Here is a 137,733-nt window from a genome sequence, read left to right on the forward strand (position 1 = left end):
TACTCATACATTTTCTAACCTACTATGGAATGCTAATATATGACAGTTTATAACTGTTTACTTGTTAGTTTTCTCTGGAAAATAAAAGATTACTAAGTATTAAAATTATAATCAATATGTGTAAATAAAACTACTAGAAGCAATAGAATAACTAGAAACAACTCTATGCAAAGCATGCAAGAAAAGTAGGGCATGATTCACAAGTAAAGTAGGATGTATTTTTTATAAGGAAAACCTTACAAAAAATACAAATAAAAAGAGATATCTAACCTTCCCTGTGTTATATTTGTATCACTAAAATGTTGTTTTCAGAAATTATATAAAATTCCTGGAAATTTGTCAATGTCCTCCTTATCCATGCTATGTGCCAGTATAGAGTTATGAGTCATAATTCCAATTATTATTTTAAATGTTGTGCCGGGTGCAGTGGCTTATGCCTGTAATCCCAGCACTTTGGGAGGCCGAGGTGGGTGGATCACAAGGTCAGGAGATCAAGACCATCCTGGCTAACACGGTGAAACCCCATCTCTACTAAAAATACAAAAAATTAGCTGGGCGTGGTGGCGGACACCTGTAGTCACAGCTACTCGGGAGGCTGAGGGAGGAGCATGGCGTGAACCTGGGAGGCGGAGCTTGCAGCATGCTGAGATCACGCCATTGTACTCAAGCCTGGGTGACAGAGCGAGACTCTGTTTCTAAATAAATAAATAAATAAATAAATAAATAAATAAATAAATGTTGTATGCCACAGAAAAAATCAAATATCCTTGTCAACTGTGGTATAATCACAGCCATTTCATATTCTTTGTCATTTAGATATTATTTCCCCCTGATGCTTTCCTGAAAGCTCCTGCGATCAGCTACAGGTCAGAATGTTCATCTCCGATACAGGACTCCCTCTGAGACTCATGGAAAAGAGTATGACAGGTACTCTGGTTAAAGACTTCTGATGATATTGCTTAAATAACTTTAAGACCATACACTTGACTCAGTGAAGATCTCCAGAAGCCTGGTGGAGAAATTCATGGGGTCATGAGACTGCTAACCCAAGATCCAGCAAGACTGGAATTGATTACGTGGCACTGAATGAACTGATGAAAATTGATTATAATTTTATAGCTTTTTAGAGCATTGCTGGTTCTTTAATGTTCTAGTTTCTGAATTTAAGAAATCTCTTTCTCTTAATTTAACTGTAACTTACAACAATTTGGTAGATTATACTTTTGTAAACAGAAATGAAGCGTTTACATTTTTTTCCCTGCCTACTCTCTCCAGAATTTTGAAATTCTTACTGAATACTCTTTTTTTCATGATGATATAGTTATTAGCAAAAGTCCAGTAAGATTCTGTTCACCTTATAACAGGACATAATTGGAAAATTTGGTTATATTATCAAGATTTTTACTGGAACATCATATTTTAGAAGTGTACCTAAGATCAGTTATGACCAGCAATTTTAAGGAAGTAAGGTTGACTATTATGGAGACAATGCTTACAAAGCACTGTGAGAAATGGGAAAGTTCTTCTTCAAAGATTGTAAAAAGTCACAATTTCTTACTATAAGATTGCTATCCACTATTTGTGTGTGTGTGTGTGTGTGTTCCAAATCAGTTGTCCTAGCTTGCTCCGGCATGCCTGGACAGAACTAGACAAGCCCCAGCCCATAGTGTATGCCATTCCTTATTTGGAGATGCTTCCTTAACTAACCCTGGCAACTTCCTTTTCTTTCTTTGTTCTATTCCCCTTACCTAATTAAGAAAGTTTTAAACTAATAGCCAATTGGGTAAAGTGTAAAATGTGAGGTCCTATTCCAGCCAATGGTAAATGGACACAGCAGTAGGGTAGACACATCAGGTTATAAGTAACTCTGTCTCCTTTGTTCGGTGTGCTCTTGTGGCTGGACAGCTATTGAGTAGCACCCTTTCTGCAGAAAGTAAAGCTCGCCTTGCTAAGAGATTATTTGTTCCCATGTTAATTCTTTTTTTTTTTTTAGAACACCAAAAACTTCGTTCCCAACAGCACTCTGAGAAAAGTCAGCCTGATACTTACATTACAGGGTTCACAGCCTTACAGGTTAGTAAAGAAGGTCATTTCCTGGTAGGCCCAGGAATTTAGGGATATTTGGGGAGACTCAAGAAGAGAGGAATTCACACAAAGCTATAAGGACTGCAGCTGAAATTTGATAGTATGTTCTTAGCTTGGTTTTTAGCCTGAATGAGGCCTTTAAAAGTCAAATCTGAGATTCTGTATGAAAACTTCCAGCAAAGAAACTTGAAAGCACCTATGTGGTCGTCTCCTGTTCTTGCTGCACTTACGTAAATAATCAAGCAAAATCTAACAAAACTATACTTAGATTTAAAACAAGAATAGTCTTACTTTGATTATGGTCAAAAATGATGGTTACTACAGAGAATAATTTTATGTTTCAATGGAAAACTATAACTTGGCCGGGCATGGGGGCACATGCCTATAATTCCAGCACTTTGGGAGGCCAGGAGTTCTAGATCAGCCTAGGCAACATGTTGGAAACCCCGTCTCTACCAAAAATATAAAAATTAGATGGGCACGATGATATGTGCCTGTAGTCCCAGCTAATCAGGAGGCTGAGGAGGGAGGATCACTTGCACCAAGGAGGTAGAGGTTACAGTGAGCCGAGATTGTTGCACCTTTGCACTCCAGCCTGGGTGACAGAGCCAGACCCCGTCTTGAAAAAAAAATTTTTTTTAAGGAAAGCTATAGTTATTGTGGGTTATCAGATTCTAGTCTTGTTTCTTGTTTTTGGGCTATTTTTACCTCTTTGTAAACTGGATCCTGCCATCTGATGAATTTTGTCCCACAATGATACTTGTGGAATAAGAAGCCAAGTATTGTCTCTCCTACTAATGTATCTATTGTCAGTTAATTTGAAGGTCTCCAACCCTGGAACAAAGTTAGAAGAGGTAGGTTTTGCTCCCCAAGATGCATAACCAAACTGTGGTACATTCATGCAATGGAATACTATTTAGCCATAGAAAGGAACAAGCTATCAACTCACACAAAGACATGAGTGAATCTTGTATGCACATTGCTAAGTGGAAGAAGACAGTCTGAGGAGAATACACACAGTGTGACCTCATTTAATGAGACACTGCAGAAAGCAAACTACACAGATGGGAAACCATTGGCTCCATGGGGTGGGGGTTTCAAGCATTTCATATGATACTTTAATAGTGGGATACCTACCACAATGCACTGGTCAAAATACGCAGAATTTTACAACCAAATGGGTAAATCAAACTCTATTCAAATTAAATAAAATTACTCAGGATGTGGAGTATCCCAGGACAGAATACATCATGTGAAAAATAATTTAACTATGCTACAAATTACTGTGGTTTGGATGTGGTTTGTCCCTGCAAAAACTCGTGTTGAAATTTGACCCCCAATGTGGCAGTGTGGGGCAGTGGGGCCTAGTGGAAGGTGTTTGGGTCATGGGGACGGATCCCTCATGAATAGATTAATGTTCTCCATGGGGATGAGTGAGTTCTGCTCTCACAGGAATGGATTAATTCCTGCAGGAGTAGGTAGTTAACAAGAGTCTGGGTTCCTTGGCTTCCCTCTTGCTTTCGTTCTTGCTATGTGATCTCTGGTGCACCCCTTGCTCCCCTTCCACTTTCCACCATGAGGTGAAAAAGACTGAGACTCCACCAGATGCAACTGCCCAATCTCAGACATTCCAGCCACCAGTATTGTGAGCCAAAAGGACCTTTTTTATTTATAAATTACCCAGCCTCAGGTATTCTGTTACAGAAGCACAAAACAGACTAAGACACAAATGTAGGAAAAAACTCACTGAAGGTGTAGGGAAAATGGTGTTGACCTAAGTCACTTTGAAAATTAATAGAATCCGTATGCTGAAGGCAAACAAACTATACTTCATCACTGGATTCTATTTTATAAAATTCTTTCCAACAGAAGCAATTGTGAACAATTGTAAAACCACAGTATCTGTATCTGGAATAAAACAATGACTTACATAAGTCGCAGATGGTAGTAACCAGGTTTCTCACTGTTGAAGTGGGAGGTTACAAATTAGCACGGGGAGAAGGCTAGAATGATTCATGTGCTATTAGATCAGAGGTGGAGACATGAACGTAGACTTATGTTTAGTTTAATATAGATACACACAGTTCTACATAGAAAACTTTATAATTAGGTGTGTATAGGTAGGTTACACACACACATATACTTCCTAGCATTGCTAATGAGGAACAAGTGCTCATTCAACAATGTGCTCATTCGGCAGCCAGATGTAAGTTTTCCTAGCATTCTGAAAGGAATGAGGCTCTTTGAAGAAATGTCTGATACTAGAACTGGGACAGTAAATATAGGAGTCGGGATAATCTTGAAGTATCAGAAAGTAAGTACTAAAAAAATTAAAATATATCAAAGAAAAATAATAGCCAATAAAAACAGCTACTGATGGCCAACACAGGAATGAATTGTAGTGTTGAATAATAATTAAAGCTGAAAGTAATTATCTAGGTGTCTGTATTTGTATACACAGGTGAATAAGAAAACAGAGTTGCATAGAAATCTCCTTTGCAAAAGAATTCCAAGTAATTGATGTAGACACTCAGCCATCAATAATGTGGAGCCAACTCCTCACTCCGGAAGTGTGGGCTCTGCACAGTGACTTGCTCCAAAAGAACACATGCAGTATGGGCAAGGAGGAAAAATAACTTCACAGTGGAGAAACCTGACAAACAGTAGCTCTTCCAAATGATTCAAGTGAACATAAAAGGTGACAGTTCACCTTGAGAACATGCAGTGACAATGGGGGACATTCTACAAAATTCCTGACCAATCCTCCTCAGTACTATCAAGGTCATCACGACATGGAAAGCCTGACACACTGTCACAGCCAGGAAGAGCCCACAGGGACGTGATGACCACATGTCATGCGTGATCCTGGATGGGATCCTGGGTCAGAGTAAGACAGAACCAAGGGCATCCAAATGAAATATGAACTTTAGTTAATAATAGTCTATCAGTATTGGTTCATTAACTATGACAAATTATGTAAGATATTAATAAGCCATGTGAGACACACTGATAGAAGATGTTAATAAGAGATGAAACTAGGTTGCAGCTACATGGGAAATCTCTGCATTTTTGGTGGGGCAATTTCTGAGTAAGTAAAAAAAAATGATGTAAAATAAAACTTTATTGAAAACAGTTATAATTTTTGAATACTTCTTTGTTTAATTATTTATACCACGAATTACTAGTAATTGACACTGTTAACTAGTCCTGTTTTTTTAAATAAGAGCATTTATGACACAAAAAATTAAACAGTACAGATTGATATATAAATCAAAACAAATGCTCTTTACATGTTTCCTGTTAGAGTAGTCACACATATGTGTAAACTTAATTATCATACTTTTTTCTTGTGCTGTAGTTGTGTCCTGGTTCATTCTTTAAAATGCTGTTCGCCTTAGACCGGGAAAAAAAACCTTACAGACTCTGTTTCAATTCATGGCTAAATATTTTCAAAACAGTGACTTTGTAAAAATATGTTCCAATGGAAAATTGATTCATTGTGATGGGATCACTTATTCCAAAGACTTCTTGTCTTCATTTCGTGTCCATGGCTACCTTTTAGCCATAATACAACAGAATTGTCCATGTGTTTCTTGTTGTTCTGAAGGGTTATAGATATACAGGGGTTGGTTATATTCATGTTTATTTACATATATGTTTAAAATTGTCCATATAAGGGTTTTAAAGATTACATTGGAAGCCTTATGTTTTAAAATGTACTCAGAATTTGTTTTAACCAGGGATGTTAAGACCTGGAGACATGGAAGTGACTGTCCCATTCAAACTCATAGATCCCTAGAAATAGGAGGCACAGGGACGCCCCAGGCAGAGGCAGGAGAGGGGAAGGCACGGGCAGGATCCTCTGCTGTAGTCTCTGTGGGACAGCAAGGGCAGGCAGGGCAGGCAGGCTTAGGCTTCCCAGCGTTAATAGCTTCAGCAGGCTCTGGGGCATAGGGGCCATTTCTAGTTGTCTAGTACCTCACCCTGTGGTGATTAAGGAAGGGCGGTATTGTCTCCTACAGTATCAGAGCTAGATAAAGTAGGTGGTTAGGAGTATGGGTTCTGAATTGGTAGTTTAATTGGCTGGTCCTGGGAAAGACAATCTTTTCCCAGTATAGACTAGATGCTAGAGCGTCAAGAAAACAGAAAATAAGAAAATATAATTAATGCATTCTGTGTGTACAGATGGAGTCTTCTTTTGCTTCCCCAAAGGAAGAGTCCACAGGAGCCTGGCAATCCTGGACCTGAGGAAACCCTGAAAATGTTGGTATCTGCAGATCCTCTCCAAAAAGAGGTCGCCAATCTCCTAAGACTACAAGCTGATCCCAGCATTCTGGGAGCCAAGAGGGAGAAAGAATCCGCTGATCTCCCTGCTCAGTAAATTGGCTTTCACTAAATACTGTCTTTGCATAAGCAGCATTATCCAGTGTCCTGGAGCTTAGAAAAGTTCTGTTTCAGTATCTGAAGAAAATAAATTGTTTCTTTTTCTGATGTCAGGGAGGAGCATTTGACTGCCAGTGTGGACTGAGGGGTCTTGGGATCAGTCTTCCCAATGTGCTTTGAACCGACCCTCTGTGTCTGCCTCACCATCTCCTCAGCTTACCTAGACACTTGGGAACCCTAACACAAGCCCTTCTAGGAGTCTGTGGTGTGGCTTAGCTGCCTCTGTAGGAATCTCTTGGGGTTAAACATTTTCCACTCTGCTAAGTCAGTGCCATCTGTTCTTTGGCTTCATCTTCAGAAGACCCTGAGCCCTTCCCCACCCTCCTTGCCCCACCCTCCACACCAACTACGTGGCGCCCTTGAGGCCATAGGGTTGCTACCATAGGATTTTTGTATTGAGTGCTCTCATTCCAAGCAACTGTGAGAGATTTCTATGGCAGGGCCTCCGGGTTCCTGTCAAATTAAATTGTAGTTGACTGGTGGGTGCTATTTAAGAAGCATCCCCCTTTCTCCTTCCTAACAGAGCCCTGAATTATTCAGTCACGTGGTTTGAAACATGGGGTGGGTCCCGGTTGACTTAACCAGCACTGTCTCACCCTGTGTCACAGTTACTGGTTCCAAAGTGAGTGCATAACTGAGGCTCATGCCAGGTGCCACACAGCACTCCCTTGGTCCCCCTAATGGACTTTGGGATGGGCGGGGTCTGAGTTGTTCCAATTAGAGTCAAATACAAGTTGCGCTAGGTTGTTAGGAACAAGGGTGTGCTTGTTCATGCTCCCTCTTTGGTGAAGAATGCAACCTCAGAAATTGTTCCTGGAGATTTTGCCACATGCAGAATTATTCTGACTTCACTGAAGGCAGAGCAGAAAATTGGGAAGAGACTGAGTCCTGGTAGCATCCATGAGCTTCTGTGCTCAGATTCACACTGAAGCCTGGCCTCCTTCTGAACTACCCACCTGAGTCAATAAATTCCCTTGTATTTAAAGTAAAATTGAGCTGGATTTTTAGTTACTTGCACCTGCAGGTGTTCTGTGAAGCTGGTACTGTGAGTTTGCATCTGAGAATATTTACAGTGTTTCTCTCATGGTTGAGTCAATCATTTCAAGGATGCTCTGAGGGTAAAAAGAACGATGAATTGTGAAGCAGTGAATTGTGCTGCCAGGCACAATTCATTGGACAATAGAAAGCCTCATCTCCTGGGCAGTAGAAAGTTTCATTGTACATAAATTACATATCTTGTTTCTGTCTCAACCTCTTATTTTTTCATATGCAAAGGAGGTAAGGAAATCCAAATAAGTCCAGCAGCTAATATGCTTCTCAGACATGATCCAAAACAGAATTGAATTATGTAAGCCTTGTTAAAATTCATCATCATCATTCATATTTCTGAATATTTAAATTAGAAATTCTGAAAAAGTAGTTTGTTTCAGAGGTAGTTTGTATGTAGGTAGGTATTTTTTCAGGATCAAAAGTTTATTTTTTATTATCTAATTGAGTTTAATTTACATATAACACAATTTAGTAATTTTAAGTGTACAAATCAATGCATTTTGACAAATATACATATAGTCATGTACACAACAGTACCATTAAAATACATTTCATTACCCCCAAAATTCTCTTGCATGCTGCTGTAGTCAGTGACCCCTGCCCCACACCACAGCTTCCGGCAGTTGCTTTCTTTCACTCTAGTTTTGTTTGTCTTAGAATATGATACAGGCCACATGCAATGACTCAGGTCTGTAATCCTAGCACTAGATTGAGAAGCGGGGATCACTTGAGCCCAGGAACTTGAGACCAGCCTGGGCAACATGGCAAAACCCCATCTCTTAAAACACACACACACACACACACACACACACACACACACATACACACACAAATTAGCCAGGTGTGGTGGCACACCCCTTTGGTCCCAACCCCTTTGGTCTCAGATACTCAGGAGGCTGAAGAATCACCTGAGCCTGGGAGGTCAAGGCTGCGGTGATCTGTGATCACATCACTGCACTCCAGCCTTGGTGACAGAGTGAGATGTTATCTCAAAAAAGAAGTATTTGATATAAATGGAATCATATAGAATATTCTCTTATACCTAGTTTCTTTCATGTATTCTAATGCCTTTGAGATACGTCCATGTGATTTCCAGTGTATATGTCATTCTTATGTTGGGCAGTAACCGTTGTAGGAATATATTACAGCTTATCTACTCTTCAGTGATAGACTATTTTAAAAATATTTGGCTATTAAGAAGAAAGTTGTTATGAATACTTATATTCAGACCTTTGTGTCAACAGATTTTCACTTCTCTTGGTTGAAAACTTAGGAGGAATTATTATTTTTTTAGGTTATGGATTTTTAAATGATTGTCAGTTGCCAGTTACTTTAAAAAAAATGTAAGTTCTTAAATTTTAAAGTTTAGGATGCCTGACTACCCTGACAAAAACAATCAATGGGGAAAGGATTTCCCATTTAATAAATGGTGTTGGGAAAACTGGCTAGCCATATGCAGAAAACTGAAACTAGACCCCTTCCTTACACCTTATACAAAAATTAACTCAAGATGGATTAAAGACTTAAACATAAGACCTAAAACCATAAAAACCCTAGAAGAAAACCTAGGCAATATCATTCAGGACATAGGCATGGCCAAAGACTTCATGACTAAAACGCCAAAAGCAACGACAACAAAAGCCAAAATTTACAAATGGGATCTAATTAAACGAAAGAGCTTGTGCACAGCAAAAGAAACTCTCATCAGAGTGAACAGGCAACCTACAGAATGGGAGAAAATGTTTGCAATCTATCCATCAGACAAAGGGCTAATATCCACAATCTACAAGGAACTTAAACAAATTTACAAGGAGAAAAAAAACCCATCAAGAAGTGGGTGAAGGATATGAACAGACACTTCTCAAAAGAAGACATTTATGTGGCCAAGAAAAGAAACATATGAACAAAGGCTCATCATTACTGGTCATTAGAGAAATGCAAATCAAAACCACCATGAGATACCAACTCATGTTAGTTAGAATGGCGATCGTTAAAAAGTCAGGAAACAACAGATGCTGGAGAGGATGTGGAGAAATAGGAACACTTTTACACTGTTGGTGAGACTGTAAATTAGTTCAACCATTGTGGAAGACAGTGTGGCAATTCCTCAAGGATCTAGAACCAGAAATACCATTTGCTCCAGCAATCCCATTACTGGGTATATACCCAAAGGGTTATAAATCATTCTACTATAAAGACACATGCACACGTATGTTTACTGCAGCACTATTCACAATAGCAAAGACTGGGAACCAACCCAAATGCCCATCAATGATAGACTGAATAAAGAAAATGTGGCACATATACATCATGGAATACTATGCAGTCATAAAAAAGGATGAGTTCATGTCCTTTGCAGGGACATGATGAAGCTGGAAACCATCATTCTTGGCAAACTAACACAGGAACAGAAAAGCAAACACCACATGTTCTCACTCATAAGTGGGAGGTGAACAATGAGAACACATGGACACAGGGAGGGGAACATCACACACGGGGGCCTGTTGCAGGGTCGGGGCCTAGGGGAAGGATGGCATTAGGAGAAATACCTAACATAGATGACAGGTTGACAGGTGTAGCAAACCACCATGGCACGTGTATACCTGTGTAACAAACCTGCACGTTCTGCTCATGTATCCCAGAACTTAAAGTATATAAAAAAAATAAAAGTCACAGGATGTTTGTGATAGTATCTATTACACTGATGTTGACATCACACATGGCTGACTATTTGGAGACTCCAAGTGAAATTTCTTGCAGTTCTCAGTGCCAGGAAAATATGTATTTCTGGATAAAAACTCAAAAATTTTAGAAAAACTTCCAAGTTTCATAGTCTAGAGCTCTAACACTGGAATCTTCCAAATTTAAGGATTAATGATTTACCTAAATCTAAAAATAGTAGGTTGCAGATGTATTTAAACAGTGTGCCTAGGTAGTACGCTTATATATTAAGATTAAAATGGTCTTCTAAAGTTTATTAATTCTAATATAACCTTTATTGTTTCATGTAGACATATCTTTCTGGTTCCCAGGATAATTTAAACAATTAATTCTAAGCAACTATTAACTTAGTTCTAGATTGGGATATCTATTTATGCATTTGAAGCTTTAGATATGTATTTCAAATCAGAAATGTGTGCTGGTCATGGAAAGTTGTGACTTAGAGCCTCAGGTAAGTTTTTTTTCATGTGAACATACTGCTTCCAATTGTTGTTATGCCCAGAGCAGACAATTAATAAATACCCTTGGAACTGAATGAGTGATTAACTGCAAATATCACAATACATCTTCTTAGCGGGAATGATAATTAGACATATTTAGTCCTTGCTGTAACCTAAGAAAGGAATTCTTTTCATTAAATGTTTAATGTCTCACCCCGTTCATACAGCCGGAGTTACTGATTCAGTTTGATGTGAATTCAGTCTTATAAAAGACCCATCATTATAACCTGCACTTATGCTTCCTATAGTATTGGAACTTCCAACTTGTATACAAAATAGATATCCTTCATATTCTTAAAAACCACAAGAAATCTCCCTTTATTCATAATAAACACAGAATTAGGTATTCTATTAAACTGAACAATAGAACTCACTGGGAGTGACCGCATAAACTATATCACGAATTGTCAAAGTGTCTGGAAAAGTCAGTGGGCCATTTCGCTCCACGCTGTGCCATGAGCCAACCAAGAGGGTTGTCAGTGACTCTGCGTGGGTCACCCAGGGCACGTGGTGCTGAGGCTGTCAAAGAGCAAGACGGGGCTGCATCTAAACTCAGGCCTCTGCTAAGTGTCCGAACTCGGGCAAGATGCTAAAGACTTTAGAGACGTTTCCTTTTCTATGATTGGGGTTATAACACTCACCCTGTCAGGTTCTCCTGTGCGTTGACAAGGCCGGCACGTGACACACCAGGGGCAGAGCTGGACGGGAACCTTCTTCCTCAGACATCAGGGTCCTCATGAGCATCAACAAAATAAAGAGAGCAGGAGAGCAGGAGAGCGGGGGAGCGGGGGAGCGGGGGAGCGGGGGAGCAGGGGAGCAGGGGAGCAGGGCATCTCCAGCTGTGTCGGGACTGCAGCAGGGACTCAGCAACAATCAGTCTCTTTCTCTTGTTTCATCCAAATCATATATTTAAAAAAATAGGTGGGGTTATCATGGATGTTTATATTGATTCCTGGGATCAGACAAATATACCTTTCCTTGTCATGCTGTTTTCTCTTCCCAGATGGTTTGAAGAGCTTCGTTTTGGACTTGATATTCCTGGAGTGCATTTCTTTTTCTAATTAGTTCAGTCTTGACCCTGAGCCATCACCCCTCCAGAGTAGCAGGATATTCCACTCCACCATTGTTGGGGTGCCACAATTTCACTACTAATCAAAGGCTCCTTGGTTACTGAAAAATGAGAGACGTACCTCTAATAATCAGTCTAGATTGTCACTGCTCACTTCCTCATTTTCCAATTCCACAGGGGCCCCCCAAAGCCCGGAAGGTCTCATTTCAGACGTCTTATAGACCATGGGAACCAGGAAACACTGGGAACCGTAGGGCCAGCACCCACCTCATTTGCACCCTGTCTCTGTTTCCACCACCCTATAGATATTGCCACAGAGCAGTGTTGGGACCCACTGGAGATCTGACTGCTCCCAGTCTGGGAAACTGCCTTCTCTCCCTCCACTGATATCGTATTTCTACTTTCCACCCCACAGAAATCCTTGAACTAATCACAAAAGGGATTGGTAGTTACCTGGTGTGAAGCAGAGCTGAGCCAAAGGATGAAGCAATATTGCAATGGACTCTGTTATTGATATCACTAGTTCGCAAATCTGTTACCACTATGGTCAAATTTTTATATTCACTTTAAAATTATAACTCATTCTGCTCATTGTATTCAAGGCAACATCTACCCTAAAATATACTCAGGCATTAATTTACGCTCTTCTGTTTACAAATGAGAATTCATAAGCAAATTGAGGTAGCAATTACATTTTTTTAAACTGAAGGCAAAACAGAAGACATATACACATACGTCAGAGAAACAAAACAGAGAGCCCAGAAACAGACTGAAATACAGCCAGCTGATCTCTGACAAAGGAGCAAAGGCAATTCAATGGAGAGAGGAGAGTCTTTTTAACAAATGATGCTGGAACAAATGGACATCCATGTGCAAAAAAAAAAAAAAAAAAAAAGAATCTATAAACAGACGTTACACCTTTTACAAAAGTTAATGCAAAGTAGAGATTAGATCAATATATGAAATGCAAAATTTTCAAACTCCTAGAAGATAACATAAGGAAAAACTCTAGATAACCTCGGATTTGGTGATTCTTTTAGATACAACACCAAAAGCATTATTCACGAAGAAAAATATTGGGAACTTGAACTTTAACATAAAAAAACTTTAGTTTTGTGAAAGATACTGTTAAGAGAATAAAAAAACAAACCAGAGACTGTGAGAAAATATTTGCAAACTATATCTAAGGATTCATATCTGAAATATGCAAAGAACTCTTAAAACTCAATAAGAAAACAAACAACCCAATTAAAAATGGGTAAAAGCTGAACATTTATGCAGATGGAAATTAAGTATATGAAAAGATGCTCTGTATAATGTCTTATTAGGAATTGCCAATTAAGACAACAGTAAGATACCACTACATACCTATTAGAATGGCCAAAATCCACAAGACCAAAAACAGCAAATGCTGGTGAGGATGTGGAGCAAAAGAAACTCGCATTCATTGCTGTGGGCATTATGTGACATTTTGGAAAAGGGAAAATTACATAGATAGCAAAATAATCAGTGGTTGACAGGGGTTGGGGAGAGGAAAGGATGGATGGGCAGAGAGCCTTGGCTGTTTAGGGCAGTGAGACCACTGTGTGCGATTTCACAATAGTGGACCCACGACAGTGTGCAGATGCCCACACCCATTGAATGCAGACCACAAAAAGGTATTAATTACATAAACCATAAACTTTCATAATGAAATAAATGTTTTTTAAAAGAAGATAGTGTTGTTCAGTTACTGTCTACTTTCTGAAATGGAGATGGTGGAGCGCTTCCATGGTTGTGAGGATAAAAATAGATTAGAGAATGTAATAACTAAAATAGGTGTATAAACATTGTTAAACTATTTTATTCTCATTTTAAAAACATGCCTTAAATATATTTGTTATGCTTTACAATTGAGCAAGTAGTGCAAACACATTAATATAATTCTCCTCTAGCTCCACTCAGAAGTCAGGACTGCAGGGCTTCAGTGCAGGACTGCACAGCTCCACCTGCACCTGCCAAATGCAACAACCTCTTTCAGTGTCATTAAAATATTTCAACAGGAGGATTGAGTTTAGATCCAACCTGTGTTTTCTCCCCTGGAAAAAAAGGTTTTTTTGAAACAAAGAAGGTCTTTACCGTCTTCATCCGAAATGCTGAGGCATCTGCAATGTCTGCTGTAAGTGACACCAGGCTCTCCTCTGAAATCTAGCAATGGGAAAATAGACTGTAGATTCTGCTTTCAGAAAGGGGGGAATCAGAACTAAGTCAAAATGCCATGTCCTCATTCATAAACATCTTATTTTACAAATTCCACAGGTTTAGTTATTTTGGGATTAATATGGGCCTATATTAAAGTGCATTTATTAATTTAGCATGAATTGTTCAAATGCATTCTGGATCCTGAGCTGACATCCAGCAATGCTGAGTGTGTGCCTGTGTGAGTCACCAGCAATGAAGAGCCTCAGGTTATTGTATTTATAAAATGAAGGGGTTTAGGCTTGCTCTGATTTTTTAAAAACCATTTTTAAAAGTAAAAACTGTTTTTCTTGCTATATAAAAATGTACAAGAAAAACTCAAACATTACAAATGATAAATTATAATTTTATTAATATAAATATTTTTGTGAGCTCAATTTATATGACTTAGTTATTATAAAAGAAATAAGCAAGGCCAGGCGCGGTGGCTCAAGCCTGTAATCCTAGCACTTTGGGAGGCCAAGACGGGCGGATCACGAGGTCAGGAGATTGAGACCATCCTGGCTAACACGGTGAAACCCCGTCTCTACTAAAAAAATACAAAAAAACCAGCCGGACGAGGCGGCGGGCGCCTGTAGTCCCAGCTACTCGGGAGGCTGAGGTAGGGGAATGGCGTGAACCCGGGAGGTCCAGAAACACCGTTTTTACATTGCCATAGCTAATGTTAACACCTCCTAGAATAAAGGGGGAATCACCACCAAGGGTCAGTTCTGGTTCAGACTCTGGAGTGAGGGCATTATTCTTTTTGCATATAATGCAGTGACTCCACATTGCACCAGTGGCTTGGTCAAAAAAGACAAAATTTCTGGGGAATTAGTGTTGATTATTTTTAGATATCATAATCTTGGCTTTATGGACACCTTATATTAAACAGATCTCACTTGCCAAATGCCACAGGATGCAGGCCAACAGACAGGCTCCGAGGGCTCTTGTGAGCTGGAACTGCCATATAAGCAGAACCACAAGAGAGAGAGAACACTGCCTATATCCAACACAGCATAGCCACCCTGAAAGCCTCACCCTTTCTTTTAGAAATGTGTTTAGATTTTATACACTTTTGCTAGATTTTGTTATGTAAGATTTATGTATTGAAAGGTCTTAAAGATTTTTAAATGTTGAGTAAAATGTTCACGAGTATAGTTTATATATATAGATGTATATGAAACAAACCTGTCATATAATTTATTTTCTTTAAAAACAAGGCACTGGCTGGGTGCAGTGGCTCACGCCTGTAATCCCAGCACTTTGGGAGGCTGGGACGGGCAAATCACGAGGTCAGGAGTTTGAGACCAACCTGGCCAACATGGTGAAACCCCGTCTCTACTAAAAATACAAAAAATTAGCTGGGCATAGTGGCAGGCACCTGTAATTTCAGTTACTTTGGAGGCTAAGGCAGGAGAATCACTTGAACTCAGGAGGTGGAGGTTGCAGTGAGCCAAGATCACGCCACAGCACTTCAGCCTGGATGACAGAGTGAGACTCCATCTCAAAACAAAAAACAAAAAACAAGACCCTTATACAAATTACCCTTGGAACTTTTATTTAGAATTTAAGGTTATTTGGGGTTTAGTGTCATGTAAACAAAATTCTCCCAATTGCTAGGGTCCTCTTGGGGTGCTGCATTCCTGTAAGACATGATCATGCCAGAAAAACAGACCCTTCTCCATCTAGGAACTCAAATGCCAAGGGTGATGCCAGATCAACTTTCATTACTGAGTCATATATTCCTAAATTCAGTGTATCATAGAAAAACAGACATACCCTTAACAGTTTAACCTGACAAAGTTCTAAATACTTCCGTTGCAATAAAAGTTGTGAAAACGCTATCTTGCTAGAGATCTCTGACTCAGAGAAGAAAGTGAAGGCTGGGCACAGTGGCTCATGCTTGTAATCCCAGCACTTTGGGAGGCGGAGGCAGGTGGATTACTTGATGTCAGGAGTTCGAGAGAAGCCTGGGAAACATGGTGAAACCCTGTCGCTACCAAAATAAAAAAAATTAGCTGGGCATGGTGGTGGGTGCCTATAACCCCAGCTACTCGGGAGGCTGAGGCAAGAGAACGGCTTGAACCCTAACCTGAAAACAAACACGAACCCTAACCCTAAACCTAACCCAAAACAGAACCCGAACCCTAACTCGAATCTTAATCCTAACATGGAACCAAACCCTAACCCTAACCCAACCCCAACCCTAACCCCTAACCCGACCCCGACTCCGAAACTGACCCTGACCCTAACCCCTAACCTCTAACCCTCTAACCCTCACCCTCGCCCTCGCCCTAGCCCTAAAACCCTAACCCTAAAATCCTAACCCTAACCCTTGGGTGGAGAGAACCTCTGTGCGCAGGATTCAGAGGGGATTTCGGTTTCCCGTTTTCCACACTGAACCATTCTAAGTAGTCTCTGACCTTCGTTATTCAGGGCTAGAAACAGGAAGTATTTTATTCACTGTGGATGCGGCCCCGAGTTGTCCCAAAGCGAGGCGGTGCCGCCAACGTCTGTGCTGAGCACAACGCAGCTCCGCCCTCGCGGTGCCCCCCACGCCAGGGTAGAACGCTGCTCTGTCTTCACGGTACCCCCGAGGTCTGTGCAGAGGAGAACACAGCTCCACCCTCGCGATGCTCTCAATGTCTGGGCTGAGGAGAATTCAGCTCCGCCCTCACAAACGTACAGCACCAGCGCTGGCGCAGAGTTGCACGCCAGGCGCGGGCGCAGGTCGACGCAGGCGCAGAGTCAGAGGCCGGCGAGGCGCAGGCGCAGAGTCGCAGGCTGGCGCGGCGCAGGCCCAGAGTCGCAGGCCAGCGCGGCGCAAGCGCAGAGTCGCACGCCTGCGCGGTGTGGGTGGGGGGGGGGGGGAGGATCGCGGCGCAGGCGCAGAGACGCATGCTGCGAGGGGAGCGGCGGAGACGGGCGGAACATCAGTAATCTGAAAAGCCGGGCTCCGGTGACCTCTGCTTGCAGCCGCGCACTACAGGGCCCTCTTGCTCACAGTGCTGTGCCAGTGCGCCCCTTGCTGGCGACTACAGCAACTGCAGGGCCCTCTTTCTTACAGTGGTGGCCAGCGCCCCCTGCTGGCCCCGGTGCACTGCAGGGCCCTCTTGCTGGCAGTATAGTCACGGCACGCCGCCTGCTGGCACTTGGGGACATTGCAGGGCTCTCTGGGTCACAGTGTAGTGGCAACACTCCCGATGCTGGCAGCTGGAGACACTGCCCGGCCCTCTTGTTTGCCTTGTAGTGCGGGCACGCCCCCTTCTGGCCGCTGGGGGCACTACACGATGCTCTTGCTCACAGTGGAATGGCAGCACGCCCCCTGCTGCCGACCAGGACACTGCAGGGTCCTCTTGCTCATGGTGTGGTGCCCGTGCGCCACCTGCTGGCAGCTAAGGACACTGCGGGGCCCTCTTGCTCACAGTATACCCGTCGTACGCCCCCTGCTGTATGCTGGGGACACTGCCGGGCCCTCTTGCTGGCAGTGTCGTCGCAGCACACCACCTGCAGGCACATGGGGACTATGCAGGGCCCTCTTGCTCCACGTGTGACGGCTGGCGCCCCCTAAAGGCCGCCTCCTGCACCGCTTAAAGTCGGAGCGCCAGTTATTAAGCGCCATCGGTTCTGGAAATTGATGTCCGGGTTCTTGTCTCACTTGGAAGAAAGATTTTCACCAAGAGGCAATACGAAGATGGCAGATAACTTCATTCAAAAAAAATACAGTGTGAAGAGCTTATTGTAGAAAAATACTAGTAGGCTGATCGTGCGGGAAAGCAGCCTGAGAGTCCTGTGCAGGGAATTTTACTTTGGACTTCTTCACATTCCTGCCTCTGTCTCAAGTCTCCCCCTGTTTTCTTTGTCTGGTTTTCCTGCTACTGCCTTAGGTCCCCGACTTGCCCCACTTAGGCTTGTGGGACCTCCTTACTGCTGGATGAGGCACGTGTGTGGTGATCCATCCCAATCCATTCTGGCACCAGGCTCCTTCCCGCCATCCCAGGCAGGCTGACAGGAGTCACATTTGGACCTACTGCGTCTATCTCTTTTCAATGTGCTTCTCTGCCCTAATCTGTACTTATGGTGCCAGGTTTCTTTGAAGAATGTCCCCTTTGTCCTTATCAGCATGTAGCTAGCAATATTGTGACATTATTACTGCAGACTGAATGATGACTGGGGCGTCTTAAGAGGATTTCTAGGGTGTTTCTTTCTGCATAGGTACCTCTTCTCCCTCCTACCCGCAATTGACAAGTGCCCATCCACTCCAGCATTACAGATGCCACTAAATGTGAATTTTTCGTGGTCCCTCCGGGTGAGCCTTACCAGACTTTCTGTTTTTCAGGAGCTTCCCCTCCTCTTCATGTCTAGCCGTCTATCTGCTCTAACAGAGCCCACTACCCTGTGTCTTTCCCAAAAATAGTGAGGGAATGATTATTGGAAACCATAGGAAATGATATGCGTGTAGATGAAAACTTTACAACTTACACAAATAATCACTCAAAATCATCCTTACACTAAAAATGCAAAACTGTACAATTTCTACAAGAAACTATGGAAGAAAGCTATGTGCCTTTGGGTTTGGTCATGAATTTTAACAAATGACACACAAGGTTGATATATGCAGAAGAAATGACAATGTGGATTTCTTAATATTCACAGTTTATACTCTGGAAAAGACTTTGTTAAGGGAACAAAAAGACAAGCCACATATTGGAAAACATATTGGCAAAATACAGATCTGAGAATCTGTATTCAAAATATAGACAAAATTCTTGAAACTAAACAATAAGTTAAACATCTCAATTAAAAATGCACACAGTTCTGAACAGACACCTCACCAAAGACCATCTACGGATGGCAAGTAAACATACAAAAAGATGCTCAACATACTACAGAACTGAAAACCACAATGAGATAGCACGGCTGGTCTAGATCTGTTAGAACTGCTAAACTCTAAAAAAAATCACAAATTGCTGGAGGAAAAACAAGAACTCTTTTCATTGCTGGTGGAAGACGGTGTGTAACACCAGAATATGCCACCCCAAAATATGATGGTAGGAAACCAGAATATGCCACCCCAAAATATGTCCCTTTGGCATAAGAATTATTCTCAGCTGATTACTTTGAAAAAATGCTAAAAAAGGAAGTTCTCAAAACAGAGTAGAAGTTACCCTTGTGTAAGGAAAATTTACATCTGTAAAAGAAATTCCCATTTAAAAGATCTCTCTCTCTCTCTCTCTCTCTCTCTCTCTCTCTCTCTCGGCACCAACCAAGAAGAGAAGGATGACTAAATCACTAAAGAGTCTTACCAACAGAGAACGCATGGAGTTAAGTCTGTATAAGAAAACTTACCCTTGTCTACTGTGCTTTTGCTTGTTACCTCCCCACTACTGAGCCTCAACTCTTCTTTCTTTAAGTTAAAGATAGCATTTACACTTCATTGAAAGCCACCTGCTGGAGATTTACTCATTTTTCCCTGAGTAGCTCCCATGTATCCATCCATGTTTTTAAACTTGTCTACTTTTTTCTCATTTTAATCTGTCATTTGTTACAGAGGGTCCCATCTAAGAATTCCGTAAAGGTAGAGAGAAAATTTTTTTTCCTCCCCTATTACAAGTTGGGCAGTTTTTCCCAAAGCTAAACAAGTCTCACCTTACAATCCAAAAATCACATTCATAAGTATTTTGACAGCTACTTTGCTATTATTTCCAAACAAAAGCTACCATGCAATTATGTACAGAAGCCCTATTCATAACGACCAAAGGAAAAAAGGAATCAAAAAGTCTTACAACAGATGACTGTGTGGGAACCCACTCAGACATCAAGAGTTGCCATAGCGGCCGGGCACGGTGGCTCATGCCTGTAATCCCAGCACTTTTGGAGGCCGAGGCAGGTGGATCACGAGGTCAGGAGATCGAGACCATACTGGCTAACGTGGTGAAACCTCGTCTCTACTAAAAAAAAATACAAAAAAATTAGCTGGGTGTGGTGGCGAGCACCTGTAGTCCCAGCTACTCAGGAGGCTGAGGCAGGAGAATGGCATAAACCTGGGAGGTGGAACCTGCAGTGAGCCAAGATCGTGCCACTGCACTCCAGCCTGGGCAACAGAGCAAGACTCTGTCTCAAAAAAAAAAAAAAAAAAAAGAGTTGTTATAAAGATTATGTAAATGAAAACATTTGAGATACCGAAGATAAAGAAATCTTACCAGAACTTACTTTGTCTGATTAGAGCAGAGCTCCCAGAAAATACAGCTGCCATTAACCCCATCCAAGGAGTTTCTTTCAAATTCAGCTGCCAGGAAGACAGCCTACTCATTCCCATTAGCACTGATAAATGAAAACGAAATCCTAACCTCCCAACTGACTGAACAGACCCACTCTTGGCTGAAGAGATCCCAGAGTGACTTTCAAAACTGAGTTCTCGGATTTACAGAGGGTCCCATCTTAGAATTCCATAAAGGTAGAGAGAAAATTCTTTTTCCTCCCCTATTACAAGTTGGGCATGATGGGATGACAGGGGTCAGATACACCTCATTATACCCCCTCCTTTGCTAACCATGATGAGGCTTTCTTCCCTAAGGCTTTAACGGAAACAAGCCTTTCAAAAGACTCCACCAACAATTTCAACCAACTGCCTGAAGCTGCCTCCCCTCTCTTGCCTGATAAGAGACCACCCATGATGGAGAGGTTCTGGACAGCGTACACAGGATGCACAGAGTGAGTTTTCATGTCCTCTGCTTCAACTTTTAATGTCAGAGGGCTGAAAACTCCACCCTGGGATCACGCTAACACTGCCGGTTTTTTTTTACATTGGACCCATGAAGGAGCAAGAAACTCAATTGCGCATGCATGCATTTCTCCTTTCAGAAATATGCATCACTCCTCCTACAGCTTATTAGATATGTGTATTTGGCCACGCCACTCAGTATAAATTACTGTTTCCTTTACCTCTCCCTTGAAACAGTCTCTTTCTCTTGTTTCATCCAAATCATACATTTTAAAAAAAAGGTGGGGTTATCATGGATGTTTATATTGATTCCTGGGATCAGGCAAATACACCTTTCCTTGTCATTCCTTCAAAAGTTATGTCGACACAGAAATTGCACACAAATGTTCAGAGCTTTATTCAGGATTACCAGAAACTGGAGGCAACCAACATGTCCTTCAGTAGGTGAATGGATAAATAAATTCTGGTACCTACAGACAATGGAATATCATTCAGTGAGAAAATAAATGAGCTATCTAATCATGAAAAGGCACACAGGGACCCAAAATGCATACCACTAAGTGAAAGAAGCCAAAAAGGCTACATACTGTATGATTCCAATTACATGACATTTTGGAAAAGGGAAAATTACATAGATAGTAAAACAATCAATGGTTGACAGGGGTTGAGGAGAGGAAAGGATGGATAGGCAGAGAGCCCTGGCTGTTTAGGGCAGTGACACCACTGTGTGCGATTTCACCACAACGGTGGACCCACGACAGCGTGCAGATGCCCACACCCATTGAATTAAGACCACAAAAAGGTATTAATTACATCAACTATGAACTTTCATAATGAAATAAATCATGTTTTTTAAAAGTGGACAGTTTTGTTCAGTTACTGTCTACTTTCTGAAATGGAGACGGTGGAGTGCTTCCATGGTTGTGAGGATAAAAATAGCTTAGAGAATGTAATAACTAAAATAGGTGCGTAAACGTTGTTAAACTATTTTATTCTCATTAAAAAGCGTTGCTTAAGTATATTTATATTTAAAAATTGAGAAAGGAGTGCAAATGCATTAACATAATTCTCCTCTAGCTCCACTCAGAAGTCAGGACTGCACAGCTCCACTTGCACCTGCGAAACACAACAACCTTTTTCAGCGTCATTAAAATATTTCTTTTTTTTTTTTTTTTTTTTGAGACGGAGTCTCGCTCTGTCGCCCAGACTGGAGTGCAGTGGCGCGATCTCGGCTCACTGCAAGCTCCGCCTCCCGGGTTCACGCCATTCTCCTGCCTCAGCCTCCGGAGTAGCTGTGACTACAGGCGCCCGCCACCTCGCCCGGCTAGTTTCTTTTTGTATTTTTAGTAGAGACGGGGTTTCACCGTGTTAGCCAGGATGGTCTCGATCTCCTGACCTCGTGATCCGCCCGCCTCGGCCTCCCAAAGTGCTGGGATTACAGGCTTGAGCCACCGCGCCCGGCCATCATTAAAATATTTCAATGGGAGGATTGACTTTAGACTCAACCTGTGTTTTCTCCCCTGGAAAACAAAGGTTTTATGAAACAAACAAAGCCTTTACCGTCCTCAACCGAAACACTCAGACATCTGTGATGTCTGCTGTAAGTGCCACCAGGCTCTCCTCTGAAATCTCGTCATGAGAAAATAGAGACTGTAGATTCTTTTAGAAAGGGGAGAATCAGAACTAATGTCGAAAGGCCATGTCCTCATTCATAAACATCTTCTTTTACAAATTCCACGGGTTTAGTTACTTTGGGATTAATATGGGCCTATTTTAAAGTGCATTTATTAATTTAGCATGAATTGCTCAAATTCATTCTGGATCCTGAGCCGATATCCAGCAATGCGGGGTGTGCGCCTGTGAGAGTCACCAGCCCTGATGAGCCTCAGGTTATTGTATTTATAAAATGAAGGTTCGGCTTCCTCCAATTTTTTTTAAACCATTTTTAATAGTAAAAACTTTTTTTGTTGTTACATAAAAATGTACAAGAAAAACTCCAACATTACCAATGATAATCATTTTATTAATACAAACATTTTTGTGAGCTCAATTTATGACTTAATTATAAAAGAAATAAGCAACATGAGGTGCCATTATACAATATGGTAACTATACTTTCCTACTTTGTTAATATGTTGTTGATAAATCTTGATGTATACAGAAAAGTAGTTTCAAAGAATAATAATTTAAAATAATATCTTGACTTATAATTTCAGGGACTTTAAAAAAATTCCTGCAACTGCTTTTTAAAGGTTCTAGAACAGTTTTCTATGTCTTACAGCTAAATAACTACAAAGAGCTAACTCTTCTCACATTCTGTATTATAAATATGTAATTCAAAAAAAGGAACAGACAAAATCATAAAAACACATGCATGAACAAATGGGCCTTGGCTCACATTTAATTGCATCTGCCAATGCACACAGGTTATAGCAGAATTTTTGTGTGTAATTTTACGAGTGGATTGCTGTCAAAATAAAAATTGTCTACTATCTCTATTCAGTGGTATATTTGCACAAATGGTAAACATATTCATAGAGATAGTGGGAGAAATTTATTTCACGGCTTACAAGAAGACAGGTTAAGTTGGGACATTTAATTGTTTCATTAATGCTATATTTTATAATGCGCTTGTCTGGGCATGGTATTTAAATGTATTACAACAACTTTTAAATGCTCAATGTTACAGATGGAATTACTAGAGAAAGTACTAACTGATATTTTATTCGTGTGTGCTTTGAAGGCACAAGGAAATAATAAAGCAGCCCTTTTCCCTTTTCCCGTCTATTTCCTGAAGGCAAAGCTGTGCTTTTGCAGATTAGGCCTCTCTGTAACGTGCACACACACACACACACACACACACACACACACACGCGCGCACGCATATGGCCTTTATGGTTTTAAAGGAGGAAAAGAGAATTTGCCTGGATAACTCTCACCTAGGTATTTTCAGGGGAGATCTAGAATCATCTAAGGGGTTAAGCTGGACTAGCCAATGGGAAAACAAAATGAGGATGCCGGGGAGATGTTCCCAGAACAGTAGCATTCCTAATGGGCTAGGCCCTAGTCACATACAATTCCCCAGATGTGGTTGGTGTGGCCAAGGTTCTGGCATGTGACGGCTGCCTTCCTGGCACTTCCCGTGCTGTGAGGAGCATCCCCTCCCCAGTGCCAGGGCAGTGGTCCTCTCACCCCCTTCAGAGTAAAGGGCCAGCAGTTGGCAGTCTCAGGAAAAGTAGTGAGACAGGAAGGTGAGGAGCATGAAGTGCCACCATCCCAGCCTCCAGTATCTGGCACAGAATATGACGAGGAACCTCCGTGAATTGGAATCTTCCACATCTCGACACATGGGAGTTTCTGCTAGATATAATTTGACTTATAAAATGAAAGAAATATGACCTTCTTGTATGTAAATCTTGTAGAAGAGTTAATGATTGTAACCTGGATGTTTTAAATTCTGAGACGCTATTAAATCGATATTCATCACAAAACTATTGATAATTTTTTAGAAGAACAGAAGAGATCTCATCATATTTAATGCAGTGGATCAATTGGAAGATGCATGTTAATTCCAGAAAAAGTAAAGCATAAAAAAAAATCTGTCTTAGAATGGAAAAATACAGTAAACTATTTTTAACTAGAATTTAAATGCAACATTTTAGGATATGAAGCCATCAACTCATTTTGAAAACTACTGGCTCAGATGACCTCAGTGATAGGAAACCTCTAACAGATCACGAATCTAATAATGAGATAATTTTCTGTGTCTTTGCCTGAGAGTCTGTCTGAAAGTGGTGCAGTTTTTACACAAGAGGAATAACGTGTCCCAGACTGAGAACGCTTCACGGGCCACCATTCTGGGCAGTGCTTCAGTGTGGAGTTTTAGCAGTGAGTATTCAGAAACAGTGGAATAATTTCACTTTTTATAAAAAAGATTATCTTGTCTATTTTCCTTTAAATATGCAGCAGAAGTTTACTATTATACAACTAAATTATGTGGGTTCTCTAATTGCCCACTTATTCTACCTTGATTAACATGTGGTTTATTTCACCTTGATGTTTTTAAAGACAAGCATGTGCTGTGTGAGGGTTAGAACATGAGCCATAAACAAGGAGGCTTGAGATGGCAGTGCCTCCCCAAAAATGCGGTACCCCAGGGCCTGCGCAGGGAACACTGCTTTGAACCTTAACACTTCTGAAATGGCTGGACATCTCTGCATGAGCTGTGCTTACCCACTTGTTCCATCTATTCTTATATTTTACAAGTATTTAGTCAATTCTTGAGCTAGGCCATGTGGTCTACCAAAGGAATAAGATATATGTTGTTGTTATTTTATTTTATTTTATTTTATTTCAATAGTTTTGGGGAACAGGTGGTTTTGGTTAAATGCTAAAGTTCTTTATTGATGGTTTCTGAGATTTTGGTGCACCCATAGCCCAAGCAGAGTACAATGTACCCCATGTGTAGGGTTTTATCCCTCACCTCCCTCTCACCTTTCACCCTAAGTCCCCAAAGCCCACTTATCATTCTTAGGCCTTGGAATCATCATCATAGCTTATGTCCCACTTATAAGTAAGAACATACAGCGTGGAGGTTAGGTCAGCAGAGGGCTCCAGGGGACTGGTGGGGCAGGCCAGGACATAAAAGAGGGCCTAGAGCCAGGGTTACCTGGGAGAGGGTAGAACCATTTTGCCAAGTACCCTAACCCTAAAAGCTGTAACCGTTACCCTTAACCCCAACCTTAACCCTAAACCTTAACCCTAACCTTTAACACCTTACCATAACCCCAACCCTAACCCCTAACCATAACCCTAAAACGCTACGCTAAAACCCTAATCCCTAACACTAAACCCTAATCATAACCCTAAACACAACCCCAACCCTAACCCTAACCCTAACCACAATCCCAACCCCAGCCCCAAGCCTAACCTTAACCCTAACCCCTACCCCCAGCCTTTCTTACCTTTTACATCTGTCCAGATTCTCCAGTAGAAGCAGGGACGCTTGGTTCCCAGGTGTGCACCACTGCATCTGGCACAGGACTCCGTATCAGTCCCCAAATAAGCACCTGAATGCTCACAGGGCAGCCATGCAGTGGAAGCCCAGGGTGTATTCTCACCTCCAGAACCAGGGCCCAGCACCTGCATCAGGCTGATCAGGGATGAAGTGAGCTGTGGCACCCAAGGTCTTCGTAAGACCAAGGCCACGTTGTGCCTCCTATCACAGAGCAAGACGCAGCAGCCTTCAAAGTAAGGGGCCCTTCCCTGATGACACTCCAAGCACAAAGTACTGGACTTTCACACAATGAGGCTGCACACATTATTCTGTTTAAATCCCCACCTAGGCCACTGGGAGAAATGGTGATAGAGGGACCCTCGTGTTGCCCTGTGGTATTACATGCTCTGGTTCATACAACTGCAAGCCATTTACAAGAAACTCAAGCTGAAACGCTACTTGTTTCCAACTTCTTGTTTGCAGAGGATTTACAATTTACACTCCAAAACAGGCAGCCACAGAGCACACTGTTTCCCCTCTGAAGTCGCTCTGAGGGCCTCCGCATCAGTCCTAGAACTGGAAGATTGGTGGACAAGAACTGGGATGTTGATGGGGCACTGGATACTTGCTGGACACCAACCTCCTCTCACCTAACTGACAGACGGCCCAGATCTCACCTGCCCAAATCAGACATTTTAACACACACAGCTCTCAACAGCAGGACTTACAGACACAAAACTCCAAGGTAAAGGATTGTCTCAACCCCTTGGTGTCTCAACGAACTAAAACACTGCCTAGCACAGGTGCACCATCAACCTTATTCACTAAATAAACCTCTGTATATTTTATTCATCTTTGATTGTGGAAATGATATAATGAACAAAAAGATGTTTTATAAATTGGACTAAAGACCTTTGAGGTCTCTTCACAGGATCCTATCTGGTGGACCCCCAAATCTGCCAACACAGAGAAGTCATTCGTAAACACGTGCAGGGCAGAGGCCAGACAAAACCACCTCTCTCAGCCTCAAAGTGGCCTGGCAGTCACAGGAACGGCCATGTGGGGTCTGGCCTGTATGAGGAAGTCAGGCCTTTGGTTTGAGGCACCCTACTGCACCACAAAACCAAGTTCTGCCTAACAAAGAAAAAACAGCCCACTCACTCTCCCTAATATCCCAGGTGGTAATCTAAGAGCAATATCTGCTTGACACCCCTCCTGCTCTGCCCTCCACATCCAAGCTATCACCAAGGCCCCGGCAATCCTACCTCCTAAATGTCTCTCAAATCCACTTCTCTCCCTTCGGAGTCCAGGCCACCAGCATGACTTCTGCATGTGTGTAGCCGCCTCCTCGCAGGATCTAAACATGCAAATCTAGTCATAGGCTCTGTGAATAGAAAATCTTGGGGCCCCAAAATTACTAAGCTAAAGGGAAAAGCCAAGCTGGGAACGGCTCAACGCAAACCTGCCTCCCATTCTATTCCAAATCATCTATCTCCTCACTAAGATAGGTGCACATCCGATCGCCTCCTTTAGAGAGACTAACCAGAAACTCAAAACAACGCAACATTTGTCTCTCACCTACCTGTGACCTTGGAAGCCCCCTCCCTGCTTCCAGTTGTCCCCACCTTTCTGGATGGAAGCAAGGTACTTCTGACATGTATTGACTGACGTCTCATGTCTCCCTAAAACCAAGCTGTGCCCTGACCACCTTGGGCACTTGTCGTCAGGATCTCCTGAGGCTGTCATGGGTGCATCTCCTCAGCCTCGGCAAAATCAACCTTCTAAATCACCTGAAACCATCTCAGATAGTCAGGGTTCACGGCTCCCTTTCCCGAACCCTCCCAGGAGCTCCTCGTGGATGCCCAGGTCCTGCGTGCTGTTGTGGCCCAGGCTCACCTGGAGCAACTCGACTCTTCCTTACAGCCTCATGAACCTTTCAGTTCCTAAAGCTGTTTAGCCTGTGAAAGGAAAATGAATCTGAGGGCCCAACAATCACTAATCTAAAGGGAAAAAAGCTGGGAACTGCTTAGGGCAAACCTGCCTCCCCTTCTATTCAAAGTCACCCCTCTGCTCACTGAGATAAGTGCATATCTGATGGCCTCCTTTGGGGAGGCTATTCAGAAACCCAAAAGAATACAACAGTTTGTCTCTCACCTACCTGTGACCTGGAATCCCCCTCCCTGCTTCGAGTTGTCCCACCTTTCCCGACGGAACCAACGTTCATCTTACATATATTGATGTCTCCTGTCTCCCTAAAATGTATAAAACCAAGTTGTGTCCCGACCACCTTGGGCACATGTCATCAAAACTTCCGGAGGCTGTGTCACAGGCATGCGTCCTCAACCTTGGCAAAATAAACTTTCCAAATTGACTGAGATCATTTCAGATATTCGGGGTTCACAAGTCCATGTATGTGGACGTCCCTTGGGGTAGTGCCCCTCTCCACTGAGCTCACCCGCGTCCTCCTGTGCGTTTTCTTCAGAAGAAATTTCACAGCTACTTGGTCCACACATGCCGGCCCTACAGGAACCGCTGTTATCCACAGGCACGTGGGCAGTGTACCTGCTGAGCTGTGTGGAGATGACCAGGCTCCTCTCCTAATTCCCGCTCAGTTAATAACAACGGTCGACAAGTTGAGAAATTTGCTAACCCTAACCTTAACCCTAACCACAACCCCAACCCCAATCCCAAACTTAACCCTAACCCAACCCTAACTCCAACCCCAACCCTAACCCTAAACCCTAACCCCAACTCTAACCCTAAACCGAACCCGAACCCGAACCCAAACCCGGACTCGGACCCAGACCCTAACTCCTGACCCTGACCCCTGACCCTGACCCTTGACCCTGACCCTGACACGGACCTAGACCCTGACCCTGACACGGACCTAGACCCTGACCCTGACCCGGACCCTGACCCGGACCCTGACCCTGACCCAGACCCTAACCCTGACCCTGACCCCAACCCGAACCCTGACCCCAAACCGAACACGAACCCCAACCCGAACCTCAACCCCAACCTGAACCCGAACCCGAACCCCAACCCCAATCCGAACCCTAACCCTTAACCCCAACTCTAACCAGAATCCTAACCCTAACCCTAACCCGAATCCGAAACCTAACCCGATCCCGAACCTGAACCCAAAACCTAACCTGATCCCGACCCGAACCCTGACCCTGACCCTAACCCTGACCCAGACCTCACCCTGACCCTGACCTTACCCCTAACCCTGACCCTGACCCTAACCCTGACCCTAACCCATAACCCTAACCCTACCCCTAGCCCTACACCTAACCCTACACCTAACCCTACCCCTACCCCTAACCCTGACCCTGACCTTACCCCTAACCCTGACCCTGACCTTACCCCTAACCCTAACCCTGACCCTGACCCAACCCGACCCTGACCTGACCTGAACCTGACCCAACCCGACCCTGACCCGAACCCGACCCGATCCTGAACCCTAATCCAAACCCTAACCCTAACCCAGCCCTACTGTATCCCTAACTCCTAACCAATGCTGAGCCCTAACCCTTAACCCCTTACCATAACCATAATCCTCATCCTAACCCTTACCCTAGCCTTATTTCCATCCCGCATACTTTGTCCACGATGGGATTTTATTTCATTGTTTGGAGTAGGTGTAAATCTCTGCTCATTTAGGAGTCCTTCACTGTAACAAGGACCTTGGTCTTCCAGAGACCCTAAACGCGAGTGGCCCGGGATCCTGGGGACGCCATCAGCCACCAGGTGGCAGCAGGGGCCCTTTGTATTTGGACCGTGTGGCTCAGCCAGAGGACTGGACTGGGAAACCCCTACTCATGGCCTCTCTTGGGGTGGTTTTGTTAGGTGACTCCAGGTGTCCCAACCTCCTGTGTCCATTGTAATATGTCCTGGGACCATCTCCCCAGGGCCTTCGACCTCTCCTTGCTGTCCTGGCTACTGATGTACCTCCAGCCTCTCCCATTCCTCACCTCCTGCTCAGACCTGGCCCCGGCATGGCCAGCTCTATGTCTCTCGGATCCTCTCAGGCCACCTTCTCTCTTCTAGGCACTGCCACTGGGCTGCTCCTCACCCCATAGATCCACAGTCCCCGGGCAGTCCTACGGCAGTGTCCACTGGTGCAGCCTGCACCCCCTTCCCCCAGTCAGCCACCCCCATCTGAGTACTGAGGGGGCCCTGCCTGATTAGAGACCTCCAGATGCAAACCCTGATCACACAGCACAGTGATAAGAGGAGGGATTCCTACCTCAAAAGAAAGGCATGGGACCAAGCCCAGATCCCACCACCCTCGGCCTCAAGGGCAGGCATGACTAGAGGCCCTTGGTGACCAGGACCCGCTGCCTTCTTCACCGACCGGCTGGCATGGCCTCCCTCACCAGCGTTCCCTCCTAACACACCTGTTCTCTCTGACACACCCTAAAGCCACTTGCCAACCACCTGTCACACAGCCACCCCATGCCTGTTGCTGCTTGGCACCCACTGGGAGACAGGGATGTGAATAAACCTCATCTGAGCTGGCTGCCAGATCGTAATGGGCAGGTCTGGTCCGCCCTGTGGGAGAGGTGCTGCCCGGTGAGGCATAAAAACCCGGGATTCTGGCTGGAGGCAGCTCCTGAGATTGCTGGCATGAAGGGGAGCCGTGCCCTCCTGCTGGTGGCCCTCACCCTGTTCTGCATCTGCCGTGAGTCTGTGCCACTGGGTTTCCAGAACATTCAGGGGCAGGGGGGTTGGGGGTACCCGAGAAGGTAAAATCCTGGCATTAGGCCCCCGCAGTGAACATTCCACCTGCACCTGTCACAGAAGTGGGTAAGGACCCTGCAGAACCCGTGCCCACCCAACTTCACCCCAACCGAAGACAAAGCCCAGCTGACCCTACCCCAGCCCCATCCAGCCTGACCTGGCCCTTCAAGCCCCTGGTCAGACCAGCTTCTCATCAGGGGAAATTCCCCCACACCAGGGGCTTAACTTTCCTTCCCTGGTGATCCCAGGGAATGCTGAGTGGAAACTGGAGCAGCTAAGATTAAGGGGGATGTGAAGGGGTCTTCGGGCAAGGTGGAGTTGGGGGTGTTGTGGAGGAAGCCCTGGGGAGGAGGGGTGGGCATTGAAGGGGAAGGTCTGGAGACCATGGAGGTTGGAGCCCTGGGGCAGGTCCGGGGCTGTGGTTGCACCGGAGTCACCCTGTCCTGTCTTGGCATCATCTCGCTCGTGATGCAGGGCTGGCCACAGGGGAGGACTGCAATGAGTTTTTCATGGACTTCCTGCAAACACTACTGGTGGGGACCCCAGAGGAGCTCTATGAGGGGCCCCTGGGCAAGTACAATGTCAACGAAGATGCCAAGGCAGCAATGACTGAACTCAAGTCCTGCATAGACGGCCTGCAGCCAATGCACAAGGCAGAGCTGATCAAGTTGCTGGTATGAGGGCGGGGGGGGCACACCGTTTTCTAAAGACCTGCAGCCTTACCAAGATCACCCAACACAGCACCCCCACAGCCTACCACCTACAGACATCACACCACCCACAGACATTGAACCCGCATCAGCCAGCTCAGGTGGGCACCCCAGACCTCCTGTCCACAGAGCGGCCCCCAGACTCCATTGACCTGCTCCTCCCCAGTCTGTGGGCTACTCCTCCACGCACACATGTGAACATACACAGAGATCCAAACACAGGTGCAGACATGCAATGCACACTGCGTGCACACATGTATAAACACATTCACACACGCATGCTCACACTGGGATACGCACACACATACATGTGTGTACACCATCATGCATGCACACACACCACTCAGCTGCTGGGAGGAGATGGGCAGCAATATGCCAGATCCCCCCACAGAGGGCCTTGCTTGCCTGATGGAGCTGTGGCTCTCCGCTTATTGATCACAGCCCTCTTAGTCCGCGTGTGTCTGCCTTCCAGGTGCATGTGCTGGGCAGTCAGGACGGTGCCTAAGTGGACCTCAGACATGGCTCAGCCATAGGACCTGCCACACAAGCAGCCATGGACACGCCGCCCACTACCACCTCCCCACATGGAAATTTACCCTCAAACCGTGTAATCAATAAAGCCTTCCGCAGCTCAGGCTCTGGTTCCTCTCTCTCCCCCCACAGACGGACACACAAATGGGGACATTGAGAACACACTCAGGGACACAGCCACACACACAGACCCACAGACAGAGGGTCCTGCTCAAGGAGCACATGTGTGAAGGTCCTCTACAGAGGGGCACACAGGGTCCACACAGGAGCAGGCACACCACAGGCAAGACCCAAAATGGAAATCCAGGCAGACGCCATGTAGGCAGGGGGACAGAGCACAGAGCCAGACAGCACCATGTGGACAGAGGGCGTCCAGAGGGAGACGGGCGGCAGAGGCAGCAGTATGATGTGGGAGAGACAGGGAGCCCCAGAAAAAGGAAGTGTCCAGGACTGGGTGGACACAGACCCCATGTCGCCCATGGGCTAGGTCAGGGCGGGGGTTGCTCAGCATCTGAAAGCTGGTGTCGTAAGACAATAGCTGTGTGCAAAAAACAGTCACACAGGCAGCCCAGGTCCAGCGGGTTTGAGAACAATCTCTCTTCCCAAAGTCGTCCAAGGAAAGAGTCTGCCTAGAAGACACTGGGAGGAGCTCAAGCCCCAAGACGACCCCCGACAAGGCCGAGAGAAAAAAAGGTACACCCGTGTCCAAGGGGGATGGGAGCCACAGGTGAGCAGCCTCTGACGAGGTCAGCCAGGGCAGCAGCAGCGCCCACAATGACTCACGCCCACCACAACCAGCACAGACCCTAATCCTGACCCTGGATCCCAGGCTCTCCCACAGCCAGAACCTTCCAGCACCTCAGTTTCCCAATCTATCGTCTCTTCTGGGGGCACAGCTGAGTGGAACTGACACATCCTTGGCCACCCTGGGTGCTGAGCCCTGAAACTTCACTGCCCTGACCCCCTCTCCACACCTCTGTCCTGTCTGAGCCTGGCCAGGAGGCCACGCGGTGCTGTCTGGCTCTGTGCTCTGTCCACCTGCCTAGATGGTCTCTGCCTGGATTTCCATTTGGCTGACGAAGCCCTAGGAGGGGGCCCTGGAGGACTTGGTTACAGGGGACCTGGTGAGGGGACCCAGTGAGGGGGACTTCATGAGGAGACGCCTGGTTGAGGGGACCTGGTGAGAGAAACACGGTGAGGGGGCCTGGTGAGGGGTGGTCTGGTGAGGGAACTTAGGGGAATCTGGTGAGGGGACATGGGGGGGCCTTGGTGAGGGGACGTGGCGAGGAGTACCTGGTGAGGGGACGTGGCCAAGGAAACATGGCGAGGAGGATTTGGTGAGGGGACCTGGTGAGGAGTACCTGGTGAGGGGACGTGGTGAGGGGAACCTGGTGAGGGGATGTGGTGAGGGGAACCTGGTGAGGGGACGTGGTGAGGGGAACCTGGTGAGGGGACATGGTGAGGGGAACCTGGTGAGGGGACAAGGCCAAGGAAACCTGGCGAGGAGGACCTGGTGAGTGGACATGGTGGTGGGAGGCCTGGTGAGGGGAACCTGGTCAGGGGGACTTATAGGGGTGTCCTGTTGGTGGAACCTGGTGAGGGGACCTGGTGGTGAGATCTGGTGAGGGGATCAAAGGCAGAGGCCATTGTCTTGGTCACACAGACAGAATCTAGAACCCGTCATCCCACAGAGCCACATTCTAGAGTTTAGACTGGGGGACCTCTCCCCAATTCTGTAAGCCCCTGAAGAGAGAAGGCCTTTCTCTCCATGCTCCTTTTGCAGGAACTCCCTGGCACCAAGGCCAGGGGGGACAGGACGGTCTCTGAGGAGGATGGGTCCGTAGGCTGCTCTGAGTGCTGTCCCTGCGCCAAAGAAGTTATAGTTCCCTCCTGGGGGGCCCCCTCCCTGCCCCTCAGCACAGCCTCAATCAAGAAGTTCCCCGTCTTTGATCACCACTCTAAGTAGGAGAAACCCGCCCAGGGCTCCCTTAGAGCCGAAAACGGTGGTGAGTTGAGGGCCAGCATGGACAGTAGCTCTGGGATACAGTTAAGCTGGTGAGGAGCTCACAGTCCCATGCAGAAAGCGCCTACCATCCCTTACTCCTGGCTCCCAGCTGGAGATCCCCACTGAGGACGCTGTGGCAGGTTCAGCAGGTCTACCCCTCAGTGTCAGCAAGAGCAGGGACGGGGGCATCAGGGGCTGGCCTGGGACAGGGTCGGGCCTCCCAGCACCTGGTAAGCCTCTCACTTATGGACAGAGCTGGCCATGACGGAGGAGGTATGGATGGGCACCTGGAGGCCCCATCGCCCCCGGGGACCCATCATGGCCCTCTACAGCAGCCCTGGACCCAAGTACCTGATTCCACCAACAACTGGTAAGAGCCTGAGAGCCTGGGAGGGTCAGGAGCCAGGCGGGCAGGTGGGGGGGCCGGGAAGGGCCTGGGGCTTGATCCCTGACTCCCCGCGGGGAGAAGGGCAGGTCCAGGCTGCTCAGGGCCCACTGTGTCCACAGGCTTCGTGAAGCACACGCCCACCAAGCTCCGTGCGCCAGCCTACAGCTTCCGCGGGGCCCCCATGCTCCTGGCAGAGAACTGCTCCCCAGGACCCCGTTATAATGTAAACCCCAAGATACTGAGGACTGGCAAGGACCTTGGCCCTGCCTACTCCATCCTGGGGCGCTACCACAGCAAGACTCTGCTGACCCCCGGCCCAGGTTAGTGACCCTGTCTCAGGCTCCTGCCCTGCGCAGCCCCGGGCCTGCCCCTCCCTGCTGGGTGACCCTAACCTCATGGCAGCAAGGGTGTGAGAGAGCTCAGCCGTCCAGGCTCCTCCTGTCCCATCTTTCTCTCTTGAAGGGCCACCATCACACCTGGGCAGAGAAGACTCTGGCCCTAGAACCCAGCTTCGACCTGGACCTTTCTCTGCCAGGCCAACGTCAGACCCCACTCTCCCTGCTCAAAAATGGCCCTTGTCTCCCCAGCCCCGAAGTCAGTATTTCCATCCTGGACACCCCCTGACCAGACTTGGTCACCACCTGTGTTGGAGCCCAGGGGCCCAATGCCAGGAATGTTGGGGAGTCCTCGAGCCCCCAAACTGGGCTGCATACCCACCTGCTTGTCCCAGAAACCCCCTTGGCTCCTTGTCCAGGTGACTACTTTCCAGAGAAATCCACCAAGTACGTGTTTGACTCAGCGCCCAGCCACTCCATCTCCGCCCGAACAAAGACGTTCCGAGTGGACAGCACCCCAGGTCTGCAGCAGCCCCAACCATCCTCAGCCAAATGGACCTGTGGATCCTGGGTGGGGTGGGTGAGATGGGGCAGCCTGACAGCTGATCTCCAGAGTTGGGGGAACCCAGGGAAGGAGCTGTGGGCCCTGTTCCGGCCTGAGGCTCCCGTCCAGAGTTGGGGGAGCCCCAGGGAGGGAGCGGTGGGCCCTGTTCCACCCTGAGGCTCCCGTCCACCCTGAGGCTCCCGTCCACCCTGAGGCTCCCGTCCACCCTGCAGGCCCCGCTGCGTACATGCTGCCCATGGTGATGGGGCCCAACACCGTCGGCAAGGTCTCCCAGCCCTCCTTTTCCATCAAGGGCCGCAGCAAGCTGGGCAGCTTCAGCGACGACCTACACAAGGCAAGGGTCACCCCAGCTGAGAACAGAGAATCACCCCCAGTCATCTGAACCCTCCCCCAGAACCCAGGACTCACCAGCTCGGCCCTGCCTTGCCAATGCCCCTCAGCCCTCTCAGCCCTTCATCCTCTGGGTGCCTGCCACATGCTGGGGTCATGCTACAGTGCTGAGGAGGGGCAGGCAATAGGCCAGAAGGGAGAGGCCCAGGCCCCAGCTTGGACAGTGCTGAGGACAAGAGATGGGGTTTATGAAGCACTGCCTGGAGAGAGAGAGGCAATCTTAGACAGGATGGCAAGAAAGAAGGGGAGGAGGAAAAAATAAACCATGAGCTGTTTGCGGGAGGAGGGTCTTGGTTTCAGAAACAGCCAGTGCGAAGGCCCTGGGTGGCACATGCCTGAGAGCTTGAGGGGCCTGAGATGGGAAAGCAGCATCGTGGCACCCAGCAGCCCTTGTCCACGTTGGTTTTGCCAGCCCCAGGCCCTCAGGTCCAGCGGGGCAGCGACAGCCTCTCTCACACAGGCTCAGGGATGTTCCCAGGACTGGCACACACGGGGGAGGTCATTGCCAGCATGAGGCTGAAATGGAGGAAGCGACCCCCACATGAGAAGGTGCCCCACAAGCAGGGGGGTGTGGTCTCCACAGTGTGACAGAAGACAGAAGGGGACCTTGATGCACGGGCACCAACTTGTAGCTGACCCTGTTGACTCGGCCTGAAACACTCCGTCCAAGTTTGCTCCCTGTCCTCTAGGGCCATGCGCCCTGGGTAGGCCGAGTTTGTCTGAGCCTCCTTTACCTCTCAGACCCCAGGTCCCGCAGCCTACCACCAGACTGACGTGCAGGTGACCAAGTTCAAGGCTCCGCAGTACACCATGGCTGCCCGTGTAGAGCCCCCAGGGGACAAGACCCTCAAGCCAGGACCAGGCGCCCACAGCCCTGAGAAGGTCCAGGAAGAGCACAGCTCAGAGGGGTCAGGGTGGGGTCGGGGGCCTGACCCAGAGGAACATGTAGGAAAGAGCAGGGGAGGGGGGTTGGGACACAGACAAGGGGAAACAGCGTTGGGCTATGGAAGGACACAGCCAAGAGGGGGTGGAGGGGTGGGTGGGGAGGGGAGGCACCTGCACCCTGAGGACCCTGTACTTCCAGCACTAGCCCCACAGGTAACCCTTCAGGGACAGGAAGCAGAGGCCTTGCCCTTTTCCCTAGACACCGTGACAGCTACTACTGCTGAGTCCTCTGTGTTCAAACTGGGAGCACAGCTGCTGGCCACCTTGGCCCCAGGTTCCGGAAGGACAGCAGCCCAGCCCCAGCCAGGGCAGAGACCTGCAGGTGGGGGCAGGGGTGCTGGCTCTTATCATAGCCCCTCCTCTCCCAGGTGACCCTGACCAAGCCCTGCGCCCCAGTTGTCACCTTTGGCATCAAACACTCTGACTACATGATTCCCCTGGTGGTTGATGTGGAGTAGCTGCATCACGCCCAGCGTCTGCACAAGAGATCCACCAGGCCACAGAGCTCGAGGCTGTCTTCACCAGCTGGGCTGGGCCAGCCTGGCCCTGCAGGGCAGAGCACGCTTGTTTGGGCAACTGTAACCAGTTACTTTTTTTCTATGCTATTTTACCATATGTTAATCTTGTTTTCTGCTGTGCCGAAAGTATTTAATAAATCACATTGCATTAATGAGGTTTGTCTTGGTGAAAAGATCAGGCTTTTCCAGAAAGGAGTCCCATGCGCTGTCAGCTCACATGGGTCCCATCCTGGCTTCTAGGGCCCAGGGTCAGCTTGGAGAGATGGGAGGGCCCAGGGTCTGTGTGGGGAGAGATGGGAGCGCCTGAGTGCCTCGGACACCCTGCTCCACACTGTCCCTCCTGATGCTTTCTGCCTTGAACTCAAAGACGCTGCAGCCTGTGGGTCTCCTGAATAAAGAGGCAGAAGTGATGCCACCAGGCTTCTGAGGCCAGGCATACAACATGCCAAGGAAACAGCTTCTGCCTGGACACCAGAGCCCACCCTACCCCCACCCTTCTGCCACGTGTCCATGTTTGCTCCAGCACCAGCCATCATGTTGTGAGGAAGCCCAACCATGGTGAGACTGAATGCTTCATCTGGGCACTCAGCCCGGCCACAGGCATTCAGGCCGGCCAGGCCCTCCACTCACCAGCACTGACCTCTGGACCTGTGAGTGAGCCTTCAAGTGAAGGCAGCCCCAGGACCACATCTCCCAGTGAGGCCTCGACATGATAGAGCAAAGACGGCCAACCCTGAGGCAGTACCCCGTCTCCAATCCAATGAGACACGATAAATCATTGCTATTTTAAGTGAAGCTTTAGGGTGACCTGTTACACATCAATGGGTAATACAGGGAGTACAAGGAATACGTGGACAGGGAAGGTGGGGTGTCCGCTGAGCCTGAAGAGGGGGATCTCCAGAGGCTGTCCAGGAGTTCAAGGCCAAGCCTCAAGAAGTAGAGGCTGGATTTCAACTCAGCCTTTCAGGGAGGTCATTTTAGGACAGGTGACCTTGACAGACACACTGGTAGGACCATCACCCGCACCTGTATAAAGCACAATACAGCTGCTGACCCTCACTTAGCTGTGATCATGCCAGGCTGTGGATTCGAAGCACTTTATGTTTACTTTTTTTTTTTTTTTTTTGAGACGGAGTCTCGCTCTGTCACCCAGGCTGGAGTGCAATGGCGCAATCTCAGCTCACTGCAGCTCACTGCAACCTCCATCTTCCAGGTTCAAGTGATTCTCCTGCCTCAGCCTCCTGAGTAGCTGGGACTACAGGCACGTGCCACCACACCCGGCTAATTTTCCTATTTCTAGTAGAGATGGGGTTTCACTATGTTGGTCAGGCTGGTCTCGAACTCCTGACCTTGTGATTCACCCACCTTGACCTCCCAAAGTGTTGAGCTCACAGGCATGAGCCACTGCCCCCGGCCTCCTCCCTTATTCCCTAAGTGGTGATACTATCAGGAACCCCATCTGCGTTTCAGGAACTTGGGCAGGGAAAGGTAACACAGCAGGAAGCGGGTAAGTGTGGGGCAAAGGAAGAGAGATCAGATTGTTACTGTGTCTACGTAGAAAAGGAAGACAAAAGAAACTCCATTTTGATCTGTACAAAGAAAAATTGTTCTGCTTTGAGATGCTATTAATCTGTAACGTTAGCCCCAATCCTGTGCTCACAGAGACATGTGCTGTATGGAATCAAGGTTTAAGGGATTTAGGGCTGTGCAGGATGCATGCTTGGTAACAGTCATCACCATTCTCCATTCTCTATTAACCTGGGACATACTGCACTGCGGAAAGCCGCAGGCACCTCCGCCCGAGAGCGCCTGGGTATTGTCCAAGGATTCCCCCAACTGAGACAGCCTGAGATATGGCCTCCTGGCAAGGGAAGGCCTTACTGTCCCCCAGCCCGACACCCGTAAAGGGTCTGTGCTGAGGAGGATTCGTAAAAGAGGAAGGCCTGTTTCCCACGTCCCTGGGAACAGAATGTCTCGGTGTAAAGCCAACTATTCGTTTATTCTAAGGTAGGAGAAAACTGCCCCGTGGCTAGAAGCGAAATATGCTGGTGGTGATACTGCTCTGTTACCCTTTGCTACACTAAGATGCTTGGGTAAAGAGAAGCCTAAATCTAGCCTACATGCACATCCAGGCACAGTACCTGAACTTATTTATGATGCATATTCCTTTACTCACAGGTTTTCCTGCTGACCTTCTCCCCACCATCACTCTGTTCACCCTGTTCTCCTGCCTCACTCTCCTTGCCGAGATAGTGAAAATAGTAATCAATAAACACTGAAGGAACTCGGAGACCGCCGCCGGTGCAGGTCCTCGCATGCTGAGTGTGCCAGTCCCCTGGTCCCACTGTTCTTTCTCTATACTTTGTCTCTGTGTCTTCTTTCTTTCCTCAGTCTCTCGTCCCACCTGACGAGAAATACCCACAGGTGTGGAGGGCAGGCCCCTTTCAGGTGAGTCTGTGGCTGCTCTGCCCAGTCAATCCTGAGGGGGTGAATAAGGGACAGGGTTTACAGCACCAGTGCCCATGGCCAGCCTATGGACCAGGGTGAGCTGCAGACAAAATTCCCTCAAATCCCAAGGAAATCAGGACAACAGAGACCACGTGATTAGTTCTTAATGAGGTTATGTGTACCACAAAATTTTATTGTTAACGTTTCTCATCCTGAAATTATGGGATACAGCCTAGCAGTTTGTCCTTACTTGGCAGAGTGTGTAACCCTGGCTCTCATACTGAGCCCCCAAGACTCCTTTTGGTTTTACTGGTGTCAGGGATTATAGTCAGCAAACCCCACTCATTTACAGGGTCAGGTGCACAGGGCTGAGCTGGAGGGTTAGGGTCAGGGCCCCTCAAGAACTCTGGTCAGGCACAGCAGCAGCAGGGTTGCCACTCTCCCTTTATGGAATCCTTCTTAATACAACAAGAGGCCGGGCGTGGTGGCTCAAGCCTGTAATCCCAGCACTTTGGGAGGCCGAGACAGGCGGATCACGAGGTCAGGAGATCGAGACCATCCTGGCTGACACGGTGAAACCCTGTCTCTACTAAAAAATACAAAAAACTAGCCGGGCGAGGTGGTGGGCGCCTGTAGTCCCAGCTACTCGGGAGGCTGAGGCAGGAGAATGGCGTGAACCCGGGAGGCGGAGCTTGCAGTGAGCTGAGATCCAGCCACTGCACTCCAGCCTGGGTGGCAGAGCGAGACTCCGTCTCAAAAAAAAAAAAAAAAAAATACAACAAGAGTGAGAAGCAGAAAAGCAAACCACAAAGGAAGTCCAGCCTAGACCCCAAATTACCTGGGAGGGCTGCTAACAGCCATGGAGACAGGTGGGGAGGGAACACAGTGACTGAGACTCCGAGACAGCAAAGCACCTCTCCAGCGAAGGCCAGTCCGAGATGCAGCCTAACTTCCTAGTTCACATCAGCAAGGTGGGCGGGTACCACCATGGGAAGGGCACCTGGGGTATAGCTGGTTACCACAGCTCAACCACATTCCCCAAAATGGAGGTCAGCCCTCCATGGCCCAGGAAAATATGGGAGATAAAGGGTTGGCACCTGCAGTGACCAGATGGAGACCCAACGCAGGCAGCTGCTACCATGCTTGGAGACCAGGGTACAAGCCCCTGACGAGCTCGCCGTGGCAGACAAGCACACTGGTGCCTGAGGAACGACAGGCGCCTGCAAAGGGACATCCGAGAAGGGGGAAGCACCAGCCCAGCTAGGTTTCAGGGCAACAGCAAAGCCCCAGAGACATGGAGGCAAGTGAGTCCACCTTGCTGGGTGAGAAGTGAGCTCGCACTGCATAGGGGAAGACGGTGGACCCCACTCCTCCAGGAGGCTGACAGCCTCAGCCAGGTACAAAGGAGGGCTCAGGTAACAAGGAAGGGGGCTATGGTGAGCGTGCATGGAGAAAGGTGGGCTTGCTGTGTGGAAGGAAGAAGGAGGGGAGGGGAAGGGTGAGCAAAGTGGGGCTGCAGGTACCAGGCTGTGGCTCATCTGTGGTCAGCCTGGAGCTCAGAGGCAGTTCTGGATTGACAGGACACACAGTGTGGCCACACAGGTTGCGGGACAGTGATCCCATAGTCCCCAGGGAATGACTGGGAGGCAGAAGATTGGAACAGCACAGAGAAGGGCACAGAGCTTTAAAGGTGTTTTTAGGCCAAGGGGGCAAGGACCTCATCTTGGGGTGGGGAAAAGCCGTTGCCCTGCCAGTCTAGTTGTTTGAACATGAGCCCAGCCCAGTGGACAGGGAAGGCCCAGGGAGAGGTGGGTAGGGAGGGTATCCTGCAGAGGCTGGGGACAAGGAGGATGGCACAGAACGCCATCACAGCCAGAGGAGTCTGGCAGGGCTTGGCAGAGGCGCCAGAGTTACCAGCAAGCTAGATGGCAACAACTGATAGCCTCTCAGGAACCTTCTTGTGTAGACCCACAATGGCTCCCCGGCCCTGCCTGCTTTGCCTGACTCTGAAATGCCAGAGAGGCCCATTTCTAGGTCTGTTCTTCTGAAAACACATCTCTGGTGCTGGGTAGATTCTGAATCCTGAGAATACAAGTTTCTGCTCCTGGATACACAGTCACAGGACCCAGAAGGATCCCACCCAGTGGCTAGGCCAAGGCTGCAGTCCACTCCTTCATCCACAACCCGTTCTCCCCAGGGGTCTCACTTCATCCGCAGGACTGGAGAGTAGGCACAGAGAACTCACAGCAGGGTGGCCCGCACTGGTCTCCTGTGCTCAGCAACCATGGCCAGGAGTAACTGCCATCTCCAGGCTGAGAAGCCTCAGTTGGAGGAGATAGCACCCACTTAGGGTTCACAGCCCCTTCCTGTGTCAGTTCCAGGAACCTTGGATCACAGACATGGCCTCATCCAGACAAGGACACGACCGTGGAGCCTTCAGATGTCAGCGTCCCAAGAGCTGGGAGAAAGGCTGCAGGCCACAGGTGGCCACGCCTGGGATTCAACAGTTGCTCTGCTCAGACCTGGCTCCTCCAGACACGCTGCGGCCCCAGCTCTGCTTGTGTCTCTAGCATCTGGGGAAGGGGGGAGGGGCTGGGCCTTGGTTTCCCCGAAAGAGTCCCTTCCACACATGGGACCAGCCAACATGAGCTCATCAGGTCACAGGCAGCCGCAGCCTCCTGCCACACAGAAAGGATTCCTGGCCCACGATTATAATTTCAAAGGAGTACTTTGCAGGTAAGTCCTCTGGAGCCCAAGATGCCAGGCAGGGAAGACAATGGCTGCCCTTGGCACCCACAGACACCAGCTCCCACTGTCTCACGTCCTTGCCCTCGACAAGAAGTAGGAGAGGATGAAGAAGGCCACAATCAGACCCACAGCCATGCCACATAGAAGCTTCCGGTTGTCTCGTCCGGACCTTGCCATTGCGGAAAAGCGCTTCACACTCCCTGTAAGCAGGCCGGTCATGCTTGTGAAATCCGAGTCCTAAGGGAAGAATCCCGGCAAGATCACACAGAAGTGGTGATTTGACCACCCACCCGCACCAGTGCTGAAGGAGACACTGCAAGCTCTGTAGCAGGTAGTGCTGGGGGCAGGGCACTGATTCGCGCACACCGTGGGCCCTTACCATGCCATCCAGGTACCGGTTCTGATCCTCTGCATCCCTATCGATGTCCAGGGCGAGCTGTTCAGCACACAGAGAGGGCAGGGTTGGGCCAGAGCAGACACATAATACAGCACTCACCCTTCCCAGACCAGACAAACCCTGCCAACAACTCTGCCAGACACAGTGGGGCAGCAGCAGGAAGGTCCAGGTGTCAGCTGGGGCCTCATGCAGGTGAGCACAGCCACGAATCGAACGAGGAGGACGGCAAACTGCCTGAAACTCCTCTGGGCCCTCTACCTTCCCTCTGATCCCCATTCCCCAAGGGCACCAGGTGGAGGTAAGAGGACAGACCACCACTGACCGATTTGAGCCTGGTGACTTTGGAGGCCAGGCTGTCGGCCATTCGCTTGTTCTCCCGGTCTAGAATCTCTTCCACAGCGCCCGGGCTCTGAGCTGAGAAAAGAGAGGGGCTGAGTGATTGCATCCATCGGGGAGCGAGGCCTCTGACCCCTCTCACTCCAACCACAACTGGGTGAGTCAGAAATCTAGGGGACCTAACCTAGGTTCCAGCAGGTGAATCTTGCACATGTGAGAGAGACTGCATAAAGGACGATGTGTGCAAGGGCCTGTCATGTGAACACGTGTCCTGTGTACACATCCAGGTGGGGATGGGCCAGCACCCACAGTGGGTTCAGTCCAACCAGCACCTTCTGAGACTGTGTAGCAAAAACTGGGCCCAGCTCTGGGATGTTAATAAGATGTGACACTTGCATCCAGGGAGGTCGCCATCTGTGTATGTGGAGCCCATTCTTATAGAAAAAGAGTAAACTCTGCTAAGAGCATAGGAAAGACTTGGGAAAAGTACCCAGCAGGGCAGCAGAAAGGCTCCTGCAGGGACGACCTTTGAGCTGGGTCCTGAAGAGGTGGCAAGGAACCAGGACAGAACATTGGGAAGGCCCTTTACCGCACAGAAAACAGCTGAGCAAAGTTCCCAATTCCGCGAGATGGGAGCTGAGGTCGACCAGGAGCGTGATCCCTGGTCTGCATCCCACACAGGGCTTCCTGCAACACCCAGAGCACAGCGCTTGCAGAGGCCCGGCCTGTGACAGGCTGGGCCAGGTGATAAGGAATTTCTGTCACCTCAGGTGGGTGAGAACCACCTTCTCCCTAGCTTCAACGTTAAGGAAGGGATGCCAGCGTCCTTCCAACCACTTCCTGTTCATTAATTCCTTTACTCATCATAACTCAGACAGGCATCAATATCCCACTTTGCAGAGAAGAACACGGGCTCCAGGAGGGGAAATGGGGCCACCGAGGCCCAAGTTAGTTAGCAGAGGCCTGCCTGGACACCAGCGGAGCACAGCCTACTCCGAAGGCCTGGCCTCGGGACCTGTCGAATGCCGAGACTCCCGCTCACCCTGAACCCATGCAAAACGATCTCACAGGGAGCGGCGGGGAGTGGGGGGACCCCGCAGCTGCGCGACCCCTCGCTGGAGCTGCTGGGCCGCCCCGCCCGCCGTCCTTCCTAGCGGCAGTGCTGGCCGAAACCCGGCCCTGCTGGGACCCGGAAGGATCCGAATCCGCCCCCCTGACAGGGTCCTCCCCGCCGAGGCCAGAGGCAGGCGCACGCGGCTCTACAGGCAGCGGCGTCGGTTCCGGCCCGGCCCTGCCCCCAACGGCTCCGCTCTCCCGCGCTCACCCCGAGCCCAGTCCGCCATCGTGCCCTGCCCCGGCTCCTCGACGCCAACACCGACGCGGCCACAGCCGCCTCAGACGTGGCGCAGTCACGGGGAACGGGCTTCCGGCCCCGCCCCCCGCCAGCGATGGCCCCGCCTCCGCGCCAACCACGCCCCTAGATGGCCCAGCCGCTTCCGCGTCGGGCTCGCTGATTTCCGGCTTAGGCCCGAGGGTGGGGAACCGCGGGGTCGCGGAAGCGATGGGCGTCGCTGTGACTTATTTTCAGCACTGTCGCCCAGGCAGTGGCGCGATCTCAGCTCACTGCAGCCCCCGCCTGCCGGGCTCCCAAGGTGCTGGGATTACAGCAGCACCGCGGATGTGACGTTTGTTTGTTGTTCCTGTGAACGTGGGGCGGGGCGGGGCCGTTTGCTTGCTCAGTGCCAAGACGATGGTGGTGGAAAGACGCTGCCATGCGTTAGGTCCTAACGGTTAGGAAGGATTCACAGGCGGGTCATGAGGGAGGAGTAGGCCCCTCGGGCAGAAGCCCGCGAGGAGCCCTGGGTGTGGAGGGGGCAAGGGTGCCTCCTCTGTCAAGTGGAGATCGGCGCCTCGCTAGTGCCTGCGAGTGCGCGCCGCGTCGAATACAGGTGTGCGGAAAGCGCTACAGGAAAGTGAAGCAGGGAAAGAGACTGGGAGGCGGCACGGGGAGTGGGGGCCGTAGACGCCTTTGCTCCCGGGCACTTGTTACAAGAGCCAGTGGACCGCGCTTCCTGTGCGTCACTGAATCCTCCTGATGGCCACTGAAACGGACACGCAGGATCTTTGCTTGTCAAGAGGGAACTGAGTCCAGGCCAGACTGCGTTGCTCCCCTTTCTCTCGGCCCCTCACGGCCCTTCCACCTTTGCAAGTGCTGCTCCTTCTGCCTGGAGTGGCTCCTCCAGTCTTTTCCCAGCTCGCTTCCCATCGTCCAGTGTTAGCAAAAACACCACTTCCTCACAGCCCTTGCAGCCCAGCAGTCACCTTTTGCTTCTTTTGAAGCACAGCCCTGTGACCGCCTCATGTCCTTTTGTTTTTCCTTGTCTGCCTTCCCCTCTGGAACATAAGCTCCACAAAGGCAGGGGCCTGGGAGTCCCGTTCGCCTGCATTCCCCAGCAAACGCCTAACGAACCCAATGGCCCGGGACTGAAAAGTCCTTTCCACTTCGGCTTTCCCGTCTACATCCCATCGGTTCTGTGGAGCTCGAGGGGCGTCACTGTGTGTGTGGCAGGGCGCGGTGGGGGCTGAGATCCTTTCCTGTTGGAAATTCCGGCCCAAGAAGCCCCGGTCACAAGGAGGGGGATCAGTCCGGTTCAGGGCGACTCGGCCCGACTCGGGTCTTCCGAGCCGCCAGTGCTGCCTCAGGCCGCGCCCCCTTGAAGCGCCACCAGACGCCGCGTCCCGTCCCGGCCTCCCCCGCGCGCTGGCGCGGGGCTTTCTGGGCCAGGGCGGGGCCGGCGAACTGCGGCCCGGAAAGGTTGAGGAAGGGCCCGTCCCGCCTTCCCCGCGCCGGGTTCCGGGGGCGCCATGGAGCCCCGGGCGGTTGCAGAAGCCGTGGAGACGGGGAAGGAGGATGTGATTATGGAAGCTCTGCGGTCATACAACCAGGAGGTGAGCGGCCGCCTGAGGCCGGGGGGCGGGCACGGAGGGGGTGGGGCAGGGTCGTGCGCGGGTGGTCGGGACGGTGTGGGTGAGGCAGGGGTTGTGTCAGCAAGCAGAGGGGACGCGGCGGGGTGGGGGTGGCACGTCAGGGATGCAGTGTTGGGGGGAGAGTGTCTGGGGTGCACCCGTTGGGTGGCAGGTGTGTAGGGATGGGGGCGAGTGTAGACCCTGCCACCCCTTCTGAGCAGTGGCTGCTGCCTGAGTTAGAGGCCAATAGGCCGCCCCCCGTCAGCGGGCGCGGATACTGCCCCTCTGTGGACTTGAATTCACTCGTTCTCTCTGCAGCACTCCCAGAGCTTCACGTTTGATGATGCTCAACAGGAGGACCGGAAGGTGGGTGCTGGCCCGAGGGGTAAAGGGACAGGGACGGGTGGCCCCAGGAAGAGGGGCCTGGTGGAGCCGCTCGTCTCCCTGCCCACAGAGACTGGCGGAGCTGCTGGTCTCCGTCCTGGAACAGGGCTTGCCACCCTCCCACCGTGTCACCTGGCTGCAGAGTGTCCGAATCCTGTCCCGGGACCGCAACTGCTTGGACCCGTTTACCAGCCGCCAGAGCCTGCAGGCACTGGCCTGCTATGCTGACATCTCTGGCTCTGAGGGGTCCGTCCCAGACTCCCCCGACATGGATGTTGTACTGGAGTCCCTCAAGTGCCTGTGCAACCTCGTGCTCAGCAGCCCTGTGGCACAGATGCTGGCAGCAGAGGCCCGCCTAGTGGTGAAGCTCACAGAGCGTGTGGGGCTGTACCGGGAGAGGAGCTTCCCCCACGATGTCCAGTTCTTTGACTTGAGGCTCCTCTTCCTGCTAACGGCACTCCGCACCGATGTGCGCCAGCAGCTGTTTCAGGAGCTGAAAGGAGTGCATCTGCTGACTGACACACTGGAGCTGACGCTGGGGGTGACTCCTGAAGGGAACCCACCCAAGCTCCTTCCTTCCCAAGAGACTGAGCGGGCCATGGAGATCCTCAAAGTGCTCTTCAACATCACCCTCGACTCCATCAAGGGGGAGGTGGACGAGGTGAGCCCTGACCTCAACCCATGGATGGGTCTCAACTCAGCTCCAACATTTCCTGGACCTGCTTCCCACTGGGTACCTTCAGGTTTCTGGGTGTCAGACATGGAGAGAACAGGACCTCCCAGCGTGTTGGGACAAGGCCAAGGAGATGCCAGTTCTGGGCTGGGACCTTAGGGGAGGATTCTGAGGGAAGTAGAGGCCCCTTCTGGCTCTTGCTGCCTGGCAGGGGGCTGTGTGCTCTCCGGGGAGACTGTAAGAGATCCTCCACCATGAGGCTGTGAGTGGGGCTGAGACAGAGTGTGACTTCATCCCAAGGGTGTGTGTTAACATTCCTAATCAGGGACGTGCTCTTAGAAGAATACTCATGGAGTTTTTAGGAAGACAGCAGTGGTCATCTTTTGCCCCCAGCACTAGCCAGAGTCACCTAGGAGACCCCAGGGGACCAAGTGTGCAGTACAGGAGGTGCACAGTCATTGCCACACAGTTCTGGAGTGCAACAGACAGTAGAGCCTCAGCAGGCAGCAGTGGGATGAGTGGGGCTCCTCACAGGAACCCTTCTTTCTTTGGTCAGGAAGACGCTGCTCTTTACCGACACCTGGGGACCCTTCTCCGGCACTGTGTGATGATTGCTACTGCTGGAGACCGCACAGAGGAGTTCCATGGGTGAGGATGGGGCTTTTTCTGGGAGGGAAGTGTGTCCACATGTTTAGATGGTCATCCTCAGCCCTGGCCGTGAACCAGAACCACCTGAGAGCCCAGGCCCCACCCTAGAGGGTCTGACTTTGTCTGGGTGAGTGAGACTGGACATCGGTGTGTTTCCAGAGAATACTGGGTGCTTCTAATATGTGGCCAGGACAACAGCCATGAATTTGGGGGCAGGAATGTGCCACCTGGGCCTTGGGTAGTGGCAACAGACAGTGTGGTATTTACTAGGGCACATTGGCTCCTTGTCCCCATTCTTGGTCCACCTGCCCCTTGGCTGGTGTGGTTTCCAGAGATGGTCTGGCACTTTGGCCCAGACAGGGTAGGGGAGGCAGGGTGTCTCAGCCCCCACTTCCCCAGGGGACCCCACTGTACAGCTGAGTGGCAGTGCCTCTCAGATCAGTCCCTGCCCTTGGCTTTGGTCCCCAGTGCCGCCCCTTTGGGCCTCAGACGCCAGCTCATGTAATGTGTGGTTCAGTGGGGGCACAAAGATTGCATCTGTGCTGAGGGATTAGCCCTATTGAGACCCCCACCTCCATCTGTCAGCCACGCAGTGAACCTCCTGGGGAACTTGCCTCTCAAGTGTCTGGATGTTCTCCTCACCCTGGAGCCACACGAAGACTCCGTGGAGTTCATGGGAGTGAATATGGATGTGATTCGTGCCCTCCTCATCTTCCTAGAGAAGCGTTTGCACCAGGTAGGCTGGGGATGGCTGTACAGGCTCCCCCAGTGGCTCTGGCACTGGTTCTCCTGCACAGCTGTGGTCAGTGCTTCTCCACTGGCCACATTGGTAAGTGGAAATCATCTTGGTGGTGTGATACAGGTGATTCTTCCGGCTGTTCTGTGGTCCAGCCTGGCAACAAGCTAGACCCTTCCTTCATGAGAAGCATGTGGACACCTTCCACACACTTGAAGGTTTCACTTCTTAAATCTTTGTGGATCTTTATTGAGTGGTCCTGAGAAGCCCCCAAGTCCCTGCTTTTAACTCTCAGACACAGGCAGCCCTTGACTACAAGCATAGCTGTCCCTCAACATCCTGAGGAGACCCATAGGAACCTCAGATCAAAGCTTCCCTCTGATTCCTGTGACTGCACTACAGGGCATCTGGATAGCTAGGGCTCTAACCATCCTCCAGGAGCTTGCAGAAAGCAGGCTGGAGCACAATAAACCGAGATTTAGGAGACCTCTCGGGAATCTACCTGCCTAAGCAGGGGACACACATGGTGCGTGAGAGCCAGTCAGGGTAGGGAGCTGGCACTGGACATACAGCCGGGGGGTTGTCTGTGCCTGTCGCTGTCGCTGCCACTGCTGGTGCTGGGGTCCAGGCACATTATGCTAGGAGGGTCAGGAACTCCCTGCTCTCTGTCCATGAAGTACCCAGAGTGGGGATTCGGTTCTCGTTTCTTTTTGCCACCAACATCTGAGGGCAATGTGTGTGCCAGTCTAAAGCTTTAATTGCTTTGTGTTTTCTTCCCAGCCCTGGTTTATAGTTGAGGTAATTAGACTTAAAGCAGTTATTTCTCCCAAGTCACCAAGCTTACAACAAGTACCTCTGAGTGAAGCTCTGTGCCCGTCCTTTTCAAAAGTGACACAGACACCCACCACCCACTCTTGGCCTTCTGCTGACTAACTGCAGAGGGGCCTCTTCCCAAACCTGTGCCACCAGGACCAGCTGCTGTGTATGTTGGTGGGAAGGGGCGGTGGGGGGTGTAACTCTGCGCCAGTCTCAAATTAGGCAGGAGCACAGCCACGGTGACAGAGGCTCCTCTACAGACACACAGGCTGAAGGAGAGCGTAGCTCCCGTGCTGAGCGTGCTGACCGAATGTGCCCGGATGCACCGCCCAGCCAGGAAGTTCCTGAAGGCCCAGGTATGAGACTGAGGAGCTGGCACTCCTGGGGGATGTGGTTTCGGCCCTGATCACAGACCAAGCCCAAGCTTAGGGACGGCCACCTCCCCAGGTGCTGCCCCCTCTGCGGGATGTGAGGACACGGCCTGAGGTTGGGGAGATGCTGCGAAACAAGCTTGTCCGCCTCATGACACACCTGGACACAGATGTGAAGAGAGTGGCCGCCGAGTTCTTGTTTGTCCTGTGCTCTGAGAGTGGTGAGTTATGGAGATCCGGGTCCCAGCGCCCCCACCTCAGCCAGGCTTGCACACTGACCTCTGCCTTGCCCCCCAGTGCCCCGATTCATCAAGTACACAGGCTATGGGAATGCTGCTGGCCTTCTGGCTGCCAGGGGCCTCATGGCGGGAGGCCGGCCTGAGGGCCAGTACTCGGAGGATGAGGACACAGACACAGACGAGTACAAGGAAGCCAAGGCCAGGTGTGTGCCCCCAACACCCCCTCGGGTCTCCACTCAAAGCCCCTAGTCCCTGCTTCGACATCCATGTGGACCACTGTAGGGTGGGACAGGATGACCAGTGGGCAAGACCTTCCAGAATCAAGCACCTGTCCCTAAGTGCTATCTGGGATACCAGAAGGTGGCAGGTGGCAGTTGCTGGTTACCAGTGCCGCTTCTGGAGGGAGGCCTCTTCCTGCAGTTGCCTTGCCCACCTCGCCCCACTGGGAAAAGAGGTGGCTTGCCTCCTGTCCTGGAGAGTCACTAATGCATTCCCCACATTCCACCTGCTGGGAAACAGCATAAACCCGGTGACCGGGAGGGTGGAGGAGAAGCCGCCTAACCCTATGGAGGGCATGACGGAGGAGCAGAAGGAGCACGAGGCCATGAAGCTGGTGACCATGTTTGACAAGCTCTCCAGGTGTGTGGCATGATGAGGAGGGGCCTGTAGCTGGGAGAAGAGAGAGCTGACCCACATCCTGTCTTGTGAGCCCCAGGAGGTAGGATCAGAGGAGAGCTTAGGATCCTGGTGTTAGGTTGCATTGCTGATGTTTGAAATCACTTGCCCTAGAGGAAATCCCCCCAGGGGATGGGTGTATTGAGATCAGTATTGTGCCCATTTTACAGATGATAACTGAGGCCCAGAGAAATTAAAGAGACTGTCTAAGGCTGGGCATGGCAGCTCACGCCTGTAATCCCAGTACTTTGGGAGGCTGAGGCAGGTGGATCACAAGGTCAGGAGATCAAGAGCATCCTGGCCAACATGGTGAAACCCCGTCTCTGCTAAAATACAAAAAAAAGTTAGCTGGGCGTGGTGGTGGGTGCCTGTAGTCCTAGCTACTTGGGAGGTCAAGGCAGGGGAATCACTTGAACCTGAGAGGCAGAGATTGTAGTGAGCTGAGATTGCGCCACTACACTCCAGCCTGGCGACAGAGTGAGACTTCGTCTCAAAAAAAAAAAAAAGAGATGGTCTAACATTGCTACACTTATTGGAGATGGCCCAGTGTCCAAATGAACAGACTGCTTAAGACCAATTTAGATGTCTAAATTAAGAAACTGCTTAAAGCCATGAGGTAGCAGTTAGGATTTGGGCCCAATTAACGGAAGGTCCAACCAGGCTTCCCCCGTAAATGAGAGCAGCTTACTTGGTGAAGAGGAAGGTAGCAGCCAGGGGTGAGCAGGACCCCTGCCTGGCCAACTGGGCCCCTTCCCCAGCCCCATTGCACCTTTCCCCACAGGAACAGAGTCATCCAGCCAATGGGGATGAGTCCCCGGGGTCATCTTACGTCCCTGCAGGATGCCATGTGCGAGACTATGGAGCAGCAGCTCTCCTCAGACCCTGACTCGGACCCTGACTGAGGATGGCAGCTCTTCTGCTCTCCCATCAGAACTGGTGCTGCTTCCAGAGACTCCTTGGGGTTGCAACCTGGGGAAGCCACATCCCACTGGCTCCACGCTCCTCTCTCCATCTTAGAAACCCCTTCTCTTTACTCCCAAGGTTCTGTTCATGATTTGCCTCTGGTCCAGTTTCTTATCTCTGGACTGCAGTGGTCTTCTTGTGCTAGAACTCAGGGCTCAGCCTTGAATTCCACAGACAAAGTACTTTCTTTTGTCTGTGCCAAGAGGAATGTGTTCAGAAGCTGCTGCCTGAGAGCAGGGCCTACCTGGACACAAAGAAGAGCATATGGGAGGGCAGGGGGTTGGGTGTGGGTGTGCACAAAGCAAGCACATCTGGGATGGGCACGCTGGCAGAGCCAGTGTTGGGGCATGTGCTGCACTTCCCAGGGAGAAAGAACCTGTCAGAACTTTCTAGACGAGTATGTCAGGACACACACTTCCAAGGTATGTATGCTCTGTTGTTTCTGTCCTGTCTTCACCGAGCGCAGGGCTAGAGGCCTCTTAGACATTCTCCTTGGTCCTCGTTCACCTGCCCACTGTAGCACCCACAGTGCCCAAGTTCTTACTGGTTTTGGCAATCAAACCTCCTTCCTACTGGTTTAGACTGCACTTACGAGAAGGAAAATGCCCCTCGTGCAACCATAGATTGAGATTTATACCACATACCACACATAGCCACAGAAACGTCATCTTGAAATAAAGAGTTTTGGGCAAAAACGTATGTGTGAATATATGTGTATATTATCAAATAAAGGGGCCAGGCACAGTGGCTCATGCCTGTAATCCCAGCACTTTGGGAGGCCGAGGCGGGTGGATCACTTGAAGCCAGGAGTTCGAGACCAGCCTGGCCAGCACAGCAAAACCCGTCTCTATTACAAATATGCCCCTGTGCTAGGCGTGGTGGGACACATCTGTAGTCCCAGCTACCCAGGAGGCTGAGGCAGGAGAATCGCTTAAACCTGGGAGGCGGAAGTTGCAGTGAGCTGAGATCACAACACTGCACTCCACCCTGAGTGACAGAGCAAGACTCTCAAAAAAATAAAATAAAATAAGGAACATTAACTAGAGTTAGAAACTAATTTCATTCTTTTTAGAATTCAACACTTTTCCTAGGTCACCAGTTCCACCTTTTGTTCTTACCAGAGCAAAGTCACAGGACCCCCTTCCTGGGAGTCACTGTCATTAAATCTATTCCCATCAGCTCAGCCCAGGGTAGGCAAGGTTCAGGAATGGGAAGTGCTTTTGTCTGGGGAAACACGCAGGTAATCCGATGCTAGGAAGGAGGATGTGCATGTGGGTAAGAGCCCAGGAGGAAGCAGCTGGTGCCTGACAGGGCGAGCCATCAGAGCTGGGCCTTGGTGCTGCCCCAGAAGGAGCCTGTGCAGAAGTGGGAGCTCAGTGGATTCCACCTCATATGTCACAATCCAGCAGGTGGCCAGGACTCAGCCTGGGTTTGAAGTAAGTAATGCCTTCCCTGTCTCAGAGATTAGCTCTAACTGTCACTGGAGGAAGCCCTGGGGGAGGGGGACTAGTGTGGGGACAAGGAGACCAGATAGAAAGTGCTGGAATGTTCTGGAACCGATCTGTTTCTGGAGGAGAGGCTGAGTATGGAGAGTCAACAGAATGTGACTACCTTCAGAGGGAGGAGCTGGGCCATCTCCAATAAATCCAGGGACAAATGCCTTCAGTCCTCAGACTGTTCCAATAGAGGGGATGCCATGTATTCCAGGGTTCCCTTTCCAACTCATGTCAACCTTGCAGTCCCTTTGAGGAGATGAAATGTATTTCATGCTGGAAATAAAGAACAGATTTTCTCTCATTAAAAATAGCCCTACTAAAGGAGACCAACATGCTAGAAGTGCAGCACTAGGGTCTCAGGACTACACTTTGGGACATGAAGAGGGCTGGGTGGGGGCTGCTCGGCCCACGTCTAGATCTTCTAACCAACAGATGCTGAGCTTGCCCTTCACCTGGGCACAGAAAGCAAACTCGGTCTGGGATTCCAGTCAGTCTGTTCAGTTCAAGAGGGTCACAGAAGAAAGCTTTTTCCACTAAGAGCTTCAGCAGAGTGAAGAGTTCAACACAGCAAACAGGCAGGCAGGCAGCTCCTTTGTATATGTGACGGGGTGGCCCTGAACGTAAACAGCCCTACCAGTCAGCGCAGCACAGCTCACGGCCTGAGAAGACGTTCCAGTGGCAGCCTCTGGTGTCCACTCAGTTCACATATTCTGGTTTCACCAAAATTAGCCATGAGGTCTCGTCAGAATTGGGATGTGGATGTCTCCTATGTCACCATTTATTGTGTGGGGGCAGCCATCATCCTATTTGTCTGGTCCATTAAGCTGGAACACAGAAGACAGAGGGTATCAGCTGTCTCTTAACACACCCAGGCAGGCCAGCAGATCTCTGGTCAAACAGATCTAGCTGCAAACATGCAAAATATCTCACAAAACAAGCTGCATTCTGCAAATACTGCTGCTGTGCAGGCTAAGAGCATCCCAGCAGGCCTGGGCAGAGCAGGGTGGCTAAACGGAGAGCCTCATTCTAAGGGACCTGAAGTGCCCAAATCAAGATGTACTGATGCTCGTGTGCTTAAAACCATGCACTATTTGGAAAAGTAACCCCTTGGATAGTAATTATTTAAAAACCAAAAAATCATAACCCATTTTACGTACATTTGTGTGAAACTACATTACACAGTTCAAATCCTGTTGGGCCACTTCCAGAACCCCACAGGAGCTACCAGAATTATAATCTGCTTTTCTATGAAAACAGAAGTTGGGCCCGGGGAAGCTGGCTCACACCTGTAATCCCAGCACTTTGGAGGCTGAGGCGGGTGGATCACCTGAGGTCAAGAGTTTGAGACCAGCCTGACTAACGTGGTGAAACCCCGTCTCTACTAAAAGTACAAAAATTAGCCGGGCATGGTGGCATGTGCCTGTAATCTCAGCTACTCAGGAGGCTGAGGCAGCAGAATCACTTGAACCCGGGAGGCAGGGATGCAGTGAGCCGAGATCGCGCCACTGTACTCTAGCCTGGGCAATAAGAGTGAAACTCCGTTACAAAAAAAAGAAAATGGCCGGGCGCGGTGGCTCAAGCCTGTAATCCCAGCACTCTGGGAGGCCGAGGCGGGCGGATCATGAGGTCAGGAGATCGAGACCATCCTGGCTAACACGGTGAAACCCCGTCTCTACTAAAAAAAATACAAAAAACTAGCCGGGCGAGGTGGCGGGCGCCTGTAGTCCCAGCTATTCGGGAGGCTGAGGCAGGAGAATGGCGTAAACCCGGGAGGCGGAGCTTGCAGTGAGCTGAGATCCGGCCACTGCACTCCAGCCCAGGCGACAGAGCGAGACTCCGTCTCAAAAAAAAAAAAAAAAAAAAAAAGAAAATAGGAAGTCAGAGCAGGAAAGGGCTCCCTCAAAAAAGCCTACTGGACTGATCTAAGACCTCTGCTGCCTTGTGAGCTGGCCAGGAGGCACTCGCCTCTCAGCGTTTAAGTCTCGTTGTTAGCTGGGTTCCCTGCTACCATAATGAAGTGACCATGATTGGTAAAAAATCAGCCTGCGACCAGAGGTTGGAGGTCTCGGACTGGTGGAGGTGAGGAGAGTGCTGACCCCATGGCCCTGAGCCACGAGGCAGCCACAGCTGTGGACGAGGAAAAAGGATCAGGATTTCCTAAGACACCTGCCTTGGAAGACAAGAGGAGCATCAATTGTGATATATTCTGGTTGATACAGTTTGGCTGTGTCCCCACCCAAATCTCACCTTGAATTGTAAGGATGGGCCAAGTGGAAGTCACTGAATCATGGGGGCGGGGCTTTTCCATGCTGTTCTTGTGGTAGTGAGTACATCTCACAAGATCTGACCGTTTTCGAAAGGGCAGTTCCCCTGCACACGTCCTCTTGCCCGCCGCCGTGGAAGACGGGACTTTGCTCCTCCTTGTCTTCCACTGTGATTGTGAGGCCCCCACAGCCATATGGAACTGTGAGTCCATTAAACCTCTTTCCTTTATAAATGACCCAGTCTCAGGTATGCCTTTATTAGCAGCATGAGAACACACTAATACACTGGTGAAATCCCCTTTGGACAGTGTCACATCTGCCTGTAATCATAACGCTGGACTTTTTTTTTTTGAGACGGAGTCTCACTTTGTCGCCCAGGCTGGAGTGCAGTGGCACCACCTTGGCTCACTGCAAGCTCTGCCTCCTGGGTTCACGCCATTCTCCTGCCTCAGCCTCCGAGTAGCTGGGACTACAGGCACGCACCACCACGCCTGGCTAATTTTTTTTTTTTGTATTTTTAGTAGAGACGGGGGTTTCACCATGTTAGCCAGGATGGTCTCGATCTCCTGACCTCGTGATCCACCTGCCTCAGCCTCCCAAAGTGCTGGGATTACAGGCGTGAGCCACCGCGCCCGGCAACGCTGGACTTTAAATGCTTAATGCTACCTCCCACTGAAAACCCTTAATATCAAGGCTACACATGCTACATGATTCTCATGGGAAACTGCATTTTCTGTAACTTCACTTGTTTACAGGCGGTTTGGAATCTCTTAGAAAGAAAGCATAGAGCCCCTTTGGCTTTCCTCAGCGGATTATAATCGATCAATGGCTCTCATACCAATTACTTCCGAAAAGCATCACTAATGGAGCCTTCATCCCACACAGATGCAGAGAACTTTAGCTTCTCAAAGTTCTTTAACCCGTATCATCTCAGAATCACATACCAGGCCTTAGAGGAACACTGTTGGCTGCTTTACTTTAGGGAGTGAAGATAACGCCTACAGTCTGTTAAGAGTACAGACTCATCAGCCCTGAGTGTCTGGACCGTGTCCCTGCTTGGCCTGTTACCATCTGTTTCTTCATCTCTAAATGGAGTTATTGAAAGTAATACCCAATCAGGTCCAGGTAGCGCCTGGTGCAGGATTCACAGCATCATCGGTTACGACTGTTACCGTGTTAGCCAGTGGGGCTCCATACCAGATGGAGCACACCCTAGAGCAGTGAGGAGGGCAGCCCCTTGGATGGTCCTCCTCAGCGTCTGTACCTTCCCAGTTTCCCGCCGGACGAGGTCCCGCATCTCTTCTGTCCAGCCCAGAAGCTCCACTAGCCTTTCCACGCTGTGAACCACGTCCCCCAGCTGGGCCACGTCCCTGCCGCGAGGACGCCATGCCAAGGGTCCCACCAAGTCCCGGTTGATGAGCAGTCGGGGAACAGAGCTCCGCACGGCCTCGGTCAAGCTGGCAAAAGGCTCCACCTGAAAAATGGCCCAAATGTGAGGGTACAGTGTCCACCCTACAAGCCCCGCAGGATGTTTCGTGCCATAGCCACTGAGGCCTTGGAGGAGCAGCAGACTGGCAGTCAGACCCGGCGATACACAGAAAACCCACCACCAATCTCATTTCTTCAGTTGAGCTCCTGCCGCTTGGCCTCAGTGACTCTCTTTCCTCCCCTCAGCCTCCCTCTCTTCCACTCCTTGCTGCTTCCACACATCCTTGCTTCTCCCCACCTCCATTCCAAGGCTCACCAGGGATCCAACCTTCCTACCTCCTCTTTGTGAGCACGTTCTGTTCTCCCTGTCCTCCCCAGCTCGCTGTCTCCGCATGCCACAGAGGGACGACAGCACACACTCGTCCATCTCCTCTGGCTAGCCCTGCTTGCAGTGACAGCCACCACCAGCATCGGGCACCCAGACAAGCTGGTGCCCCCAAGCAGGAGTTACTGTTACATCTCTCCATGGTCTTCACCACCCAGCCTCTAGAGAGGCCTAGCTCGGTGCCATCAGGCTTCTTCATACAACTCTCAAAGCGTCTTTTAAGAGGAACAAGGTAAAAAATGGACACATTAATAAATGGCATTAAAACTGGCTCATTATCTGGGAGGAAAATGCTCCATTCCTACCTCCCATTGAAAAAAATTCAAATGGATTAAAGGTTTCAATGTAAACAAAACAGTTCTTGAAGAAAACTGAGAGTTTACAAGTAAGGATAGGGAAAAACATTTTAGATGTGAAAACTGAAGTCAGATAAGGCAAAGGAAAATGACAGATCTGACTATGTAAATACTATTACATCAGTATCTACATAAAACTACTATGTAGAAAATTAAAAATTTTTAAAAACCTCTCATAAACTGCAAAAATATTTACAACATATGACAATAGTTTATATTGCTAATTGATAAACTCATTTATAAACATATAATGTATGAACTAATTTATAATGACATTTCTATTAATAGCCAGGCACAGTGGTTCATGCCTATAATCCCAGCACTTTGGGAGGACAAGGCAGGTGGATCACCTGATGTCAGGAGTTCAAGACCAGCCTGGCCAACATGGTGAAACCCCGTCTCTACTAAAAACACAAAAATTAGCTGGGCGTGGTGGCAGGCACCTGTAGTCCCAGCTACTCGGGAGGCTGAGGCAGGAGAATGGCTTGAGCCTGCGAGGTGGAGGTTGCAGTGAGCCGAGATCGTGCCACTGCACTCCAGCCTGGGAGACAGAGCGTAACTCTGTCTCAAAACAAAAAGAAAAGAAATTTATATTAACCTTAAAATTGATTTATATTATTTAATTTCTATTAAAATTAAAACTAATTTATATTGCTAATTTACAATGACCCAATGAAAAATGGACAAGAGATATAAATATACAATCCAAAGAGAGGAAACACAACTGGCCAATAAACATGAAAAGATGAATTTCATTCTTTACTACAGAAATGCAAAATCCACACCCCCCTCCACACACACACATGCATTTTTTAACCAATTTGATTTGTGTGATTTTGGTTTTGGTGAGGATGTGAGAAAATGGCTACACAAAAACACAGTTTGTGGCAATGTAATTGTTACATCTTTCTGGAAGGCAAGTTCTCAATATTTATCAGCACTTACCCTTCAGGAGCACTTGCATGGGTAGGTCAGGGTGACACACAGGGATATTTGCTACAGCGTGGGATCTCATTCTGTTGCCCAGGCTGGAATGCAGTGGCATGATCATAGTTCACTATAACCTCAAACTCCTGGGCTCAAGCAATCCTCCTGCCTCAGCCTCTCAAATAGCTGCAACTACACAGACCGCACCTGGCTATCTTTTTATTTTTTGTAGAGATGAGGTCTGACTATACTGCCCAGGCTGGTCTCAAATGCCTAGCTTCAGGCAATCTTACTGCCTTGGCCTCCCAAAGTGCTGGGATAACAGGTGTGAGCCACAGTGCCTGGCCCAGCATTACTTTTAATACAAAAATTATATACAATTTATTGTCATTGTCCATCAGTAAGAAATTGCTTACATAAACTTTGTATTAAATCCACAAAATCTATGTTAAAGCTCTTGTGGCTGAATATGTTTCAGAATTTTTGAGATTTTAAAAAAGATCATATGGTTTACACCCCACATACTATGTCACACCTAAAGGGGATCCGGAGTGGTACTCCATAGTCAAACACATTAATATTTCGTCCACAAAGCACATGAGACAGAGTCCATGCGTGACACCAGCTCGTTCAGTTCACGATGGCACCGTGTTTACAGACATGGGCCTCTCAGGTGGGACCTCATATCCGTATAAGGGAAACTGTCAGCATTAACAAGGCAGCAGATCTCCATGGACTCACATTGTTACATGAAAACAGCAGGCTGCAGAATAGAATGTACAGTGCTGTCCAACTTTTAGTTAAAAATTACCATCTGTACGTGTGCATTTGTACAGAAAAAGAAACCTGAGAGGACACAGAATAAAATGCTAACAGTTGGTGGGATTAAAAAGTTGATTCTTTGCTTTATATCTTTATATAATGTATGAATATTTTCTTTCCTTTTTTTTTGTTTTTTTTTTTTTGAGACGGAGTCTTTCTCTGTCACCCAGGCTGGAGTGCGGTGGCGCGATCTCAGCTCACTGCAATCTCCACCTCCCTGGTCCACACCATTCTCCTGCCACAGCCTCCCAAGTAGCTGGGACTACAGGCGCCCACTACCACGCCCGGCTAATGTTTTGTATCTTTTTTTTTTTTAGTAGAGACGGAGTTTCACCGTGTTAGCCAGGATAGTCTCGATCTCCTGACCTCGTGATCTGCCCGTCTCGGCCTCCCAAAGTGCTGGGATTACAGGCGTGAGCCCCTGTGTCCGGCCCTGTATGAATCTTTTCAAAGACGCACATGGTACTTATAATAAGGAAAAAGGCCATTTTCATTTCACTTCAATAATAAAGACGGCTGGTGGCCCGAGTGTCCACACCTGGTGGCCAGCATGGTCAGCTGCTCTCAGCCCGCACTCTGCTGACCACCATGGCCCCTCTGACTGCTCCTGCTGTGTCTGTCCCTCCATCCTAGGCCTAGCATGGCATTCTCATGTCTGTCCACACCCTGGGCTCTCCTGTCTGCTCACTCCAGCACCCCAGCTCCTGCCTCTGGGCCTTCTTGGACTCCAGACTCATATCTACCTGCTCAACACCTCCAGTCCGCAGTACATCCTCAAATCCGTGGAAACAAGGCTGAGTTCCTGAGCTCCCCCAAACCCACCTACCAGGCTTCTCCATCTCAGGAAATGGCGGCTCCATCTTTCTAGCTGCTCCAGCCACAGTCCTGGAGTCCTTGGGAATCCACGCCCTCCCATGCACCGCGCCAGCACGCCCACTCTGCGTTCACACACACCCAGACTCCAGCACCCCTCAGCCTCTGCTGGCTTTACCCGGCCCCCAGCCAGTGCCAGCCGGTGATTACCTATAAGGGCCCTGCTGGGTCTGCTGCTCCTAGTCTTGCCCCCGTGGTGGGCTCACAGCCCAGCACCCAAAGGAGTCCTCTCAACTTCCAAGCTCTGGCCTGGAACCCAAGCTGAATCCATTCATCTTCTCAGGCAGCGCCAGCCTCCCATGAGATGACACTTGTGCCCCACCTCCTTCTCTGCTCCAGCCCGTGCCCGTCACTGCTGACGTCGCCCCACCCTCCTGGCTGTTTGTCACCTGTGCAGTGTCCTCGGCCAGACCCCCCTCACCTTGGTAAACTCTTAGCTCCAACTCCACCTGCCTGGCTTGACACTGCAGCTGGTTCCCAACCCTCCTAGCCCTTCTTTCCTACTTGTTATCTTTCCCAGAACATCAATCATCTCCTCACAAACTACATAACTTCTTACACTGACATCTGACTGTGGATGTTGAAAGCACTGGAGCAGGGCCCAGCACACAATGAAGGCCCGAACAAACATACGCTCTGGGCCCTGCGGCTGCCCTGGGCCCCTCGAAGCACAGGTCTTTCTGGCCCTTCTGCCCTTGGTGCCTATATCCAGTCACACACACACTGCGTGACTCATCACAGCTTTTAGGAATTTCCTGAGCTTCAGACGCAGATGCAGAACAGCTGCTTGGCCACATCCAGGGGGCGTTTCCCAGGCACCTGAGACATGCACAGAACCGAGCTGGGCATCCTCCCTCCCAAATCACGCCTCACCAGCAAATGCCCTGACTTTACAGAACAAGCCAGACGCCTCCTTCTCACACCCCCAAAACAACACAGGCTGCAAGTCCAGTCCCCCTCCTCGCTGTCCCTCAGGTGACCACAGCTCCACCTTCTTCAGGACCAGCCTCCTGGCACTGCTTGCTCCACTCTCCACTCCCCAAAGGCCTCTCTGACCCCAAGGGTGCAGCTACGTCCCTGGGCCAGTCCCTTTGGATTTATCACTACTCCCAACGCAGCATCAGTATTCCTAATCTGACCTGGGAGGCCTGCCCCTCCACCTCATCCCGACGCCCCCTTTCCTCCTCCCTTCTCCTCACACGTGGTGCCCCACCCGCACCTATACCACCTCCAAAGCCCAGCAGCTTCCTACCTTCCTGTCTCCCGCACAGGCTGCTGTTCCCTCAGCCTGGAACCCCAGCTGAATCCACTCACTTTCCAAAAGTGGCACCAGCCCCAGAAGGGCCCATGAGATGATTTCTGTACCCCTCCCTTCCCCTGCCCTCCAGCCTCCTCCCTGCACAGGCTGACAAACCTCCAGGGAGGTCCCGAGGATGAGCAGCAGATCTGCCATGGGGAAATCAACCACGTGCAGCAGGAACCTCTGGGGCAGCGGCTCCCCAAAGAACACAATGTCGGGCTTCACAACGCCGGTGCAGACCGGGCAGCGGGGAACCCTGTCTGCCATCACGTCAGCCTGGAAAACAGAGAAAACAGGCCTGAGGAAGATACCTGCAACACCCTGTAAAAGGAAAAGGCAACAAGTTCTTATTAAAGTGTCAAACATTCTCCCCCAAAAAAGGTGGGAGAGGTATCATGAACCCCCATGTACCCAGCTTTAGGAATTACCAGTTTTCACAGCTGATTGTGTCATAGCCCTCCAGAATCTGGGAGGAGGTGTTGGAGCATTTAAAAGCAAATCTTGGACATCATACGTTTCACCCATTATTACTTCGGCAGGCATCTAGCGTATCTAACACCGTGCTCTACACCTGGGATGGTGACCAGAGACATTCTGGTGCTAAGAAAACACCTGGTAGACCACACCGGTCCTCCAACAGTAGTCTGCAGGCATTTGGCCTACACCGAACATCATTCGGTCACAAGGTGAAACTGTCTCTGGTTTGAGCTTCAGTGATCATGCCATTGCCTCAGCCCGGGGAGGCTTTCAGGTCGGCTTCACTCACTGGCTGGCATTATTAGGAGTAACATCTGCCAAACACTGCTTCCCTACTGGCCAAGGTGAAGTAGACACAACTTCACTGAGTCAAGACTAATATAAACTAATGCCTTGGAGCAGATGGAAAAGGGAGAGAGTTACAGAGGAAGACACCTGACTTTCTAAGGGAAACCTTTACCGCTAACGGGGCTTGTTTTAAGCAGGCTCAATCCAGCAAGAAGCAACAGAAACAAAAGACAAAAGAAAGAGACCCACAAAAGATTTCAGATAATCTTGGATACACAGTAAAACTGTATTATATCTAAATTAAAAAGAAAAAACTGTTATCTTGGAGGCATGGGGTATAGTAAAAAAAAAAAAAAATTAAGGAAGCAAAAAAAAGACGAACTTGAAAAATCTATTAAAGGCCGGGCGCAGTGGCTCAGGCCTGTAATCCCAGCACTTTGGGAGGCCGAGGTGGGCGGATTATGAGGTCAGGAGATCAGACTGTCTTGGCCAACATGGTGAAACCCTGTCTCTACTAAAACACAAACAATTAGCCAGGCGTGGTGGTGCGCACCTGTAATCCCAGCTACTTGGGAGGCTGTGGCAGGGGAATTGCTTGAACCAGGGAGGCAGAGGTTGCAGTGAGCTGAGATTGCGCCACTGCACTGCAGCCTGGGCAACAGAGTGAGACTCCATCTCAAAAAAAAAAAAAAAACTATCAAAGATACAAAACTATTAAAAAATAATGTAGCAGACGTGAAAAATAACCAAACAGAACTTCTAGAAATAAAAAGTACAGAAATAAAAAATTAAAGCTCAACGTCTGTTTCGAGTTGGTTTTGGGAAAAAAGAAAGCAGCAAACACTCAATGGAAGGACTTTATAACAGAAAACACAATATTAGCAAACCGGAAGAAAGACCAGAAGAAATCACCCAGAACGCAGCACAAGGAGGAGCAATGAAAGAACAGAAGAGTGATCAGGAACAGCAGGAGAGAGAAGGACTAACGTAGGTTCAATCAGAGGTCCCTAAAGAGAGGGGCCAGATAGTGGGCCAGGGGCAATGCATATCCCAAGATAACAGCCGAGTATTATCCAGCAACCATGAAAGACACCAACCCACAGATTCAGGATCTCAAGCAAGCGAGGGCTACTGAGCCAGCATGAGGGTGCCCACAGGAAAAACATGAGTCACAAGCACATCTGTGGTTTTGTCCCAAGAGGTTCTCAGGAGGTTTAGTAATTATACGTGGTCCTTCAAAGGGGGAGGGTGGCTGTGAGGTGAATGGTTAAGTACTTGTGAGACTTCAGGAAGTGACAGAAGGAAACAGAGGAAGAGAACTAAGCAGACCTCTCAGGGAAGGGTGAAGGAACCATTCATCTCATCTTGCCTTTGATCTGTATCTGGGAAGATAAGCCAGTAATCCACATTAGCAGTATGGAGTCTTTGAAAAGTGTTGGTTTCTGTTTAGCCCTTAGTGAAGAAAGCCTAATGGTGGTTGGGGAGGGAGGGGTATAATGAGGCGCATCTGACCTCCCCTCCTGCTATGGCCAGGAACTGACTTCCAAGGTTTCTCTGGGGTTCCCTTGACCAAGGGGAGGGGTCCATTCAGTTGGTTGCAGGGCTTAGAATTTTATTTTGTATTTTATTTTTTTGAGATGGCATCTTACTCTGTCACCCAGGCTGGAGTGCAGTAGCATAATCTCGGCTCACTGCAACCTCTGCCTCCTGGGTTCCAGCAATTCTCTTGCCTCAGCTTCCCAAGTAGCTGGGATTACAGATGGGTGCCACCACACGTGACTCATTTTTGTATTTTTAGTAGAGACGGGGTTTCACCATGTTGGCCAGGCTGGTCTCAAACTCCTAATTCAGGTGATCCATCCGCCTCAGCTTCCCAAAGTGCTGGGATTACAGGCATGAGCCACCGCGCCTGGCCTAGAATTGTATTTTATTTTTCTCAAGGAAGGTCTACAATTTTTTTTTTTTTTTTTTTTGAGATGGAGTCTCTCTCCTGTTTCCCAGGCTGGAGTGCAATGGCCTAATATTGGCTCACCACAACCTCCACCTCCTGGGTTCAAGCAATTCTCCTGCCTCAGCCTCCCGAGTAGCTGAGATTATAGGCATGCACCATCATGCCCGGCTAATTTTGTATTTTTAGTAGAGATGGGGTTTCTCCATGTTGGTCAGGCTGGTCTCGAACTCCTGACCTCAGGCGATCCACCCACCTGGTCTCCCAAAGTGTTGGGATTACAGGCGTGAGCCTCTGCGCCCACCTGGCCCACAAATTTTACGCAGAAGAAATCAAAGGAAATTCATATGGAAAACCAGCATGGAGAAACTGCAAAACTCCAAAGACAAAAGTCTTAAAAAACAGGCAGAGAGGCTGGACACGGTGGCTCATGCCTGTAATCCCAGCACTTTGGGAGGTTGAGGTGGGCGGATCACGAGATCAGGAGTTCGAGACCAGCCTGACCCCATAGTAGAGATGAAACCCCATCTCTACTAAAAATACAAAAATTAGCTGGGCGTGGCAGCACGCGCCTGTAATTCCAGCTACTCAGGAGGCTGAGGCAAGAGAATCGCTAGAACCTGGGAGGCGGAGGTTGCAGTGAGCCGAGATCATACCGTTGCACTCCAGCCTGGGCGACAGAGCAAGACTCTGTCTCAAAAAAAAAAAAAAAAAAAAAAAAAAAAAACCCAAACAACAACAACAAAAATAAAACAGGCAGAGAACAGATAGCAACAGTTTCGGAAATTTACATGAAAAGGCAAAAGATTCAGAACAGCCAACACAGTACTGAAGGAGGAGAACAAAGGCGGGGAATTAACAACAACTTGTGGCCGGGCGCGGTGGCTCAAGCCTGTAATCCCAGCACTTTGGGAGGCCGAGACGGGCGGATCACGAGGTCGGGAGATCGAGACCATCCTGGCTAACACGGTGAAACCCCGTCTCTACTAAAAAAATACAAAAAACTAGCCGGGCGCGGTGGCGGGCGCCTGTAGTCCCAGCTACTCGGGAGGCTGAGGCAGGAGAATGGCGTGAACCTGGGAGGCGGAGCTTGCAGTGAGCTGAGATCTGGCCACTGCACTCCAGCGTGGGCGGCAGAGCGAGACTCCGTCTCAAAAAAAAAAAAAAAAAAACAACTTGTTGCCCAAATTATCTATTTTATTCTCTTATTTATTTATTTATTTTGTTTTGAGATGGAGTCTCACTCTGTTACCCAGGCTGGAGTGCAGTGGTGCGATCTCAGCTCACAGAAATCTCCCCCTCCCGGGTTCAAGCGATTCTCCTGCCTCAGCCTCCTGAGTATCTGGGATTACAGGTGCACCACTACACCCAGCTGATTTTTGTATTTTTAGTAGAGATGGGATTTCACCATTTTGGCCAGGCTGCTCTCAAACTCCCCACCTCAGGTGACCTGCCTGTCTAGGCCTCCCAAAGTGCTGGCATTACAGGTGTGAGCCACTGTGCCCAGCCCCTCATAATCTCTTTTAAATGCAAATCCCTTCACATCATTTTCCTGCCTAAATATCCTTCAATGCCTCCCATGATCGTCAGGATACAGTTCAAATCCTAACAGGGCAAGCAGGCCTCCCATACTCCAGGTCTCTGCTGCCAGAAACAGACTTACACCCAGACAGCCTCATCTCCAAGGTGCTTCCCAGCCTGCTCTGTTCCTACAGCTGACTCAGCATAGCATCCAGTACATATCTGCAGTAAAACTGGTATGGCACCCAACTGTAACTGTTGGATGACTCCACCTTAATTTGTTTTCACATCCACAGAACCCAGCAAAAGGCCTGGCACTGAGCAGACCAAACTATTTGTGGAATAAATTGGTCATTCAATGAATGAATGAGTTGATAAAAAGAATAATACGCATATATTAAGTTTCTATATGTGCTGGACTCACACTTCCTAAGTTCAAAACTTACTACAAAGCTATAGTGACCAAAACATGACAGTGCAGGCACAAGGATATACATATAACAATGGAATAGAACTGAGAATCCAGAAATAACCGTACACCTAGGCCAACTGACTTTCAACAAGAATGCCAAGACCAGTTTCCGTTTAAAAAACGGTGCTGGAACAATTACATATCCACATACAAGAAAATGAAGCTGGATCCCTACCTCACAGCACACACAAAAATTAACTCTAAAGGGATCAAAGAACTCAATGTAAAAGCTTTAAACTATAAAACTCTTATAAGAAAACATAGGGTAAAATAATACCATTTCTCAGATATTCCAAAAGAGTGAGAAAAAAATAGATAAACTGGATTTCATCAGAAATCAACACTTTCATGCATCAAGAGATATTATCAAGAAAGTAAAAAAGACAACCTACAGAATGGCAGAAAATACTTGCAAACTATGTGTCTGATAAGGATCTAGCTTCCAGAATATATAAAGGACTCTTAACAATAAAAAAGACAACACAATTTTTTTTTTTTTTTTTTTTTTTTTGAGACGCAGTCTCGCTCTGTCGCCCAGGCTGGAGTGCAGTGGCCGGATCTCAGCTCACTGCAAGCTCCGCCTCCCAGGTTCACGCCATTCTCCTGCCTCAGCCTCCCGAGTAGCTGGGACTACAGGCGCCCGCCACCTCGCCCGGCTAAGTTTTTGTATTTTTTTTTTTAGTAGAGACGGGGTTTCACTGTGTTAGCCAGGATGGTCTCGATCTCCTGACCTCGTGATCCGCCCGTCTCGGCCTCCCAAAGTGCTGGGATTACAGGCTTGAGCCACCTCGCCCGGCCAAGACAACACAATTAAACAATGCGCAAAGGAATTCAATCTCCAAAGATACACAAATGGCCAAAAAGTACATGGAAAGATGTTTGATATCTGAATTATTAGGAAAACACCAATCAGTGCTACAACGGGTTACCAGTTCCCACCCACAGGGATAGCTGTAATTAAAAAATGCAGGCCGGGCGCGGTGGCTCAAGCCTGTAATCCCAGCACTTTGGGAGGCTGAGACGGGCGGATCACGAGGTCAGGAGATCGAGACCATCCTGGCTAACACGGTGAAACCCCATCTCTACTAAAAAATACAAAAAACTAGCCGGGCGCGGTGGCGGGCGCCTGTAGTCCCAGCTACTCGGGAGGCTGAGGCAGGAGAATGGCGTGAACCTGGGAGGCGGAGCTTGCAGTGAGCTGAGATCCCGCCACTGCACTCCAGCCCGGGCGGCAGAGCGAGACTCCGACTCAAAAAAAATAAAAATAAAAAAAATAACTCCATTGCTGAAATTTTTTGTTTTTTGAGACGGAGTCTCGCTCTGTCGCCAGGCTGGAGTGCAGTGGCACCATCTCAGCTCGCTACAACCTCTGCCTCCCAGGTTCAAACAATTCTCCTACCTCAACCTCCCGAGTAGCTGGGACTACAAGCGCCCACCACCACGCCCAGCTAATTTTTGTATTTTTGGTAGAGACAGGGTTTCACCGTGTTAGACAGGATGGTCTCAATCTCTTGACCTCGTGATCTGCCCGCCTTGGCCTCCCAAAGTGCTGGGATTACAGGTGTGAGCCACTGTGCCCAGCCTGAAAAAAAATTTTTCAACTGTGTGTAGGTGTATGTACATAAATACGTGTAGCACGTTTACATAAACATATCACTTTTTTTTTTAAAAAAGGCCTGGAACATTATACACCAAGCTGTTAAAAGTGGGCAACAGGGGCTGGCGTGGTGGCTCATGCCTGTAATCCCAGCACTTTGGAAGGCCAAGGTGGGCGGATCACCTGAGGTCAGGAGTTCGAGACCAGCCTGGCCAACATGGTGAAACCCTGTCACTACTAAAAATACAGAAAAAGAAAAAAAAATTACCTGGGTGTGGTGGTACATGCCTGTAATCCCAGCTACTTAGGAGGCTGAGGCAGGAGAATTCCTTGAACCCAGGAGACGGAGGTTGCAGTGAGCCAAGATCACCCCACTGCCCTCCACCCTGGGTGACAGAGCAAGACTCCGTCTTGAAAAAAATTAAAAAGTGGGCAGCTGGAATTGGCTGAAAGGAGATTCATTTTCCCTACATATTTCTTCTTTTTTTTTTTTTTTTTTTTTTGAGATGGAGTCTGGCTCTGTCGCCCAGGCTGGAGTGCAGTGGCCGGATCTCAGCTCACTGCAAGCTCCGCCTCCTGGGTTTACGCCATTCTCCTGCCTCAGCCTCCCGAGTAGCTGGGACTACAGGCGCCTGCCACCTCACCCGGCTAGTTTTTTTTTTTTTTTTGTATTTTTTTTTAGTAGAGACGGGGTTTCACCGTGTTCGCCAGGATGGTCTCGATCTCCTGACCTCGTGATCCGCCCGTCTCGGCCTCCCAAAGTGCTGGGATTACAGGCTTGAGCCACCGCGCCCGGCCTTTCCCTACATATTTCTATATTATCTTAAATTGTTTTACAAACATGTATTAAATTTCTAATTTACAAATAAAAATTTTCATACTATTACTGTTCAACTGTCCTTTCGAGACAATGCTTATAAAATACCACTTTTCCAGATCACCCCAACAGCAAACTGCAGAAGGACGACCGACAGCAGGATAACTCACCCGAAAGTCCTCCCCTGGGAAGGGTCTTCGGCAGACTGTGCAGGTGGCAGAGGCAAACGTTCCATGAGCTTCAACCAGCTTTGAGGCAGGGATGCCCGACACTGAAATTCAAGCCAAAGCTAAGTGTTGCTGCTGCCTCCAAGATGAGCACACAAGTCCCAGAGCACAACTTCTGGGCTTGGCAGGCCTCCTGGAAGGAGGCACAACCCCGTTGGGTTGCGATGTCCTCAAGCCTGGTGTTCATGCCCATATCACCTACATGCACCACCAACCAGAATAAGGCAGGGGAGCAAAGGGGCGCCCAGCTGGAGCCAAATCACGGTTAAAACAAAGCCTGTCAAAACTCAGTACAAAACACCATTTGATAAAAGCTCAAATAAAATTATATCCAGTCGGGCACGGTGGCCCACGCCTGTAATCCCAACACTTTGGGAGGCCAAGGTGGGCAGATCATTTGAGGTTAGGAGTTTGAGACCAGCCTGGCCAACATGGTGAAACTCTACCTCCACTAAAAATACAAAAATTAGCCGGACGTGGTGGCGGGCACCTGTAGTCCCAGTTACTCGGGGAGGCTGAGGCAGGAGAATCGCTTGAACCTGGGAGGTGGAGGTTGCAGTGAGCTGAGATCGTGCTACTGCCCTCCAGTTTGGGCGACAGAGAGAGATTCTGTCTCTAAAAAAAAAAAATTATATCGGGCCGGGCGCGGTGGCTCAAGCCTGTAATCCCAGCACTTTGGGAGGCCGAGACGGGCGGATCACGAGGTCAGGAGATCGAGACCATCCTGGCTAACACGGTGAAACCCCATCTCTACTAAAAAGTACAAAAAACTAGCTGGGCGAGGTGGCGGGCGCCTGTAGTCCCAGCTACTCGGGAGGCTGAGGCAGGAGAATGGCGTGAAACCGGGAGACGGAGCTTGCAGTGAGCTGAGATCCGGCCACTGCACTCCAGCCCGGGCGACAGAGCAAGACTCCGTCTCAAAAAAAAAAAAAAAAAATTATATCCAATACCAGGCTGGGCACAGTGGCTCACAGCTGTAATCCCAGTGCTTTGGAAGGCCAAGGCAGGAGGATCACTTGAGGCCAGGAGTTTGAGACCAGCCTGGGCAACATAGTGAGACTTGTCTTTAAAAATTTTACAAATTAGCCAGGCATGGTAGTGCATGCCTGTAGTCCCAGCTAGTCCAGAGGCTGAGGCAAAAGGATCACTTCAGCCCAAGAGCTCAGGCTATAGTGAGCTATGATCATGCCACTGCACTCTAGCCTGGGCAAAAGAGCCAAGACCCTGCCTCAAAAAATTGTATCCAATATCTAGGAACACATTTTCTATTCTATACCAAGTTAAAATGAGGATATAAATATCATAAATTCCAAAAGAACGGCTTGGTAGAAAAACAGACAAAAAGTGACTTCCTATGAAGGTTGTGTTAGTATTGTCATGGTCCCCGCTGTAGGAGGCTTCCCAAGTCCCTGTCGCTGCCCTAACTCAGCAGTGCTGAATCTCACAGCCAGGAGCTCCCACCTTCCCACAAGGCCTGCCCTGCTGCACCTCTGGGAGAAGAGACCACCAACATGGGGTACCCACTGCTGCCTCTGTGGTTCCAAGCTAGGGGATCCTTCTGGCAAGGAAACACATGCCTGGAGCCAAGGTGCCTCCTCTTTTTACCTGACAACACATCAGCAGACTGGCTGAGCCGCTCCTGGCTCCCGGAGGGCTGACTGTCCCAGCGCCTGTCCACAGCACTGCACGTAAGGAAAAGGCCCCACCAAGTGCTTCCGCAAGGTGCACGGCCAGAAGGTGGCACAACCTGTGAACCGCTGGTTTGGGCACCATGTGGATATGGCCAAGAAATCACCACAGACTGGGTGTGACAATATTAAGGAATTACTAGTGATTCTTTAGCGTGAAAATGGTATCAGAGTTGGTTTTATTTTTTTTTAATTATTTTTATTTTTATTTATTTTTTTGAGACAGAGTCTCCCTCTGTCACCCAGGCTGGAGTGAAGTGGCATGATCTCGGCTCACTGCAACCTCCGCCTGCTGGGTTCAAGAGATTCTCCTGTCTTAGCCTCCCAAATACCTGGGATTACAGGCACACACCACCATGCCTGGCTAATTTTTTGTATTTTTAGTAGAGATGGGGTTTTGCCACGTTGGCCAGGCTGGTCTCGAACTCCCGACCTCAGGTGATCCACCTGCCTCGGCCTCCCAAAATGCTGCGATTACAGATGTGAGCCACCACACCTGGCCGGAGTTGTTTTTAAAGTATCCTCTAGAGATATCCATTCATGTGTTTATAGATTATTTCTAGATTAAATTCATGATATGAGAGGTTTGCTTCAAAATAATCTGGGGATTTGGAAGAAGGTGGTGAGGATGCAGGAAGGACTGGCTATGTGCTGGTGATGAGGACAGGACGGTTCGTTACATTTTTCTCTTTGCGTGTGCTCAAAAAAATTCCATAATACAATTTTTAAAAGAGAGAAGAAAAAAGAGAGATCATCACACCAGACTGGCAAAACAATGTCAACTTCTGCCCAAAATACACAGCTCTGCAGGTATGTAGGAGAACAAGCAGTGGCCTTTAAACACCCAGAGACATTTTCCTTGGGAACAAAGCCCTAACTAGTTGGCTCAAAAACAGTCCCAAGGAAGAAGCACAAACACCAGGCTTCGGCCGTCCCCAGAAACAGGCACCTGAGCCTTCCCTGTGAGAAAAAGAATGTGTGTGACTCACAGAGGGCTCACCTCTCTCAAGCCCATCGATGTTCTGCGTGTAGAGCCGCAGAAGCAGCCCCTTGTCATGAAGCAGCCGGAGGAAGTAGTGAGTGATGTTGGGCTTATAGTTTCCAGGGTACAGCTCCTTGGCCAAAGTGAAAAAGGGCTTGGGGTTGTGAAAGAAGAATGGGAGTTCGAAAATGGCCTCGGGGTACGGGAGATCGTACTGCTGGAGGTTGCTGTACAGGCCACTCCCTGGAGATCTGCAGGGAGAGAAGACAGAGGCTCTGAGGCCTTTGCAAGAAACCGGGCAGTGGGGAGGGCAGGAGGCAGGGGAGGGGAGTGCAGAAGGCAGGTGGGACTGCGGGCAGTACCTGAAGTCTGGAATGCCACTGGGTGTGCTGATGCCGGCTCCCACCATGGCCACCACCCTCTGGCAGGCTCTGGCCCGAATCAGCTCAGCTACATCCTGCAGGGAAAGCTTCCCCTTGTCACTGTCGCCTCCACTTCCAACAACACTTGAAGCACCCACAGAAAAAGATATAGGCCTTCTTCCACCTTTAATACTGACAGAAAAAAACACAGCAGCAAAGGAAACAGATAGCGACCAGTCTCAGGATAGCAAGAAAGCATGGTTCTGCCCTCTGCACCACCCCCACCATCCAGAATGACCATGTATGTCCTCCCAGGCCTCTCAAAATAATCACCTTTCTCAGATGACTAGTGGGCTACAACGGAAAGCAGTCATAAATCAGAATCAAGACTTATTTGGGAGCAAAAATTTCAGGTTAATGGGAACTGTGCTCATTTCATAATTCAGTACACTCAGTAGGCACTCAACTCTCTGAGTGCAAACCTCCAAAGGGGTTTTCTTTTTTTTTTTTTTTTTTTTTTTTTTTTGACACGGAGTCTTGCTCTGTGCCCCAGGCTGGAGTGCAGTGGCGCGATCTCGGCTCACTGCAAGCTCCGCTCCCCCGGGTTCACGCCATTCTCCTGCCTCAGCCTCCCGAGTAGCTGGGACTACAGGCGCCCGCCACCTCGCCCAGCTAATTTTCTTGTATTTTTAGTAGAGACGGGGTTTCACCGTGTTAGCCAGGATGGTCTCGATCTCCTGACCTCATGATCCGCCCGTCTCAGCCTCCCAAAGTGCTGGGATTACAGGCTTGAGCCACCGCGCCCGGCCCCAAAGGGGTTTTCTAATGAAAACTCGTCAAGTAGTCGAGAAGCAAAGAGGGAAAACCCTGGCTCTAAAACCATCTCACCACCTATTAAACGCCCCATTTCAGACATTTATTAACTTAAAGTCATTCCTCAAATAGCTACTGTGCTGCTACTAAACATGAACTGTTAAGAGAAGCATAAAGGAATTAAAGTTATTATGGCTGTTGAGTGCCTGCTGAGGCCAAGGTATCCCGAAGGGTGCCTGAGTACATTCCTCATCTACGTAAATAAAATGTTTGTGAGTCACTGAATAACATATAAACGGCATTTTACCAAATGTCTGGAACATCAGATGTATGGCTTAAAGTATATGCTGCATGGTGTGAAATTCACTGGGAGTGGGGGACCCTGAGGGGCAGGCATGGGGGCAACCTGGGAGGGACACTGTGCAAAGGACACAAAGAACAAATTCAGAGAGCTCAAAAATCCAAAGCCAAACTGCAGAAAGCCCATGCAATGGACTCCTCATAGGGAGCCCTGTGCCTCCTGCTTTAGGGCCAGTGGTAGCAAGGATTTCTTTAACAGTCTTGCAGAGTATCACTGATATTAGAATGCGCTCCATGTGTTTGTCGGTCCTGGTCCCCGCTCCATCCATAGCACCTAGAACAGAGTCTGGCACAGAACAAGAGCTCAGTCAGGGCTTCTTGGATGAATGACTGACTCTTCAGGATCTTTTGTTTGAGACGGAGTTTTGCTCTTTCGCCTGGGCTGGAGTGCAATGGTGCAATCTCAGCTCACTGCAACCTCCACCTTCCGGGTTCAGGTGATTCTCCTGCCTCCGCCTCCTGAGTAGCTGGGATTACAGGCGCCCACCACCACCCCCAGCTAATTTTTGTAATTTTAGTAGAAACGGGATTTCACCATGTTGGCCAGGCTAGTCTCGAACTCCTGACCTCGTTATCCACTTGCCTCATCCTCCCAAAGTGCTGGGATTACAGGCATGAGCCACCACGCCCAGCCGACGTTTCAGGATCTATTAAACTTTTTTTTTCTTTTTTTTCCCAGGTAGATAAGAGTCTTGCTCTGTCACCCAGGCTGGAGTGCAGTGACTCAATCATAGCTCACTGCAGCCTTGAACTCTTGGACTCAAGGGATCCTCTTGCCTTAGTCTCAGAAGTAACTGGGACAACAGGCTTGCGCCACCATGCCCGGCTAATTTTTAAATTTTTTGTAGAGATGGAGGTCTCATTATGTTGCCCAGGCTGGTCTTGAACTCCTGGCCTCAAGCTATCGCCCTGTCTCAGCCTCCGAAAGTGCTGGTATTACAAGGGTGAGCTACCACTTCAAGCCTCACTTTTCACCAATATTTTCAGCAGTGTGTCAGACAGCATCAAGTCAATGTACCATTATTTACTTAAATATTCATCCATTATAGGGCATTTGATACCTAACAACCATGGACCTTAAGATTTTTTCCTATGTAGGCTCAGCTCTTAGATGCAATTACTATGGAGACGGGTATGATCACATGGGGTGGGAGCATTAACCGCACAACATTTATGAGGGATAATTAAAGCGTTAAATGCATATACTTTTGGACCTAGCAGTCCCAGTACTAGGAATTTATGCAAAAAGTGAGGTGCAAACAAGGTTATTCACCACAGCATGATGTAAGTAACTAAAGGTTAGAAGATATTTCAATGGGGGAATGGTGAACTAAACGACAAAACCCCGTAAAGGACGTCCACAGATCAGCGTAAAGACGGAGGCCCCGGGTGTTGGAACGGAAGTAACTCCCAGACATGCCTCAAAGGAAACACCGCAAGGTGAGAAAGGGGGGCGAGGTGTAGACAACGAACACGCAAGAAGTGCTTGTCCTTGCCCAAAATACCTCGAAAAGAAGAAACCGGGAGCTGCTGCCCTCGGCTGCCTCCGGAATGCCCTGGGCACCGCGGGTCTGGGAGGCCTCTGCAAGGGGCGCGCCGAGTCCAAGGGCTCACCGCGGACCCCGCGGCTGCCTCTCGGTCCCGCACTGACATCGTCCCTGCCGCCAAGCACCAGCCGACAGCTCCAGGCCTGGAACGGCCCCACGTCTCCCCCGGCCTCGGCCCGTTCAGCTACCCGGCCCCACACCCGGACGGCTGCCACGGCGCGCCAACCCCAGAACGCCATGTTCCCCGCAGCCTGAGGAGTCCTCCGGACTCGCCCCGCCTCCGCCTCCGCCTCCGCCTCCGCCTCCCGGCCCCGCCTCCGCCTCCCGGCCCCGCCTCCGCCTCCCGGCCCCGCCTCCGCCTCCCGGCCCCGCCTCCGCCTCCCGGCCCCGCCTCCGGCGCGACCTGGTAGACGCTGAGGCCGAGTAGAGGAAGTTCCCTAGTCTGGTGTCTGACCTCTCGCCCAGGAGGTCAAACCTGGAGCCAGCATTTCTGTACCCTGCGCTCACACCTTTTTCAACCCGGATGGCGGTGACAGTTAATACTTTCTGAGCGCTTTTACTATGGTCAGGCATTATATTTACACCTAGTCCTCGCAAGACCCTACTGGGAAGGTCATTTGAGAGGAGCAATTCCGGGTCACAAAGGCTGACACCACAAAGCTAGTCCATGGCCGGTTCGACCACAGGCACCCATACTTTTTAAGCCTCAGTGGCACAACCAGGTGCGCGGGAAGCGGGCTGCAAACGCCGGAGAGTTTTGTTCCGAGCGCAGACATGCGCGGTTACCGGGCAACCAGCGGGCCCCGCCCCCCGGCCGGCTACGGCGCTCCCAGCCTGCCCCGCGCCGCGCGGCGCCGGAAGTGAGTGAGCATTTCCGGCAGACATCCCCGCGGGGCTGACATCCCGGTTGTTCTTCTGTGCCGGGGGTCTTCCTGCTGTCATGAAGGACGTACCGGGCTTCCTACAGCAGAGCCAGAGCTCCGGGCCCGGACAGCCCGCTGTGTGGCACCGTCTGGAGGAACTCTACACGAAGAAGTAAGCTCCGAGCAGACAGACGGGCCCTGGGCCCCGGCGATAGAGGGAGACGGAGGGGGCGGGCGGGCGGAGAGGCGGGCCCTTGATGGGCTGAGGGCGCCCAGACCCAAGTTGCGGGGAAACGGGGACGTGTAGCGACTGGCTGTGCCGGCAGGGTTTGCTGAGGAACCCCGAGTGGCAGGGTCGAGGAATAAGAAGGATGACAGACCACGAGGGCCAAGAGCTGTAGCCAGGATGTTTGGGTCTGAGATTCAGTGCTTCCCTAACGAGGGACTGTGACTGAGGCTTCTGAACTCGTCTACCTCGGGTCTTACTAAGACGGTTCAGGGGAAGCCTTTGCTTTTAGCTCTGTATTCCAGCGAAACAAGCAAACACACTTTCAGAACCAGATTGCCACCCACTTTGAGAAACAGATCTTTGTGATTCGCGCTTAGCCTTGGCATGGTGTAACTGTATCCACAGTTATCTTTCTCATGGTCTGGAGTTGATAAACCAGAGGCTAGTGCAGCTTTGCTCTCTTCCCTATTCATTCTGCAACTGGTTGCACCCCGTCCCATTGTCTTTACCTTCCATTGTATTTCTCGCTGGGCTGTGTGCCCCTAGAAAGATCTTAAAGTTTAAGTTTGTTTAGAAACAGGATGAATTGCAGAGCCATTAAATTGTTGCTAAGCACTAATCTCCTTTTAAAATGATAGGATAAATTGCTGGCATTGGGCTGGAGCTATTCCATAGAAAATACATCTCCTGTAGTAACCTCCCTGTTAACCCTAGCATTTAATATAATACCTTTCACATAGATGTTCCATACATGTTTTGATGATGTTTAGCATTCAGCAGCCTTCTGCTATTAGCAGTTTTTGAGAGCAAATTAATGTTTGGCAAATAATGGTTTGTGTTGGATAGCACTTGGTAATTTTCAAAGCATTTCATATGTGTTATTAAATATTAGCCTTTAGGTTTTGGATGAAGCGCTATTTAATCCTTTATTCATCCTTTTCACAGAGGAGGAAACTGAAGCTCGTTTTAATTGTCTTCCCTGAGATACTAGCTAATAGGTAGAAGAGCCAGAATCTCAAGGTAGATATGTATGATTCCAAAGTTCTCGTTTCCAGTCAAACCTCACAGTAACCCTCTGAGGTAATCTAGAATAATGTTCTCCATTTCATACCTGGGAAAACTGAGTCTTAGAGAGAAGTTAAGTGATCTTAAAGTGACATAGCCATTCAACAGCAGAGCCAGGAAAAGAACTCAGGTTTATCGCATCTGCTTTAGCATTCTTTCTACTACACAGTAGAGACTGGTTAGTATGGATTTAGCATCTCTTACCAGAAATGCATTGGGGCGGCGGGGCACGGTGGCTCATGCCTGTAATCTCAGCTACTCGGGAGGCTGAGGCAGGAGAATCACTTGAACCTGGGAGGCAGAGGTTGCAGTGAGCCAAGATGGTGCCACCGCACTACAGCCTGGGCAACAGAGTGAGACTCTGTCTCAAAAAAAAAAAAAAAAAAAAGGAAAGAAAGAAGAAGAAAGAAATGCATTGGGGCAAAAGTTTTTTGGATTTAGTATTTTTTCGGATTTTGAAATATTTTCGATATGTGCTTACCCATTCAGTATCCATGAATCAAAAATCTGAAATCTGAGATGCTCCAATGGTCGTTTCCTTTGAGCCTTACGTTGGTGCTCAGAAAGTTTTGGATTTTGGAGCATTTTGAATTTTGGAGTTTTGGATTAGAGATACCCAACCTATATTTGTGACTTGATAGGATCATCAAGGCTGAAGGTGTCTGTGACTGGATATTAGGTTAGAGGTCTTAAGGGCTGTATGTTTTTCAGGTTGTGGCATCAGCTGACACTTCAGGTGCTTGATTTTGTGCAGGATCCGTGCTTTGCCCAAGGAGATGGTCTCATTAAGGTAAATAATTTGCGATACCAGGTCAGATTATATGAATGTGCTCAAGGACTTTTTAAAATAAGATGGGTTTTTTGCTAATAATAATAATAATAAGCTACAATTCTTCAGAAGTCCCTTTATGTCAGGTACTGGTCTGAGTGCTTTACACGTCCTTCCTAACGACGCTGCTCAGTAGATACTACTTTCATCTCACTTTTTTGATGTAGAAGCAAACGTAAGACTTTAAGTAACTTACTATAGGTCACTGCTAATAAGTGGCAGAAGAGGATTCAAACACTAACATTCTGGTTTTTTCTAAAATTCTGGCATAAAGTACTATCTTAAAACATGCCTGAGTATCTTAGTTTATAGGCTTCTTTTTAGTACTCTATTTTTAGAAAACTGTTATTAGATACAAAGTTCAAACCCAGTTAGAGGGTGGAATAAGGTGTGAGGAAGATTACTATCTGTGGGAATCTTAGATAACTTCCATCACTCCCCTTCTTTAAGCCACACTGACTGCTTGCCCAGACACTTCTGTCCTGGGTAGTGTGGAAGATAAAGCACCTTTTGTACTTCGGTTGAGGGTAGGTGGGTTGGAGGGAGAGTTCTGAATAGTGTCATGCTGCCTCTGTAATAGAGGACTTCTAGAATTTTTTCAACAGTTTAAAAAAACGCAGTTTCTTTCCTAGCCTTCCCCAGATCCCCTGACACATCCCCACAAATTTGCTCACTGATAGCCTCCTCTTTGAAGTTTTTCCTGACATCTTACTCTCATTCTGAATGAATCAGAGATTCACACCAGCATTGTAACTGATAGCTTATAATTACAGCTTGAGTCATTTCTCCGGAATACATTACTTTTATATGCTCACAACAGAGCTTACCACCTTACTACCCCACCACCTGGGCTTGTAAGATTTTCTTGTGGTTTATAGCCATCAATTTGACATTTTACTATTTAGAGGAACTTAAAATCATCTGTAAGCCTGGAGATTTTGCTGAACATTCAGTCTTCTGGATTATGTGGGAAAATGATAAATGAGACCTGCCTTTTTTTTTTTTTTCTTTTTGAGACGGAGTTTCGCTCCTGTTGCCCGGGCTGGAGTGCAATGGTGCGATCTTGGCTCACTGCAACTTCCACCTCCCGAGTTCAAGCGATTCTTCTGCCTCAGCCTCCCAAGTAGCTGGGATTACAGGTGCCCACCACCACAGCTGGCTAATTTTTGTATTTCTTAGTAGAGATGGGGTTTCACCAGTGTTGGCCAGGCTGGTCTCAAACTCCCGACCTCAGGTGATCTGCCTGCCTCGGCCTCCCAAACTGCTGGGATTGTAGGCAGGAGCCACCGTGCCTGGCCTGAGACCTGTCTTAATACTTGTTCCCTGAGGTTCTAAATCATCAGGATAGATGATTCCTAATTGTTTATCTCTATCCTTTGGCTTCTTATCTTTAAATCACTTTTCTACACGTGGCAAAATATGGCCGCAACCTCACGGTAAGGTGATGTTAAAGTTGGCAGATCTGAGTTTACTTTTCCCATGGACAGAATAAACCTTTAAAAATTGTTGGGATCCAGTCGGCATAAGTGTAAATGGATAGTATTTGTGAATTTCTAGTATTTGTGAATTTCTAGTATTTGTGAATTTGTAGTCACCAGAAGTAATTTTGACTTTCTGGACTTAGTGGGCTTCTTTTTTAAGGTACTTTTTTAGATCAATAGATGTCAGGAAAGTTCAAACATTTCCCTCTAATAAGGAAAATATCTTTGAAATAGTCTCTTGTAGCAAAAATGCCATTTTAAAAATTTTTATTTATTTATTTATTTATTTTTTTATTTTTATTTATTTTTTTTTTTTTTGAGACGGAGTCTCGCTGTGTCGCCCAGGCTGGAGTGCAGTGGCCGGATCTCAGCTCACTGCAAGCTCTGCCTCCCGGGTTTTTACGCCATTCTCCTGCCTCAGCCTCCCGAGTAGCCGGGACTACAGGCGCCCGCCACCTCGCCCGGCTAGTTTTTTGTATTTTTTAGTAGAGACGGGGTTTCACCGTGTTAGCCAGGATGGTCTCGAACTCCTGACCTCGTGATCCGCCCGTCTCGGCCTCCCAAAGTGCTGGGATTACAGGCTTGAGCCACCGCGCCCGGCCAAAAATTTTATTTATTATTATTTTTTGAGACAGAGTTTCGTTCTTGTTGCCCAGGCTGGAGTGCAGTGGCACAGTCTTGGCTCACTACATCCTCCGCCTCCCTGGTTCAAGCGATTCTCCTGCCTCAGCCTCCAGAGTAGCTGGGATTACAGGCTCCCGCCACCACGCCTGGCTAATTTTTGTATTTTTAGTAGAGACAAGGTTTCACCATGTTGGCCAGACTGGTCTCAAACGCCTAACCTCAGGTGATCCACCCACCTCAGCCTCCCAAAGTGCTGGGATTACAGGTGTGAACCACCACCTGGCCACCATTTTATTTATTTTGGGGGGCAAGGGGACGGAGTCTCGCCCTGTCACCCAGGCTGGAGTGCAATGGTAGAACTCAGCTCACTGCAACCTCCGTCTCCCCAGTTCCAGCCATTCTCATGCTTCAGCTTCCCAAGTAGCTGGGATTACAAGCATGTGCCACCACACCTGGCTAATTTTTGTAGTTTTAGTAGAGATGGTGTTTCACCATGTTGGCCAGGCTGGTCTTGAACTCCTGTCCTCAAGTGATCCACCTGCCTTGGCCTCCCAAAGTGCCGCATTACCGATGTGAGCCACAGCCTCGGGACACAAATGCCATTTTATTTAGTTGGCTGTTTCTTGTGTGCCTGATTCAAACATGTAATTGCTACAGGGGTGTGTTCATCCTTCTACCTTCGTATCCCAGAGGAACTACAGGCTCTCCTAATCCAGAGTTAAGGTCATTTGGAGGGTCCCTCTCCCACTGTGCCCACACTAGGCACTCTTTTGGCCCAGTTACCCAGGCCATAAGCTCAGGGGTTATTGTCAGCTCTCCTTCTCTGTGACCAGCCCACATCTGAGTGAGTCTGCTTCAAGTTACCCCTAAATCTCTCAGAGTATTCATCCATCCTCATTACTGTTGCTCCTTCACGCTCCTGTCTTGGCCACTACTAGCCTCTGACTGTTCTCTGTCTCTTTCACCTGCTGTCCTCTCTGCTCCAGGCATGTTTCTAAAATAGAAATGATCATGTGGGTCCTCTGGTTCAGCCTTGCACTCTGGACAGAGACCAATCTTCAGTGCTTCCTAGTCTGTGTCCCTCAGAACTACTCCTGAAACATAATGTATTTTTGTCTTCAGTGCTTTTGTACATGTTTGTTACTGTCTGGAATGTTCTTCTCTCAGCTTCTTCCTCTCCCACACCACGTGGCCACCTCTCTAACTGTGCTCATTTTCCCGAAACTCAGTATTGCCACTTCTGCAGTAACCGTCTTTGAAGCTTCTCCCTTTGGCTGATGCACTTCTGTGCTTTTTCTTTCTTTCTTTTTGTACTTAAACTCACTGTATTGTCATTTATTTGTTTAAAGACTGTCTTCAGTAGACCAGGAGCTCCTTGAAGACTCATCATTTGTCTTACACGTTCTGTGCTGTACTACCTAACATGGAGTCTGAGGAAGTGCTCAAGTGTGCTGAGTGGCTAAGAAATTTCAAAATGGCGCACAATTAGCTTTAACCTTCTAAAATCTGAAGGAACTCCATTCCGTTTGATTAGCGAGCATTTCTTTTTTGTTTCAAATTTTATTTCATTAATAGGTGAACAAAATGTGTATTTCAAATCTAATTGAAATTTATCTGAAATATGTTTACGCAGAAGATAGATATAAGATTTCAAGTAACTTATTGTATAGGCCATTGTCCGTTTTAAAATATTTTCTTCCAAAAAAAATGCATTGAAAGTCAAAAAACTTATTTTATACTCCATAAAAGTGAGGTGCAAACTTCTGATATAAGGTTATTTCACTGTCAGCTCTGATAAAGATGGGAGGCACAAGGGTTCACAGTTCAGGTAAATAATGCAAACGAAACGCTTCTGTTTTCCTTTGATACAAATTAGAAGCCTCCATTCAGGTCTCTTAATGGAGGCTACTACGTACTTTAGGTCTCTTAATGGAGGCTTTTGCATACCAAGTAGTACCACATACTTGGTGCTGATACTACATTATGTCTTTTTCTTTTTCTTTTTTTTTTTTTTTTGAGATGGAGTTTCGCTCTTGTTGCCCAGGGTGGAATGCAATGGTGCGATCTCAGCTCACAGCAACCTCCGCCTCCCAGGTTCAAGCGATTCTCCTGCCTCAGCCTCCCAAAGGCACATGCCACCACACCCAGCTAATTTTTGTATTTTTAGTAGAGACGGTGTTTCACCATTTTGGCCAGGATGGTTTCAATCTCTTGACCTCGTAATCCGCCCGCCTTGGCCTCCCAAAGTGCTGGGATTACAGGCGTGGGCCACTGTGCCCCGCTTGTTACGTCTTTTTCTTTCCTTTCTCTTTTTTTCTTCCCTCTCCTTGTTGAAGACTTTGGTCACTGCCTCCTGTTTTTCCTGTTTTTTTGTGTCCTTGTTTTTAGTTGAGGTATCGTTTATGCTGCACACAACGTTAATGACTTCATGTGATGGGAAATGTACAAGACAGAGGCTGCCATCTCCCGTCTGAGCTGGGCCCAGACTCTGCCTTTGTGTTAGACATCACAATTCCATTCTCTAGAGTACATTCTCTTTTTCTCAAGAAATGCATTAAGTCCAACTGCTGAACATAGGTCTTGAACCTCTAGCTGTAGGATTTTCAACAGACTTACTTATGGGGTTTCACCTTCCTTGCACAATGGTCTTCTTATTACTTCAACAAACAGGATAGATACAAATAAACCTGTCCTGGTCGGCTGGAGACCACACAGCGGCACAAGCCGTCTTCACAAGCATCCAAATACCAACAGCCCAGAAGCCACAGGGAGAAAACTGGGGGAGCATTTCAATCTGATGTCTATTTAACTTACAATACCTGGAAGAAAGAATATAGGAATTTGTCTGGAGGTTCTTATCGGTCCGTACCCTAATTCCCAAAGCTAGAAGAAACCTAATGTTCCTTAATAATCTGTTGATCATACGTGAATGTAAATAAGCCCTAATATGGTCTCCTGTCATTCTGCAAACGTGCATTGCTTACTGTGTAATGGGCATTGTGGTTTGCACACTCCCAACTTGATAGCATTGATGCAGCTTCTGTACCAAAAATAGTATCTGGGGTCTTCATTTTGCAGAATACAAGACATCCTGTAATTTCTCTCCGTGTTTTGGTTTCACAGCTTTATGAAAACTTTATCAGTGAATTTGAACACAGGTAAAACCCTTTCATCCCTTTTTTACTTTGCAAATGAGTACTTTGATACTCATTGGTACTCAAAGACTGGTGGTTTTCATTTCAGGGTGAATCCTTTGTCCCTGGTAGAAATCATTCTTCATGTAGTTAGACAGATGACTGGTAAGTCTTACTTTGTTTTATAAAGGAGTAGATCCAAGTGGTAGTTAAAATTATCTTGAAATATAAGTTAACTGAACTTTTGTGCTTTCTGTATCCAATATTGTATTTTTATTCTACTTTATGGTCAAAACCTAAAGATTATCCTACCTAAAGATGTCTTGGTTAGTAGAAACCAGTCTGTTGATGGTCCTTCTGACTGTTCTTTCTTTTCCAGATCCTAATGTGGCTCTTACTTTCCTGGAAAAGACTCGTGAGAAGGTAAATGTGAGATGTGAGCAATACCTTTTAGGGTATGGATGACTTACAGTTTGTGTCCATGCTCACCATCCAGACCTTGAGAGACCACATGGTCTCTAGTCATCAAGGTTGCGTTAATGTGCAAGTAGCTGGCTTCTTTTGTTAGTCAGCTGCCCACGTTCTGAGGTTTCTTGTTTTTGTTTTTGATGTCTTAGGTGAAAAGTAGTGATGAGGCAGTGATCCTGTGTAAAACAGCAATTGGAGCTCTAAAATTAAACATCGGGGACCTACAGGTTACAAAGGTGAGCTCACCATATACAGATTTCTCTTTGGATTAAAATTATTTAAAACTGTAGGAAAAAAAAAACCTATTTTTGTTCTTTACTATTTATTTTAAAACATTTTTAAATTAGAGAAAAGTTGCAAAAATAACACAAAGAACTCCTATACCTCAACCCAAATTCCCCATTGCAAACCTTTTTTTTTTTTTTTTTTTTTTTTTTTGAGATGGAGTCTCGCTCTGTTACCCAGGCTGGAGTGCAGTGGTACGATCTCAGCTCATTGCAACCTCCGCCTCCTGGGTTCAAGCGATTCTCCTGCCTCAGCCTCCTGAGTAGCTGGGATTACAGGCGCCTGCCATCACATCCGGCTAATTTTCTTGTATTTTTAGTAGAGACAGGGTTTCACCATGTTGACCAGGCTGGTCTCGAACTCCTGACCTCAAGTGATCCCTCTGTTCTCAGCCTCCCAAGGTGCTGGGATTACAGCCGTGAACCACTGCGCCCAGCCCCCGATTGCTAACCTTTTACTACTTTTGCCTTTGTGTGTGTCTGTAGCTTTTTTCCAAAACCACTTAAGAGTAAGTTGCTGATACAATGCCTGCTGCCCTTAAACAAAAGAGCAGTCCCGTGTGACCACAGCACATCCGTCTAATAATGACTCCAACGGCCTCAGTCAGCCCAAAGCACATTGGTTCTCCCTGACCAAGGTCAGCCTACACACCACTGGCACGTCATGTGCTGTTCCTCCACCTTCCTTCTGCCTCCTAAATGTTGCTGAAGTATCCTGTGTATTTTTATGTCTTTCTTATGTTCAATTATGTTTTCGTGCAGTTTGGGAGACAGGTATGGATGTGAGTGGCAGTGAAACCGACGTGGTGGGTCCACCTTGTTTAACCAGAGCCTGTGTGTGTTTGTGTTTGTTTGCTAACCATAATGTTAAAGAAAATATTGGGGTTAGGTTAAAAGTGTTCCTGTCCTCATTGCCCTGAAAAGATACTTTTTATTGTTTATTGTTTCTCAGTCTTCACCCATGTGCATACTTAGTGCATTTTATTTTGAAGTATTTTAAGACACGCTGGAAGCTGTAAGTCACAGTCCACAATGCTGTAATAGGCGTCCATGTGCCCCAGCCAGCTCAGGAAGGAACGAAGCCACAGTCAGGGCCCCAGTACCCTTCAGACCACTCTTCTCCCGCAGCCAGGCTCCCTCTCATGCCCATGCATTTCCTTGTGCTTCATTAAATGGGGGTGTGTAACTCAAGTGTTTTAACATTGGCTCAGTCCTGGGTTCCAGAGTCCTGTGGGTATGTGTAGCCAGTGTGCGTGTACTCCTGTACGGAATTTCGCTGTGTAAGTGTTCCACAACATACATATCCTGTCTCCTGTTGAAGAGGTTTAGGGCCGGGTGTGGTGGTCACACCTGTAATCCCAGCACTCTGGGAGACTGAGGCAGGTGGATCATGAGGTCAGGAGTTCAAGACCAGCCCAGCCAAGATGGTAAAACCCCGTCTCTACTAAAAACACAAAAATTAACCAGGCGTGGTGGCGGGCGCCTGTAATCCCAGCCTCTTGGGAGGCTGAGGTTGCAGTGAGCCAAGATTGTACCACTGCACTCCAGCTTGGGCAACAGAGCAAGACTCCATCTCAGAAAAAAAAAAAAAGAGAGAGATTTAGGTTGTTTTTTTCACTATCACAAACAATACTGCTATAAGTATTTCTGTGCGTGATCCCTTGTGTACGTGGGCAGAATCTCGCCAGGATATATGCCTGGAGACTATAGATACAAACTGTATGCATCTCTGCCTTTCCCAGATATACGCTCCCTCAGCGCCGTACGAGCACTCTGGAAGCTCCATATCTTCAACACCTGATAGTTTCAGGCTCTAACCCTTGCTGATCTAATAGAAGTGAAATTATATCTTGGGGGTTTAATTTGCATTTCACAATTACTAGTGGTTTATTGGCCATTCTGTTTGTGTCTCCAGATCTGTCAATTGTCTGTTAATGTCTTTTGCCCATTTTTGTACTGTGTTGCTGTCTCCTGACTGATTTGTAAGCGTTTTTATATTTCCTTGGTCATAATTGCTGGTGGGTTATACATGTTGTAAATATTGCTTCCCAGTCTATAGCTTGTCTTTGTACTTTTTTCTGTGTTTTGGATTAAGTTTTCCATGTTAACGTAGTCACATTCATCAGTCTTTGCCTTTGTAGTTTGCGCTTTTCATCTCACAACATATTACTTTAAAAATCTTCGCCAAGCACAGTGGCTTGAACCTGTAATCCCAGCTACTGCGGAGACTGAGGTGGGAGGATCGCTTGAGGCCAGGAGTTCAAGACCACCCTAGGCAACAGAGTGAGACCCTGTCCCTAAAAAAATGAAATAAACTTTTAACTTAAAAAGAGAGATGATTTTGCTTTCCTTATGTAGGAAACAATTGAAGATGTTGAAGAAATGCTCAACAACCTTCCTGGTGTGACGTCGGTTCACAGTCGTTTCTATGATCTCTCCAGTAAATACTATCAAACAGTCGGAAACCACGCGTCCTACTACAAAGATGCTCTGCGGTTTTTGGGCTGTGTTGACATCAAGGATCTACCAGGTAACCTAGGCCGTTAAAGTGCATGTCGCACAGGAGCGTATTCTCCAGACTTAGCATCTGTGAGGCGCTTGAGGTGACAGTTCTCAGAAATTACTAAGCGGGGCTGGGCGTGGTGGCTCGCACCTGTAATCCCAGCAGTTTTGGGAGGCTGAAGCAGGTGGATCATCTGACGTCAGGAGTTCAAGACCAGCCTGGCCAACGTGATGAAACCCTGTCTCTACTGAAAATACTAGCCAGGTGTTATGGTGGGTGCCTGTAATCCTGGTTACTTGGGAGGCTGAGACAGGAGAATCTCTTGAATTCGGGAGGTGGAGGTTGCAGTGAGCCAAGATTGCACCACTGCACCCCAGCCTGGGTGACTGAGTGAGACCCCATCTCACCAAAAAAAAAAAGAAATTACTCAGATGGATTCATCCTGTTTTGAAGAAAAAATGGGAAGATTTGTATAAACTTTAGTTTCTACATTGTATTTGTCTCCAGCATTTAATTTACATGAAAATGAGGCTTTCCTCCTAGCTCCTTTACTGTTCCGTCTCCAGTTCCTTATTGTTACCTAAGTCACAGGTTTTTGTAGGAAGTCCCATGACGTAAATACCTGCTGAACCCACCCCGCCCGCCCTTCTGCTGCAGAATAAAGGATGCTTGGAGTCCCCGTAGCTGAGACCCTTGGAGTCCCTGTAGCTGAGACCCTTGGAATCCCTGTAGCTGAGACCCTTGGAATCCCTGTAGCTGAGACCCTTGGAATCCCTGTAGCTGAGACCCTTGGAATCCCTGTAGCTGAGACCCCTGGAATCCCTGTAGCTGAGACCCCTGGAATCCCTGTAGCTGAGACCCCTGGAATCCCTGTAGCTGAGACCCCTGGAATCCCTGTAGCTGAGACCCTTGGAATCCCTGTAGCTGCGACCCTTGGAATCCCTGTAGCTGAGACCCTTGGAATCCCTGTAGCTGAGACCCTTGGAATCCGTGTAGCTGCGACCCTTGGAATCCCTGTAGCTGAGACCCTTGGAATCCGTGTAGCTGAGACCCCTGGAATCCCTGTAGCTGAGACCCCTGGAATCCCTGTAGCTGAGACCCTTGGAATCCCTGTAGCTGAGACCCTTGGAATCCCTGTAGCTGAGACCCTTGGAATCCGTGGAGCTGAGACACTTGGAATCCGTGGAGCTGAGATCCCTGGAATCCGTGTAGCTGAGACCCTTGGAATCCGTGTAGCTGAGACACTTGGAATCCCTGTAGCTGAGACCCTTGGAATCCCTGTAGCTGAGACCCTTGGAATCCCTGTAGCTGAGACCCTTGGAATCCCTGTAGCTGAGACACTTGGAATCCCTGTAGCTGAGACCCTTGTTTTGAAAACTGCAATTCCAGACCCATGGGGACAAATTATTAAATCAACCCAGTACTTCAGAAGAGGTGACTAATGTCAGGGCTTTGTAATACAACAATTTCAAACAATGTTTTTTTTACTTTTTTGTTATATGAGATTTTTTTTTTTTTTTTTTTTTTTTGAGACGGAGTCTCGCTCTGTCGCCCAGGCTGGAGTGCAGTGGCCGGATCTCAGCTCACTGCAAGCTCCGCCTCCCGGGTTTACGCCATTCTCCTGCCTCAGCCTCCTCAGTAGCTGGGACTACAGGCGCCCGCCACCTCGCCCGGCTAGTTTTTTTTTTGTATTTTTTTAGTAGAGAAGGGGTTTCACCGTGTTAGCCAGGATGGTCTCGATCTCCTGACCTCGTGATCCGCCCGTCTCGGCCTCCCAAAGTGCTGGGATTACAGGCTTGAGCCACCGCGCCCGGCCTGTTATATGAGATTTTTAAAGCTAAACAAGACTGATTATTGTGACTGGATTGTAAATGGGCCTGTGTTGCTACCGTAGTGTCTGAGCAGCAGGAGAGAGCCTTCACGCTGGGGCTAGCAGGGCTTCTCGGCGAGGGAGTGTTTAACTTTGGAGAACTCGTAAGTTGACCCTGGGCTCAGCTTCCTTAACGAAAGGGAGACTGAAGTGTTGCCAGCTGACCGTTTCCATCCCCACAGCTCATGCACCCCGTGCTGACCGTCTCCATCCCCACAGCTCATGCACCCCGTGCTGACCGTCTCCATCCCCACAGCTCATGCACCCCGTGCTGACCGTCTCCATCCCCACAGCTCATGCACCCCGTGCTGACCGTCTCCATCCCCACAGCTCATGCACCCCGTGCTGACCGTCTCCATCCCCACAGCTCACGCACCTTGTGCTGACCGTCTCCATCCCCACAGCTCACGCACCTTGTGCTGACCGTCTCCATCCCCACAGCTCACGCACCCCGTGCTGACCGTCTCCATCCCCACAGCTCACGCACCCCCTGCTGACCGTCTCCATCCCCACAGCTCATGCACCCCGTGCTGACCGTCTCCATCCCCACAGCTCATGCACCCCGTGCTGACCGTCTCCATCCCCACAGCTCATGCACCCCGTGCTGACCGTCTCCATCCCCACAGCTCATGCACCCCGTGCTGACCGTCTCCATCCCCACAGCTCATGCACCCCCTGCTGACCGTCTCCATCCCATCTCCATCCCCACTGCTCATGCACCCCGTGCTGACCGTCTCCATCCCCACAGCTCATGCACCCCGTGCTGGAGTCCCTGCGGAACACTGACCGGCAGTGGCTGATTGACACCCTCTATGCCTTCAACAGTGGCAACGTAGAGAGGTTCCAGACTCTGAAGACTGCCTGGGGCCAGCAGGTATGGCTCCGACGATGCCCCAGCCCTTGTTCCCCTTTGTGTCTACTCACTCATACAACCAATGTTCATTGAGCGTCTTCTCTAGGCACACAGGAAGGAACTGGGCACAGAGGAGACCGAGATAGGCTAGTCCTTGCTCTCACAGAGCTGAGAGTTAAGTGGTTGGTTAGAGTGAGGGTGTTCTGAGAAAACAGAATCGAATGTGGGCCCTGCATCTGTGCTGGGTGGAGAGGGTCTCACAGAAGGCGTAGAAGCCATAGTGACCTAAGGTCTGTGTGGCCTTAGGAATGAATGAAGAGTGTGGGAACAGTGCACTCAGCGGAGGAAAAGGAAAATGTTAGTATCTTTGCTGAACTGAAAGACGAATGTGTGAGGCCAACATGAGTGGGTGGGAGAGAGCGTGGAATGAAGGAGGAACAAGTGCCTGGTGCAGAGACGGAGAGCGGTGGGTACAGGGGGAGAGTGATAGGTGCAGGGAGGGGAAAAGGGGTGGGTGCAGGGAGGGGAGAGCGGTGGGTGCAGGGAGGGGAAAAGGTGGGTGCAGGGAGGGGAAAAGGTGGGTGCAGGGGAGAGCAGTGGGTACAGGGATGGGGAGAGCGGTGGGTGCAGGGATGGGGAGAGCAGTGGGCGCAGGAGGAGAGGTCTGTGCAGGGAGAACAGCCAGTTCACCTCAGCCAAGGGGAGGGGGGCACTGGGTGAAGGTGCCTCTGGAAGGTGGGAGTTGGGAAAAGGTGCTTAACAAGGACTTGAGCTTTAATGGTGAAGTATGTTCTTTTTTAATGAGATTATTAGAAGTAAATATTAATAAAATGTTAACTGTGGTAGGAATTATGGTTATTTTTGTATTTTTCTGAAACTTTCAGTTTTCTCAGTTTAACATAAACTTGTAAAATTCCTGCATAGTGGAGCAGGGTGGATATAGATGAGGTTACTGTGAAGAGGCAGAAAGCACAGATGCAGCTAGACCTAACTGTGGTCTGGTTATTCATTGATGTCTCAAAAAAATGTGCCACTCAGAAAGGAAGATGGCTAGTTACAGCAATTTAAAGGGAAAAAATTTGTAGATATATGTTGGCAGCATCTGTTCAGGCAGCAAAGCCTGTCTGGACAGAGAGTGCCCTTTCTACAGAGCTTGACCTGTCCAGTGCTTGAGGAAGAAGTGTCCTCAGCGAGGCTGCCTGTGTCAGGATATGAGTTGCTATTTGAATTAAAAAAACAAGTCTCAGCCGGGCACAGTGGCTCAAGCCTGTAATCCCAGCACTTTGGGAGGCCGAGACGGGCGGATCACGAGGTCAGGAGATCGAGACCATCCTGGCTAACACCGTGAAACCCCGTCTCTACTAAAAATACAAAAAACTAGCCGGGCGAGGTGGCGGGTGCCTGTAGTCCCAGCTACTGAGGAGGCTGAGGCAGGAGAATGGCCTAAACCCGGGAGGCGGAGCTTGCAGTGAGCTGAGATCCGGCCACTGCACTCCAGCCCGGGCTTCAGAGCAAGACTCCGTCTCAAAAAAAAAAAAAAAAAAACAAGTCTCCTTGGTTTAAGTAACGTTTTGATCTGTAAGAAGAGATGATGCACGTCTTGCAGAAGATTGTATTCTAGTTCTCATGACAATGATATTTTTCATTATAAATTAATAACTTGCTCTTTTGATTCAGAACAAGTCTGTAGAAATTAAGGAAACTTTTCCTCTGAGGGACTCCCCTGGCACTGAGCAGGCAGCAGCCCCTGAGGGAAGCCTCCTGGGCTGTTGGGTGTGTCCTTCCCGACAGCACCTTGACCAGGAGAGTCTTCTCGAAATGCCGGTACCCTGTGGCCTTGCCTGATGGTGTTTGTAGCATTAATACAGATCTTACCTTGTAAATTCCTTGCCTTGACAAAGTGTCCCAGTTAGATTTCCTAAGAAGAATGAAGAAGATGTGGATGAGCTTCAGCAGTCCGCAGTGTGAGATGTTTGGATCTGCTTAGCTGCTTTTTGTTCAGTCTACTGTTAGAGAGCGAATTCCAGAGCCCCAGTTAGGTAACTGATAAGCACAAACATGGAAGACATTGTTCTGTCTTTCTGTACTTTACAGCCTGATTTAGCAGCTAACGAAGCCCAGCTTCTGAGGAAAATTCAGTTGTTGTGCCTCATGGAGGTAAGCAGACACCCGGGAGCCACTTTGTCTGTGGTTTCAGATTTTGGTCAGGTGGGGGCGCTGCACTCTCCAAGCCTGTCCTGAGCAGTTTGAGTGCTGCTGCTTCTGCTGTGCGTCACTCTCTTCACCACCTTCCTTTTCCTTTGCCACCACTTGCTTTTTTAAGTTTATATTTGGGTCTTAGCTCAGACGACACCCTCCCACCCCGCTGAGGCCTTCCCTGACCATCTGAACTGAGATGAAGTAGCTGCCCCTCTCACCATGATGCAGTTGCCTCCTCGTTGCATGTCGCTTCCTGTTGACACACACATCTGGTTTTCCCCACTAGAACCTAAGCTTCTTGAGGAAGTGGCCCTTACATTTCTGGTTTGCCGTGGTCAACTCTGTGGTTTGAGGCCAAATTGTGGCCTCAAGTACTTGTTCAGGGATTGAATAATGGCTACTGTCAAAAATTCCTATAAGGCATTTTGCTGTTATCCTTCTTATCTAAGCATTGAAAGCTTGTTCTTAACAAGATGTAAGTCTAATATTAGGGAACTTTTTAGTGTATGGGGTACTAATAAGACATCTATTTTAAGAGCCAATACTGACAAAACATTCTTATCAGTTCTCTATTTTTATTTGGAAAAATAGTTTTAAATAGTTAATAAAATTTTTTCCAGATGACTTTCACACGACCGGCCAATCACAGACAACTTACTTTTGAAGAAATTGCCAAAAGTGCTAAAATCACAGTGAATGAGGTATGGTCCCTAGGCTCAGGGTGTTAGAGCAGCAGAGCTGCCACATGGAGGAGTCAAGGCTCTTGTGTGAGCGCTGTGCTCCCTGGACAGTAAAAAACGACGGGAGAAGCCATCTGGGTCCCTGGGGGTGTGTCAGGCTATTCTGTCTTACACAAGCCTCCGTCTCTGCGCAGGTGGAGCTCCTGGTGATGAAGGCCCTTTCGGTGGGGCTGGTGAAAGGCAGCATAGACGAGGTGGACAGACGCGTCCACATGACCTGGGTGCAGCCCCGAGTGCTGGATTTGCAGCAGGTGTTGTGTTTGAAAACCATTATTCACCTCTGTGGGTTTTGGGGGGTTGTATCTATACTGTCTTAGTTTCATTTGGATGGGAGCCATTTGGGAAGAAAGCATTATCAGACGAGGTTTTGGAGAATGAATTACTGCTGTTGGGTTTTTCTAAGAGCTTAATTTAATGCAAGCCTGAGATTTGAACCCTGCATTTAAAAGCTTATTATTACAATAGTGCTAGTTGTGCTGATGGTGCTTTTTAATCTTAAGATAGGTACTCCGATCAAATACGTTCCTGGTTCTGTGATTTGAGCTCACATCCATCTTACATTTGCTGGAAATGTAATCCTGTGGATTTCCTCTATTCTTGTCTGCTTTCTTTCATGCAAGTTTTTTCTAATGTCCTTGTGATAAGAATTAACCCGGGAAGTCCTGTCACACTCCCCCAGCTCAGAGGTCCTTTTTATTAGAGCTGCCCTAGAGAGTCAGCTGGAGATGCAGAGCCGCCCCGTCAGGTGCTGTGGCGGCCACTTGGCCTGTGACTCCTGTGTGTCTTAATGCCCCTTGTGTCCGGATCTGCATTTCAGATCAAGGGAATGAAGGACCGCCTGGAGTTCTGGTGCACGGATGTGAAGAGCATGGAGATGCTGGTGGAGCACCAGGCCCATGACATCCTCACCTAGGGCCCCCTGGTCCCCTGTCGTGTCTCCTTTGACCACCTGAGAGAGGCGTTTGCAGCCGATGAAGCTGGCTGCTCAGACGGTCGACATTGAATTTGGGTAGGGGTTGGGATCCTGTCTGAAGTACAGACTGTTCTTGCTCTGAAAACAGGACTGTCCCTGTTGGGGGCCAGGCCACAGGGAGAAGACTTCTTTGTGGGTCTCTCCTGCAGTGGGTGGGGGTCTCTGGGTCTTAGGTGATAAGGGAGAGAGAGAACGCATGAGGCAGGAAGTCCCCTAAAGTCCGTGTACTCCAAGGTTGATCTCCATCCCCATCCACCTGTACGGACATCTTTTCCATTGTGGTTTGAGAATGTTCCTATAATAAACAGCTCTGCTTTGTTCTTCTCGTGGCTCTGTTTTCTTGGGCTTAGCTTCCAGGCCAAGCCTCTGCCTGGAGGTTAAAAAGCATGAGTTGGAACCTTGGGAAGACGTGGTGGGGGTAGCCTTGGCCCTTCTCCTCCCTGCACGTACAGTAGACTGGGGCAGAACCCAGCACCAAGGGCTACCGAGGAAGCTGGTCCTATCTTTATTGTTAGTCAAGAGAGACCCAGGGGTATCCACTCGCTTCTCCAGCCCTGTCAGGTACCTGCCCCGACCCAGGCATCCATCTGCATCCTTGTCACCACTCATCATTCAAATAGCCACCGGCGTCTGTGACCCAGTGTGCCCCAATGCTGACATGAGCCATCTCTGGGACTGGGCGTGTAAGGGAAACCACCTTGAGGTTCCTCGTCTGGGAGTGGAGGTGCACGTACACAGAGAATCACAAAGTGAACGTTAGGTGGAAAGACGGTTTAATGCGATCTTTCAGTCCTGTGCCTGCACTGACAGCATGGAGCTCTTGTAGCTCTCCAGGCGGGTGAGATCCAGCCTCCAGGAACCAGGAAGCTGATGAATATGAGTGAGAGCCCCATGGCCTGCTCCTGATGGAGGAAAGTACCCACGAGCCCACTAAGCTGGTAGGGGAGTCAGGCCTGGGCCAATAAGGGAGGTTGCCTGCCTGCCCTCTGTCCCTCAGGTCCCACAGTTTGGGATTTGGGAGACAGACTGCCCCGGCCCCCCTCCCCTAGCCATGTTATCGCCATCTGCCTTCAAACCTCTGTGTAGTGTGAGCAGTGAGTAACCACTGTCGTCAACACATCTGGCAGCCTCTGGCCCTCGCTGGGCAGACCAGTCTCAGACATGATGTGCACGCTCCTGGTTACCTGTGGCTGTGCATGTCAGAGTGTGTACAGAACAGCAGAAACAACCAACATTTTAAATCGCAGGCAAACAAGCACAGGGCCCTTTCTCTCAATGGCATTCCTGTTCATAGGGCTGAGAAGAGGTCAGATTCCCCGTGCTCTGCGTGTGCAAAAGGAGACCTTATCTGGAGCCCTGTGTTCTCCAGTGGCCAGGTTCTGAGGCACCAGCCAAATTTCACCCTCAGTTTCCTCCCGAATCAGCCTGGGCCCAGTCCTCCCCCATTTCCTGAAGCTGAATCAGATGCCAGGCTGGAGACCAGTTCTTTCTTTTGACTTTAGCCCCAGAGGTTTAAGAGCAAATCTGGCCTAGAATGAGGACCTTAGTCTAGGTTCAGGTCTTAGCTGTATGACCTTGGGCAAATGACTTTCTTGACCTTGGTTTATTTCTGCTGAAAACAGACATTCATACTCCAAGAGTGGAAATGGTTAACTTAGGTTTTAGTTTTCACCTGTGCTCTCATCTGACCCTCAAAGCAGCCCTCCTCTTCCTGTTTAAGGGGATGAAGTTAATGGATCCACCAAGCGTCGGAGCTCAGCCTAGCAGCCATCTCTGGCCAGGTGAGCAGAGCCTCAGAACTGGGAGCCCGTCCCTGCTGTTGACTCTGCTGCCCATTTGGAAGCCTGGTCTGCAGGCGATGGCTGCAGAGACCCCTTTCCTGGCGTTCAGACACTGTTGTAGTCATGGCTGAGGCCCAGGGCCATGGTCACCCCTCCCTTTTTCCATCCTGGACTTCTGTGTCACCCCAAAACCCGGGGAATGGGCTGAGTTCTCAAGACTGCTTGCTGCTACCTTGGAGGTCACTTACCGCGGGTGTTTTGGCCGGCTTGGAGAGATGTGGGCCTTCGGAACTGTCCAACGCCTCAGCGAGGCTTGGAGCAGCCTGAGGGCAGCGGGCAGCCTCAGAATGGTTCTGGGGTCAAGGTTCTTCCTGAGTCCCAGCTGGGTTTCCCTGGCGTGTCCTCTTGGCATATCCTCGACTTGCTTGGGTGTTGGGGCTTTTTATAGCTGAAGGGGGAGCTGCAGCCGTCCCCTCCTGTCACAGGGCTTGGCAGAAAGGACGCCTGCTTGGAACTGGGAGAGGACCAGCCTCAGACCAGCAGCCCCAGCCTGGCACTCCCTGATGTGACTTCAAGTAAAGCAGTCGCAGTGTGGGGAGCTGTGACCCCTCTGGAAAGGGCTTTCATTTCTTTGTGAAAAATGTTTGGGAGGCCGAGGCAGGCGGATCACGAGGTCAGGAGATCAAGACTATACTGGCTAACACAGTGAAACCCCATCTGTACTAAAAAAAAAAAAATTAGCCGGACGTGGTAGCGGCGCCTGTAGTCCCAGCTACTCGGGAGGCTGAGGCAGGAGAATGGTGTGAACCCGGAAGGTGGAGCTTGCAGTGAGCCGAGATCACGCCACTGCACTCCAGCCTGGGCTACAAAGGGAGACTCTGTCTCAAAAAAAAAACAAAAAAACAAAAAGAAAAGAAAAATGTGAAAAATGACCTCCACAAAGGAGCAGGGCCAGGAAGTCAGATTTGAGAATGCAAGCGGGGGCCGGGTGCGGTGGCTCATGCCTGTAATCCCAGCACTTTGGGAGGCCGAGGCAGGCGGATCACGAGGTCAGAAGAGTGAGACCATCCTGGCTAACACGGTGAAACCCCATCTCTACTAAAAATACGAAAAATTAGCCGGGCACAGTGGCTCACGCCTGTAGTTCCAGCTGCTTGGGAGGCTGAGGCAGGAGAATCACTTGAACCTGAGAGGCGGAGCTTGCAGTGAGCTGAGATCACACCACTGCACTCCAGCCTGGGCGACAGAGCGAGACTCCGTCTCAAAAAAAAAAAAAACGCTGGGGGGAAAAGTGACATACTTTTGAAGTAAGCCCTAAATATCTGAGGTGCCAGCCATGCAGTACTATGTAGAACTGTTTTCAGATTCTCAGATTTTGGGATTCCTGGGTGAGCTGCTGAACGTTCTTGAGTGATGCGTTACCACAGAGTGACCTAGAGTTGGCAGCTCAGCTGCACTCAGCTCACCTCATGATGTCTGAGGAGGCAGCCTCTGTTCCTCTGAGAATGCCGCGCTACCTGGTGGGAAGGAGTTCAGCAGTTTCTGAGTGCTGGCTGTGGGCAGGGGGTTCTGTCTGACCCCAGGTTCCTTCCCTTGGGGCCCACAGGTAGGTCAAGGCGCCCAGGGACACATGTGCTGGGTTAGTTGGGCTCTGGCCCAGTCTCCCAGCCTCTTCTGCAGATAATGAGTGGTTCATTCCTTCCCGCAGCAAACACTTACTAATAAAATTGTTTTCCTGCTCTCTGGGAGACAGTTTCACCCACACCTTCCCTCAGTGCAAACTCCCACCCCCACCCCCTGAGAAAGCCTGCGCGCACTGCCCCAGGCAGCCTGTGCCCTGTGCCCCCCGAGGCCTCCCTTCCACCACATGCAAAGGACAGTTCTCTGGCATCTTCTCCAGACTTTTTCTCTTTGGTTGCTGGTCTCTGAGCTCCTGGTTTTTTTCACCCCGTCCAGGCCTTGCCTGACCTCATGGCCCCAGACCCCTCTCAGTCTTTCCACCCACCCTCTCCAGACCTCATTTGGTCCAGATGGCCTGACAGCCCAGCTATTCCTTGTCAGTCACAATCGCTGGGATCTGTTGACCATTAGCCTTTACACCCACCTCATGGTCAAGTTCCCAAGGCCCTGTGGTGCCCCCTTCAACCTTCTGCAGCCCCTCTCAGCTGCTCAGGCCAAATGTCTTAGTGTGAGCCTCCATTTCCCTCAGGCACTCCCGTGCACATCGAGCCCACTGACTCCCCACTCTCCCTAAGTCCAGCCTCAAACATGTCCTCCACACAGCAGCCCAGACAATCTTCTAGAACAATCCGGTCTTGTTGCTGCCGCTGCTCAGTATCCTCCAACAGGCTTCACTCACCACCAAGGCCTGAGTGCTCTGACCACCGCCTGCCGTGCTGGTCCTGCTCCTACCCCTCATCTGATCTCCCTGCACCCCAACAAGGCTCCTGCCTCATCCCAGACATGAGCTGATCACAGCCCAGAGAGACAATCCCGAATGCTGAAATCCCAAAAAATCAAAATTCTGAAAATATAATTCTGGAAAAAATTTTAAAATTCTTTAAAGGATATTTATGTACTTTTCTTTTCTTTTTGAGATGGAGTTTCGCTCTTGTTGCCCAGGCTGGAGTACAACGGCACCATCTCAGCTCACTGCAACTTCTGCCTCCTGGATTCAAACAATTCTCCTGCCTCAGTCCTCTGAGTAGCTGGGATTACAGGTGTGCGCCACCACACCCGGCTAATTTTGTATTTTTAGTAGAGAGGGTTTCTCCATGTTGGTTAGGCTGGTCTCAAACTCCTGAACTCAGGTGATCTGCCTGCCTCAGCCTCCCACAGTGCTGGGATTACAGGCATGAGCCACCACGCCCGGCCATTTATTTACATTTTTAAAGGGGATTTATTTGAGAAACATAAAAACATGACAGAACACATCATAGGCCACTTTACACAATAAAATAGACAATAATAACATCCATGTTTCTGCACGTGTAAACAGCCATACCAACGACAGTTATGCGCAGATGAACTGTATTTGTAAAGAAATATGTTGAGGCCGGGTGCAGTGGCTCACGCCCGTAATCCCAGCACTTCCAGAGGCCGAGGCGGGCGAATCATGAGGTCAGGAGATCGAGACCATCCTGGCGAACACGGTGAAACCCCATCTCTACCAAAAATACAAAAAAATTAGCCGGTTGTAGTGGCAGGCACCTGTAATCCCAGCTACTCAGGAGACTGAGGCAGGAGAATGGTGTGAATCCGGGAGGCGGAGGCTGCAGTGAGTCGAGATGGCGCCATTGCACTCCAGTCCGGGTGACAGAGCAAGATTCCGTCTCAAAAAAAAAAAAAAAAGAAATATGTTGACAGAGGAAATACGTGAACTGCGTGAACACATATCACTTAGGTGGGAATTGCGTGCGCCCAGCTTCATAACTGCAGTCTTCTGAAAAGGCAGGATGAACAACCTACGTCTTCTGACGGGCTCAATCAAGAATCGCAACAGATCACCCCCACATATGCAGTTGCCAAAAAACGAGGTCTAGAGAAATTTTTCACAAATGCAGATGTACAAAAAGGACATCTCTTCATTTATTGAGGAAATTTCCCATTTTTATGTACACACACAGTCAACATTGTGGTAATGCACTTTTGTGGAGTCAGTTTTGCAAAAAATGCCTAAAACAGAACACTGTATGAGTCACTAAAACAATTTACATCTTCAGTATTGAAATGATGCAAGGATAAAATCAGCACCGTGAACTGTAAAAAAAAATGCTGACAATTTATGATGATGAAAAAAGCAAAAAAAAAACCCAAAAAACTATACAGAAAATTCAATTTGAAAAGGCCATATGTTGAATTTTCTACATAAGTCATATTGCAGGAGTAGATTATGGGCAACTATGCAGAGCTATTCTGTAAGAGCTGGCAAGCTTCCATGACCCCATTAACTGTAGTCTGAAGTCTTGCATCACAATGAATAGCTGCTTTTTTTTTCTTTTTTTTTCTTTTTTTTTTCTTTTAGGACATGGCATTCCTTGGAGAATACATTCAAATTCATTTTCTAGGTGGCGCTGCTTTTTAAAAATTTCTGTGATTCCTGTGATTGTGATTTTTGGAATTTTAAATATTAGAGATTTTACACTTTAGGGGTTTTGATCTTTCAGGATTTCAAGACTCAGGAGTGTGTCTTTCAGGATTATAATCCAAACACATCCCAGACACAGCGCACTCCCACCCGTCACTGGTGCCTTTGTCTGGACAGCCTTTCCCTCATGTGTTTACTTGTTTCTTTAGATCATTTAGGCTTTGCTCAAATGACATCTCCTCAGATATAGCTTGTTTACTGTCTGCTTTTGAAGCTGGAATATAAGTCCCATAAGGGCAGAGACTCTGTTGTGTTCACCACTGAATCTTTGGAGCCTGGAGCAGTGTCTGGTTTAGCAGATTTTTCAGTCAATGTTGCATGGATGGATGGACAGATGGGCATATAGATATATGGATGGGTGGATGGATGAATGGATGGGTAGATGGGTGAGTGGATGGACGACAGATGAGTGAGTGGATGGATGATGGATGCATGGATGGATGGATGAATGCACAGATAGTTAGGTGGGCAGATGGATGAATGCACAGATAGTTAGGTGGGCGGATGGATGAATGCACAGATAGTTAGGTGGGCAGATGGATGAGTGTATGGATAGGTAGATGGATGAATGGATGGGTGGATGGGTGAATGGATGGGTGGATGGGTGAGTGGATGGACAGACAGATGAGTGAGTGGATGGATGATGGATGCATGGAAGGATGGATGAATGGATGGATGGATGGATGAATGGACAGATAGGTGGATGGATGGATGAGTGTATGGATAGGTGGGTGGATGAATGGATGGGTGGATGGGTGAGTAGATGGACGGACAGATGAGTGAGTGGATGGATAATGGATGCATGGATGGATGGATGGATGGATGAATGAATGTACAGATAGTTAGGTGGGCTGATGGATGAGTGTATGGATAGGTGGATGGATAGATGCATGGAGGATGGATGGATGGATGGACGGATGGGCGGGTGGGTGGGAAGAGTGGATGGGTGGATGGATGCAGGGATGACTGGATGGATGTGTGGATGGACGGATGGATAGATGAGTGGATAAGTGGATGTATAGATGCATGGATGAATGGATGGATGGATGGACACATGGGTGGGTGACTGGATGGATGAGTGAATGGGTGGATGAGTGGATGGGTGGATGGATGGATGAGTGGGTGGATGGGTGGACAGATGGGTGGGTGGGTGAATGGATTATTGGAGGAGTTGTTATAAGAATGGATGGAGTTTCAATTATATGCTGGGACCTGGGCTAGATTTGGAGGATACAAAGCCGAGTCAGACGTGAGAGACAACTGTGGGCGTTACACTTCTCCATCAGAATGACCCACAGTGTTGTCATTGACCATGATAAAGGCCACAGCTGAGTCCAAGCCCAGGAGCCGGTAGAAGTAGTAGGACATCTGACCCCACCTAGGCCCCCAGATTTATCCATGGTCATTGTCTGTACCTCCGGGCTTGGCTGTGGTCATCACCCTCACTATAGACAATCACGCCCCTATCCATTTGTTTTGAAATGGTAAATTGGTAATATGAGCAAATTTCACTAGGAACATGATTTTACTTTTGTTCTTCCCCAGAAACCACATTTGTCCTAAATATGAGACTACTTTCTAGGCTTTCCACCCGACCTTCCAGGTCCCTGGCCAGTCTTCATCTGACTTGGTTTCTCAAGCAGGAGCCAAGTCTTGTGAGGCCAGAGGAAGGAGGGTGTCCTGAATGTTATCTTCAGCAGTGCTGGGCTCCCGATACCAGCCTCAGGCCGTGGGGGGCTCTGCCCCTCCTCTGTAATAATCCCTTCCGCCTGAACCTTTAATTATAGCTTTGGGGTCCAGTTCTGGATAAGGCTGTGGACCTGAGGGCTTGTTCAAAGGATCACTCTCCCAGCCTATGGTGCTTTGTCTTTTACAGATAAGAACTAGCCGCACCACCACCCAGGCTTGCCCCTGAGGGAGGCCTCCACCTCTGCCCTTTTTGGGCTTAATTGGAGTGGGGGGTGTAGGTGGTGTGTGTGGGTGGGCAGTGGAGAAGCCCACTGTGCTGCAGGACATTAGGCTTCCAAACAAGCCCCCAGCCAGCCCAGCCTTGGGTGGGTGATGCCCCTGATGAAGGCCGAGAGGAGGGAGCTGGCAGGGGTGCGAGCAGCAATGCCAGGAGGAGACACTGCCCTCCAGGGGAGATTTTGCAGGCCTCTCTCAAGCCCAGATGGCCACGCCGGCCGTGGCCTTCAACCTCTTCCCATCTGCCCCCTCACCGGTCTTCCGACCTTTCTGACCTTTCCAAGCACAAACCTGTCCTCACTTCACACTCACACAGCTTCTGCTTGTGGGGCCCCACCTGCAGCAGTGAGCTTTGGTCTTTATCCTAGCCTCGTTTTTAGTCCCCAGTTTGAGCCACTTGTTCAAACCCAACCCTATGGTTAAAGATCCTGAGGCCCCCACCCACAGCAAGGCTGCCCGAATGGTCTCTCCTGTCATCACCCTGAGGCCTAGACCCTCTTCCCCCACCCCAGGTCTGCCCTTTAATAGAAGGAAAGTGATGTGACCCAGAGAGAAAGAGAAGGTGGCCAAGTGGGGATGCAGGATGGATGGAGATTAAGGCCCCATGTAACAGCTGGGAAACTGAGACTTGGAGAGCATTCAGAGTTCCAGGCTCAGGGTCTTCCAGACCCATCCCGGCCCACCCCGGCCCACCCCGGCCCACCCCGGCCCATCCCGGCCCACCCCGGCTCACCCCGGCCCATCCCGGCCCATCCCGGCCCACCCCGGCCCACCCCGGCTCATCCTGGCCCATCCTGGACAGGGGCAGCATCAGAAGGTGTGCTCAAGGCTGTGGATGGACAAAAGTAGTCCTGTTACCTGAATCTTCACGCTCACCCTCTTCAGCCACTCAGCATATATCTGTCAAGCTTGCCCTGGACATACCCCTAATGCCCCTGGAAGGCGGGAGGAAGACCAACCACCATGCACACCCTCTCTCACAAAGCTGCAAGGCCACTTTGGCCTGTAGGACCACCTGGAAGGTCTGGTGGACACCTGTGGGCACATGGCACCACCCTGTGTCCAGACTTGGAAACACAGAAGCTGCTGGAGGAGGCACAGATGGGGGCACAGCCCTCTTCCATGGAGCTCCTCGAATCAGAGGCCCAGAAACAGCACACATACATGAAAACATTTACAGGCTCCTTTTTTATTGCATTAGAAATATATTTCTTCACGTAAAATAGTGGTTCGTAAAGTGTGGTTCCTGGACCAGCAGTATCAGCATCACCTGCCTTGTTGGAAATGAATCGGAAAGTGGGGTGGGCCTAGCAATCTGTTACAACCACCCCCCAGGTGATTCTGATACACAGCCAAGTTTGAGAACCAGCCGGGCGTGGTGGTTCCTGCCTGTAATCTCAGCACTTTGGGAGGCCAAGGTGGGCAGATCACCTGAGGTCAGGAGTTCGAGACCATCCTGGACAACATGATGAAACCCCGTCTCTACTAAAAGTACAAAAATTTGCTGGGCATGGTGGCGCATGCCAGTAGTCCTAGCTACTCGGGAGGCTGAAGCTCATGCCTGTAATCCCAGCACTTTGGGAGGCCGAAGTGGGTGGATCATCTGAGGTCAGGAGTTCAAGAGCAACCTGGCCAACATGGTGAAACCTCATCTCTACTAAAAATACAAAAATTAGCCAGGCTTGGTTGTGCACACCTCTAATCCCAGCTACTCGGGAGGCTGAGGCAAGAGAATCGCTTGAACCCAGGAGGCAGAGGTTTCAGTGAACTGAAATCGTACCACTGCACTCCAGCCTGGGCAATAAGGGCAAAAAATAAAAATAAAAAAATGAAATAAAATAAAATAAAAAGAGAAGAAAAGAAAGAAGCAAACTAAGCATAGAAGAAATTTCCTTAGTCTTTTTTTTTTATTTTTTTATTTTTTGAGACGGAGTCTCGCTCTGTCGCCCGGGCTGGAGTGCGGTGGCCGGATCTCAGCTCACTGCAAGCTCCGCCTTCCGGGTTTACGCCATTCTCCTGCCTCAGCCTCCCGAGGAGCTGGGACTACAGGCGCCCGCCACCTCGCCCAGCTAGTTTTTTGTATGTTTTAGTAGAGACGGGGTTTCACCGTGTTAGCCAGGATGGTCTCGATCTCCTGACCTCGTGATCCGCCCGTCTCGGCCTCCCAAAGTGCTGGGATTACAGGCTTGAGCCACCGCGCCCGGCAATTTCCTTAGTCTTATCTTTAATAAACAAACAGGTCTGGGTGCAGTGGCTCATGCCTGTAATTCTAGCACTTTGGGAGGCTGAGGCAGTCAGATCATCTGAGGTCAGGAGTTTGAGACCAGCCTGACCAACATGGAGAAACTCAGTATCTGTTAAAATTACAAGCCTGTAATCCCAGCACTTTGGGAGGCCGAGACAGGTGGATCACGAGGTCAGCGGATCGAGACCATCCTGGCTAACATGGTGAAACCCCATCTCTACTAAAAAAAATACAAAAAACTAGCCAGGCAACATGGCGGGCGCCTGTAGTCCCAGCTACTCGGGAGGCTGGGGCAGGAGAATGGCGTGGAACCGGGAGGTGGAGCTTGCAGTGAGCTGAGATCCGGCCACTGCACTCCAGCCTGGGCGACAGAGCGAGACTCCGTCTCAAAAAAAAAAAAAAAGAGAAAATTACTGGGCTCACTCGTTTGGAAAACATCAGCTGCTCCCACTGGGTGCCAGGACCTGTGCTAGGTGCTTGGGAAGTGTCAGCAAGCAAAACAGACAAATCCCCAGCCCACATGGAGGGGCTAGGAGAGAGGAGGAGGGGGAGGAGCAAGGAGGGAGGGAGGAGTGAGGGGGAGGGGGAGGAGCGAGGAGGAGGGGGAGGAGCGAGGAGGACGGGGAGGAGAGGAGGGAGGGAGGAGTGAGGGGGAGGAGCAAGGAGGGAGGGAGGAGTGAGGGAGGAGGGAGGGAGGAGCGAGGAGGAGGGGGGAGGAGCGAGGAGGAGGGGGAGGAGCGAGGAGGAGGGCGGAGGAGAGAGGAAGGAGGTAGGAGCGAGGAGGAGGGGGAGGAGCGAGGAAGGAGGGAAGAGCGAGGAGGAGGGGTGAGGAGAGAGGAGGAGGGGGAGGAGTGAGGAGGGGAGGAGCGAGGAGGAGGGGGAGGAGCGAGGAGGGAGGGAGGAGCGAGGAGGAGGGGGAGGAGCGAGGAGGAGGGAGAGGAGGGAGGAGGGAGGGAGGAGGGAGGAGGGGGAGGAGCGAGGAGGGAGGGAGGAGGGAGGAGGGAGGGAGGAGCGAGGAGGGAGGGTGGAGCGAGGAGGAGGGGGAGGAGCGAGGAGGAGGGGGAGGAGCGAGGAGAGGGAGGAGCAAGGAGGGGGAGGAGCGAGGAGGAGGGGGAGGAGCGAGGAGAGGGAGGAGCGAGGAGGGGGAGGAGCGAGGAGGGGGAGGAGCGAGGAGGGAGGGAGGAGCGAGGAGGGAGGGAGGAGCGAGGAGGGAGGGAGGAGCGAGGAGGGAGGGTGGAGCGAGGAGGGAGGGAGGAGGGAGGAGGGAGGGAGGAGCGAGGAGGGAGGGTGGAGCGAGGAGGAGGGGGAGGAGCGAGGAGGAGGGGGAGGAGCGAGGAGGGGGAGGAGCGAGGAGGGGGAGGAGCGAGGAGGAGGGGGAGGAGCGAGGAGGAGGGGGAGGAGCGAGGAGGGGGAGGAGCGAGGAGGGGGAGGAGCGAGGAGGAGGGGGAGGAGCGAGGAGAGGGAGGAGCGAGGAGGGAGGGTGGAGCGAGGAGGGAGGGTGGAGCGAGGAGGAGGGGGAGGAGGGAGGAGGGAGGGAGGAGCGAGGAGGAGGGGGAGGAGCGAGGAGGAGGGGGAGGAGCGAGGAGGGAGGGAGGAGCGAGGAGGAGGGGGAGGAGCGAGGAGGAGGGGGAGGAGCGAGGAGGGAGGGAGGAGCGAGGAGGGAGGGAGGAGCGAGGAGGAGGGGGAAGGAACTGGACAGGACATCGTGCCAGCCCGAGGGCAGAATGAACTTCAGAGAAGTTTGAGAGCAAAAGGTGCTTTGCTGCTGTTAGACCCTGAAATTCCACAGACCCCTGGACAGTTTTGGGAGCCGGGAGGGTGAGGAGAGTGGATGAAGCATCGCAGGGTGGACCCTGGAGAGATGGGGCAGTGAACGGGTGTGAGGGACTGTGGGATCCTCTCGGGGCGCCGGGGAGTCACTGTTTGCCCTGAGGGGCATCACCGCAGCGGGGACAAGGCTCGGGGGAAACACTTCCTTCTGCGAGGGCGCTGCTGAGCCTCACCTGCTGGAGCTCGCACTGTGCAGTTCACGTTGTGCCCTCACTTGAGCTTCTGATGAGGACGCTGGAGACTTGGCCCTTTGAAGTCCTCGCCTGTCCGTCCTCGGGCTGGGGGTGGTGGCTAGGAGGGGCTGCATGGCTCCTGCCCTGGGGTGGTCCCGGCCATCCCAGCTCCCTGGTAAACAGGCTTCTCAAACTAGGGTACCTGGTCCTTGGGAGTTACCTGCAAACCCTGTTCCTCGCTCTAGTTCCCCACCTCCATCCCTCCTCTTGCCTCAGCCCCTTTCTCATCTCACACGCCACATCTTATCCACCCTTTTTATGCATATGCAGAATGTGGCTCCCTCCCTGATTCCCTTCCCCTCGGGAGAGCCTGACGTCTCCCTCCCCTCACACCCTCCCCAGCTCCACAGCAGCTCTCCCAGCCACCCAGGCCTCCTGTGTCCTGACTGGGCCAGCTCCTGCCAGACCATGGCCCTGCCCTGCACCTGACTGTATCCCCACAGCTGACCCGCCCACTCGTGTCTTCTCTCCTCTCTCTGCTCTGCTCTGTCCTTCGCACTGTTTTTGTTTTTTGTTTTTGAGACAGAGTCTCGCTGTCACCCAAGCTGGAGTGCAGTGGTGTGATCTCTGCTCACTGCAATCTCTGCCTCTCAGTTCAGACAATTTTCTTGCCACAGCCTCCCGAGTAGCTGGGATTACAGGCGCCTGCCACCACGCCTGGCTAATTTTTGTATTTTTAGTAGAAACGCGGTTTCACCATGTTGGCCAGGCTGGTCTCTAAGTCCTGACCTCCAGTGATCCACCCACCTCAGCCGCCCAAACTGCTGGGATCACAGATGTGAGCCACTATGCTCTGCCCTTGGCACTGTTTAATCCATGTGTTGTTTATTTATCGTGTTTATTTTCTGTCTCCCAACAAAGGCGTAGCTCCTTCTGGGCAGGGCATTTTCTTCATGCCCTCAGGTACCGCCTACCGCCCTAGAGCAGGAAATAGTGGTCAGCACCAGCTGTGAGGAACATGGTATTGCGGCCAACACAGGAACCACTGACCACAGGGCAGGCACTATTTACAAATTGTGGTAAAGGATCACACATAACAGAACTCTTTGTTTTAATCATTTTTAAGTGTACAGTTCAATGACTTTAGTTATATTCACAATATTGTGTAACCATCACCACTATTTCCAAAATCCTTTTTATCCGTCAGACAGAAACTCCCTCCCCGTTAAACAGCAACTCTGCATTTCTCCATCCCCCCAGCCTCTGGTCTACTTTCTGTCTCTATGGATTCGCCTGTTCTAATTATTTCACAGAAGTGGATTCATACAGTGCCCGTCCTTCTGTGTCAGGTTCATTTCACTTAGCGTGATGTGCTCAAAGTTCATCCATGCGTCAGGACCTCACTCCTGAATCGTATTTCTCTGTGCGGATAGACTGCGCTTTGTTCATCCCCGTTCACCTTTTAGGAACACTCAGGTTGCTTCCACACTTTGACGATTATGAACAATGTGTCATTTGAGTTCTTGTTTTCAATTCTTCCGTGTCTTTTGATTAAAAAACAAGCCTTTCAACACAGTTGCATCATTTTACCACCAGCAACGTGGGAGAGCTTCCCATCACTTGTTTTTTTCGTGTTTGTTTTGTTTAGTTGTGTAATCATTGCCATCCTAATGGAGGTAATATAGTATCTCACTGTTATTTTCATTTGCATTTTCCTAATGACTAACGAGGTTGGGCATCTTTTCACGTGCTTGTCAGTCACTCTCATCTTTTTTTTTTTTTTTTTTTTTTTTTTTAAGAAATGTCTATTCCAAGTCCTTTGCTCATTTTGAAATTGGGCTGTTTGGTTTTTGGTTGTTGATTTGAAGGAGTCCTTTTTATATTCCGTATATGAATCCTTACCTGATACATGACTCACAAATATTTTCTCCCATTCTGTGGTGATCTCTTTAGCCGCTTGATAGTGTCCTTTGATGCACAAAAGATTTTAATTTTGATGAAGTACAATTTATCTTTATTTTCTTGTTATTGCCCGTGCTTTTGGTGTTATATCTAAGAATCCAAGGTTGGCCAGGTGCGGTGGCTCACACCTGCAATCCCAGCACTTTGGGAGGCCAAGGTGGGTGGATCACTTGAGGTCAGGAGTTTGGAACCAGCCTGGCCAACATAGTAAAACCCTGTCTCTACTAAAACTACAAAAATTAGCCAGGAGTGGTGGCGCACGCCTGTAGTCCCCGCTACTAGGGAGGTTGAGGCAGGAGAATCACTTGAACCCAGGAGGCAGAAGTTGCAGTGAGCCGGGATCACACCATTGCAATGCAGCCTAGGTAATGGAGCAAACTCCGTCTCCAAAAAAAAATCATCATCATCATCATCTAAGGTCATGAAGATTTCCCTACATTTTTTCCTAAGTGTTTTATAGTTTTAGTTCTTACATGTAGGCCTTTGGTCCATTTCCAGTTGCTTTATGTGTAGGAGGAAGCCTGGCTTCACCCAGGCCCGGCTCTAAGTGTTTTAATATCACCTCCTTTGAGCTCACAACCACCTTATGGAGCAGGAACCGTCCATCCACCGACAGAGAAACTTACCTAGAGTGTGTCCAGAATCACAGAGTGACCAATGAGTGGCAGAGCCAGGAGCTGGACCAGCCGCCCACTCAACAGGGTGCACGGGACCCCAGACCCCCAGGCTTCACCACCTCTGGAGACCAATGCAGGAGAGAGTGAACTTGGGGAGTACCTTAGGCAGGTGGCCAGAGGCCTCGAGAGAGGAGACATTTGAGCAGAGAAGGGAGGTGGTGTGGCAGTCGTGTGAACCTGCTGTGGGTGTGTGCACCAGAGCGGTGCTGGTGAGAGAGGAGGAACTACCCAGGAGGGCACACTGGGGAGGGAAAGCCAGCTGCCTTTCCCAGCAGGCAGCAGTGTGGCCCTTGGGGCAGGGGCTGGGGCCACCGTAGCGCAGGGGATGGGGAGGCAGAGGGCCCCTGGGCCTGTAATGAGGAGGAGGCAGGACCCAGGTCCTGGTGGGCTCCCCAAGTGCAGCACAAAAGGCCCTGGTGCTTCTGAGAGGTGACAGTGTGCTAGCAGCCCTCACTCTCAGCCCTTCCTCCACCTCCAGCCTCGGCGTCCACTCTGGCGGCGCTTGAGGAGCCCTTCAGTCCGCCCCGGCACCGTGGAAGCCCCTCTGTGGGACGGCTGAGACCGGAGCCTCCTCCCTCTGCTTGCAGGGAGGTGTGGAGGGACGGGCGCGGGCGGGAACCGGGGCTGCGCTGGAGGGCCAGTGTGAGTTCCGGCGGGCAGTGGCGCAGGCTCCGCGGGCCCCGCACACGGAGCTGCCGGCCGGTACCGCCGGCCCAGGGCAGTGAGGGGCTTAGCACCCGGGCCAGCAACTGCGGAGGTTGCGCCGGGTCCCCCAGCAGTGCCGGCCCACCGGCGCCACACTCAAATTCTCGCCGGGCCTTAGCTGCCTCCCTGCGGGGCAGGGCTCGGGACCTGCAGCCCACCATGTCTGAGCTCCTCCCCCTGCGGTGGGCTCCCCGAAGGGCGTGCCTCCCTGACGGGGGCCACCCCCTGCTCCTTGGCGCCCGGTCCCCTCAACAGCCCAAGGGCTGAGGAGTGCAGGCCCGGCTAGGGACTGGCGGGCAGCTCCGCCCGCAGCACTAGTGCAGGATCCACTGGGTGAAGCCAGCTGGGCTCCTGAACTGGATGGGGACTTGGAGAACGTTTATATCTAGCTGGAGGATCGTATGTGCACCAATCAGCACTCTGTATGTAGCTCAGGGTTTGTGAAAACACCAATCAGCACTCTGTATGTAGCTAATCTAGTGGGGACTTGGAGAACTTTTCCATCTAGCACTCTTCTGTCTAGCTCAAGGATTGTAAATGCACCAATCAGCACTGTGTCTAGCTCAGGGTTTGTGAATACACCAGCTGGCACTCTGTATCTAGCTAACTCTGTATCTAGCTAGCTAACACTCTGAGACTCTGTGTCTGGCTCAAGGATTGTAAACACACCAATCAGCACTCTGTCAAAACGGACCAATCAGCTCTCTGTAAAGTGGACCAATCAGCTCTCTGTAGAGTGGACCAATCAGCAGGATGTGGGTGGGGCCAGAGAAGGGAACCGCTGGGGTCCCGTTGCACAGTGTGGGTGCTTTGTTCTTTTGCTCTTTGCAATAAATCTTGCTGCTGCTCAGTCTTTGGGTCCACGCTGCTTTTATGAGCTGCTTTTATGAGCTGTAACACTCACCACGAAGGTCCGCAGCTTCACTCCTGACAGCGAGACCACCCACCAGAAGGAAGAAGCTCCGGACACATCTGAACGTCTGAAGGAACAAACTCTGGACCCACCATCTTTAAGAACTGTAACACCCACCGCGAGGGTCCGCGGCTTCATTCTTGAAGTCAGACCAAGAACCCACCAATTCCGGACACACTTCCATGTACCCAGTCACCACCCTGATGGCCTTGACAGCCGGGAGAGCCCCCTGCCCTGCAGGGCAAGAGGGACTTTCTGCCCCGAGGAAGACCTTCATGTGCCCTGGAAGCAGTTCTGCCTCAGGGGCCACCTGGCTCTTTGCTCCTCCCAGGCTGCCTGTCCGCTATGTCCTTGGAAGTAAAGGGGACTGATCCTGGGGCTCCACAAAGATGGGCACCTCCTCTCATCCACCTAATGAGGCAAAAGAGGGGGTTCTGCCCCTGAGGCTGCGGGGCGCAGCCTCCTCTGGAAAGAGAGCCCCACTCATGCCCCTCCACCAGGCCCCGCTAACAGGAGGTCCCAAGGGCAAGGCCCTGCCTCCCCAGTGAAGACCACCAGGGCCTGGGGGCCGGGGGGGAGGGAGGCTGCCCCAGCTGGTGAAGGGACACCCCACAGCCACCAGCAGTCATGATTAATTCACACTTGAGGGACAGCTTTGGTTCTGAGCATCTTGGCTCTGAGGGAATTGGATAGAGGATACACAGCTTGCAGGCGCCTGTTCTCCGAGGGTGGCAAGGGTTGGTGGCGTGAGGACCCTGATAAGACTTTACGGCCCTTGTTCTCCGGGGTGGGGCAGATCGATTGCTGCTGTCAAGGTCCTGCCGGGGGCCTTCCTGAATGATCTCCTGACCTGTCTGGGGAAAGCACTTGAGCTAATAATTAATCAGATTATGGTTACACTGGCTTTTTTTAATCTTATTTTTTAAATTGTGGTAAAATTTATATAACATAAAATATACCATGTTAACCGTTGCTAAGTGTGCTTTCAGTACATTCACAATGTCCACCCATCACCACCGTCCCTCTCCGGAACTTTCTCATCTGCCCAAACTGAGACTCTCTCCCCATTAAACACCCGTTTTCCATCCCCTTCCCACAGCCCTGGCACCTGCTGTTCTACTTTCTCTATGAGCGGGAGGTGCTGGGGCCTCAGGTAAGTGCTGCCACACAGCATTTGTCCTTCTGTGTCTGGCTTATTCGATGTCCTCAGGGCCGTCCATGTTGCAGCTGTGTGCAGGTTCCCTTCCTTGTGGAGGCCGTCTTACTTTTGAGACCAGTTTGAACCTTTCTCTCTTTAGCTACCAGGTTTCTTGGTAGAGTGAGTGCTCAGTGGAGCAAGTGTTTGACCAGCAGTTTCATGGGGGAGGCACTTTCTCTCTGGGTCTGTGGGGGGAAGGGAAAGACCTTCCTTAAGGAGCGCTGGACGCAAAGCACCTGCCTCGGAGGAGAGTTTGTTTTCATGGAAGATTGGGCCACAGAGAGCATTGCTGCGGAAGCAGACATCAGAAGTGGGGCCAAGTGCGCATTGCCTTTCCACCTGCAGCCTCGGAGACAGGTCCAAGGTGTACGTGTTAAGATGGCCTTGGTCCGCACGAAACCGAAACCCACAGGGGAGTCGTTATCCCAGAACAAAGCCCTGAGGTGGCCTCCCAGCTGCCAGGGTCATCTCCTCTCCCGGGCTCCTGAGCCTGGGCATCGCTCATGGACCTCTGAGCCTTGTGTCCATGTCCGACAGGACAAAGGTGGAGGGAGGCCAAGAGCCAACGTGTAGGGAGACCCCTTTCACTATCTTGTGTGTATCTATTATTTCTCGACCTGCTGATCCACTTGGAAACAAAGAGGCCCATTGCATTGCGGGCTGCTGGCCGGATCCTCAATACCAACGGCCGTGGCAGCTCCACCCACCACCTTCAGGAGCCATGGTTTCCCCAAGCCCACCCAGCAGGCTCCCTCTCCCCTAATTGCCCAGACTATGTCCCAAGGTCACCTTCTGCAAAGCTTTATGGGAAAGCACTTCGCTGATCCACAGAAAAAGGGTTCTGTTGGTAAGAAGAGGGGAAGATGGACCTTGGGTTGGCAGCAAACAGGTGCTGCCACCTCTGGTTCCATTTGGGACCCCCGAAGGCTCTGGGGGCGAATTGTCCTAGAAGGAGAGCTGGGGGTTGATGAGTTGATGAGGCGGGGGCTTTGGTGCTGTCCCCAAGAGGAGTGCACGGGAGAGAGAGGGCTAGCATCGAGGAGAGAGGTATGGGCGGTCAGAATGTTGGGGGCCCAGGGGAGAAGGACGGAGGAAGTGGATGAGAGTATGGTACCAAAGCGCTGTCGATGAGTGACAGAAACGGAGGGGGGATTTTCGGCCACTGTCCGGAGTGTAGGACTCTGTGCAGAAAGGGTATAAGCCTAAAGAGCTTCTTTGAGGAAAACTGTGCTCTGTGATGTGGGTAGATCCTGGTACTGCCCCTTTGCAGAAGCTGAACACAGATCACCGTTGCCTTTTCAACTGAACTGAGGATTTCTGGAAGCAGCTGTGGCCCGTGGGTCAAGAGGCTGTTTAGATTTATGTGGGTTCCATTGAGGACTCTCAGGGATTTTGGACCTAAATTTGGCAACTGTTGCACCTTGAACTGAAATATCATCCAACCGTTGAGCAGAAGGACAGCATCCCTAGCCTGGGCACCACAGGGAGACCTTGTCTCTAAATAAATAAATAAAAAGTAACCAGATGTGTTGATGCATGCCTACAGTTCTAGCTACTTGGAAGGCTGAGTGGGAAGGATCCCTTGAGCTTAGAAGTTTGAGGCTGCAGTGAGGGAAGATCGCACCACTGCACTCTAGCCTGAGCGACATAGTAAGACCTTGTCTCAAAAAAAAGAAAAAAAGATAATTCTTTGTATATTTTGGATAACAGTCCCTTATCAGATATGTGTTTTGCAAATATTTTATCCCAGTGTGTGGCTTGTCTCCTCATTCTCTTAATACTGTCTTTTCCAGGGCAGAAGTTGTACATTTTAATGAAGCCCACTTATCAACTTTTTCTTTTTCTTTTTTTTTTTTTTTTTTTTTTTTGAGACGGAGTCTTGCTCTGTCGCCCAGGCTGGAGGTGCTGTGGCCGGATCTCAGCTCACTGCAAGCTCTGCCTCCGGGGTTTACGCCATTCTCCTGCCTCAGCCTCCGGAGTAGCTGGGACTACAGGCACCCGCCACCTCGCCCGGCTAGTTTTTTGTATTTTTTAGTAGAGACGGGGTTTCACCGTGTTAGCCAGGATGGTCTCGATCTCCTGACCTCGTGATCCGCCCGTCTCAGCCTCCCAAAGTGCTGAGATTACAGATGTGAGCCACCATACGATCAGTTTTTTGATATCTACAAAATAATTTGCTATGATTTTGATTTTTATTACATTGAATCTGTAGATCAATTTGGGAAGAACTGGCATCCTAATAATATTGAGCCTTCCCATCCATGAACAAGGAATATGTATTTAGAGCTTTGATTTCTTTCATCAGATATTTTCAGTTTATCGTGTACACATTTTGTGAGATTTATACCTAAGTCAGGTTTTTGATGCTAATATAAATGATATTATGTTTTAATTTTCAAATTCCAACTGTTCATTGCTAGGCAAGCAAGTGACTTTTGCTTATTACCCTTGCAACCTGCAACCTTGCTATAATCACTTATTAGTTCCAGGAATGTTTTGTTCTTTGGAATTTTCTATACAGACAATCATGTCATGTGCAAGCAAAAATAGTTCATTTCTTCCTTCCCAATTTGCATACCCTCTTCTCCTTTTCTGGTCTTATTGTGAAGGCTAAGACTTCCAGCACAATGCTGAATAGGAGTGGTGAGAGGGGGCACCCTTGTCCTGTTCCCAGTCTTAAAGAGAAAGCATCCAGCTTCTCAACATTAAGTATGATATTAGCTGCAGGTTTCTCTGTAGATGTTCTCTATCAAGTTGAGGAAGTTCCAGCTGGGCGCGGTGGCTCACGCCTGTAATCTCAGCACTTTGGGAGGCTGAGGCAGGTGGATCACGAGGTCAGGAGATCGAGACCATCCTGGCTAACATGGTGAAACCCCATCTCTACTAAAAATACAAAAAATTAGCCAGGCACGGTGGTGGACACCTATAGTCCCAGCTACTGGGGAGGCTGAGGCAGGAGAATGGCGTGAACCTGGGAGGCGGAGCTTGCAGTGAGCCGAGATCGCACCACCGCAGTCTAGCCTGGGCTACAGAGCGAAACTCTGTCTCCAAAAAAAAAAAAAAAAAAGTTAAGGAAGTTCCACTCTATTCCTGCCTTGCTAGAGTTGTTATCATAAATAGATGTTGAGTTTTGTCAAATGATTTTTCTTTATCTATTGATATGATCATGCTTTTTCTTAAATAGCCCATTGATGTAATGGATTACATTAATTTATATTTGAGTGCGAAACCAGCCTTGAATGCCGGAGTAAATCCCACTTGGTTGTGATGTATCATTCATTTTACACATATTGGGTTCGGTTTGCTAACTTTTTGTAGAGGATTTTTATATCTACATTCCTGAGAAATATCAGTGTGTTGTTTTCCTTGCTTGTAATGTCTTTGTATAGTTTTGGTATTAAGGTATTACAACCTTCATTACAGTCGTGAGTCACCATTTGGTAAAACCAAATTTTACCCTTTGCATTAGTATACTATTAATGTCAACCCCAATTCTTAGTAAAACCTTATAGAAAAATCTATTCAATCTTAATCAGTTTAACCATAATGTGAGATTCTCATAAGCCTTTTGTAACCCCTTACAATTTTTGTTAAAGAGCGATCAGTACTCTAAGAAAAACCTGTTGTGCTTTTATTTTAATGTTTAATTTAGAGAAAAATTGAATACCCCTTTAGCTTCATCTAATATGCTTGCAGAATCTCTTTTATAATTAATTTTTTATAAACCTTCCACAACTTGTTCAAACCTTTAAGTTTTTTCTGTCTCATTTAAACAATTCTTTAACACTCTAAACTCAAGAAATCCACATTCCCATGCTGTCTTATAATCTTTTACCAAAAGCATACTCTACTTTCCTTATGAGTAAAACTGTTTCTTTAGTAGCCTCAAACACATGTTATACTGTTAACGCTTAGCAACTTTTACTTTCGGTGAAAAATCTGCTTAGTAAGTGACTGTAATTATGTACCTGGTGTGCAGCCTAGGACATCAGAGAGAAGTGCAGATAAGGGTTATTTCCAACATAGCTAGGAGGTGTGGCTCTCCACATGTTCCCTAGGACTTATCTAGAATCCAGTGCTCCAAAGTAGGTAAAATGAGGCCAGGCACAGTGGCTCACGCCTGTAATCCCAGCCCTTTGGGAGGCAGAGGTGGGCAGGTCACAAGGTCAGGAGTTCGAGACCAGCCTGGCCAACATGGTGAAACCCCGTCTCTAATAAAAATAGAAAAATTAGCCCAGCATGGTGGTGCATGCCTGGAATCCCAGCTACTTAGGAATCTGAGGCAGGAGAATTGCTTGAATCCAGGAGGCAGAGGTTGCAGTGAGCTGAAATCACACCACTGTACTCCAGCCTGGGCAACAGAGCAAGACTCTACCAACAACAACAACAAAAAAGTAGGTAAAATGAAGAACTTTTAAAAGTCAAAGAATCAGTTTGTGACCTTAAAGCAACTAGCAAACCTAATATCTCCCTGACTGACCTGCCCAATTTACACCAAATTTTGAAGACATTTTTATTTTACCAAGATAAATTGTCTAAATATTTATCTAAATTTGTCTATATTTGTCTAAATTTAGACAAAATAAATTGTCTAAATTTTGAAGCCTTTTTTTTTTTTTTTTTTTTTGAGACGTAGTCTCGTTCTGTCGCCCAGGCTGGAATGCATTGGCGTGATCTCAGCTCACTGCAACCTCCACCTCCAGGTTCAAGCAGTTGCCTGCCTCAGCCTCCCAACTAGCTGGGACTACAGGCATCTGCCATGACACCCAGCTAATTTTTATATTTTTATTAGAGACAGGGTTTCACCATCTTGGCCAGGCTGGTCTTGAACTCCTGACCTCGTGATCCACTGGCTTCTGCCTCCCAAAGTGCTGGTATTACTCGCGTGAGTCACTGCGCCTGGCAAATAAATTTTTGTTTTACCAAAAATATTTAAAATTGCCTTTATTTCCCAAAGCTTACTAAAGTCACATGAACCAAAAGACATTATAGTGTTCCTTTTTTTTCTGGGACAGTTTCACTGAACTGTCCGGGTTGGAGTGCAGTGGCACGATCTGGGTTCACTGTAACCTCTCCCCTCCATGTTCAAGTGATTCTGCTGCCGCAGCCTCCCAAGTAGCTGGGACTACAGGCGTGAGTCACGACATCCGGCTAATTTTTGTATTTTTAGTAGAGATAGGGTTTCGCCATATTGACCAGGTTGGTCTCGAATTCCTGGCCTCAAGTGATCCACCCACCTTGGCCTCCCAAAGTGCTGGGATTATAGGCATGAGTTACTGCACCTGGCCAGTTTTTCTGACAAAACATTTGGTGTAAGCACTTATTATTTTTAAACCAACTAATCAAAGCTCTTTTATTTCACACACACAACACGTATAAATACACAGACAGAAGAAGATCCAGTAGTTGTAAGATTTTTCATTCACCAGTTTCTTTTTTTTTTTTTTTTTTGAGACGGAGTCTTGCTGTGTCGCCCAGGCTGGAGTGCAGTGGCCGGATCTCAGCTCATTGCAAGCTCCGCCTCCCGGGTTTTTACGCCATTCTCCTGCCTCAGCCTCCCGAGTAGCTGGGACTACAGGCGCCCGCCACCTCGCCCGGCTAGTTTTTTGTATTTTTTAGTAGAGACGGGGTTTCACCGTGTTAGCCAGGATGGTCTCGAACTCCTGACGTCGTGATCCGCCCGTCTCGGCCTCCCAAAGTGCTGGGATTACAGGCTTGAGCCACCGCGCCCGGCCCATTCACCAGTTTCTTAAATTGGATTACTGGCTTCAAAGTGGAGCCCCTGGAGGCACAGGGCCAGGAAAGCAGCTTCTATAGCCTAATAAACAAGCAACGCTGGAAGCAAAACAGACCCCAGAAACGAAGGGTCCCATTTTTACACTGGATCCTAAAAGATCCTAAAAGAGAAACACTACAGAACCAGACAATGCAATGATCTCACAGTGCATTTCACTGCACAGCAATCCAAAGCCAATCAGTCCATTTTGTAATTAGCCCATCTCCCATGGGGGTCATCTCTGGGGGGGGCTGGGCGCATTTCCACACCTTCTAGATGGCCAGGAGCTTCTCTAATCCAAACATGCAAAGACCAAGCATTCACCCTTAACTGCCATTAGCCCCTCCTAAAAGTTATTACACATCAAAGCTCTCTCATAATGCGAGGTAATTTCTAGTACCCCCAAAAGTCAAAAATGTCAGATAACGCAATGTACAACAGAACAGAGCCTTAGATTTTGAGAAAGATCTATCCACTTTTAATTCTTGGGGTTCCACGAGGAAAACAGAGTTGTTGTTTTTTTCCAGAACAGGGTCTGTGGCGCCTCCTCCTTTTTTGCCCAGGCTGTTAGAGCATGAATATCCACTTTTAACCAAGCTTACTGTTAACCATACTGCTCTTAAAAAAAAAAAAACAAAAAAAAAAACAAAACTCCTTTTAAATCTCGTATTACCCAGCTTTAGCCAGGCCAAACAGCCAACATTTCTGCCTTTTTTTTTTTTTTTTTTTTTTTTTTTTTTTGAGACAGAGTCTCACGCTGTTGCCCAGGCTGGAGTGCAGTGGCGCGATCTTGGCTCACTGCAAGCTCTGCCTCCCGGGTTCCCGCCTTTCTCCTGCCTCAGCTTCCTGAGTAGCTGGGACTACAGGCGCCCGCCACCGCGCCCAGCTAATTTTTTGTATTTTTTTAGTAGAGACGGGGTTTCACTGTGGTCTCGATCTCCTGACCTTGTGATCCGCCCGCCTCGGCCTCCCAAAGTGCTGGGATTACAGGCTTGAGCCACCGCGCCCGGCCATTTCTGCCTTTTGAACTTTACCAAAGGTAACCTCACAGGTGTTCAGAGAAAGAAAAAGTCAAGACAGTTCCTGAAAGGGAAGATAATTAATAAATGGTAAAGGTCACTCAAATATCAAACCAGAAACAACTCATTCCCTACGTCAGGAATTGAACCCTGAACCCAGGCCACCATCCTGAAAGGACAGAGCCTCAGCTACTGAGCTACGGCACTGAGCAGTCTCCACTGCCCTTTCCAGAAGGAGCCTAACGCAGCCAATTTTGAGCTTGCAAAGGCTTCTAACTGCTCAAGATAATTTTTAGGACTATGACATGAACCCCCAAACTCCTGTCCACTGGATGGTGGAAGCCAAGAGAAAAAACCGCCACATGGTTACCAGGTCAGAGTCCCAAGGACATGAAACAAAACGAAAGGGAGAATTCATCCTTTTGTTTCCTAGAAACCTGCAGCACAGTTTATGACTGAGCGGTTTGCTGAGCCACCTCGAACAGCAGGTGCCTAGGCCTGCATTCTATACCCCTCTTTATGACAGAACAATACAGGAAGACACATAAAGCACCTCAGATTCGCTACAGTTTAAGACTAGCCTTGGCCAGGCATGGTGGCTCATGCCTGTAATCCCAGCACTTTGGGAGGCTGAGGCAGGTGGATCACCTGAGGTCAGGAAAACCAGCCTGGTCAACGTGGAGAAGCCCTATCTCTACTAAACACACACACACGCACACAAATTAACCAGGCATCGTGGCGCATGGCTGTAATCTCAGCTACTCGGGAGGCTGAGGCAGGAGAATCTCTTGAACCAGGGAGGCGGAGGTTGCAGTGAGCCAGGATCATGCCACTGCATTCCAGCCTGGGTGACAGAGCAAGACTCTGTCTCAAAAAAAAAGGAAAGGAAGGAAAGACTAGGCACACGAATCCTTTTTCCCATTAGTCCGAACTTTACAGGAGATAAACGTGATTTTTACCATTCATTCAAGCAGTTTGCACAGAGAGAAAGAAAGAGGCCGGAAGTCTGTCTGGTAAGAAATTCTTACCCTTTTGCTGGTATGTCAGGGTTCTGGGTTCCCTCTCCCTAAGCGGCCCTGGTGACCCAGCTGGCTGCACCACAGCCCTGGGGCCAAGCGGCAACACAAAGGAAAATTATCTTTGTCTGTTCTGGCCGGAGTAAAATACGTGTGACAAAACATAGACATTAGCCACTCTGCTTAGCACCCAGTATCAAACTGGCAAGGTTCAAATTTGCCCCCGTCATCGTTAATCCAACCTCCAACATGTAGTCTTTGGGCAAGATGGTCTCTCTGACTAAGAGAAAAGAAAGGGAAAGATCAGAAAGGGAGAAAAGCATTGCCTGAGGCAGGGTGGGGAAGGCCAGCGGCTCAGGGAGGCCAGAGTAAGATCCACCCTTCCCAGTGACACTGAATCAAAAGCTCAGGAGGCCGCTGTCAGTCAAGACGGGCTCTTTCCTAGTAGTCCCATCAGCTCTTTTTTTTTTTTTTTTGAGACGGAGTCTCGCTCTGTCGCCCAGGCTGGAGTGCAGTGGTGCGATCTTGGCTCACTGCAACCTCTACCTCCCGGGTTGAAGCAATTCTTCTGCCTCAGCCTCCCAAGTAGCTGGGACTACAGGCACCTGCCACCATGCCCGGCTAATTTTTGTATTTTTAGTAGAGACGGGGTTTTACCACGTTGGTCAAACTGCTCTCGAACTCCTGACCTCAGGTGATCCGCCCACCTTGGCCTCCCAAAGGGCTGGGATTACAGGCGTGAGCCACCACGCCCGGCCCCATTAGCTCTTAAGTGTCTCACTTTGGGAAGGAGAAAGCTCCACATGTCCCATGATCCTGCACATGCCTAATTCTGTCACCCACAGCCATCAGCAAAGACTGCAAGGCAGATTACTCCAAAGACAACAGCGCTTAACATCCCATAGTACCAAATCCATTCTTAGCCAAGAGGAACTTTACCGAGTGGGCTTCTAAACTCCTAAATCTTAGAAGGGACTCTAACCATCCTAAGTTGGGCCTCAAACCCAGGTTTGGTCAAGCATCCTTGCCTTTTATTAAGAGGGGCCTTGCTGAGCACAGTGGCTCACGCCTGTAATCTCAGCACTTTGAAAGGCCAATGCGGGCGGATCACCTGAGGTCAGGAGTTCGAGACCAGACTGGCCAATATGGTAAAACCCTGTATCTACCAAAAATACACAAATCAGCCAGGCATCTTGGTGCGTGCCTATAGTCCCAGCTACTCGGGAGGCTGAGGCAAGAGAACTTCTTGAACCCGGGAGGCAGAGGTTGCAGCGAGCCGAGATCACGCCACTGCACTCCAGCCTGGGCAACAAGAGCGAAACTCCGTATCGGAAAAAACAAAAACAAAAAACAGAAACAGAGGCCTTTAACCCTCTTGGTCTTAGGAGAGACTCTAACTCCCCTAAGCTGGGCCTCTAACGCAATCCCATCCTTTACTCGGGTACCTACCACTTATCCAAAGTTGGCCAATTTGTGCTGCAGTCTATTTCCTTTGGGTCAGGGGTCTCCTCAGTATCATCCCTTCTGTGGTTTGACAGAACGATGTCACCAGAAAGGAGTCCCAATCCGACCCCAAAAGAGGGTTCTTGGATCTTGCACATGAAAGAATATGAGGCAAATCCATAAAGTGAAAGCAAGTTTATTGAGAAAGTAAAGGAACAAGATCTTTCATTTTCCAGGTGGGCCTAAATGTCTCCCTGAATGCCATAAGTTGAAGCAGAGGGTGACTAGACGCCAACATGGCACAGTGTGGCACTGAAGCTGCTGGCTCTGAAGATGAGGAGGGAGGCCTCAGGGAGGCGCTGAGCCAGTCACCTCCTTCACAAAACCCACCTTGCTCTGCAGCCGCCTGCTCACAGCCATGCCCCGATGCCACACCCAGGGGTTCTCGGGGAACATTAATGGAATGAAGGAGTAAGAAAATCAAAGGTCACCAAGCCGAGCCCTTAAAGGGCAATGATGTGTGTGCCACAGGGCCCCATGGCATCTCGTGCCAGCTGAGCTGGGGTGTGTGGACCCGGGTAATGCACCCGGCTGGACAACCTCTAAGGCTTGGCTCCATCTCAGCCTGTGAAGGAATCACTTCTCTGACCCCCCCACCTCTGCCCAGGAGTGTTAGAGCCAGGGAGGAAGAGACCCCATGGACGAGCCAGAGGACCCCGGCTCCAGGTGAGTGCTGGCTCCAGGGTGGTCACTGGGAATCAGCTGGTCTCAGCCCTCTGGGGCCTCCAGCTCACCCGCTGACTCCCTCGGGCTCTCCACCCTTGTCGCATCCTTCCCCACCCTCACCCCCAGGCTCAGGAGTCTAAGGACTGCCTCCCCACAGAGGGCATTTGTGGAGTCTGTTGCCCACCAGAGGCTCAGACTCAGGCCCTGGTGCAAGGCCCCCAAGCTGGGCCTCACCAAAAGGCAGCCAGGTGGGGACCCCAGGAAGACAGCCTGGGCCTGGCAGTGTCTGCTGCCATAGAGGCCAGTTCTGCCTCGGCTCGGGAAGAGAGGGAAAAGAAGGAAAGGGAGGAAAGGGGGTTCAGGGTCTCTTGGAAATACCTCCCTCAGGGCATGTGACCTGGCCTGGGGTATGGAAGAACAGAAGCAGAAAGGGAGGTGCAGGGGAGGAAGGTGCCCCCCAGAGCTCAGGTCGGCGGTGGCCAGTGCCCACTTCACCCTCAGAGGGCGAAGAACACCAAGATGCCCCGACCCGGGTCCGGGGACGGAGGAGGGCAAAGTCTGGGGTCACTCCCCGTTGCCCCCTTCCCCCACCCCATGGATCCAGCTTGGCCCGGGGCTCCCTGAGGCCCTGCCCGCGGTGGGTTCTCAAACGCCAGAGTCGGGGGTGGGCGGGGGTCACCCGAGGGCCGCTCCCAGATGACCCACGCCCGCCCGTCTCCAGCACCGGGCTGCGCCTCGCGGTGGCCCGCGAGCTGCTCCTGGCTGCGCTGGAGGAACTGAGCCAAGAGCAGCTGAAGCGCTTCCGCCACAAGCTGCGCGACGTGGGCCCGGACCGACGCAGCATCCCGTGGGGGCGGCTGGAGCGCGCGGACGCCGTGGACCTCGCGGAACAGCTGGCCCAGTTCTATGGCCCGGAGCCTGCGCTGGAGGTGGCCCGCAAGACCCTCAAGAAGGCGGACGCGCGCGACGTGGCGGCGCAGCTCAAGGAGCAGCGACTGCGGCGTGAGTTCCGGGCGGGAGGTCCCTCCTGTCTGGACAGAGGCTGGGCCGCCTTCCTCCCGGCTTCCCCGAGAAGCCCCGGCGCGGCCCCCGACCCCCGCGCGTTTTATCCACAAATTCGCGGGCCCCAGGGGTAGGATCCTGCGTGCTCCTCAGGGTGACTCGGACCCCAGTGGCGCCTTCCCCCGGTTCCCCGCCCTCGGCGGAACCTCACCCCAGTTTCCCTTCCAGGGCTCGGGCCCGGCTCCGCGGCGCTGCTCTCCGTGTCCGGTGGGTCTCTCTTGCTGGGGGGCACGCGTGTCCCAACCCCACTTGGAGGGTCTGGGGGAGGACCGGGGTGGGAGGGCCGCCAGGGGCGTGGGCCGTGGTCCAGTAGAGGAAACTGAGGCCTGAGCAGAGCCGGGGAGGGCGTGGGCTCCCAGAGGGCGCAGCCTGCCCCACCGCCGACCCCTGTCCCCGCGCTGTCTCCCGCTGCGCCCAGAATACAGGAAGAAGTACCGGGAGCACGTGCTGCAGCTGCACGCCCGGGTGAAGGAGAGGAACGCCCGCTCCGTGAAGATCACCAAGCGCTTCACCAAGCTGCTCATCGCGCCCGAGAGCGCCGCCCCGGAGGAGGAGGCGCTGGGGCCTGCGGAGGAGCCCGAGCCGGGGCGCGCGCGGCGCTCGGACACGCACACTTTCAACCGCCTCTTCCGCGGCGACGAGGACGGCCGGCGGCCGCTGACCGTGGTGCTGCAGGGCCCGGCGGGCATCGGCAAGACCATGGCGGCCAAAAAGATCCTGTACGACTGGGCGGCGGGCAAGCTGTACCAGGGCCAGGTGGACTTCGCCTTCTTCATGCCCTGCGGCGAGCTGCTGGAGCGGCCGGGCACGCGCAGCCTGGCTGACCTGATCCTGGACCAGTGCCCCGACCGCGGCGCGCCGGTGCCGCAGATGCTGGCCCAGCCGCAGCGGCTGCTCTTCATCCTGGACGGCGCGGACGAGCTGCCGGCGCTGGAGGGCCCCGAGGCCGCGCCCTGCACAGACCCCTTCGAGGCGGCGAGTGGCGCGCGGGTGCTGGGCGGGCTGCTGAGTAAGGCGCTGCTGCCCACGGCCCTCCTGCTCGTGACCACGCGCGCCGCGTCCCCCGGGAGGCTGCAGGGCCGCCTGTGTTCCCCGCAGTGCGCCGAGGTGCGCGGCTTCTCTGACAAGGACAAGAAGAAGTATTTCTACAAGTTCTTCCAGGACGAGAGGAGGGCCGAGCGCGCCTACCGCTTCGTGAAGGAGAACGAAACGCTGTTCGCGCTGTGCTTCGTGCCCTTCGTGTGCTGGATCGTGTGCACCGTGCTGCGCCAGCAGCTGGAGCTCGGCCGGGACCTGTCGCGCACGTCCAAGACCACCACGTCCGTGTACCTGCTTTTCATCGCCAGCGTGCTGAGCTCGGCTCCGGTAGCCGACGGGCCCCGGGTGCAGGGCGACCTGCGCAATCTGTGCCGCCTGGCCCGCGAGGGCGTCCTCGGACGCAGGGCGCAGTTTGCCGAGAAGCAACTGGAGCAACTGGAGCTTCGTGGCTCCAAAGTCCAGACGCTGTTTCTCAGCAAAAAGGAGCTGCCTGGCGTGCTGGAGACGGAGGTCACCTACCAGTTCATCGACCAGAGCTTCCAGGAGTTCCTCGCGGCACTGTCCTACCTGCTGGAGGACGAGGGGGTGCCCAGGACCGCGGCTGGCGGCGTTGGGACACTCCTGCGTGGGGACGCCCAGCCGCACAGCCACTTGGTGCTCACCACGCGCTTCCTCTTCGGACTGCTGAGCGCGGAGCGGATGCGCGACATCGAGCGCCACTTCGGCTGCGTGGTCTCAGAGCGTGTGAAGCAGGAGGCCCTGCGGTGGGTGCAGGGACAGGGGCAGGGCTGCCCCGGAGTGGCACCAGAGGTGACCGAGGAGACCAAAGGGCTCGAGGACACGGAAGAGCCGGAGGAGGAGGAGGAGGGAGAGGAGCCCAACTACCCCCTGGAGTTGCTGTACTGTCTGTACGAGACGCAGGAGGACGCGTTTGTGCGCCAAGCCCTGTGCCGGCTCCCGGAGCTGGCGCTGCAGGGGGTGCGCTTCTGCCGCATGGACGTGGCTGTTCTGAGCTACTGCGTGAGGTGCTGCCCTGCCGGACAGGCACTGCGGCTGATCAGCTGCAGACTGGTTGCTGCGCAGGAGAAGAAGAAGAAGAGCCTGGGGAAGCGGCTGCAGGCCAGCCTGGGTGGCAGCAGGTGCGTCTCCAGGGCAGAGATGCTTGCTCTCTTGTGTGTGAGGTGTGTGTGCGGGTGCAAACCTGTGCACCTCAGTGTCCATCTGGCATGGGGAGCACGTCCAGACCAGACCTTGGCTCCCCAAAAGGCAACCACTTGCAAGGCAACCACTGAGTTCCTATCTTCTTCCCCAGGGTGTCCTCACCATGCCCACCCTCAGCCACCCACAACCTATGAAAACTTCCTAGTATGTCCCTACAGCTCTGGCCCAGCTCTTCTTCCCATTATATGTCCTGACAATAAGTTCTGGAACACACGATGCCCTCTGTCCTGAGCCTCTGCACTTGCCCTTCCCTCCACCTAGAATATTCTCAGTTTGCTGCCTGTCCTACAAGTCTGCCCTGGCTCCCCCAGCTGGCTGGGGACCCAACTGGCTCCAGAAGTGCCCTTTTGACCATCCTGCTATGACATCTGCCCCACACCTCCACCAGACCCTCAGCTCCTCCCGGGCAAGGCTTTTGCCAGAGTTCCCTTGAGTTTAGCTCCAATTCAGCCCCTGCCCAGGTGCTTGGCATCTGTTGAGAGGATGAATGTCACGATGTTGGCAGGGACTGGGCCTGGGGACCCAAAGACCCATGTAGGGGATGTGGGTGATACTCAGACACTCCAGGGGGATGGTGCCTGGGCCACAGATGAGTGGTTTTGCTCTGGGTGTGGTGGGGGGAGTGTGAAGGGAGTGACTTCACACTCCTCACCTTCAGCATGGAGGTGAGGAGGAGGGGCAGCTCTGAGACCCCAGGACCAGAGATAGGCAGGAGTCCTTTCTGGGAGGCACTGTGAGGGCCAGGGTGGGCTTCACCTTCCTCTCTCTCCCAGCAGTTCTCGAGGCACCACAAAACAACTGCCAGCCTCCCTTCTTCATCCACTCTTTCAGACAATGACTGACCCGCTGTGCCATCTGACCAGCCTCACGTGAGTGGCCACACCCCCAGCCCTTCCTGTGGAGCAGACTGAGAGCAGGACGCCCTGGGAGAGACAGAAGTGTGGCCTAGGAAAGAAGGCTGAGGGGTCAGGCCAGAGCCTGAGGCCTGTGGGTGCTGGGACTGGCAGGCTGTCCTCACACAGAGCGGAGGGAGGAGGGGTGGGGCTCTGGAGCTTCATTACCAGGTTAGGTACTGGTAGGAAAAGGTCGGTCCTGGTGTGAGTGGAAAGCAGCGAAGCGTACTGAGGGAGGGATTAGAGAAGACAAGAGTGTATTTTCCTTCTGAAGGAAGGAAACTGCCGTTGGAAACTGCTGGGTTCTTAGAAGCAGTGGAGGAAGGCGTTCAAGCCCAGGCTCTGAAGTCAGGCTGTCTGCAAATCCCAGCCTGCTTCTGTGTGCCCAGTGGCAAGTCCATCTATCCAAGCTTCCATTTCCTGCCCTGTGAAATGGAGCCAGTAGATCTAGAGAGTTGGGGTGAGATTTAATGTGGCCACACATGTACAGTTCTTACATGGCAATAACTTTCCAGTCACTCTTAGCTACCACCAAGTGAGCAGAAAGGAAGAGAAAATCTAGGAACTAGTACTGATGATGAAACAGGTACATCCTACATGGATGGCGACTCAGCAGATTAGCTTGGTACGGGGGTGGGGGTGTGGCAATCTGGACATAAGCATAAGAGCCAAAAAGGTGATCGCATTTGGCTCAGCAATCCTGCTGGTAAACTAAGATGTTCAGCACACCATTATGTATAATGGCAAAAAAAAAAAAAAAAAAAAAGAGGAGAAACACCACAACTCCCCAACCATCAGGACTGGCCGACGAAATAAACTGAGTCGGCCACCTCAGCTTGGTGGACAATCGTGCGGCAAACATGTTGAAACACGTCTCAGCTCACCAAAGAGCTCGTTGAGAGTGTTGTAGGGAGAAATGGACACAGCTCCCAGGGGTGCGTGGTGACAAAGGGCACGGCAGGCTCTGTGGGGTCCAGCGAGGGATGTGGTGCCAACACATCTCTCAGCTGAACCTTGGGCCGCTGGGGAGTGGGCAGTTTATCCAGTTGGAGGTGGTGTGGTGGCTGAGGTGCCCACAGGTAAATCTATGTGCTTCTTGACCACAGGCTGTCCCACTGCAAAGTCCCTGACGCAGTCTGCCGAGACCTCTCTGAGGCCCTGAGGGCAGCTCCGGCACTGACAGAGCTGGGCCTCCTCCACAACAGGCTCAGTGAGGCAGGACTGCGCATGCTGAGTGAGGGCCTAGCCTGGCCCCAATGCAGGGTGCAGACGGTCAGGTGAGGCCTGGCTTGGGAGGGACCATGGGATGCCCCCACCACCACCCCAGCAGCTCCTGAGGTCTGCCCTCCCACAGGGTACAGCTGCCCAGCTCCCAGCAAGGGCTCCAGTACCTGGTGGGCATGCTTCGGCAGAGCCCCGCCCTGACCACCCTGGATCTCAGCGGCTGCCAACTGCCTGCCCCCATGGTGACCTACCTGTGTGCAGTCCTACAGCACCAGGGATGCGGCCTGCAGACCCTCAGGTGGAGGCAGGGGTGGGAAGGGTGCTGGGGACACAGCCCGTCAACCCAGGTGGGGGTGGGTGCCTGGGGGCTTCCCTTGAACCCTGAAGAGGAGCCTCTCCCAGACACCTCCCACGTGACAGAGCTCAAACACCAACCTGGGAGCCTGGCCCTGACAGGCCTGCCCTCTGAAGCCCTGGCCACAGCTCCGGGCCTTGACCACTTTGCCTGACCAAATGTTCATCTGTTGTCTGGTGCCCATGGCCGCACCCTGGGCCAGTGGCCCCGAATACCCTTTTGCCACCCCCAAGGCCTGGCCTCTGCCCCTCCCCTAGCCTCTGACAAACCTCTCAACTGACACCGCCTGTCCCTGAGTGTCTGTGGCACAGCTAAGCCGACAGCCCCGTCACTGACCGCAGCTCGGCTGCTCCCACAGCACTGCCCGCAAGCCCTGGCTGCTCCCACAGCCCTGCCCGCAAGCCCTGGCTGCTCCCACAGCCCTGCCCGAAAGCCCTGGCTGCTTTCCCCCACCGCTGACCCTGCTTCTGCTCTGTGTGTGTGGCTGCAGGCTGACCTCTGTGGAGCTGAGTGAGCAGTCACTACAGGAGCTTCAGGCTGTGAAGAGAGCAAAGCCGGATCTGGTCATCGCACACCCAGTGCTGGACGGCCACCCAGAATCTCCCAAGGAACTCGTCTCAACCTTCTGAGGCACTGGTGGCCAGAGCAGGGTGGAAGACCCTAGTCAAAGTCCCTATGGAGAGAACGGCCCATTCCAAGCGCGGGAGGACATTGCTCTCAGCCTCTGGGAAACTTCTGAGCTGAGAGGCCCCGGACAGGCATGTGGGAGGCCCAGACATGGCACCCTGCCCCGTCCAGGACAGGTCCAGGATCTGCCCCTCTCTCCATACTCTGGGGGACTCCTTCTCCCCCGGCCTCACCACTACTGCACCCACCTTCCTCTCCTGGGCCCCTCCAGCCATTCCCCTTGAAGACACCCCCCAACCAACCCAAGCCACAATAATGATGGTGAGAGCTCCTACCTGGGGCACAATGACCCTTCTCTGCCCAACCCCCATCTGCAGTGTGGCCCAGCAGCCCCCAGGACTGTGCCCCTGTAGACCGAAGGTAGGCAGGTCACCGTCCCTCCCTGTTAGGAATGAGACCATCCCTGAGGCTGTGGCCCAGGCCCAGAGGTGTCCAGGGTCTGAGATCTTTGGGAAGGGACACTAGGGCAGGGTAGAGACAGAGCAGAACCCCCGTGCTGGGTGGGAGGCATGACCACATGGCGGGTGAGCAGCCCCCATGCACTGATGATAAATTCTCCTGTGCACTCATTTCTGTTGGCTTCTATTACACCTGGCCAGGCATGGTGCAATCCAGGTCGGTGCTCACAGTCTTTCCAGCATCCCACTTTGACAGGGCAGGATGGTGGCCCCCAGTTCCTCAATGAGGAAAGTGAGTCTCAGGGGGCAGGCTGACTGCAGAAAGCGCTGTGACAAGGGCCTTGATGGACAGGACCAGCAGCGGACAGTCCTTGAATCCTGGTGTCTTCTCTGCTCAACCCTACTGGGCTGCTGAGACTCCAGTCTGAGTGGGGAGGTGGGGGAGACTCTAGATTCAGCCCCATCACTTCCGAGGGGAAATCTCCTACTATAATCCACTTTCAAACTCCATTTCTTCATATCACAAAACACAAAAAAACCCTGTCCTCCTAGACTTGGCATTCTAGGTAGGAAGACAAACATCTACATGATACATAGTATAATACTATATATATATGTGCTACATACACAACACATATGTATGTGATACACAGCGCAATAGCACAAATACGTATATTATACGTATACGTGTGCCAGGTGTGGTGGCACGTGCCTGTTGTCCCGGATACTCAGGAGGCTGAGGCAGGAGTTCGAGGCTTGAGCCTAGAGTTCGAGGATGCAGTGAGCTATTAGGTTGGTTGGAAAGTAAGCAAAAACCGCAATCACTTCCGCAACAACCTAATATGATTTTGCCGCTGTGCTCTGGCGTGGGCCACAGAAAGACCCCATCTCTAACAAGTAAATAAATGTGTCTCTGATACATAAATACACACCACAATCAATAGGCCTATGATGCCTAAACAAGTAACGATGCAATAAAGATGCACAGGTAGGGCTGATAACTGCTGCGGAGGAAAGTAAGGCAGAGCCTGGGACTGGTGGGAATGGAGCCAGGGTTTCCTGTTGCATGAAAGGGGGGTCTGAGGAAGTCTCATTGAGGACTGGCCATTTGAAACCCCAAAGGAGTGAGGGGCAAGCCCCGAAGAGGTCTTGAGAAAAAGTGCTTCAGACAATGATGCTGCCAGAGCAAGCCAGGCAGGGGAGTGTGCTTGGAAAGTTCTAGAACCAGCAAGGAAGCCAGGTAGCCGCAGTGGGGTAGGGGAAGGCGGCAGCGGGGAGATGAGGTCAGGGAACCAAGGCAGGTGCAGGAGAGGGTTTGCGGGTGGAGCTTGTATGAGGAGCGCTTTTGGCCCATCCTCAGGGAGTTGGGTGCCATGACTGCGTTCTGGGCAGAGTGCAGGGTCTGCCTTAAATGTTGGGGGGGGGTCTGTTCACAACAAAAGCAGAACTTGGGAGCCACTGAGCCACTCCAGGAGGAGGTGTGGGCGGATGGAGGTGGAGCCACAGGACCTGCCCATGGGTTGAATGGAGTGTGGGTGAAGACGGGCAGAGGTAAACCAGGGTTCTTGGCCTGGGCAGCAGGACGGGTGCAGTTATCCTCACCTGTGCTGGGGAGGCTGTGGGAGCAGCAGGCTTCCGAGCACGTGTTGGGCTCCGGCGTCTCTGGCTGCACCCAGTGGTCAGGACAGGGACATGAGGGCCGGGTCAGGGAGCGTGAGATACAGGGACAAGCGGGCCCAGGGCTGAGCCCAGCAGTGTCCAGGTGGGCGGTGGCGTTGGGATGGGAATTGGGAACTGCACGGGTGGTTGCAGGAGGATGGAAAAACCCAAACAACAGCTAGAACAGGACCGAGGCAAAGGAACCGCAGGATAACAGAAAACCCCAAATGAGGGCGAGAAAATGGCCAAAACCCCGTGCGAGGGACACGTCCATGACCCTCCCGGCAAAAACCCAAATGAGGGAGAAAGGAGGCAGTCACGGCGGGGGCCGGGGTGTCCCTGAAATCCCCTTCTTTTCCAGAATCCCTAGAGATTATTCCGCCCCCAAGGAGGAGACCCAAGCTCCGCGGAGCGCGGCGGGTCTGCGTCTTCGCTTCTCCTCCTGCCTCTCGCTTCCTCCGACCCCACCCTGAGTTCTTTCCCCTGACGGTGTCGAGAACCCGGGCGCCGGCTGGGGCTGGGGTCTCACTGGCATCGGAGCCCCCCGAGCCCCCCGGCAGCAGCGAGGCGAAGACCCGGGTGGAGGCGGCCGGAGGGCGCAGGGGGAGGGAGGAGGCGCGGGAGGGAAGCCCCGGCCCGCGGGCCCCACCCACAGCCCCCCGGACACAGCTCCGGGTCCCGGCTCGAGCTCCGCGCACTCAGGGCGCAGCGTGCGGGAAGGCCCCGGACGCGACCCAGGGGAGCCAGGGCTGCAGCCGCGAGTCCACGTCCCGCCCCCGGGCCCAGCGACCGCCCCCGCCGCCCAGCGACCGCCCGGGCCCTCGGGGGCGGGGACCGCGGGCCTTCCTGGTGGCGCGGCAGCCGGGCGGCTCCTCCTTCCCCCGGCCCTGGCGTGGAGCAGAGGGACACAGGTTTCCACGCTGGCGCCCGGCGACCGGGTGGGGCTGCGGTGAGTCCCAGAGGCCCCCGCCCCGCAGCTCCAGGCTTCCTCCCCGCTGCCCCCCGCCCGCCGCCCTCCCAGCCTCCAGTCGCCCCCCTCCAGCGACTCCAGCCGCCCCATCCTCCCTCCCGACCCCCGCCTGCCCCAGTCGCCCACACCCCCGAGACCCCCACCCGCCCAGTGCCCCATCCCCCCAGGGCCCCTGGCAGCCCCAGACTCCCTCCCCCATCCCGCCCAGCGCTCCCCCTCACCACACCCACCCCGCCCTCCTCCCCACTTCCACTTCCCACCGACAGACGCAGGTCCCGACCTCAGAGGGTGGGGGCAAGACCGGGGTTATGGGGGCGGTCGTTGGGAAAGCAGGGTTAGGACTGGAATCTAAGGTGCCAGGTGGGAGAGACAAACTTAGGGACTCAGCTGGGCTCCCGGAGATCAACCTCAGGGGTCTGAGCTCCGTTCCTGGGCGTTTTCCTCCTAGGAGGGGCCTCAGGAAAATCGGGGCTGCCCAGCTGGTTCTGCAACTCCCCCCAGTTCTGAGGGAGGCTTCAGGGGATTACAGACGGTCTCAAGAGGGCGGCTCAGCCAGTCCCGGGGCCCCTGAATCCCCATCAGGCCGCTCAGGCCCAGCCCATGGAGGACTCCCGCGAGGACCCCACCATGTTTGCTGCCCACTCTCTGCCCAGTGACCCCCGTCTCTTGGCCACTGTGACCAACGCATACCTGGGCACACGAGTGTTTCATGACACGCTGCACGTGAGCGGCGTGTACAATGGGGCTGGCAGGGACACGCACCGGGCTGTGCTGCCCAGCCCCCTCAACGTCCGGCTGGAGGCCCCTGCAGGGATGGGGGAGCCGCTGACCGAGACCTTTGCCCTAGACACCAACACAGGTATCGCCGCCTGGCCTGCCTCACCCCTGCCCCAGACATTGTTCCAGGCCAGTGGGGGAAATCCCACCAGCACCTCCTGAGTTTACACAGGAAGTCTCACTAACACAGGAGGCCCCAGAGGCCCGCAGAGTCCCCCTTTCCCTCTGCCTGGAGGCCTCCTGTGCAGCTGTAGCAAGAAAGAGCAGCCCAGGGTCCGGAGGGATCTGCCTCATTGTGGGGAGAGGCCACGGTGGGGGGTCCACTCCTGCCCCAGGGAGGCCTTAGCTTGGCCACCCACCTGGAGTGGTCCTGCCTTCCCTTCTGCCTCCCCAGGCTCCTTTCTTCACACCCTGGAGGGCCCCCACTTCCGGGCCTCGCAGTGCATCTATGCGCACCGCACACTGCCCCACGTCCTGGCTTTCCGTGTGTCCATCGCCCGCCTGTCCCCGGGGAGCGGGCCCATCACGCTGCTGCTGTCCTCAGCCTTCTCCCCGGAAAGCCCAGACCTGGACCTGCACCAGGGTCCTGACTTCCAGGGAGCCCGGTAAGGAGGGGGCTGGATTTGCGGCCAGGGAGTTCAGGAGGGAGCTCATCCCTGAGCCATACTCTCACAGGTACCTGTATGGCCACACCCTCACCCCTGAGCAGCCCGGGGGGCCACAGCAGGAGGTACACATGCTGTGGACACCAGCACCCCCAGACCTGACCCTTGGGGAAGGTGAGGAGGAAAGGACATGGGACTTCCTGACGGTGGTGGGCGGCAGCCGGGCTGAGGCTCAGGCCTGCCTCACTGAGGCCCTGCAGCTGCAGGCCAGGGGAGCTCTGTACACGGCTCACGCACAGGCCTGGGCCCAACTCTGGGCAGAATGTGGCTTGGACATGGTGGGGCCCCTGCCGCTGCGCCAGGCCCTGCGTGGCTCCCTCTACTACCTGCTCAGTGCCCTACCCCAGCCCAAGGCCCCAGGATACATCTGCCATGGCCTCAGTCCTGGGGGCCTCTCCAATGGGAGCCGTGAGGAATGCTACTGGGGCCACGTCTTCTGGGACCAGGTGAGCATTGTACACCCAGCACCAGCCACACAGCAGGCGACACATGGAGGTCCACGGTCTCTGCCCTCCCTGGCATCAGGGCTGTGGCTGGGGAAGCACAGGGTCTGTGGCAAAAGGGAAGGGGCCTGGAAAAGGTGGCATCTCAACAGGAGGGTGGCAGAGGAGTGATCTAGGTGAGGGGAATGGAAGGTGCAGAGACCAGAACTGAGAGGGCCTGAGGCACCTGCCAGGGCGTGGGGAGGGGCCCCCACCAAGGCGAGAAGGGCTGCAGACCCAGGTCGCCAGGGTTTATAGGCAGCAGTGTGGTGCTTGGCGTTTACCTGAGGGCCAGTGAGCTGCAGAGACCTATCAGGACGGGGACCTGTCGGGACTGGGAATACCTGTGTGGCTGCTGCGTGGAGCCCGGTGCTGGAGGCCGGCGAGGGTGACGGGGACACTGAGGGCACAGGGTAGAGGGGTGTGATGGCTGCTGGGCATGCAGGTGTCGAGAGTGACGGCGCTGGAGCTGAGCCTCCCTGTGCCGCTACTGTGGCGTTTCTTTGATGAGGCTCCCAGAGGCGTTCACTGCGGGCCGGCCGGCCTGAGGCCGCCCATGCCCATATTCCGGCCGAGCCTCGGAGGCCACACAAACTCTGGCTGGGGAGGCGAAGTGTGGGGCTGAGGACCAGAACTCCAGGAGCCTCTGGGCTGGAGACAGAACTGGGTGGGCAGGTGGGGAGGGTCTGCAGATCTGAGTGGGCAGCAGAGGAGGAACCCAGCAGGCGCCAGCAATGGAGCTCTGCCAGGGCGGAACGTGGCCAGCAGGGGCGGGAGCAGTGAGGGCCTGTCCGGTGCTAGAACGAGGGACTGTGCTCTCAGGACCTCTGGATGTTCCCGAATATCCTGATGTTCCACCCCGAAGCCGCTAGGGCCATCCTGGAGTACCGCATCCGCACGCTGGGCGGGGCCCTGGGGAATGCCCAGAACCTGGGCTACCAGGTGAGGGGACCTGGGCACTGGCCACAGGGCCTTGCAGGGCCTGCAGCCCCCACACCCCTCCCAGGCGTGTATCCCTCTCCCCAGGCCCCCTCTCTGGACAGAGCTGGGATGTCCTAGATTCCCCACCCTGAGGCTTGTGGGGCCTCAGCAGTGTCCCCCCCGCACCTGAGAGAGAGAGGAGGTGGGAACCGCAGCAGGGCTGGGACCCCACTTTGGCCCAGGACCCCCTGGGGTGCCCCTGCTGCCCTGAGCCAGGGTCAGCACTGGGTGAGAACTGGGCAGAAGCTACGTGGCCCCCAGTGAGGACGTGCAGTGGGCACTTCTCGCAGTAGCATCCACCAGGGTACGTGGTGCAGGCCGTGCCCCCCTCCTCCAGGGCAAGGGCATGGGAAAGTTGATGGGCCACCCCTCGCCTCCAACAAGGCCAAGTCTGCCCCCTCCCAACCCCTCAGGGAGCCAAGTTTGCCTGGGAGAGTGCAGGCTCCGGCCTGGAGGTTTGCCCTGAGGACATTTATGGAGCCCAGGAGGTCCATGTCAATGGGGCCGTGGTGTTGGCCTTCGAGCTGTACTACCATACCACCCAGGTGAGGTGGGCCTGCCCCCCATTCCTGCAAGGGGGCCAGGCAGCTGGTGTAGTCCCCACTCCTCGTGGCTCTATCTGGGGCCGGTCCTGGGAAGCTGGCTGAGGACGGGTGTCTCAGTGCCAGGCCCTGTTTGGGGCCGGTCCTGGAAAGCTGGGGCTGAGGACAGTTGTCTCAGTGCCAGGCCTTGCTTCTGGGCACAGACAGGCCACTGGGAATGAGAGTGACTGGGGCCCTGGCCTCTGTGCCGTCTCCTGCTCCCCAGGACCTGCAGCTCTTTCGAGAGGCTGGTGGCTGGGACGTGGTCAGGGCTGTGGCCGAGTTTTGGTGCAGTCGTGTGGAGTGGAGCCCCAGGGAGGAGAAGTACCACCTGAGGGGTGAGGGCCACGGTGGGGAGGGGCTCAGGGAGGAAGGGTGGATGTTCCCAGACTCGGCAGATGTTTTCAGACACCTCACGTGTGCCAGCCCCACGCTGACCGCCGGCGTGGAGGGAAGGCCTCTGAGGCTCTGCACTGAGCACCATCTTGGACTTGTGTGTCCAGGAGTCATGTCCCCCGACGAGTACCATTCAGGGGTCAACAACTCTGTGTACACCAACGTCCTGGTCCAGAACAGGTCAGACACAAGATCCCCTCACCTCACCCCGCCCCTGCCCCAGCTGGAGACCTGCCCCAGTGCCCCCACTCGGCAGGCAGCAGCTGGAAGCGCAGGGGTTGCAGCCTCCCCCACCTACCTCCACCTCCAGCCTGCGCTTTGCTGCTGCCCTGGCCCAGGACCTGGGTCTGCCCGTCCCCAGCCAGTGGCTGGCAGTGGCTGACAAGATCAAGGTACCCTTTGACGTGGAGCAGAACTTCCACCCAGAGTTCGATGGGTATGAGCCTGGTGAGTGACCCCTTCAAGGCCTCCTCCCCTGCCGTCAAGACCCTCGAGTCTGTCCTGGAACACCCCCCAATCAGCAGCACCTCCACGTAGGAGAGGTGGTGAAGCAGGCAGATGTCGTGCTCCTGGGATACCCCGTCCCCTTCTCCCTGAGTCCTGATGTTCGCAGGAAAAACCTGGAGATTTACGAGGCTGTGACATCCCCCCAGGGCCCCGCCATGACCTGGGTGAGCACCCTGGGGCTGGGGGGTTCCTGCCTCAGTGGCTTCAGTCTTCTCTGCCCACGCAGTGGGCCTCACCCCGTGTGTCCTCTTACCTCTGACCGCAGAGCATGTTTGCTGTGGGCTGGATGGAGCTGAAGGACACAGCGCGGGCCCGGGGCCTCCTGGACAGGAGCTTTGCCAGCATGACTGAACCCTTCAAGGTCAGCCTGGCCACGCCTGCCTCCACTGGGCCCCTCGTGGTGGGAGTGGAGCCCGGCCTCAGAGCAGGCACGGCAGGGTGCACCCCTGGAGCTTCCTGCCGGATCTTGGGACAGCAGCCCAGAGAGGACGGTGTCCGGGGGGTCCTGGTGTCAGCTGCCCTTGCCCCTGCAGGTGTGGACGGAGAATGCAGACGGGTCAGGTGCTGTGAACTTCCTGACAGGCATGGGGGGCTTCCTGCAGGCGGTGCTCTTTGGGTGCACGGGGTTCAGGTAAGTGCAGAGGCTGGCAGGGGGCAGCCCATACCCCCACCTGCCGCCTCACAAACCTCTCCTCCCGCAGGGTCACCCGAGCAGGTGTGACCTTTGACCCCGTGTGTGTGTCGGGGATCTCCAGAGTGAGCGTCTCTGGCATCTTCTACCAGGGAAACAAGCTCAACTTCTCTTTCTCCGAGGACTCCGTGAGCGTGGAGGTCACGGCCCGAGCAGGGCCCTGGGCTCCCGGCCTGGAGGCTGAGCTGTGGCCGTCCCAGGCCCGCCTCTCCCTGTTGCCAGGTAGAAGACCACCCCAGCCCCCAAGAGAAGAGCCCAGGCACCTGTGACCACAGGCTGTGCCCCTCAGCCTGCCTCTCTCCCTACAGGACACAAGGTCTCCTTCCCCCGCTCGGCTGGCCAGATACAAAGGTCACCCGCGAATCTGCCTGGGAGTTCCAGCTCCGGGTTCCCTGGGAGGACTTTTTGAAGATGTTGGGTACTGCTCCAGAGCCGCAGGGCCCCCTCTGGGTCACCCTTGTCGGTCCCTCCAGCCCCACTGAGTCACTCACCGTGGACCCTGCCCCTGAACAGTCAGGAACGTTGGCTTCAGAAATGCCTCTTCCTTCCCTCTGGCCACTCCTGCACCCACTCCTCCTGGGCACCCTCCTAGCCTGCCACCCCTCACCTGCAGCCAGGCTCCCAGGGAAGGTCCACGCTGCTTGGCCTGAGTTCAAGGCGTTCTGCCTGTGGCCTGGACTCCCGTGGACCCCCGTGGGCAGGTAGCTTCCCCGTGGCATCCCCACGCCACCTCTGCCTGCCCCTGTGGACTGATGCTGTCACGCACCGTCCCATGGCACCGCCCCGAGCTCCTGAAGCCAGGGTCTGAGCCGACATCACCTCTGGCCTCTCATCCCCTACTCTCCTGAGAGCCGTGGTCACAGCGGCCGGCCGCTCTGCTGAGAAGGCAGAGAGGCAGGTGCAGGCCTCAGCGGGGACAGCAGGGATAAGGGCACGAAGGAAGGAGACTCGGCCCCCTTCAGAATTCCTCCAGACTCTCAGGTGCAGCTTTGCCAAAAAGGAACTTTTCACGCCATGCGGCTGTGGAACTTAGTCTCAATCCCAGGCTCCTCTTGACTCTGGGCAGCTTTAATCAGGTTGGGCGGCCTCTGCCACAGCGTGGGGTGGGATGGCCGTCTTTCCTCAACCATGCAGCTTGTGAGGACGGGTGGGGGAGTGGGAAGTGGGAAGTCACCAGAGAACAGGAGAGGGATTTGAGAGCGAGACCCCAGCGCTCTCCACAGACCAGCCAGAGGGGCTGGAGCCAGACGTGCATGGGTTCAAGGCCCTGGCCCTGCCCAGCCTCTGTCTCGGGGCCTCAGCCCCAGTTTCCCAAGAACAAGATGTGACGGCGTCTGCCGCCGAAACCCTGATGAGGACCAGGCCCCCTGCTCTGCGGTCAGCCTGAGGAATTAAAGCTTTGGTGCTGGGAAGAGCATTGTTCCTCCGAGGAATTGTGCTTCCTTCCTTCTGAAGTAAGGGCCGTGCCCGGGGCCCCATTTCTCCTTCCACTTGGGTCGGGAAGCGCAGCAACTTTGAGGCTCACGCTGAGAAACGTGGGTCCCCTCGCGTCTGCACCTCCCTCCTGCACTGGTGCTGCCGCCGCACCCTGTCCTCAGAGTCTCCTTCGGATGGAGACTCAGGGAGGGAGGGAGGGAGGCAAGGACGCCTGTGGAAACCTCTTCCAGGCAGCTCTGGGGTCTGGGGATCAGGAGGCCTGGGTCTCCCAAGGCCTGTCTCTGCCACTCTCAGCGGCTGCCAGAAGCAGTGTGTGGGGGATGCGTGTCTCCAGTGCAGCGCACCCGCGGCCGAGACCAGCACTCAGAGGTTGGCCAGGAGTTCTCTCAGGTGCCCTGACAGGAGCCGCGTAGAGTGCAGATGGCTGAGACCTGTGGACACTGGGTGTCTTACGGCAGCTTGCTTGCTGGGGCTCACGGCCACAGTGGAGAGGGGCTGCGGGTCAGGGTGCAGCCCAGCGTGCGGTCCAGTGCCGGGCGCGAGCCTTGGAGAATGCAGCCTGATGCCTCCATGTGGCTCCCCAGTCCCCTACAGGCTCCCTCAGCTGCAGAGCTGGGTCCCATCCAACGCTGTCACTGGGCAGCGAGAGGCAGGTTCCCCGAGGGAAGCATGGGCCCCTTCTCCCACCAGGGTTGTCCCAGCAGGAGCTCATCTTTGCAGTCCCAGAGCCAGGGCGATGTGTGCACAGGTGTCAGGTCGGTCGGTAGCCCTGTGCCTGCAGGAGAAATGTGGCCTGAAACCTGCTGCATGTGCATGCCACACAGGTGTGTGGTCACCTCTGCACATCCTGAGGTGACCTTTTTGGGGGGTTGTGATGGCCAGTGCATGTGTGCCAGCCTGGCTGGTCAGGGTTCATCCGCCTGCCCAGGAGTCTGAGCCTGAGGCAGGGAGGTGCTGGTGACTGTTCCCCCAAGGTGGCTCACCCACAGCACTGGGCATGGGCCAGGTCGTCCCTGCCCCTCAGTAAGCCTGGGGACTGGCAGACCGTCTCATCCCTGGGGACATGTATCCAGCCACACATGGGCTGACCCCCTCCCAGCCTCAGCATCCAACACAGTTTGGTCCCTTCTCAGGCCATCCTGGGGCTCAGGGCTGGCACACTGTCTCTATCCCAAGGCAAGCATAGGTGGGCACACTGCCCTTGTCCTTGGTCCACCGTGAGACTGGGCTGGGCTGGCTGGGCCTGCACTCAGAGTCCTGGCCACACCTGCTGTCGGCTGCAGGCATATCACAGATAGGGAGCACTGCCCAGGGCTCCAAGTAGACCAACTAGATAAAGATTCCCACCCACAGCCCAGGAAGATCCGGCAGGCAAGGGTGAGGGAAGGGCCCCGGGGTGGGGTGCTCAGAATCCCAGGCCACTCTGCGGTTAAGCACCACCTCCTGGCAATGGCTGGCCTCAACGAGGCCCCAGGGCCTCCCTGCAGCCCGCGGTGTGCATGTCCCTGGCACTCTCCCATCACCAGGCTGTGGTGGGGGTGTGTGGGGAGGCAGTGGTGCACAATGCAGGTAAAATCATATGAGAACATGCGCCCCATGGTGCATGCACCCATACACCAAGGGACTCAGTGCAGGTAAAATAATGTGAGAACAAGCATCCAGCACCAGCGGACTCAGAAAATGTCACACACACACCCATTTTCTGTCTTTCTGGATAGTTTGGTTGGTG

General features: G+C 51.1%; 8 protein-coding genes, 1 long non-coding RNA gene and 1 pseudogene across 27 annotated transcripts; 6 read left to right on the forward strand and 4 right to left on the reverse strand.

Moving 5' to 3' along the window:
* Positions 1 to 22,817: 22,817 nt before the first annotated feature.
* LOC144334017 (uncharacterized) lies at positions 22,818 to 27,838 on the reverse strand. Its single transcript, XR_013403351.1, has 5 exons — positions 27,705 to 27,838; positions 27,074 to 27,165; positions 25,933 to 25,964; positions 25,777 to 25,844; positions 22,818 to 24,172 (listed from the first exon to the last, which is right to left on the reverse strand). It is a non-coding gene; the product is annotated as an uncharacterized LOC144334017 (long non-coding RNA).
* A 2,585-nt stretch (positions 27,839 to 30,423) lies between these two features.
* On the forward strand, positions 30,424 to 31,816 carry SCGB1C1 (secretoglobin family 1C member 1). The gene is made up of 3 exons (NM_001193437.1): positions 30,424 to 30,492; positions 31,026 to 31,225; positions 31,734 to 31,816. The coding sequence occupies exons 1-3, from the start codon at positions 30,438 to 30,440 to the stop codon at positions 31,764 to 31,766; spliced, it is 288 nt and encodes a 95-aa protein (NP_001180366.1). The 5' UTR covers positions 30,424 to 30,437; the 3' UTR covers positions 31,767 to 31,816.
* A 2,117-nt stretch (positions 31,817 to 33,933) lies between these two features.
* Positions 33,934 to 37,027, forward strand: CIMAP1A (ciliary microtubule associated protein 1A). The gene is made up of 6 exons (XM_001082750.5): positions 33,934 to 34,167; positions 34,305 to 34,505; positions 34,940 to 35,041; positions 35,298 to 35,419; positions 36,217 to 36,357; positions 36,789 to 37,027. Exons 1-6 carry the CDS (start codon positions 34,059 to 34,061, stop codon positions 36,876 to 36,878), a joined length of 765 nt encoding a protein of 254 aa, XP_001082750.1. The 5' UTR covers positions 33,934 to 34,058; the 3' UTR covers positions 36,879 to 37,027.
* A 4,551-nt stretch (positions 37,028 to 41,578) lies between these two features.
* Positions 41,579 to 44,295, reverse strand: BET1L (Bet1 golgi vesicular membrane trafficking protein like). Its single transcript, NM_001257611.1, has 4 exons — positions 44,192 to 44,295; positions 42,854 to 42,945; positions 42,514 to 42,570; positions 41,579 to 42,371 (listed from the first exon to the last, which is right to left on the reverse strand). Exons 1-4 carry the CDS (start codon positions 44,208 to 44,210, stop codon positions 42,204 to 42,206), a joined length of 336 nt encoding a protein of 111 aa, NP_001244540.1. The 5' UTR covers positions 44,211 to 44,295; the 3' UTR covers positions 41,579 to 42,203.
* A 310-nt stretch (positions 44,296 to 44,605) lies between these two features.
* Positions 44,606 to 52,034, forward strand: RIC8A (RIC8 guanine nucleotide exchange factor A). 2 transcript variants are annotated; one of them, XM_077961500.1, is made up of 10 exons: positions 44,606 to 45,816; positions 46,153 to 46,200; positions 46,289 to 46,879; positions 47,448 to 47,539; positions 48,125 to 48,275; positions 49,352 to 49,447; positions 49,521 to 49,683; positions 49,760 to 49,904; positions 50,221 to 50,340; positions 51,158 to 52,034. In XM_077961500.1, exons 1-10 carry the CDS (start codon positions 45,733 to 45,735, stop codon positions 51,276 to 51,278), a joined length of 1,611 nt encoding a protein of 536 aa, XP_077817626.1. In that variant the 5' UTR covers positions 44,606 to 45,732; the 3' UTR covers positions 51,279 to 52,034. The 2 variants fall into 2 exon arrangements, with proteins under 2 accessions (XP_077817626.1, XP_014968684.3); XM_015113198.3 differs by having other exon boundaries at positions 49,539 to 49,683.
* Positions 52,035 to 52,380: 346 nt separating this feature from the next.
* SIRT3 (sirtuin 3) lies at positions 52,381 to 75,096 on the reverse strand. Of its 6 annotated transcripts, none has more exons than XR_013403344.1 (7): positions 74,986 to 75,004; positions 71,570 to 71,664; positions 71,226 to 71,458; positions 68,481 to 68,581; positions 61,305 to 61,466; positions 55,083 to 56,573; positions 52,381 to 53,659 (listed from the first exon to the last, which is right to left on the reverse strand). XR_013403344.1 is itself a non-coding variant. In XM_077961502.1 (7 exons), the coding sequence occupies exons 2-7, from the start codon at positions 71,614 to 71,616 to the stop codon at positions 53,639 to 53,641; spliced, it is 774 nt and encodes a 257-aa protein (XP_077817628.1). In that variant the 5' UTR covers positions 71,617 to 71,664; positions 74,986 to 75,096; the 3' UTR covers positions 52,381 to 53,638. The 6 variants fall into 6 exon arrangements, 3 of the variants coding, with proteins under 3 accessions (XP_077817628.1, XP_014968685.3, XP_077817627.1); XR_013403343.1 differs by lacking the exon at positions 74,986 to 75,004 and adding an exon at positions 74,248 to 74,634; XR_013403342.1 differs by lacking the exon at positions 74,986 to 75,004 and adding an exon at positions 74,248 to 74,628 and having other exon boundaries at positions 71,570 to 71,761.
* Positions 75,097 to 75,155: 59 nt separating this feature from the next.
* Positions 75,156 to 92,725, forward strand: PSMD13 (proteasome 26S subunit, non-ATPase 13). The gene is made up of 13 exons (XM_015113202.3): positions 75,156 to 75,324; positions 77,158 to 77,236; positions 82,504 to 82,538; positions 82,624 to 82,679; positions 82,894 to 82,937; positions 83,132 to 83,218; positions 85,625 to 85,796; positions 87,664 to 87,743; positions 88,388 to 88,513; positions 90,587 to 90,649; positions 91,312 to 91,392; positions 91,566 to 91,682; positions 92,249 to 92,725. Exons 1-13 carry the CDS (start codon positions 75,230 to 75,232, stop codon positions 92,342 to 92,344), a joined length of 1,131 nt encoding a protein of 376 aa, XP_014968688.1. The 5' UTR covers positions 75,156 to 75,229; the 3' UTR covers positions 92,345 to 92,725.
* On the reverse strand, positions 80,906 to 82,497 carry LOC106993149 (uncharacterized; annotated as a pseudogene). Its single transcript, XR_013403346.1, has one exon. The product of XR_013403346.1 is annotated as an uncharacterized LOC106993149 (transcript).
* A 26,718-nt stretch (positions 92,726 to 119,443) lies between the features above and the next one.
* Positions 119,444 to 127,029, forward strand: NLRP6 (NLR family pyrin domain containing 6). 11 transcript variants are annotated; one of them, NM_001114114.1, is given in 9 exon segments: positions 119,952 to 119,980; positions 120,107 to 120,228; positions 120,368 to 120,982; positions 121,211 to 121,249; positions 121,461 to 123,219; positions 124,078 to 124,170; positions 125,301 to 125,471; positions 125,549 to 125,716; positions 126,264 to 126,402. In NM_001114114.1, coding segments are annotated over 9 exon segments (3,135 nt in total).
* Positions 127,030 to 129,064: 2,035 nt separating this feature from the next.
* On the forward strand, positions 129,065 to 135,984 carry PGGHG (protein-glucosylgalactosylhydroxylysine glucosidase). Of its 2 annotated transcripts, XM_015113203.3 has the most exons (14): positions 129,065 to 129,466; positions 129,936 to 130,346; positions 130,659 to 130,869; positions 130,940 to 131,375; positions 132,234 to 132,353; positions 132,806 to 132,937; positions 133,200 to 133,311; positions 133,477 to 133,549; positions 133,680 to 133,816; positions 133,907 to 134,040; positions 134,142 to 134,237; positions 134,410 to 134,507; positions 134,578 to 134,789; positions 134,876 to 135,984. In XM_015113203.3, the coding sequence occupies exons 2-14, from the start codon at positions 130,088 to 130,090 to the stop codon at positions 134,974 to 134,976; spliced, it is 2,121 nt and encodes a 706-aa protein (XP_014968689.2). In that variant the 5' UTR covers positions 129,065 to 129,466; positions 129,936 to 130,087; the 3' UTR covers positions 134,977 to 135,984. The 2 variants fall into 2 exon arrangements, with proteins under 2 accessions (XP_014968689.2, XP_077817625.1); XM_077961499.1 differs by lacking the exons at positions 129,065 to 129,466; positions 132,806 to 132,937 and having other exon boundaries at positions 130,659 to 131,375.
* Positions 135,985 to 137,733: the final 1,749 nt, after the last annotated feature.

Source organism: Macaca mulatta, chromosome 14 (assembly GCF_049350105.2).
Source record: "Macaca mulatta isolate MMU2019108-1 chromosome 14, T2T-MMU8v2.0, whole genome shotgun sequence".
Classification (NCBI taxonomy): Eukaryota; Metazoa; Chordata; class Mammalia; order Primates; family Cercopithecidae; genus Macaca; species Macaca mulatta.

Coding starts and splice junctions, on each gene's coding strand:
- RIC8A (XM_077961500.1), top strand. CDS start 45,733: ATGGAGCCCCGGGCGGTTGCAGAAGCCGTGGAGACGGGGAAGGAGGAT. Junction 46,880..47,447: donor TCAAGGGGGAGGTGGACGAG/GTGAGCCCTGAC, acceptor TTCTTTGGTCAG/GAAGACGCTGCTCTTTACCG. Junction 47,540..48,124: donor CGCACAGAGGAGTTCCATGG/GTGAGGATGGGG, acceptor TCCATCTGTCAG/CCACGCAGTGAACCTCCTGG.
- SCGB1C1 (NM_001193437.1), top strand. CDS start 30,438: ATGAAGGGGAGCCGTGCCCTCCTGCTGGTGGCCCTCACCCTGTTCTGC. Junction 30,493..31,025: donor CACCCTGTTCTGCATCTGCC/GTGAGTCTGTGC, acceptor CTCGTGATGCAG/GGCTGGCCACAGGGGAGGAC. Junction 31,226..31,733: donor CAGAGCTGATCAAGTTGCTG/GTATGAGGGCGG, acceptor TCTGCCTTCCAG/GTGCATGTGCTGGGCAGTCA.
- PGGHG (XM_015113203.3), top strand. CDS start 130,088: ATGGAGGACTCCCGCGAGGACCCCACCATGTTTGCTGCCCACTCTCTG. Junction 131,376..132,233: donor GCCACGTCTTCTGGGACCAG/GTGAGCATTGTA, acceptor CTGTGCTCTCAG/GACCTCTGGATGTTCCCGAA. Junction 134,238..134,409: donor GCATGACTGAACCCTTCAAG/GTCAGCCTGGCC, acceptor TTGCCCCTGCAG/GTGTGGACGGAGAATGCAGA.
- BET1L (NM_001257611.1), bottom strand. Junction 42,571..42,853: donor AAGTCACCAGGCTCAAATCG/GTCAGTGGTGGT, acceptor TGTGCTGAACAG/CTCGCCCTGGACATCGATAG. Junction 42,372..42,513: donor ACCGGTACCTGGATGGCATG/GTAAGGGCCCAC, acceptor TTCTTCCCTTAG/GACTCGGATTTCACAAGCAT.
- SIRT3 (XM_015113199.3), bottom strand. CDS start 74,528: ATGGCGTTCTGGGGTTGGCGCGCCGTGGCAGCCGTCCGGGTGTGGGGC. Junction 61,467..68,480: donor TCCCAGGGGAGGACTTTCGG/GTGAGTTATCCT, acceptor TCTGTTTTCCAG/GCTGACGTGATGGCAGACAG. Junction 53,660..56,363: donor TCCGGCGGGAAACTGGGAAG/GTACAGACGCTG, acceptor TCTGTGTTCCAG/CTTAATGGACCAGACAAATA.
- NLRP6 (XM_077961411.1), top strand. CDS start 119,836: ATGCACCCGGCTGGACAACCTCTAAGGCTTGGCTCCATCTCAGCCTGT. Junction 120,983..121,210: donor CAAGGAGCAGCGACTGCGGC/GTGAGTTCCGGG, acceptor TTTCCCTTCCAG/GGCTCGGGCCCGGCTCCGCG. Junction 125,717..126,263: donor TGCGGCCTGCAGACCCTCAG/GTGGAGGCAGGG, acceptor GTGTGGCTGCAG/GCTGACCTCTGTGGAGCTGA.
- CIMAP1A (XM_001082750.5), top strand. CDS start 34,059: ATGACGGAGGAGGTATGGATGGGCACCTGGAGGCCCCATCGCCCCCGG. Junction 34,168..34,304: donor CCTGATTCCACCAACAACTG/GTAAGAGCCTGA, acceptor CTGTGTCCACAG/GCTTCGTGAAGCACACGCCC. Junction 36,358..36,788: donor GCGCCCACAGCCCTGAGAAG/GTCCAGGAAGAG, acceptor CTCCTCTCCCAG/GTGACCCTGACCAAGCCCTG.
- PSMD13 (XM_015113202.3), top strand. CDS start 75,230: ATGAAGGACGTACCGGGCTTCCTACAGCAGAGCCAGAGCTCCGGGCCC. Junction 75,325..77,157: donor GAGGAACTCTACACGAAGAA/GTAAGCTCCGAG, acceptor TATGTTTTTCAG/GTTGTGGCATCAGCTGACAC. Junction 90,650..91,311: donor AGTTGTTGTGCCTCATGGAG/GTAAGCAGACAC, acceptor AATTTTTTCCAG/ATGACTTTCACACGACCGGC.